A 102242-nucleotide genomic window follows, 5' to 3' on the forward strand; every position below is an offset into this window, starting at 1 on the left:
GGTACTCACAAACACAGGACACCCCAAATCAATATGTTTAGTGAGTATTTAAAATACAATTCCAAAAGTTTAGGAGAGAAGGGGCAAGAAGATACATAGATGATAGAGAATGGGACAAACCTAGGACTTGTAATCAACTGCAGGAATTCTGATTTCTTTCTGTTGGAATGAGCCAAGGGAGGGGGAAGAAAATTCATGGAAGAGGAGATTGGAATTTGGGTGCAGCCTCCTGGCACATGCTCATCCTGTTCTTCCAATTTCTGGAGGCTGTGCCTACGTGACTTTTGCCTGTTGCATACCTCACATCAGTCAGCGCTCTCTTTTTTTATTATAGAAAATTGTGCAATCCTTTCTGGTTTGTTTTTGTTAGGATTTCCTTCCCTTTATCTCTGGCAGGAAAATATTATCCCTTGAGATTTCCTCTGGGACATGATTATTTACAGTAAACTACAATTTAGTGAGTTCTTGAGGATTTCTTCTTGATGTAGCCTCTTTTTTATTTTTCATTCTTAAATGCCTTTTGTTTTGACTGCTTCTCTCTTGGGTGTTTTGTATAATTTTTGAAAAATACCTACCGGCAGCTTGTATATCTTTTTTCCAAAACCTCTCCAAAGTACTTTATTTAAGAAGATTTCTTCCATATATATCTTTTGTATATGCAAACGTATATATTATTTACATATAATACATATTTCATCAGACATATAGTATTTGTACATCATTATTTTTGTGCATCACAGCTTTATATCATAAGATAATAATCTGCATCATCTGGCTAGCTTCACTGCTCAGGGGATGGTCAGCTCAGTTCAGATCAGTGTAATCTCTTGCTCCAGTTACCAGATCAGCCTCCTGTCTACTCTTCCTGGTCCTGGATTTGCTCACCTTCCCATCTTGCACACATTGAAGCCAGACAAGTCATCTTCTGAAGAGAAAACCTGATCACATCTGCTTAGTATCTTTCAATAGGGTCATTAGACTCAGGGAAGCATGATCTGGCTCCTACCTGTCTCTCCAGCCCATCTCATGCACTCCCACCTCACTCTATGCCTGGCTATAATGCTGACTTAAGAGTTACCTGAAGAATGTTTTCCTCTTTCTCCCCTCCTACCCTCTGCACTTGTTATTCTCTCTGCCTTGGGAAGCTTATCTTCACCCTGTAGCTACTTTTGGCCTGTTTAATTCCCACTTATTGTTTAGGACCTGTCTTTGTTTTGTGCTGCTCTAACAGAATACCATAGATGAGATAATGTTTAAATGAACAGAAATTTATTTTTCACATATCTGGAGGCTGCGAAGTCCAAGATCAAGTGCTTGCATCTGATTGAAGGTCTTCTTGCTGTGTCTCACAATAGTGAGGCCCAGGCAGAGAGAGAGAGAGAGAGAGAGAGACAGACAGACCTGAACTCGCCCTTCTATAACGATCACACTCCAGCAACATGGCACTCACTAATCCATTGATGAGGGTAGAGCTCTCATGCCTAATCACGTTTTAATGGTCCCCCTCTTAATACTGCTAAAATGACAATTTCAACATGAATTTTGGAGGGGGTAAATATTCCAACCATAGCAAGACCCAACTTAGGGATGACTTCTTTCTGGGAGCCTTCTCTAATGTCCCTAGACTGATTTTGTGCTCTTTTATATCTCCAATTTTCTATGCCTATCATGATACCATACTCTTTTCAAATTATTTGACTGCCACATTAGGGCAGGGCCCTGGCCTGATGAGGTACGCACTCAATAAATATTTGCTAACTAAGTGGGTGAATGAATGAAGACATTGCCTTGAGGCAGTGTTGCTCAAAGGTTAAGGAAGCTGGAGTGAGGTGGTCTCAGTTTGGATCCTGGCTCTATGCCTAACTAACTGTATGACTTCTGACAAGTTATTGCATCTCAGTTTCTTAACCAGTAACATGGAGATTATAACAGGAAACATCTCATTGAATTATTTTGATTAAATGTTAATAGATATAAACAGAATGGTACATGCACAGAATACAGTTTCAGGTGTTAGCTATTATTATTGTTGCCTAAATATTCATCTGGCAACTTAATAGCCAAAGTGGAGGCATAGCACCTGGCATGGTTTATGAGGAATCATCCACTCTTAGCTCCATGAGGGATTCACAATAATTGATTTTTTAAAAATGCTGGATTTCTACAACAATGTTATAAATGATTTTAAAAGGTATCCTATATTATAATTTAATATTACAGTTATGGAGAAGACAACTCATATCATTGCTTGACGGTTTTTAATATGTGCTGGGTAAGTATGTTTTAAGGAATTAGGATCTATTATAGGCTGAATTTTCAGTTAACAGAGTCTTGACGACAGACAGAAATCCATGTTAAATAATGTTCTCTAAAAACTATAAGATACTGATCAGAAATTGGGTAGAGGAAACTGTAGAATTTTTCAAATAGAAAATACTGATTAAGACTTAGAAGAAAGTTGTCAGAAAGGTCATAAATTAGAGAAAAATCATGTTTCAGTTGAGTCAACAGCAATGGTGTGATTAACACTTTTTTTACTGGGTCCAGAAATGAAGGTGGAGGGAAGAAGAGAAGGAGGGAGGGAGGGAGGGAGGGAGGGAGGGAGGGAGAGAGAGAGAGAGAGAGAGAGAGAGAAACTTGGAAGGAATATTTTCCATCACAAATTATAAGGAGTAGCTATCAATCACACTTTTTAAGGAAATCAAAGGTGGGATAAAAGTGCTTGTAGGGTCTTTGGATACAAAGATAGTGAGAAGCCAGATAAGCTTTGGGAAGCTCAATCTTCAAATTACAAGATTCAGCATGAATTAGATTTAGTTGAACCAGGGGAAAAACCAGAATTAGGCTAAGCAGTGATTCAGAAATGTTCACAGTTAGTAACTGAGACAACCCTATGTAGGTACTAATATAAACGATATTGAATGTTTGAGTGTCATCTTCTTTAGGATTTATGTTTTTGTTATTTTGGAAAAATAGCATTAACTAATGGAAACCATACTGTATTTTATTTTCTTCATTTTAGTTACTTCTGCCCATAGCAAACAGCTTTTTGGATTGAGAGGCAGTGTTCAATGTAATATCGTCTACAGGAATAAACAAGAGTTCCTGCCCTTGCCTTGAGGCAGTGTAGCTTGAGTCAGAAGGCCTGCATCTGGGTTCTACTGCAAGTCAATACAGGCATACCTCAAAGATATTGCAGGTGTGGTTCCAGACCACCATAATAAAGCAAATATCACAATCAAGCAAGTCACATAAATTTTTCCATTTTCCAGAGCATATAGAAGTTATGTTTACGATATATTATAGTCTATTAGGTATGCAGTAGCATTGTCTAAAAATATACATACCTTATCTTAAAAGTATTTTATTGCTTAACAAGGCTAACAATCACCTGAGCCTTCAGCAAGTTGTAATCTTTTTGCTGGTGGAATGTTGATCAGGGTGGTGGTTGCTGACTCTTAAAGTAAGACAATTGAAGTTGGCCTCATCAGTTTACTCTTCCTTTCGCGAGAGATTTATCTGTAGAAAATGCTGTTTGATAGCATTTTACCCACAGTAGAACTTATTTCAAAATTAGTCAATCCTCTCAAACTTCGTCACTGCTTTATCAACTACATTTATGTAATATTCTAAGTCATTTGTTGCCATTTCAATAATGTTCACAGCATCCTCACCAGGATTAGATTCCACCGGAAACCATTTTGCTCATCCACAAGAAGTAACTCCTTATTCATTCAGGTTTTATCATGAGATTGCAGCAATTCAGTTACATCTTTAACCTCCACCTCTAATTCTAGTTCTCTTATTTCCACCACATTGGCAGTGACTTCTTCCTCTGAAGTCTTGAACCTCTCAAAGTCATGCATGAGGGTTAGAATCAACTTCCAAACTCCTATTAATGTTGATATTTTGACCTTCTCCCATGAATCATGAATGTTCTTAATGACACTTAAAACGAAGATTTTTTTTTTTCTCCAGAAGATAGTCAATTTACTTTGCCCAGACCTATCAGGAATCACTATCTATGGCCACTATGCCCTGATGAAATGTATTTCTGAAATAATAAGACTTGAAAATTACAATTATTCCTTCATCCACGGGCTACAGAATGGATGTGGTGTCAGCAGCATGAAAACATTATTCTCCTGTACATCTCCATCAGAGCTCTTGGGTGACTGGATGCCTTGTCAACAAGCAGTAATGCTTTTAAAAGAATCCCTTTTTTGAGCAGTAGGTCTCAACAGTGAGTTGTGGACTTAAAATATTTGATAAACCATGATGTTACCAAATGTACTGTTATCCAGGCTTTGTTGTTCCGTTTATAGAGCATAGGCACAGTAGATGTAACGTAATTCTTAAAGGCTGTAGGATTTTCAGAATGGTAAATGAGCATTGGTTTTAACTTGAGTCACCAACTGCATTAGCCTCTAACAAAAGAGTCAGCCTGTCCTTTTAATTTTTGAAGCCAGGCACTGACTTCTCTTTAGAAGTCCTAGATGGCATCTTCTTCCAGTAGAAGAATGTTTCGCCTACATTGCGAATCTGTTGTTTAGTGTAGCCACCTTCATCAATGATCTTAGCTAGATCTCCTGGTTAACTGCCTACAACTTCTACATTAGCACTCATTGCTTCACCTTGTACTTTATATTATAAAGATGGCTTCTTTCTTTAAAAATCATGAACCAATCTCTACTAACTTCAAACCTTTCTTGTACCGCCTCCTTATTGCTCTCAGTTTTCATAAAATTAACGACAGTTAGGGTCTCTCTCTGGATTAAACTTTGGTCTGAGGGTGTGTTGTGGCTGGTTTGATCTATCCAGACTATTAAAATGTTCTCCATGTCAATGATACATCTGTTTTGCTCTCTGGTCATTCTTGTGTTCACTGGAATAGCACTTTTAATTTTCTTCAATTTTCCCTTTGCATTCACAACTTGGCTGTTTGGTGCAGAAACCTAGCTTTTGGCCTATCTTGACTTTCAACATGACTTTCTCACTAAGCTTATTAATAATTTCTAGTTTTTGATTTAAAGTGTGAGATGTGTGACTCTTCCTTTCACCTGAACACTTGAGCGTTGAACACTAAGTGTTCACTTGAACACTTTGAGGCCATTGTAGGGTTATCAATTGGATTAATTTCAATATTGAGTTTCAAGGAAGAGGGAGGCCTGAAAAGAGGGAAAGAGATGGGAAACAGCCAGTTGATGGAGCAGTTAGAACACAAACATGTATTGATTAAGTTTGCCTTCTTATATGGGCAGGGTTTGTGGCATCCCCAAACAATTACAATAGTAACATCAAAAGTAACTGCTCATAGATCACCATAACAGATGTGATAAAAATGAAAAAGTTTGAAATATTGCTAGAATTACCAAAATGTGACACAGAGACAAAAAGTGAGTTCATGCTGTTGGAGTAATAGCACTGATAGACTTGCTCAACACAGGGTTGCCACAAACCTTTAATTTGTAAAAAGCGGAGTATCTGCGAAGCACAATAAAGCGAAGTGCAAGAAAACAAGACATGCCTGTAGTTTGAAGGACATTTTTACCTTCTCTTATATGTACTGCATTTATTAAGCCAAGCTTCTCTGGTAAGAAAACATATTTCATTTTATAAATATCACAATTCATGACAGATACTTTCATAGCTAATGAGAGTTTACAGTGCATGTGACTATTTAGATAAGGCATTTATTTTTGAGATTGTGTTTTATGTTACAAATATCGTAGTTTCACAACACGCAATAAGGTCCCCTGATCTTGCTATGCCACGGGGTATGAAATAAACTTGACCTCACTTTATAATCCCATTCTTCTTTCCATCTCCTACTTTAAAAGAAGCATTACACTGCATTACAATAAAATGAATTGATATATAAAGAGTGTACATAGCCTGGTGGTGGCACATAGCAAATGATCAGTGGGCATTACCTGCTCTTACTGTTGTTAGTGGAAGAGGTACTTGTCTTTGAAGTATGCTGGATGCTTTGCTGGGTCGTTTATAGTTATCACATCTACTCCTCTAAAAGAACCAAGGGAAATAGATGACATTATTTCCATTTCTAGATGAAGAAACTGGGCTCAGAGAAGTTCAGAATTTGTCCTAGAGAGTGGGGGACAGAGCCAGCATTTAAGCCAGATTGATCCAATTTTGAAGTACTTCCACTCCTCAGTGATGATTTCTGTATTGCCAAAGACCAAGCACAGGTTAGTACGGTGGGGAGGGGTAGGGTGTGTGCAAAGAAAGATATTCTCCAGTTTGTTCTCCAGTTACCAGGTTGTGGATTGAAAAATGTGATTAATATACTGGAAGTCATATTGTATATAGTTACAAATATAATATATTATATATTTATATGTATACATCTTTTCCCAATGAAAGAAAAACATATACTTAACTTTCCACACATATTTTTCCTATAATTTCATTATAAATGTGTTCATTAAATATTCTTTGATCACAAGATTTAACACATTACATGTAAACAGCAACAAACCTGTAAACAAGAACTATTTAAGAGGTAAATTTAGACCGGTGTGGTGGCTGGTGCCTGTAATAGCAACATTTTGGGAGGCCAAGGTGGGTGGATCACTTGAGGTCAAGAGTTCGAGACCAGCCTGGTCAACATGGTGAAACCCCATCTCTACTAAAAATTCAAAAATTAGCCGGGCATGGTGGCAGGTGCCTGTAATCCCAGCTACTCAGGAGGGTGAGGCAGGAGAATCACTTGAACCCAGGAAGCAGAGGTTGCAGTGAGCTGAGATTGCACCAGCCTAGGTGACAGAGTGAGACTCTGCCTCAAAAGAAAAAAAAAAAAGAGGTAAATGTAATACTTTTTGGTTAACGTGTGTTATGGTTTAGCTGTGTCCTCATCCAGATCTCCCCTTGAATTATAACAATTCTCACGTGTCAAGGCCAGGCCAGGTGAAGATAATTGAATCATGGGGACGGGTTTCCCCCAGGATGTTCTTGTGGTAGGGAATAAATCTCACCAGATCTGATGGTTTTATAAAGGGGAGTTCCCCTGCACATGCCCTCTTGTCTGCTGCCATGTAAGATATCACTTTGCGCCTCCTCCACCCTTCTGCTATGATTGTGAGCTTCTCCAGCAATAGAGAACTGTGAGTCAATTAAACCTCTTTGCTTTATAAATTATCCAGTCTTAGGTATGTCTTTATTAGCAGCATGAGAATAGACTAATACAACATATTAAAAGCTCACTGATATAAATCCTAGACATTTTGATTTGAAATGAAACTTCCATTTTCAAACCTGACTGCATGTTAGATTTGCCTGGCAGCTCTGGGGCTATGGAGACAACAACCATCACCACCATTCCATGCCTGGGACTCAGCCGCAAAGACGGTGTTTTAACTGATGGGGGAGTTGATGCTGTTTGAAACCTCCCCAGGTGATTCTAATGGGTCATCGGGGCTGGGAATCACTGGCCTAAAAAAGTAAAAGCACCTAATTGAATGGGACAATAAATACTTGTTGAAACGGATTAAGTACTCAGTACTTTAAAACCAATGCCCTTGGTCGGGCATGGTGGCTTGTGTCGGTAATCCCAGCACTTCAGGAAGCAGAGGCGGGTTGATCACTTGAGATCAGGAGTTCAAGACCAACCTGGCCAACATGGTGGAACTACTAAACCTGTTGTCTCTACTAAAAATACAACAATTAGCTGGGCGTGGTGGTGGACACCCATAGTCCCAACTTCTCAGGAGGCTGAGGCAGGAGAATCGCTTGAACCTGGGAGGCAGAGGTTGCAGTGAGCCAAGATCATACCACTGTGCTCCAGCTGGGATGACAGAGTGACTCTGTCTCAAAAAAAACAAAAAAAAATCAATGCCCTCATCTGTACAGCATCCATGAAAGAATCTTCCTTTGGTCTTTAACCTTCCTCAGATGCTATCTCCTTCTCCAGACCTACTTGTCTCTAAAGAGGAGAGGCTGCTCAAAGTTTCTATTTCTTCTACTTCTTAATCCATCTCAACCAACAGTTATGATCTCCATCCTTCTGAAACTGATCTTACCAAGTCTCAATCAGTAATTCATTTACTATACCTTAATATGTAATTTATAACTAATACATAACATTAATGTATATTGAAGAGCTACCTGAAGACTGCAGTGGGTCATAAGAAGGGCTATTGAATGCCTGAGTCTCTAGGAATTGATAAGATTATAGAGTTGAACAAAGATTTTAAAATTACCTTGTCCTGTGCTTCTCAAGTTAATTTCACGTAGAGTGACATATCTCTTTATTTGGGAAGCTTATTTGAAATGTCAGCAGGTAATAAAAGAGAGGGTGGGGCTACTTTGTGTGGTATTGGTGGTGGGGACAGAGCCCTGATTGCTGGGTTCTGTCCACCTTTCTGTCCACTGTTCCCTCAGAGATAGTCCTTAGAGATTTCCACAGACCCTCTGCATCTCTGCAAAGGAGAGTTTGGAAACTACCCATCTAGTCTTGATCCCTTTCAGATACAGCACAGGATATGTCTGCCACCTTAAGAAGCTTCTAGGTTTTTTTTTTCTTTTTTTCTTTTCTTTTTTGTTTTGTTTTTTGAGATGGAGTCTCACTCTGTCGCCCAGGCAGCCTCCGGAGTAGCTGAGACTACAGGCGCCCGCCACCATGCCCAGCTAATTTTGCTGAGACTACAGGTGCCTGCTGCCACGCCCAGCTGATTTTTGTATTTTTAGTAGAGACGGGGTTTCACCATATTGGCCAGGTTGGTCTTGAACTCCTGACCTTGTGATCCCCCAACCTCAGCCTCCCAAAGTGCTGGGATTACAGGTGTGAGCTACCACACCCAGCCACTTCCAGGTTTTATAAATAAAACACCTGTTAGTGTTAAAAAACATAACGTATGAGCTCACATTTACAATGTGTTTATTACGTGGCAGTCACCTTTCTATGTCACATGTAGTGACTTGTTCGGTCTCACAACAGTACTGTGACTGCAGTTATCACTTCCATTTTATGGATGAGGACACAGAAGCATGAGGTTTTAATTTGCCTGCCAGTCACAGCTGGGGAATGCACTTATGTACCCATGTTCTTAACTGGTAACACTTTGCCTTGTATTAATATATACAAGGATTCTGTCTGGTAGCCTGCACCACACATACACCATGTCTTTGTGCATATACATTATTTAACCAATAGATCTTTAGTACTGGTGGCTCGTTATTCATTAGTGGCAGATACTGGAGATACTGGAGTTAACACCATGTGAGGAAGACAGACAACACACCTGTAAACAAATAAGGAAATAAGATGATGCAGAAAGGGAAGTGCAATGCAGAACATATGACAGGGTGAAGCCACAGGAGTTACCAGGATGACAGTGCATCTTACTTCCTACAGGCTTGCTAGAACCTTGCTGCTCAAAGGGTGGCTGGCAGCCGGGGAGGATCAGTGTCATATGAAACATTCTTTATTGTTAGAAATAAAGAATCTCGGGAACCACGAGACCTACCCCAGTATCAGAATCTGCATTTTAAGAAGCTTCCCAAGTGATTCATGTGCACATTAAAATGTGAGGGGCACTGAACAGCAGAGGGCACGTTTCTGTTGCTAGCAGCCAAGATTCATTCTTTCTCTCCCCCGCCCATTCAGACACACACACAAACACATACACAATATATGTACATAAATAAAAAATATGGACTTTGCATTTTGAAATGTTATATTGTAACATAAGAACATTCCTGGCCAGGCGTGGTGGCTCATGCCTGTAATCCCAGCACTTTGGGAGGCCGAGGCGGGTGGATCACAAGGTCAGGAGTTTGAGATCAGCCTGGCCAATATGGTGATACCCCGTCTCTACTAAAAATACAAAAATTAGCTGGGCATGGTGGTGGGCGCCTGTAGTCCCAGCTCAGGAGGCCAAGGCAAGAGAATCACTTGAACCTGGGAGGCAGAGGTTGCAGTCAGCTGAGATCGCACCACTGCACTCCAGTCTGGGTGACAGAGCGAGACTCTGTCTCAAAAACAAAAATGTCCTAATTGTATTTGCAGTGTATTCTCAGAAACTTCATCATTTAAAAACAGTATGTTGTCATTAGACTAATGATATAATTGGGGGTAATACTACTGATTCAACATGAAATAATTCATAGTGCTGAGTAAAAAGAACATAAAAGAAAAACTAAGTAAAATTTCTATATATCCTTTTAAAATATGAAATTTAATGCTTCAACTCCAATAAAATGAGTAAAAAATACACTGTAAATTTAAATATAATAAATATACATATATAAATGTATAAATATATAAATTAAACATATAAATTAAATATGTATAAATAAAATGAGTAAAAAATACACTGTAAATATACAGAACTTCAATTTGCTATAAAAAAGATATATAGTATATAAATATTACTCCAGTGTAAATTTGCTTTAAATAAGGATGCCAATTATAAGCATTATTTAAACATTAATTAAATGACTATGTTTGCATTTTGATGAGAAAATTCATAATTTTCCAGGCCACTTTTACTCATTATTTTTATTAAATTTTAAATATTTTGGATACATAGTAGGTGTTTTTATTTATGGAGTTCATGAAGTGTTTTCATACAGGCATCCAATGTGAAATAATCACATCATGGAGAACGCAGGATCTATCCCCTCAAACATTTATCCTTTCAGTTACAAACAATCCACTTAAACTCTTAGTTATTTTAAAATGTACAACTAAGTTATTGACTATAGTCACCTGTTGTGCTATCAAATAGTAGGTGTTATTCCCACTACTTTATTTGTACCCATTAACTATCTCCACCTCCCCCACCCACCATTACCCTTTCTAGCCTCTGGTAACCATTTTTCTGTTCTCTCTGTCCATGAGTTCAACTGTTTTTATTTTCAGATTCCACAAATAAGTGAGAACATGTGACATTTGTCTGTCTGTTGTCCAGGCCACATTTAAAAACCATCTAGTTTTATTTAAACACATACAGCCTTTTTCTCTGAGGACAAGTAACACTCAGAATCATCCTGATTATCTTGGAGTTTTCAGAAACTACTACTCAGAGTACTGAGGTGTTATTTCAGTAAAGGTTGGTGACACTTTTCTTACTAAAAACACTTAGAAAATAGAAACCACCCAAAATATCCCTACTTGGCACTGTCCAGCCTTTTCAGTTGCCTCAGATTTTGTATAGCAAAGGTCAAACAGAAGCCACTGGGGGAAGAAGAAAAAAAAAAGAACTACAAAGGGACTCAAAAAAAGCCAGCTGAACAATCATCATCTCAAACAATAATCCCAGTTTGCCTAGTACTTTCCTGATTTTAGCACTGAGTCTCAATTCACAGGAACCCTCTCAGTTCCTGGAAAACTGGAATGGTTGGTCGCTCTAGGTCACTGGAATGGTTGGGCTTTCTATCCCCATCCAAATCTCATCTTGAATTGTGATTCCCATCATCCCCATGTGGCAAAGGAGGACTAGGCGGAGGGATCATGGGGGCGGTCTCCCTCATTCTGTTCTCGCGATAGTGAGTGAGTTCTCACAAGATCTGATGGTTTTATAAGGGGCTCTTTCCGCTTTGCTCAGCACTTTTCCTTCCTGACACCTTGTGAAGAAGGTGCCTTGCTTCGCCTTCACCTTCTGCCATAATTGTGTTTCCTGAGGCCTCTCCAGCCATCCTGAACTGTGAGTCAATTAAACCTCTTTCCTTTATAAATTACCCAATCTCAGGCAGTTCTTTATAGCAGTATGAAAACGGACTAATATAGTCACTAAAGATTAATTTTCAAAAATGGGTTTCACAGAATTGTGACACAATATTGGGTTTTATTTTGCTGCGTGCAAAGAAAATCCTCCCAAAATATTAAAACTCAACACCAAAGAGTATCAAACGTTAATTTAATAGTATCAAATGAATAGAACATGTGTTTGATAAAAAGAAAAACAGAAATTGCCATTGCCTTTGTCTTCCCTTTCTTAATATTATGTTTACCCTGTTCGGGAGAAAGCAGAAAAACAGACATTGCCTTTATAATTCACTAGACCACTGAGCTCCAAAATGGAGGTAAATGAAGCCAATATTAACAATTTTATTTTTAATGATTTAGTGTTCCTAAAACTGAATAATAGAAATTATGCTTTACTGATGTGTAATATATAGATTGATACTAATGTCTTCAGTGGACCAGTAAGTCAGAATGCATAGTACTGGAGGGAGGATGTGGTGACATTGGTTCCTTCTGCCATTGGTTTATTTCTGAGACTCTTAGGGTGTATTATCAGTGACATACTATAGGAGGTCATCTTTGTGTTAATTTATAAAAATGGGACCTTTGAATATGTGATCCTTTTTGAGATGGAGTGTATTAATCAGCTTTTACTGTGTAACAAAGCACTTGAAAACTCAGTGGTTTGAAATAACAACTTTTATTCTTTTTTTTTTTTTTTTGAGATGGAGTTTCGCTCTTGTTGCCCAGGCTGGAGTACAATGGTGCCATCTTGGCTCACTGCAACCTCTGCCTCCTGGGTTCAAGTGATTCTCCTGCTTCAGCCTCCCGAGCAGCTGAGATTACAGGCATGTGCCACCACGCCCGACTAATTTTTTAAATTTTTAGTAGAGACAGGGTTTCTCCATGTTGGTCAGGCTGGTCTTGAACTCCCAACCTCAGGTGATCCACTCGCCTCAGCCTCCCAAAATTGCTGGGATTACAAGCGTGAGCCAACATGCCCTGCCAGCTTTTACTCTTTCTCATGATTCTGTGTGAAGCCTGAACGAAATTTGAATGGTTCTTCTGATGTCCTTGTTTGAGGTGGGTTAATCTAGGATGACTTGATTACTTTATTAGTAAGTATGGTGGGCTGGGAGTGCTGGGACAATCCCCTGTGCTACCTGGTCTCTCATCCTCTACCAGACTACTCTAGATTTCTTTTATTCTTTTTTTCTTTTTGAGATGGAGTCTTACTCTGTCACCCAGGCTGGAGTGCAGTGCCCCAATCTCTGCTCACTGCAACCTCTGCTTCCCAGGCTCAAGCGATTCTTCTGTCTTAGCCTCCTAAGTAGGTGGGATTACAGGCGTGCACCACCACGTCCAGCTAATTTTTGTATTTTTTTTAATAGAGGTGCGGTTTTACCACATCAGCCAGGCTGGTTTCGATTTCCTGACCTCAGGTGATCTGTCTGCCTTGGCCTCCCAAAGTGTTGGGGTTACAGGCATGAGCCACCACACCTGGGTTTCTTCACTTGGTGATTAATAAAGAGCAAACAGCAGAAAGAGAGGAAGCACAGGCCCTTTTCAAGCCTTTGCTGGCATCACTTTTGCTAATGTCTCATTGGCTAAGGCAAGTCACATGGCCAAGCCCAGGTTCAAATGTTAGAGAAAAATACTCTGCCTTTTTCTTGTAGGGTCTGCAAAATCACATTGCAGAAATGGGTAGAATTTATGGCTACTTTGCAAGCAATCACAGAGGTGGAACTAGTAAACCATTAAAATGTGTTGTAACCCAGAAGTTCCTGGCTCAATTTCTGGCAAAGCATTTAAAAGATGTATTAAAAGATGGCATGCATGATACAAACAATCCAAATTTGCTGTCTTCTTCTGTAAAGATAAATGGGTGTTAGAATCATGTTATGGAGCAAATATTTTGAACAAATAAACACAGTGTGTCCTTTCAAAGTAAATATGACATTTCAACAATGTGTAAGAAAGCACTCATTTTTCAAAAGATAATTGTGGTATACAAAAAGCCTTTCAAAATAGTTTGAAAATATTTCCAATGTGAACTTATTCTATTTTAAAAATGGATGTTAATTAATCCTGTAATGCCAGCACTTTGGAAGGCCTAGGCAGGAGGATTGCTTAAGGCCAGAAGTTTCAGATCAGCCTGGGCAACATAGAGAGGCCCCCATCTCTACTAAAAAATTTAAAAATTCACCAGGCATGTGGTGCATGCCTTTAGTCCCAGCTATTCAGGAGGCTGAGGTGGAAGGATAGCTTGATCCCAGGAGTTTGAGGCTGCAGGGAGGAATGATTGAGCCACTGTACTCCAGCCTGGGCAACAAAGTGAGACGACCCTGTCTCTAGGAATTCTTTTTTAAAGGATATTGGGATGATGCAAGAAAATTCAAGACATTCCCACCACTTAGAGTTGTACTTTTTAAATGGATGTATATGTACTTGTGAGTATGCCAGAAACAGTAGTTTTTTTTTTTTTTTTTTTTTTTTGAGACAGAGTCTCGCTGTGTTGCCCAGGCTGCAGTGCAGTGGCACAATCTCACCTCACTGCAACCTCCACCTACTGAATTCAAGCGATTCTTGTGCCTCAGTCTCCAGAGTAACTGGGACTACATGCACGTGCCACCACACTCGACTAATTTTTGTATTTCTTATTAGAGATGGGGTTTTGCCATGTTGGCCAGGCTGGTCTCAAACGATCTGCCCACCTTGGCCTCGCAAAGTGCTGGGAATACAGGCGTGAGCCACAGTGCCCGGCCAAGGAACAGCAGATTAACATGAGATAAACATGCCACATATTTTTAGGTTATCAATTATACTCAAAGATTCATAATAAAATATATTGACACAAAATAGTTATATGTTGGAGTAATAGGCAAAAATGAAAAAGCAACATTTACAATGAAACATGAAACTTCAGATGAATTCTGAAGTTTTGCCATATCTTCAGACTTGGTGAGGAGACGTGGGAATAAGTATAAGGTGAGACAACCTGCATGTTCATGTTTCTCTGTCACTAGGGGTACCTTCCCAGAAAAGTTTGTTTGGGATGTACTATAATTCTATAAGGAGCTATCCTTACATATGTAATGTCTTGGAATTGTCTGTTGCCTATTTGTTTTAGATACAATTTTTCTTTTATTTTAGATTATGTTCTCCAGGACAGGGTTATATTTCTTAATTACTTTTCAGGATAATATAAGGTAATTACGGTTTTTAAGGAATAAAAATTAAAAGTTGAAAATCTTTTGAAGTTTTAGTTGGGAGGTAAACAGGTGCAATAACTTTGGAAAACAGATGGATATTCATATACCAGGTGAGTTAGCAGTTTTATTCTTAGGAATATATTAGAAGCTCTTGCACATGTTTAAGACTGTTCACAGCAACACTGTTCGTAAAAGCAAATATCTGGAAAGAACTCAAATGCACATCAACAGGACTGTGGATTCAAGAATTGTTGTATAACCACACAATGAAATATTACATAGCATTCTTACCTAATAAGACACTACAACACTCACAATTGGATAAATCTTACAAATATTAGGGTGGTGCAAAAGTAACTGTGTTGTTTTCTATTAAAAGCAATGACGAAAACCATGATTACTTTCGCATCAACTTAATATACTATCCAATGGCACACAGTTATCAGGACATTATCTATAGCATACTACCTTTACATAATATAAATGCTGGTCCCTATATCTCAATGTGTCACTGAGTTTTGCAGTTTTGGTAGGTCACATAATAGAAATGAAAGGGTTAGCTTAAATATCGAACTTGTAACACAAATAGCTTTTTTTAGACATTAAAATTTTACTAAAAAGAAAAAAGATTTAAACATTGTGTTAGAATGGATATAGCAAATTATGGATTTTATGTTTTCAGTGAATTTTCCTATGGACTTTTCTAGTTTTCCTTTCCCCCCCATTGATTAAATTAAAACATCTATATTATCCATGAGTGGCTTACCAGAAGCCCTGGTGCCTAGAAATTATTTATATAATGAATAATAGCTGCCATTTTTGAGTACTTATCAGGGGTAGAGATTGTGCTAAGGACTTTATATTCATTTCCTCATGTAATTAGAAGAGTTAGAAGAGAAAGGAAGGCAATCACCACAGAAAGGAAGGCAATCACCAGGAAGAGGTGTTATCCATAAAGTAGGAATGAGAAAGGGAAAGATAAAACGATGTTATTTATTTTCCTTGTGTTTTTTGACTTTGTTTTTTTTAGAACAGTTTTAGGTTCACTGCAAAATTGAGAGGAAGGTATAGAGATTCCCCATGTATCCCCACCCGACACGTGCATAGCCTCCACCATTATTGACATCCCCACCAGAGTGGTACATTTGTTGCAGTCAATAAACCTGATTGACACATCATTATATCACCCAGAGTCCATAGTTTACATTCAGGTTTACTGTTGGTGTTCTGCATTCTATGAGTTTGGACAAATATATAATGACATGTTTTCCATGGTTCGTTGAAGAGCATTCATACTGCTTCATTAAAAGATATTTTTTATATTGTATTTTTCTTAATTGAAACACTTATAAACATTTTGTCATTTAGCTGCAATTTCATTCAATTTAAAATGCTTTTCATCTTCATAAGAAGTAATTTATAGTTTAAATTTAAAATATTACCTTTTAAAATGATAATCTTTAATATACAGTGAAAGCTTAAGTTTTTAGCATAGTAGATAGTATAACTAGAGCTTGGTGATTAACACTAAGCTAGTGAGTGAAGTACTTTATTATGGAAATACATAAGTATAAAATATTAATTTATCTCTGAAACTTTGAAGTACTAAGTTTTATTCCTCATAATTACTTGTATTTTTCCCAATTGAATACTTCTACTTTTTAAAGAAAGGTATAACTCTGTGTTGAATGTTATAATTCACTGACAGTCATGATATACTTTTTAAAGACTGAGCCTGTTAACATGATTTTAATAAAAATCAGGACAGTGAAAATTTAAACTAAAAACAGATTCCAGCTTTCTCCAACATCTTGATCACTTTCCTTACGGGCAGTGTTAAATGCATCTTATTCTCTTCCATTTTTCCTTACTGAGTTTAAAGTAATGACAAATAGCAAATCTTAAATGTGACTTAAGTATATACTAAGTGTTGCCTATTGACTGACTCCTCTTCATTTATTTCTCATGTTGGATATTTTCGTAAGCATGTAACATAGAGCTATTAGGAAGGCTGGAGAAGGTTCCAATCAGGAGATGAATTTTGAGCTGGTCTTGAAAGCAAGTAATGAGTAAAAAAGAGGTGAGGTGGGTGACTTTGGGTACAATTCCATTCAGGATGAGATGATAGCAGGTGAAAAAGTACAGAGCGAATTTTTTCTGTAAAGCAACAGACAACTGAAAAAATAAAATTTCAAAACAATACCAGTTACAATACCATCAACCATCATACCATATTAAGAATAAATTCAGCCAAATGTGTGGTAGGCGATTTTTGTATATCAGCTTTGTATTCTCTGACCTCATTAAATTCACTTGTTAATTCTAGTAAGTTACAATTTTTTTCTTATGATTTTTCTACAGAAAAGAACATATCAGCTATTAATATGAAGTCTTCTGTCTATTTTTTAATTTATTTATGTATTTTTGCCTTATTGAACTGGCTATCACCTCCAGTATAGCACAAACTACAAAACGTTGCAGAGAATAAGTAAAATATATCTAATACAAAATATATTTAAATAAGTATTGAAATATACCATGTTTATACATTGGCAGATTCGAGACTGTTAGGACATCTATTCTCTCCCAAATATAAATTTAACACTATTCCAAATAAAATCTCAGCATACTTAAAAAAAATCTAGAAGCCAATTCTAATATATTTATGGATTGCTGAAGACCCAGAATGTGCATATTCTGAAAAAAAATTTTATTAGAGAATTCACACACCTGATTTCAAGGTATACTTTAAAGTTTCTATAATTGAGACAATATGGCATTAGTAAAAGGAGAGACAACTAGATCCAAGAAAAAAAGAGCATCTAGAAGTTGTTCCATAGTTACACGGTAATCAATTTTTGGCAAAGTGCCAAAGTAAATCAGTGGGAAAATAACAATTTCAACAAATGATGTAGAACATCTGTATATCTGCCTGACCTCTGGGAAAATAAATTAACCCTGACCTCTGCCTCGCACCATCCACAACATTTTTTTAAGATGGGAAGTGACCTCAATGTAAAAGCTAAATGTTAAACTTCCAGAAGCATAGGAGAATGTCCTTGTGCTCTTGCCGCTGCCATCGATTTTTAGGCTAGGACACAAACACTACCTATAAAAAGAAAAACTGATAAGTGGGACTTCAGAACAATACATCACTAAGATAATTAAAAGGCAGAATAAACAAGAATAAAATATTATCTCTCTTGCTCTCTCTTTGTGTGTGTGCACATGTGTATGTGCAAGCATGTGCATCCTGAATCCAGAATACATAAAGAACTCTTAAAAATCAAGAATAAGATTATAAACAGGCAGTAACACATAGGCAAAGACTCAATAGATACTGCACAAAAGAAAATATAGGAATGGCCAATAAATACATGAAAAGGTAACAAGGTGTTCAACATCATTGGTTGTCAGTGAAATGGAAATACATCTCCATGAGACTACATTTCTTTCTTTTTTTGAGACAAGGTCTTGTTCCGGCTCAGTGCAACCTAGACCTCCAGAGCTCAATCAGTCCTATTGCATCAGCCTCCTAAGAAGCTGAAACTACAGCCTGGCTAATTTTCGTATTTTTTGTAGAGACAGGGTTTTGCCATTTTGCAGGATGGTCTTGAACTCCTGGGCATAAGCAATCCTCCTGCCTTGGCCTCCCAAAGTGCTGGAACTACAGGTGTGAGCCACCACACCTGACTGAGAACATGTCATACCCACTAGAATGACTAGTGTTTAAAAAATGGACAATATAAGAGGTGCAGGGAATGTGGAGCTCACACATTGCTGATGGGAGTGTCAACTGTTACAAAACTTTAGAAAACAGTTCGAGATTTCTCATAAAGTTATAAATACACCTATTGGCCCGGTGTGGTGACTGACGCCTTTAATCCCAGCACTTTGGGAGGCAGAGGTGGGCGGATTGCCTGAGGTCAGGAGTTCGAGACCAGCCTGGACCAGCATGGTGAAACCCCATCTCTACTAAAAATACAAAAATTAGCTGGGTATGGTGGCACGTCCCTGTAATCCCAGCTACTTGGGAGGCTAAGGCACTAGAATTGCTTGAACCTGGGAGGTGGAGGTTGCAGTGAGCCGAGATCATGCCACTGTACTCTAGCCTGGATGACAGAGCAAGACTCTATCACAAAAAGAAAGGGGTGAGGGCTATGTTCAGCAATCCCACTTCTAGGGAAATGAGGGAAATAAAAACAAATATTCATACAAATATTATATATGAATATAACAGTTTTATCTGTAATAGTCTAAACGTGAAACAACCCACATGTCCTTCAATAGGTGGATGGATAAACAAATTTCTGGTACAGTCAAACAAATGAATACTTCTCAGCAATAAAATGAATGAACTATTGATACACACAATAATGTGGGTGAATCCATACTTTCCAGTTCTTTTAATTGAGGCTTGAGAACAGCAAAAATTAAGCCAGGGTCAAAGAAATCGGATCAGGTGTTGCTTGGAGGAGAGGGAGGATAAGTCATGGTAAAGGGGCATGAGAGAATTTTCTGACATGATGGGAATGTTCTATCTCATGATTGGGGTTGCACATGTATATACATTTGTCAGAACTCACACAACTGTACACTTAAAATCTGTGCAGTGAGTAGTGTAATAAATTTTACACTGACTAACCCAAGTAAGAGATTGAAAAAGCCACAGAATGAGAAAAAAATATAAAAGACATATATCCCTAAGTTATGTATTTTCAAAATCTTCCTGGAACTCATTAAGAAAAATACAGACAGTCCAATGAAAAAAGTCAAATGACTTGAGCAAGACCTCACACATCAGGGTTTTCAAAATGGTCAATAAATTTATGAAATGTGGCTTAACATCCTGGAAATGCAAATTAAAACCACAATGAATATCATTACCCAACAACCAGAATGGGTAAAACTTCAAAAACTGACAGTGTCAGGTGTCCTAGTGGATGTGAAATACTTGGAACTCTCATACACCACTCGCTGGAATGTTAATTGAAGAACTGTTTAGGAAAGTTGTTGGGCAGTATCTGTGAATGCTGATCCTCTGCACACCCTTTGATCTAGTAATCCCATTCCTAGTTTTATACCCAAAACAAATGTGAATCTAAATGTACCAGGAAACATTTGCAAGTATGTTCACGGCAACTTTATTCATGACGGCCTCAAACATGCCTACCAACCGTACAATGGATACATGCACTGTGGTACATTCATACACAGCAAAGAAATATGGATATTGTTACTACTCCTAATAACAGGGATAAATTTTGCAAAAAAAAAAAAAATAGAGTTAAAGAAGCCAGACACAAGATTATATATTGTATAATTCTACTTCAAAATTAATTTAAACTTACATGAAGTTCAGAAAGCTGACAAAACTAATCTGTGGTGTTTGGTTGCTCAATAATGGTTATCTTTTGGGGACACAGGTAATTATTGGTAAGTGACACCAGGGAGTCATCTGGGATAAGAGAAAAGTTCTACATATTGATTAGGTGGTGTTTACATAGGTGTATTCACTTTGTAAAAAAAATTAAGTTTCATACTTACAATTTATGTATCTTTATGCATGTTTCATTTTAATAAAAGATTTATATTAAAATGAAATAATGAAGGCCCGAAGTAATGTTAATAGAAGGGGAGAAAAGTGCCCGATTTTAAGGATATTTCAGAAGTAAATTCCATAGGATTTAGTGATTGGTTGGTTTTGAGGAATCCAGATGAAACAGAGATGAGAATAAGCTAACGTGGTGGAAGAGGGTGATATCATCAATGGAGACTGAAAATATAAGCAATGAAGGAGTTTGAGGTGAGGAACGAGATGGAGTGATGGAGGAAGTAGGATCATAAAATGGATGTACAGAATTAAGAAACTTTGGGACTATGGTTTTGCCTGGGGCAACTGAAAGTAAAGATCTGCTGGGCATGGTAGCTCATACCTGTAATTCCAGCATTTTGGGAGGCTGAGGGAGTGTGGATAGCTTCAGTGCAGGAGTTTGAGACCAGCCTGGCCAATATGGTAAAACCCCGTCTCTACGAAATACAGAAAAATTAGCTGGGCATGGTGGTGCATGCCTGTAGTCACCTACTTGGGAGGCTGAGGCAGGAGAACGACTTGAGTCCGGGAGGTCAAAGTTGCAGTGAGCCGAGATTGTGCCACTGCACTCCAGCCTGGGTGACAGAGACTCTGTCTCAAAAGAATAAAAAAAGTAAAGATCTGAACGCTTAGCAATAGGTTAGGGAGGGGGATATTGTCTTCCCATCATTATTATATGAGGTAGTTTGCCATAACTATCAGATGAGGTATTTAGGTCATCCTTTCTTGCCGATTTCACCTTGGTTTTATTCTACACTTTGGTCTAGTATGTAAGGTTTTTTTTTCTTTTTCATCTCTTTGATTCTTCTGATTGCTTCCTCCATATGTACAACCTCGTCTGTTTTTTAAATGGATTGGATGGAGAGTTCAAACCTCATCTGACTTCCTGCACTAAAGCTCTTGTTTGTTTGGAATACAATTTGGGAGTGTTATCTCCTTATCTAAGTAACATTTATGTTTGTGTAATAATTCCATTCTAAATTTGTTTGCATTGTACTATAAGATGGCTTTTTCTGTGCTTGGGGTTTGTATTAGTCCATTCTCACACTGTTAATAAAGACATACCTGAGTGGCTGGACACAGTGGCTCACACCTGCAATCCCAGCGCTTTGGGAGGCCGAGGCGGGTGGATCAGGAGGTCAGGAGATCGAGACCACCCTGGCTAACATGGTGAAACTCCGTCTCTACTAAAAACATACCAAAAAAAAAAAATTAGCTGGGCACGGTGGCAGGTGCCTGTGGTCCCAGCTACTTGGGAGGCTGAGGCAGGAGAATGGCATGAACCCGGGAGGCGGAGCTTGCAGTGAGCTGAGATCACACCATTGCACTCCAGCCTGGGTGACAATGTGAGACTCTGTCTCAAAACAAACAAACAAAAAAAAAAACAAAAAAACCCGAGAATGGGTAATTTATAAAGAAAAGAGGTTTAATTAACTCACAATTCCACATGGCTGGTGAGGCTTCACAATCATGGTGGAAAGCAAAGGAGGAGCAAAGGCACATCTTACATGGCATAGGCAGAACATGTACCAGGGAACTTCCCTTTACAAAACCATCAGATCTCATGAGACTTATTCACTATCACAACAACAGCAAGGGAAAAAACCCACCCTCATGATTCAATTACCTCCTACCAGGTCCTTCCCACTACACGTGGGGATTATTACAATTCAAGGTGAGATTTGGGTGGGGACATAGCCAAACCATATCAAGGTTTGTTGAGTTTCTTGGCTATATATGTTTATGGATTTCATCACATTTGGAAAAATTCTTCAGCCATTATTTCTTTAAATTTTTTTTATGTTCTCTCCCATCCTTTGGGAACTCCAATTACATGTATGTTAGGCTGCCTGAGATTCTCACAGTTAAGCGATGCTCTGTTCATTTTTTTTCAGTTGTTTATTCAATTTCGTTTTGGAGAGTTTCTATTGCTGTGTCTTCACATTAGTCCTTTCTTTTGTGGTACAGTCACAAATTGATACTTCTCAGCAATAAAATGAATGAACACACAATACACACAATAATGTGGGTGAATCCATACTTTAAAATCCATAGTTTTGAATCCATATAGTGTCTAATGTGCTGTTAATCTCATACAACAGATGGAATTTTTATTTAAGACATTGTACTTTTTATGTCTAGAAGTTGGATTTGGGTCACTTTAATATATCCAAGTCTCTACTAAAAATGTTTCATCTTTCTCCTGCCTCCTTGTACATATGGAATATAGTTACAATGGAAATAGAGTTATAATATAGTTTTAATGTACTTGTCTACTAATCCTGTCAGTTGTAGATCCATCATTTCTGGATCAATTTCTATTGATTATTTTTTCTTTCATTATGTGTTGTCATATTTTTCTGCTGCTTTGTGTACCTGGTAATATTTGATTGGATGTTGTTCATTGTAAATTTTGTTGGGGTTCTTGATATTTTTGTATTCCTGTAAATATTTGAGTTTTATTGGGATGCAGTTATGAAAATAGTTTGAGCCTTTCAAACTTTTAAGCTTTTGTGATTTGGGAGGAGAGCAGCCTTTAGGGCTAATTTTGCCTCATTACTGAAACAATACACTTCTGAGTACTCTATCCAATGCTTCATGAATGAGGTTTTCCACTGTGGCTGGAAGACACCTGAACTATTCCCTGTCTTGTTTGAGTTCCAGTATTTGCTTCCTTTGTTCCTTTTAGGTGGTTCTTTTCCTATCCATCAACCTTTGCCTCACAAGCATGCAGTGAACATTATTAAGCTGGAGACATGAGGGGGACTGTCTGCAGATCACTGGAGTTCTATGAAGCTCCCTTTCTTCAGCATTCTTCTCTGCAAATTCCGGCTGCCTTGGTTTTTCCAGAGACCAACTCCAGCTTCTTAACTCTGGTTGACCATGAGGCTCCACTTGGGTTTCCTCTCTTCAGGCAGTAATCTGGGGCACCCATAGAACTCATTTTATTTGTTTTCCAACTCGCAGGGAACACTGTCCTGTGTTGCTAGAATCCAATCGAAACACCATTGTTTCATTTTCTTTTTTCTGATTTTTTAGTTGTTTCTAGTGGGAGGGTGTATTCGTTCTTGCACTGCTATAAATAAATATATAAAACTGGGTAATTTATAAAGAAAAGTTTAATTAGCTCACAGTTCCACAGGCTGTACAGGAAGCATAGCTGGGGAGGCCTCAGGAAACTTACAATTATGGTGGAAGGGGAAGGGGAAGCAGGCATGTCTTGACATGTTCACAGCAGGAGGAAGGGAAAGAAGGGGGAGGTGCTACGCACTTCTTAACAACCAGATCTCATGAGAACTCACTATTACGAGAATAGCAAGGGAGAAATCCACCTCCATGATCCAGTCACCTCCCATCAGGCCCCTCTTCCAACACTGGAGATTATAATTTGACATGAGATTTGGGCGGAGATGCAGAGCCAACCCATATCAGAGGGTAAACCTTGTTTCTATTACCCTATCTTTGTCATAAGCAGAAATCCAGATGTGTTTTGCAAACACATTTTTTCTTTCTGTTTTCTCCCATTGGTACTTAGTTTCATAAATCTGACAGATTTCTATTTATGAAGAGGTAGTAAATGGGTCACACCTGTGACTTTCTTCCTCAGGGAATCAAAGGAAGTCATTCCTTACATTTAATTATCTCCTATCGTTGAATTCTATCTGTGTGACTGAAACTAATTCTTGAAAAAATGTTTAGTTCCAGTCCTCCTCTTTCTTTTTTAATGCCTTTCAGCTGTTCCTAATACTGTCTGATGGAAACACTGAAGTTACACTGAGGCTGTTCAGCATCAGTGGCCAAGAGCACAGATATTGGCGTCAATCAGAGCTGGATCTGCATCTTGGTACAACTGCTGAATAATTGTAACATTCCTTGAGCTCTTACTACCTGGCCAGGCAAGGTGTGATGGGCCTTTATATGAATGATTTCAATGCGTATTCACAACAATCCTACCTAATAGCATAATTGGTGTTATTATGAGTTACAACATGGAGATCTGCAACAGCAGTCAGTGTGTCTGAGTTGAATCCTGGCATTACCCCTTACTATCTTTGCATTATTGAGGAAGTTCTTTAACCTCTTCAAGCTTTGGACTCTTCATTTGTAAAGTGGGAATAATATCTTCCTCATGTGCTGTAAGGACTGTAAAAGAAAAAATATATAAAGTGCTTAGCACAGTGATTGCTGCACATGAGTGCTCGATAAAAGGTGACTAGATGCATTATTTTTCTGTGAAACATTGAGAATAAAAGGGATGTTGCCTTGTAGCTTTCAAACAGAGACTTTTTGGAAACTTGATAAAGAGGCCATGAGAATGCACCTCCCAGACATAACAGGGCATAGTAGAAGGCCATTTGTAATTGGCCTATGGCACCAGCTACTAAGTTTTGAAATGCATGGGTACATCGGCTTGAGGCTATACACTCCCATGGGCTGCTCCTTGCCAGTGATACAGTGTAGTGGGGATACAAAGGCAGACTTATTCATAAAGCCATGGGACTCCTACCAGTGTCCACTTAGGCTCAAGGACTTTCTGCTAACTTTGTTGAACCTTCGTTAGACTGCACTGTATTTCTGCGATGCTTCCATGCAATCTTCTCTCTTTGCTTGAGATTAGGCTTGCAATGGAGTCTTATTGCTCTACTCACTATTTCCTTTTACACAGGCATTCCTTCTAATCAATTCCTTGCATGTTTAATCCTGTTCTAGGTGTTGGCTTGTCAGAGGACCTGGACTAACACACTTGAGTTCTTGTTCAGTTTACCTTGGCAATCATGCTAATTGGAACTTGCAAAGGGTTTTTCCTGGTCCCTATCTTGGGAAAATGATGTTCACCACTATTTTCCTTAGAAGTTTCTCTTCATTCCTCCAATGGTTCCTTGACTTCATTCATTTGATTTCCCACCATATTTTAACAGTGAGGGTTACCTCCTGTCACGCGTCTTTGATTTTCCTTCCAGCCACCTATATTTAGTAATTCATTCTTCATCTGCTCCCTTTTTTTCTCTCTTTCCCTTGCAATCTTGAATTGTAGGACGTTTAGTGAGACATCCTATATCCTTCATATATCTTTGCACTTCCTCAACTTTTAATTGCAGTCAACTTTGCAAATTTGCATAGAGATTATCTTTATATAATTAAGTTACATATAATGGAATTTTTACCTTTTTTGTGATTCTTTCTTTTAATTCTATGTTGTATATAAGCCTCCCTGCATTTAAATATTCATTCAGTTTAGTATTGGACAAATTACTTCGCTGATCCTCAGACTCCTCGCTGTGAAACAGGGATGGGCACACATGCTCCTTCTGGTTGTTGTGAAGATTAGACGATCACACATCAGTGGAACCTAGCTCTGTGCCCAGTGTTTGGCAAATGTTGGTTCATTCTTCTACCTAGGTAACACAAAATCTAAGACAGTTCTTGGTTGTATTGGTTGTATTAATAAGAAATAAAATACTACTTAAACTGAAAACATTCAAAGATAGGAAGCAGGCTCATAGAAGTTAGCACAGCTAAGGGCAAGATTTGAATTCAGATTTCCTGATCCTAGAGTGTGCCTTAATTACTAATCACTTATTATAAAATAAGACAAAACGTATCTTCACTTCTGTCTTGTCAGTGTGTTAGTCTGTTTGGGCTGCTATAACAAAATACCATAAACTGGGAGGCTTATAAAAACAGAATTTTATTTTTCACGGTTCTGGAGGCTGGGAAGTCTGAGATCCAGAAACGGGCAGATTCTGTGTCTAGAGAGGGCCCACTTCCTGGTTCATGGATGGTGCTGCCTTGCCACGTTCTCACATAGACGAAGCTAGCCAGCTCTCTGTTGTAAGTATATACTAAGTGCATTAATAACTTCCTAAAAGCCCTATTTTCTAAAACCATCACCTTGGGGGTAGGATTTTCATATACGGATCTTGAGGGAATACAAACATTCAGATCATAGCAGCTGGGTTCCCCAGAAGCAGACCCTGAGACAAGGATTCATGTGCAAGTGATTTGTTATTTATTATTTTCCTCCCAAGGGAAATCAGTAAGGAAACGAAGGAAGAATAGGGAAGGAGAGGAAGCCAAACAAGGTGTAATATTGGACAAAAGTCCTGTAGAAGATAGGCGTGGCCTTATCCCACAGGGGAACTTAGAGAATAACATGAGGCAGGGAAGCTTGGCTTTCATACTCCTCTGTGCAGCAGCTAAGCACCATCCAGAGAGAGGTAAGTTGCAGGCATTTCTGAATCAACATGTGCAGGGGATGGGGGTGGGAAGCAGCTTCATTAGACTGAAGGAAGCCTTCTAAAGAAGGGCTGGCCATTGGGAGCAAGAGCAGAGAGGTGCACAAAAATGGTAAAAGGGGTCTGAAGGGTCTCGGTGGATCACCAACACTGTGCACTTCAACTCCAGCCTACTCCCTGGGAGGCTGTTTTCACAGTTTTGTTTTCAATTAGAAGATGCTTATTTCAATGCACAAGCACACACACGTCCTCTAGTCCAAAGGCCATCATCAAGCCAGTTTATAACTGAAATGTAAATTAGGGTAATATCTCTTGGATAGTTTCACATTAAGGAATGATTAGTATTCCTCTTACATAACTTCAAAGCTAAATCCTCAGTGCCACCATCTTCATGTTTCTTGATGCTATCTAGTCCCTTCTCAGAATCAGCAAATTAGGCTTGGGCACGACCTGATCTCTGCTTCACCCTTGCTTTTGTCTAAAATATTCTTGGCTTCTATAATAATAAAGCTAATACACGATTATGCCTGTGTGCTGATCTAAATGCTCTTTGTATGTCAACTCATCTAATATTTGCAACAAATCAGCATAATCTGTATTTATGGTTGAAGAAACAGGCACAAATGGGTAAGTAGTAGAAGTGGGTTTCAAACACTCTGGCTCTAACTGAAGTCCATGTTTGTAATCATTATGCTGAAATGCCTCTCCACGAGGGATGAAAATCCCTCCAAAAGCAGCCTATATTGATTTCTATTCCATCTACTTTCTCATCAAAGACTTCCTGTTAGCCTGAATTGAACTAATAAGTACTCAAGACTAGTAAATACTTAGTTCCTGAACTTGGTGATTCAGAGAGCAGGAAGCCCAACGTAGTTTCCTTCCAGTTTCTATTCTAAGCCATCCGTGGCTTGCTTCATATTCTGTCCCAGCAGGCACTCCACACAGGCCAGGATTTTGCCACTTTTGACCATTATAAATAAAATTGATCAAAATACCTCCTACAGATCATATGACATAATAGGCAATTAACAGACCTTTTATTAAACGATTACACATCATACTTAAAAAAGACATAACTGCACACTGTATAATATAAAACTTTAAAACATGCATATAAATTGATATAGGAAGACACTTATGAAGTCCATAGTCAAGTTTATTTACCTGTATTTATTTACGGGATCTTCAGGGAATGTTTCAGGTAGAGGAAAGGGCTCTTGGTCAATGAGCCTGAAGACTACATGGCAACCTTTGCCAGCTTTTGGCCTGAAAACTCAACTTCTTCATTTGAGATAATTCCTGTTTTATATACTTTCATTTGAGATATTCCTGGTGTATCAAATGAAACAAAATCTATGAAATACTGGATTCACAAAAATACATTTTGAATATTGAATATGGATAGATGTATTTAAATCTTTCCTGCTTTTTGCACTTTCATAACATATTCCATTCTTTATTTTTCTACTAATCATGATGAATTTACAGTATCTCAGGGCCTTATTTTTGATATCTTAAAGCTGGATTTTTAATAAAAATCTTACTGAATAGGTAACACTTGTTTCCAAAAGCTATGCTCACCTGTCAATGATTCAGAATTTGTCTCTGTCATCTTCCTGCTACTTAGCATTCAGTGCCCTCTATTGCCCTCCTCGACTCCACCAAATTTCTCTCAGGTCGTGACAGTGGCATGGATTCTGCTCTTGATGCTTTCTTCCACTTTCCTGTCAAAACGCATTTAAATCCCAGTCGCCATGAGTATTTTTATGAGCTGCTTCTCACTAGAGTGATTACAACTGTCCTTGAATGTGGCTTAATGTTTGCCCTCTGAAAGAATTTGTATTTTAACAGAGAGCTTCTGAATACCTTCACCCCAAATAGTCAATCTTTAAGGGATTTCGGGCACCAACTAGAAAAGTAATAAGGGCACAGACTGATCTATTTGTATCTGCTAATAGAAACATGGATTTTCATCTATCAAAAAGTGATAGAAATGTCTATGATTAATGTTTTCTTTCCTATGCCACATCATGCAGTGCTTGCACATGGTTTTATGCTTGACTTCCCATTGGTAAGGATAAAGAATCAAATTATATTAGAGCTTGTTTTTGGAAACCCAAGGGGTACATGTAGTTAATTAGAGATATGCCCTCTGTTTATTTTCCCTGTTTTTCCTAAGGGATGTAAAAAACATTTTCAACAGTATTCCTTCTGGAAATCTTATTTAGCCAGTGGGTAATTTTCCAGTGTTCTAATCAATTTAAATTGATGCTTTTAGAACTATAAGCTTAATATTCATTCTAGAGTCTCTTTTTACTTAGGTAAAATTCTCAAATTGCTAACATAAAAAGATGTTTCCTTTTATTAAATGGGATTCAACATCTCCTCACTCCTGTAGCTTCAGTTCAGAGACATGGATTTAAAATACATTTAGTTTACTTTGGCCACGTTAAGTGGATCTGCTTTTTAAATTTTATGTAATTATGACAGATGTTTATTGATTATTCTTTCATAAAGTGCACAATAAAAGAGGCTGAGTATCAGAATAATTCCATATAATTTCACATGCTCCCCCAATGTTTTTGCAGAGCTGAAATCCATAAAATTGTTTTGAAGGATTTTAATTTCCTTTTTTTTTTTTTGTTTGGCAGCTGTCCCATGTTTCGAAAGAGCCATTTCCTGGAACTTTGTCAGACTGTTTTTACTGGCTTATCTATATCTGTGTTTTCTTATGTGTGACCTTATTATATCCAAAGGGAGGTAGCAATACTGAAGTCAATAATATTCTTCATAATTTCATAATAACATACATCTTTTGTTCTTTTATTTCTATCAACACTTTTTTTTTTTTTTTTTTTGAGATGGAAGTCTTGCTCTGTCCCCCAGGCTGGAGTGCAGTGGCGCTATCTCGGCTCACTGCAAGCTCCGCCTCCTGGGTTCACGCCATTCTCCTACCCCAGCCTCCCAAGTAGCTGGGACTACAGGCACCTGCCACCGCGCCTGGCTAATTTTTTATGTTTTTAGTTGATACAGGGTTTCACTATGTTAGCCAGGATGGTCTCGATCTCCTGACCTCGTGATCTGCCCACCTTGGCCTCCCAAAGTGCTGGGATTACAGGCATGAGCCATTGTGCCCGGCCTGTCAACACCATTATACTGTCATTCAGTGCTATTCATTTGCCAGTTTCCGGGATCATAGGTGTAGGTTGAGTGTCTGGGTCAATTTGTGCTGCTTTAACAGAATACCATAGCGGCTTGTACAACAAGCACTCATTTCTTACAGTTCTGGAGGCTGGAAGTCCAAGATCACGGTTCAGCTTGGTCAGGTTCTGCTGAAGGCTCTCTTTTGGGTTGCAGATGTCGCCTTCTTGCTGTGTTTTCACATGGTGGGATGGGGGAGGGAGCTTTATGGGGTTCCTTTTATAAGGGCACTAATTCCATTTATGAGGGTTCCATTCTCAAGAACTAATCACCTTCCAAAGGCCTGACCCTGTAATATTACAATGGGGGTTAGGATTTCAACATAAGAATTTTGGTGAGACATAAACATTCCGTTTATTGCACTGAATATTTTTATAACAACCTACTTACTCCCATACAACAGAGGATGCATGATTTCAGGGTTCTTAGCACGTATGTTTATACAGAATGACATGAGGGACTTGAGATTAAGAAGGGGTATCAGTTAAGGCTGCATTTGGCTTCATGTCATAGAAACTCAACTCATAGGCCTCATGTCATTACAAGCTTATCTGAATAGGGTTTTCTTTCTCTTGCTTTTACAAGAAGAGTAAACTCAGTAACCAGGGCTAATCAGCTACTCAAGAAAGTCATCAAGCACCTGAGCTTCTTCCTAGCTTCCTGCTCTGCTATCATTAGCCTGTAGTTTTCACCCTCGTGATTGAAAGAAAAGAGCTCCTCCTCCAGTCATTCAAGCAAAGGTGGGCAGAGGGCATAAGCACAGCTGATTTAGTCTTTTGTTATCAGGAAAGTAAAAACTTTCCTGGAAATTGTATTGAGTCCATATTTGCTTATATGTGGTTGAGAAGGACTAGGTCACATAGCTAAGGCAATCTGGAAAGGCATGTTTTAAGTTGGTACATTGCACATTTAATCAGGATTATATTAGAAAGGAAGGGATACTGGGTAGGCAAAGCAGTGTCTGTCACAAAGGGATTTAGGGCAAGGTAAGTGTATGGAAAATAAAGCATCCCTGATCTAAAGGTCAGTCCTAAAGTTACTATGATGAATAAAGAGGGTGTTTCCATGAAGTAGGAAACACCTGAACTAGGTCACTGCAGGTTTGTCATCTCACCATGATTTTGAACTTGCTGATGCAGAAACCTGAACTATAGACACATCAGTGGTGATACCAGCTTTAGGATGCATGTTCACCTGAAGCTGCAGAGGCAGGGGGAACACTGGAAAGATACTTTATTTACAATGAGGATATAGCTAACAAGTGTTTCAAATATTGATGCTTACTAACCAACCCATCTCTTCCAGTAGGTAAATGTACATGTACAGGCAAATAATTATTAGAAAGAAATCAAAGAGAAATCCAAGTTGGAAGACCTTGATAGCTAATCTAATAGAACCAAACCATGGTAGCCTGTGCTTCCATCCTTCTCCTGTCCTGCAGGTTAACAGGGCCCAGGAGTAAAATACTGTGTCCCAGGCAGGGCAAGGGATATGATGCTCCTATTTGTACCTCTAGCTTTCCCTTTACTGGCTTTAGGAGTTAACTGCTCTTTACTACATTCACATTCTTTCCTTTGATGTGTTAATATAGTCACTCTCCTTACCCTCAAGTCTTAATCTGGTGAATCAGTCAGGGAACTGACAGGAAACAGATGGAACCATTTACAAGGATGAGGGCAGGGAACCCACCAAAGGGGCGATGCACTCTAGAGCTAACCAAAGTAGGGAAATGTCACCACCCTTAGAGTGATGTTGCTTTGACTTTAGCTGTAGGTGAGGGGGGCCTGGCAGGAGCTGAGGACTCTGGTAGAGGAATATAGCCATAGCCAACCCATGGCCTGGCAGGTAGACAGCTGAGTTCCTGTAGACATCTGCCATTATCCGTATCAACCAGAAGTGAGGGAGCATGGGGAATCCATGAATACCATCCTAAGAGGCCTGCCTCCTAGGGTACAGAGCAGTGTGGAGGAGGCTGGAGAGGGAATCTGGAGCGATCAAGGCTGAAAACCCAGCATCCCTAATCAATTGACTGTTCTATCTTTTCATGCTAATATCCATATCTCTCCTCTGACCCAGTAGTTCTTATTCAAGGATCATTTTCCTCCCTTTCCAAAGTGCTCCCTATTTATGGCATCTCAGTCCAGGGAATAGGCTGTTGTGATGACAACCTGTGTCTACGGTCTCTCCTCTAGGAGTTCAGTACTTCTCATGGTGGCCACTCAGCCCTCAGTTAGCTCACGATTCAATTATCTGGTTTATCTTTTTACCTGGATGCCAGGAAGCTACAGGTAAATCTGTAGCTCATCTTTATCAAAGACACATGTTTTGCAATATGTATGTTTTAGCTTCTTTCCTGGCTCCATTTTTTTTTCCTTCCACTTTGTTCGTTTATTCCTTTACACTTTAATGTATACACACATTTCTCATATTGGGGCATGAATATCTCTAGGTCAGGGTTTCTAAGCCTTGGCTGTGTGGAAACTTGGGCCAGATAATTCTTTGTTCTGAATGGCAAATAATGTATCCTTATTCACAAAGTATTTTATTTATGGGCACTGTCCTGTGCGTTGTAGAACGTTTTGCAGCATCTCTAGCCTCTACCTGCTAGAGGCTAGTACCACCCACCCCATAACAATATCTCCTGGGGGGGGGGGGTTGCAGGGTGGGGGGGCAAAATTTGCCTCTATTGAGAATCTGAATGAGAACCTGATTGAGGACACTCAATGAAGTGGTGTATGAAGAGGTGAAGTAAAAACATGAGTCAAAATTGGCACCTCTCTTGGTTGTGCCAGTTTTGCATTAAAAAATTGAGAATACATTTATTAAAACAGGTATGTGATAGAGTAGCCTTTACTACTACCACAACTTTTCAGAATAAAAGATCAAGAGCTGCAGGCGACAATCCTTGGTGTAAACACCAACAAATACATAGAACACAGCTATCAGGTTGGATTTTTCTGTCCTTTGCAGATGTGTGACTATGGCAGAAGGTGCTGTAGGTGCTGTGTCTGATTCAGTACCAAGCATAAGCATCACTGACTCTGGAGGAAGGCACTGGCACCAAAAGTTTAGTAACTTTTCCACAGGCTTGAGGGATTGATTACATGAAGCTTTGGGCAGTCTTCTGTCACCTTTCTGGCTGGAACTCAACTTTCTTCTCCCCTCACTCCTCCCCAGTTGGATGCAGAGCAGTCAGGCTACATCCAAGATTCTGAGCAGTCAGGCTACATCCAAGATTCAGGCTACATCCAAGATTCTTTCTATCCCCAAGCATTTATACGTATGTATATGTGTATGTGTGTGTATACATATGTGTGTGTGTATCTATATGGTGATAAATGTATAAATATATAAAACACTTAAACATTTAAATATTATAAACTATTATACATGTTAATGTTAAAAATATATGTACATATACATATATATAAACATTTTGCAGCATTAGCTTATGAGAGAATAATTTCTCTACTTCATTATATAAATATATGTAACAGAATGAGAGAAAATTTGTAGCACAATGAATTTCTAATGGAGGAAAATTTCAAGTGTCATTTTAGGTCTAGGAGCTTGACACAGGTTTAAACTGAAACAGCCTTTCTCACATATTTTTTATTTACTGAACTTTCCTCTAAGTCATGATCATTGGGGTTGTGGTTCTTAAAAATTTAACTCCATTTTCATGCTCCATTTTAATAATCTGATATTTTATTTAATCTTGATTTTGGTTATCTATTGCTATATGAGAAAAACACCGCAAAATTTCATGACTTTCAACAATAATCATTTTATTATTTCATAATTCTATGTGTTGGCTGGGCTCAACTGGAAAGTTCTTTTGTATAGACTTGACCAGAGAACATCCTAGATGGCTCATTCACGTGACTGGCACGTGATGCTCAGTACTGGCTGGTTGCTGGGGCTCCTGAGTGAAAAGGCCACACATGCCCCATGGCTGGTGGTTTGGTTCTGAGAGAGGGTGTCCCAAGAGAGCTCATTTGGAGAAAGAGGAAGTGGAGGCTGACAGTCTTCTAAAAGACTAGAACCAGAACTGGCAGAGCATCACTTCTGCCTTCTTGGCTATGCAGTCACAGGGCCAGATTCAAGATGATTAAAAATAAACTCCCATTCTCAACGGGAAAAATGATAAAAATTTTGTGGCCATCTTTAGTCCACTGCAACCTCCTGCTGGTTTTCAAAAGCACAATTTTTTTAGGTGTTTGGGCCACTTTGGTTGTCATGATATCTGGTATCTGAGTAGCACCTCTTTCACTGATTTGGCCCCTGTCCTACTGAGTTCTTCTGCTTCAAAACTGGCTATTTCCTTTTCATTTTTCTGCCTTTATCTTGATCTTAGACTTTGTAACATTTCAAACCAGAGGCTACACCTTATCTTTGATTTCAGTTATCAGGTAAACATGAGGGTGTGTTTACTCATCTGCTCCAGTGCTATGACTTTAATCCATAATCACATCTTAGGGTACAGGTGTCAAAGAGCAGTTTTTCAAGTGGGGAGACTTGTGTTTGTTTTATCTGGGTAATTCCCCACAGTTTAAAAGCCTAGTTTTTTTGCCCTGCCCCCCTCCAATAATTTTCTTGACTTAGCGAGTGAATACTTAAAGACAAAAGGAGCTAAGGCAAAGAAGATGGAGGGAGTGAAGTGCTGGGAAGGCTGGAGGGGTATGCAGATTTGTAGGGGTTATAGATGTCATGTTGCATCTGTGGAAATGAGGATTCGGAACCAAAGGTGGGTAGGGAATAAATGTGGATGTGTGGATGTTTCCTGAGGTTAGGGAGGAGGACAGGGGATAAGGGTTACACTGACTACACATCCAAGTTTTTCCAGGATATGTATTATGTTTTATTGTCCAAATATTATGCTATGGTGTTCCTTATAGCCATGAACATGTCACCTATCTGTATGATTTAGCTCCCTCATTTTTGAGGGTCTGGCAAGGCAACCTGTATTAGAGGAGAAAATGATGGTGTATATATCTAGGTTTTATTAAAAATCATTCCCTACCGGTGGCTTATAGTTAAATTGTTTTCAGAGTTAAATTAATAAGATTGTATTTTCGTAATAAAATCAGTATGATGGCCAGAAAGAAGATATGTATGTTTGGAAAAATCGGAAATATCATTTTTGAAAGAAATGTGATAATGCACATATATAACATCTTGCGAACGGTATTGTATATCACAAAACCTGCTCACAGCAGAAAAACTAGCCATCACTTCTCACAGTCAATGAGAAGTACAAATCAAGGACATAGTAGTAAGCTATGATGCCCAAGCTTCATGGATATATTTTCCTAAAGAATAATGCACTAAAAACAAAACTACATGACCAAAAAAAGCACCAATTGCAAATCACTGTGAAACAGTAGCAAAAATCTTTATGTTGTGCTACTAGTGATAGCAACAGGAGACAGTCAAATACCTAGGCAGATAGAGGCAGGTCCCCGGTGAAACCTCACATCCAAGCTAAAGACAGTTTAAAGCCTGAAAGCCAAGGTATAAGTTAAATTCTCAGACCAGATTGAGAACTTGTTTTCCTGTTTGGTACGCTTTCCTCTGGACCCCCACCCTTCACCTGTTTTACATATACCTACCCTTTCTAACTGGTTTTCTACACTGTCATGCCTGCCTTTGAGTGGTGTCTTTGCCTAAACCTTTTTTTGCAAACTCACAAACCAATCAGTATGCACTCCACATTTTGAGTGGATAAAAGCCCCAGGATCAGCCACATGAGAGGGGATTTTCCCACTTTTGGGTAGGGGAACCAATCCCAGCATTCCCTCTTTGCTGAGAGCTTTCCTTTCTCTTAATCAGTTCCACTCCACTCACTCTCCGGTGTCTGTGTGCCTAATTTTTCCTGGTTGTGAGACAAGAACTTGGACCTACCTGAGCTAAGGAGCAGAAAGACCACAACACTAGGCTACTTGTCCCAGTTTCAAACTATTATCAATACCAATTGAAAGCAATCAGCTCATGCTCGGGAGTAGTAGCTCATGCCTCTAATCCCAGCACTTTGGGAGGCCAAGGCAGGTGGATCATTTGAGGTCGGGAGTTTGAGATCAGCCTGGCCAACATGGTGAAACCCCGTCTCTACTAAAAATATAAAAATTAGCTGGGCCTGGTGGCGGGTGCCTGTAATTCCAGCTACTCAGGAGGCTGAGGCAGGAGAATCACTTGAATCTGGGAGGCAGAGGTTGCAGTGAGACGAAATCATGCCACTGCACTCCAGCCTGCGTGACAGAGACAGACACCATCTCAAAAAAAAAAAAAAAAAAACACAATTTTTTTTCTTGGTCCCCAAATCTTAACATTTTTTTTTCCAATAGGAATTGGGTAGAAGCACTATGTCTCATTATAACCTCAAGATAATTTTTAAAATCTGTTTTAGTAATATATTTCAATAAATGTATGAGTTAGTGTAAAAGATCTTGAGGCCGATGTCCTTCAAAGTTGACCAATGATGTAGCCACTTTTCTTGATTCTGAGTATAGTAGAATTACTCAAGGTTTTGTTGGCCTGGCAGCTAATAATGTTAATGCTAACTCTGGAAGTCCAGAAGACATAGGTCAGAACATAGAGTTGTTTGTGAATATTTACACTGATATTCAGGTTTTAAAAGAAATATATTCTAAGTGGTTTTGGTTCAAAGCAAGAGAATACTGAAAACAAAAAGTGCCACATCTTTCACTATTTTACTGCATCATCATTCAGTCATTCCTTCATTCAACCTACCATGTTTCCACTCCCATTCCTTCTCAATACTAGAATTAGCTTTTAAAAACAACCACACGACTTAAAAACCTCTACTCACTTATTACAGACCACGGGATAAAGTCCAAACTCCAGGTGCTGTGCATGAGGCCCTTCTCATACTGACTCAGTTTCATTTCATTCTCCAGTTTCATTTTTCATCCTGTCCCTACTACATGCCACAAGCTTGAAGACCACATGCTTCAGTATTAAAAATGCAGATCCTTAGGTCCTACACAGATCTACAAAATTAAAATCTTTTGGGGGTGGGACCCAGGAAACTTTTTTTTTTGAGACGGAGTCGTGCTCTGTCGCCAGGCAGATCTCAGCTCACTGCAACCTCCACCCACTAGGTTCAAGCGATTCCCCTGTGTCAGCCTCCTGAGTGGCTGAGACTACAGGTGCGCGCCATCACGCCCGGCTAATTTTTTGTATTTTAGTAGAAACGGGGTTTCACCATGTTGGCCAGGATGGTCTTGATCTCCTCATCTCGCGATCCGCCCGCCTCGGCCTCCCAAAGTGCTGAGATTACAGGCATGAGCCACTGCTCCTGGCCGGAATCTGCATTTTAACAAGCAAACCAGATATTCGTACCCAAATTGAAGCTTGAGAGTCACTCACTTGCCTTGATACTCTCAGCACATTGGTATACCTTTGTGAGAGCTTCTCAAATAATTAAACATGTCAGGGCATACATCATAATTTTCAGGCTAGAAAATGTCACTGCTATTATCTAAAGAAGCAAGAGTTCCTCCCAAAGAGGGTCTGATCTTCCCCTAGAAAAAACTGCATAGGTGTAGAAAGACTGTAATTCCACTGGCTCAGGGTGGAAGGAGAATAAAGCCTCGGGCGCTCTCGTGTGTCTGGAAGAACTTCAGTCCTTCTTTCATGGTTTACTTCCAAGTGTCCTTTCCTCATGTTTCAGTAAATGTCTGCACTCCCACCAAGAACTGAGGCAGCCCGGGATGCGAGGTACCTCCCACCTCTGGACCCTATCTAGACCGCTGGGTTCCACTCTTTCCAATGAAAACACAATGCTCCAGGAAGCCTCCCCTAATTCTAGGTCATAATGTATCACTTCACCCCTCGCACTCCCATCCAACTGCACTTACGTGATTTTTCTCATGTATTTTGGATGTAACTCAAATGTCCCCAAGTCCCACAGCCTGTGGGTGCAAATGCAGTCATGTTAGCAATAATACCTGAATTATTATCTTGGTATCCTTTTTGCCCCGGGAACTCCACGGCTGTCTTCTTGTTACTGGCTCCAAAGCTAACAATAAAATCCCTTCACACAAATCGTCCTTTGGCTACAGACCTCAAGGTCCGTGCCATCTCCGCAGGAACCCTCGTGGAGTTGGCGTGCACAGTCCCCTCCGCTGCGCGTGCATCCCTCTCCGCTGACAGCCACTGCTTTGAACTCCAGAGGTGTTAAGTGGCTTGGGAACATAACTTCAAAATTGACAGTTGGATACATACCAGAATAAGCACTAGAAGATGACAGCGGAACCAAGGCTCGAGATGGGCCGGCCGACACCACGGGGCGCTGAACCTGGCTGGAAGCTTCCTGGCAGCGACAGCGAAAAGGGAACACCTGTCGTGGGGGCCCTTGTTTCATGTCGGTAAGAAGTAGAGCAACTGCTAGACGCGCTCCACAAAACCCTGGACGCACTTGATACATCCCAACCAGCAAGCTCAAGTACCCTGCGAACCTGCGCGCCCGCCACCCCCAGGGCAGGCAGCGAGGAGCTCTTCAAGGGGTAAAACGACCCCTGTGGGGCCAGTGCCCGTCCTCTCTCCTGCTGTCCGCGGGCACCCGGGCACGCGACGACTCGGCTGAATTAGGGCGTCCTGCAGCTCCCGGGGCGAGGAGGCGCTCGGCCTTTCTATTCTGCCCTCAGAAGGGGGAGGACAGGTGGTCCTGGAGTGGGAGTCAGTTCAGGCTGCGGGCTGTGCCACGCGCGGAGGTCCGGAGACCCCACCGCCGCCTCCCCGAGGCCCGCCCCGCCCCTTACGACCCGACCCTGCAACCTCCCCGCGCGGGCTTCCGGCAGCGGCGACCCCGGCCGGCGCTGTTGTGCTAGCTAGTTCGCTGACAGAGGCCTCGAGGGCGGCGGGGCGGGGCTCCGGCTCCGGGGGCGGGGCCTCCAGCGGGCGGGCGGGGTTTTGGCGCCGCGAGGTGGCGACAGCAGAGCGGCGCAGAAGGGAGGGGGCGTCTGGCCGCGCGGAAGGAGTGAGTCACCTGACCGCTGCCCTCGCCGCCCGCCAGCCGCTCTCGCTGCAGTCAGTCGGGCCGCGCCGCGCCTCAGCTCCGGTGAGTGGCTCGGCAGTCCCGCCGGCCCTTCTCCGGGAGGGTTGGCGCGGTCAGAGCCGCGGGCCTGTGACGGGAGGCCCGCAGACAGGTCCGGGGGAGGCGCGGGCGGGCCGGAGGCGGCTCTTTCTGGGCGGGGCGCGGGGGGCGCGTAGCGGGGCTCGCGGGGGGCGCTGGCGGCCGGGATTCTGGAAGTGGCCGCGACACCGGAAGGGGCGTCCCGTCGGCGCCCGAACCCCCTGCACAGCAGGAGCTGTTGTTTACCCGCGCGCGCCGTACTTTACCCGGGGCGGGCGGGCGGGGACTGGGGGCCGCGGGGTCCCTGCCCCACCCCCGCTCCCCGCCCTCGGGCGCCAGCCCGGCCCCTCGCCCGCGGCCCGCCTGGGCTGTGACACATCAGCACCGCCCTCGCGGCTGGGGCCCCGTATTGTCCTCCGCCGCCTCCCACCGCTATGCCCAGCCTCGCGTCTACTCAGCCTGGTGCCTGTCGCGCGTGGAATCGCGTAAGAAAAGCCGAGTTTGTGGCTGGGGAGAGAAGGCCACCGTGCTGAGATGGATTTAGCGAAGACTGGTTTTGGGGACCGGAGATCCCAGGACTCCCTTTGTTGGAGTTTTGCCCACGCGTTGTAATTAAGCCTCGCACAATATGGTGAGAGTGGGCGTTGATTCTGGAGACACCAGCTTTGTGCTCGTGTAATGTAACACGAGTGCCGTTGCTTCCTCATTCTTACACGGCAGTTTCATGTCATTGAGTAGAATTGTGCGGAATGCTTTTATGGAGTGAGGCTTCTGCGTTCAACTTGTTTTGATTCCAGGTAAAGTGTAGTAGTAATTGTGAAAGAACGTGTATGGGGAAAACGAGCTACAGTGTCACGCTTGGAGGAACAAAGAATGTTTTGTAGGATGCTTTGCTTTTTGGAAAATTGTATGGGGTATGGACTGTTACCCATGGAGGATGCTATGGGAATTTGGTCATATATTTGAACACACTTTACATCAGAGGGTTTGTACTGAATGCAGTTCAGAAGGAGAAAGGGTGGAAATCCCAGATGTGTTAGTAGCAGAGCACTTGAGCGCTTCACATAGCCAAGCAGAGAAATGGGAAGAGGCTTGCTTCTTCCTGGTCTTTGGGTAGTGGTGCAAGGGCTGGGCTGGGCTTGGCTTGAAGGCACTTGCCACTTCTGCCTTTGGACATCTTAAGGAAGGTTAGGGAAGAAAGGCTCCTGGTGAGTCAGCCTGGAGTAGGGTGGCTTTGGTGTAGTGAATCTTGTATTGCTGTTTAACCTGTGGTTCTGTCAAGTGGTTTACTATTGTTCAGTATGTTGGTTGATTAACAAGGTAGGATGACTCTTGAAAAAGTTGGGTTGCTGAGTCATTCGCCCAGCCTGAGAGGTAATTAGAAACAGCTGGTGCAGATACGCTCATCACATGCCTCCACTGTAAAAGGCCAAGGAGGCTCTAGAGGGGTTGCTTCAGAAGGCCGAAGGGGACCCAGCTGGGGTTGTTTTGATCCAGGTTATCAGTGGGTGAAGTGGAAGAGCACTCTTAGGCAGTGGCCAATAGCACTGAGGCGGTGTTTAAACCCAGAGTCTCGTGACCTGATGTCTGAGAATAAATTTGCGCTGGAGAGAGCTAAAACGGGGGAAGAAATTTGCAGCTAGGGGTAACCCAATAAAAAATATTGTAACAAAAATATTTGCTACTCTTACTAGACTTAGATTCCTTTTTGTGGTTTTTGTTATGTGGTCTATAAATTTCAAGCAGTGAGCTTAATTTGTGCTTCATAAAAATTTGGTTATGAGTACACAGAGGGGACTTGCTGTTTCTCAAGACCCTTGGCTTTTCATGCATACACAAGAAGTTTCAGGAGTCAGAGGAAGGTAAGCACAATATGGGTGGAATTAACAGGTCTCGTTGGGTCAAGCCTGGAAAGAGCTGTTTAATGAATGGCCAACCATAAATACCTGTCTCATTGTCTTGATTGTATGACACGACTGCCTTTACACCTGCTGTCCTTGCTTCTTGCTTTAAAAAGGAGCACACAACCCAAATATTTGTGAACCCTCATTGCAAACAAAGTTTAGGAATGGGACATGTAGAGCTGGGAATTTGACCCTTTGGTGGAAAAAATGATGATTCCTATTAATGATAGTTCATTTAAAACATTTTGTATTAGGAAAAACGATTTATTTTGTTCCTTTATGTCTGGGACTAGAGGAGATTAGAAATCATGAATTTTGTAAGTATTAGGGCCTCTAAGGTGGGGTACAAGGAGGTTCGTTTGGAAAGACTATATTAAAACTTTTAAAACCTTTAAGAAAGACATTAAACTTAAAAATACAGACTAACAATAGCGCATTCATATTATATAATGCGCGTGCATGCCGTCCACCTCTTTGTTGTTGGGGGAACATAGCCTGTTAACCACTGTCAATAACATGCTTTCGGCAACCGGAATGCTTGTTTTTTTATGGTTTCCTCCTAAGAGTTCTTTCAGACTGTTCTTAATATTCCATTTAAGTTTTATAGGTAGTTCTATTGTCTGTATATTTTACTTTAAAGATTAGAAATTTGAGTATAAACTTCTTGTTACGTTGTTATTGGGGATGGAAATACAAAAAATATAGAATTTCATTTGGTAACCTGTATTTTGAATTTGGAGACAAGCTCACTGGTTGGTTTGTTTAATGTATGTTATCTGAAGTGCAGTGATGTGTAGAAAGGTGCAATGGAAATACTCGAAGATGATCCACACACTGGAGTGTAGTATGTATATGGAGTGTAATATGTATATCACACATTCTATAAAAATTACTTTGTACTGTCACTCCTCGAAGTCTGTTTTTTTTTTTTTTTTTGGCCAAGCTTACACTCACTTAATGAAGATTAGTAAGACGACAGATTCAGTGAATCCCTTGGGAAGTGGCATTTATTCTGAATATCAGCCTCCTGCTAGTGTTGGTGGCGGGTGGTGGCGGTGAGGGTGGTATTTACCATTCAGTTAAATCTCATGTGCCATGTGCCTTCTACACACCTGTACTGTGAGAGATGATGCTCAGAATAACAGTTGCAAAACCCTTTAAAATTACCACGTGTCAGTGATTCTCTTCATTGTGCTGATCTCTCCATGACTTATGTTTTAGGAATCACCACCTCTCTTCTAATTTTCTGACTTATGTTCTGTTAATGAGAGAATTGTCTTAACCCTAAAACCTGCATTCCGTGAGCATTCTAAACAGGGCTTATTTTACGTGGTGGAACGATGATTTTTGAGATTGTTTTGTTTTAAAATATATGTCAAATGAGGTAATGTACCGATGGCCAAGGTATGGGTAATTTGAGTGCAGTTTGCCAGAAGCCACATTTCAGGACTGCAGATAAAACATTGACTTGTTACACTAGCCCGAAGCCCAGGCACCTGACTTACACAGTGCACTAACATAACTGAAGTCTGAGTTTGATCACTGTACAGTTGACAAAGAAGCAGTCAGCAGAATGGTTAAAAGTAGATCTGGAGCCAGACTGCTTAAGGTCAGGTTCTGGTTGTGTCACCCACTTTAAAGCCTTGGGCAAGCTCTTCTGCCTGGTAACTGGTGCCTCATTGTTTCCTCTGTAAAACAGGGATGTGATAGTAGAATCTCTTTCAGAGAGATTGCTGTGAGGATTAAATTCATTAATATGGGGTAAGTGGTTAGAACAGTGCCAGCTTTATAGGAAACATCAGTAAGTGTTAGGTGTTACTATCTGTTCAGAATCAGGGAAGTACTTAGTTACACAGCAATGTTTCGTAGCTGCTGAGAGCTGAATCGCCGCCATTGATCACAAGTGAGACTGAGGAGTGCAGCGCAGGTTGCTGCTGCTGGAAAAACAACTCGGGGAACACTCTTACGTTAAGTCAGTAGCACCATCTCAAACATACATTCAACTTCTGAGGGCAAGGAACACAGGACATAGCTTTTTACTTAAAGGAATCTTAGTCTCAGTGGAGTGCTTGAGGTAGTCACTAACCGGTTAATTGAAACTGGCTTTTACGAAATAAAAACACTTGCTATTCTTTGGCTAGTCTTTTCCATGTTGTAGTTGACATTGTGGCCTGGCAGCTTTAGTAACCTGTCCACCCCTCCCTTCTTGTTAATACCAGAACAGAACTAGCTTCTCAGTACATATTCCTGGGCCCTATCCAGTTTGTTGGAAACATTTGGAATGTAAATTTGTATGCCAGTTAGTTTCTTCTAAGTATTATGTTTTCTTTAGATGATATGCCCATACTAATACAGAAAAATTATCCATGAAATGGATATGAGTACAATGCACATATTTATCATATAGCTTTTTGTACCTGTAATTCAGAAAGGTTGTGTTATTGACCATTCTTTCAACCAGAGTGTGAGTTTCCTGATGATGAGAATCTGTGTCTTTCTGTTTTATCTCTTATGGCACACTGAATATACCTTGGCTGTGTTTCTTTAATAAACTGTTGGTTGCTGAACTGGGTGGTATGATATGTGTTCATTCTAGTTCTGTGGTTTTGAAACTTGGGAATGTTTAACAGATTAAAGGAGAGAACATCGTGTATTGTACCTTGTAAGTGTACACTGAGTTGAAATTCTTTTGATTATTTAGCTTTCTACTTTCTGTTTTTTATCATTGGTGTGATTATTGAGAAAGCAGCTGGAATTAAGTAATTCTAGTTCATCTCCTAAGATAGACATAAAACTTGTCTTGTGACTTATTTTTACCCATAATTGGCTTAGAATTGAATTGAGCACAATATAATTTGGTTTTCTAGATGTTAAATGTCTTATACGTCTAATACTTTGAATATCATCACTCCTCTAGGACAGATTCTTTGTTTTATTTAGGATCAGGGACAGGTTAGAAAATATTCATAGGAAAATAAAAGCTGTCTTGAAGCAAACATGAGGAAGAAGAAATAGTGGTAGCCAGAATCTTGGTTGTTAATGACCAGTGTAGGAGCACAGTAGGCATGTAGTGAAGTTGGCTGACAGCTGGTTCCTTTCTCAGTAGCGGCACAATTTAGAAAATGTTACATTAATGCAGCTGAAATTTTGTGCAGATCATGTTATCTGAAAAGTAATTGTAAACACTTTTCTCAATGCCTTAGGAAAGTCATTGTTCAAGCTAATATTTTTGTAACAAACTATTCCCAGTTTTTTTTTTTTTTTTTTTTGAGATGGAGTATCACTCTGTCACGCAGGCTGGAGTACAGTGGTGTGATTTCAGCTCACTGCAACCTCCACCTCTTGGGTTCAAGCAATTCTCCTGTCTCAGCCTCTGTAGTAGCTGGGATTACGGGGCACCCCCCCACCATGCCCAGCTAATTTTTGTGTTTTAGTAGAGATGGTTTTCACCGTGTTGGCCAGGCTGGTCTCGAACTCCTGACCTCAAGCAGTCCACCCATCTCTGCCTCCCAAAGTGCTGAGATTACAGGCATGAGCCACTGTGCCTGGCCCCTAATTATTCCCAGTTTCTATCAGGTAAAGTTATTTTCACTTTTTAAATTTATTTTTTTTGTAGATCAGATCGGTCATAGTGGACAGTTGCACTCTACTTCCCCATCCTTCGTTAAAGTGGAATTACACTAAAAAATGCTTTCAATTCCTTTGTAGCCTGGACATTAGTAATAGCCTACCTCCAAGGCTATAGAGTAAATAGTATAGTAAGGAAAATGTCCCTACCTCCCCCTGCACACCTTTTTTCCAGTTATCTCTTCTTTTTATTGACTTGTCTGCCTCCAGGACCCTAGGGAGGTGTTTTTGTCCTAAGGAGGTGAACTCCTCAGGGTCCTATTGAAGAAATAGGGAGACCTATCCACCCAACTTCCTCTTTACTGATATCTTCATATACTTAATGCCTTATTCCTTTTCTAAAGTGTGCCAGCATCTTTTGGAAGTCAGCTAGATTAGTGCAGTTGCTCATCCATCAGTTTATTATAAAATATGTGACTATAAAAGATGGAATGATTTATTAGGTTATGATCTCATTAATGTGTATTTTATATTTAAATATTATTTTAAAAAATGTACAGTGGTTATCTGATCTTGGCGCAGACCTCTTCAATTTCCAGTGTACCTGATGTCTCTTTGTCGACTGTTTTTTGAAGGTATATTTTCGACCTGGCTCTGGGTACTCACCTAGGTAAGAGTCATCATTCAGGTTAAAAGAAGTAAGGAAAAAAAAACTTTTGGCTCTTGTAATCTTTTTTTTTTTTCTCTCACATTAGCAAGAGACTGTTGAAGTAAAAAGCATTTTGCCCAGCTGACTCGGGTTCTTTGCTGGCATGCCTTCAATTTCAGTTGTCATCCAGAGAAGTCAAAGGAAATGCTACTTGGGGATGAGCATGTAATTACGATTAACTTTCCCTACTTCGTTGTCTTTTTGTGATAAAGGACTGTCACAAGTGCTATTCAAGCTGTAGGTATATTTTAAAGTGTATTTTGTCTCTGAGGTTCTCCTGTCTTTGGACTAGTTTGTCTTTTCCAGACCCCAGAAGGGCTGGGCCGCCTTTTCTTCTCTGAGCAGGTTGGCAACAAGTGGTCACAAATAGCGGAGGAGCTGAGATTCTAGAGAGCTATGCTACCACTGCTTCTCACATGCCAGTGTGGAAACAGCCTTTTTTTTGTTGAATTAGCTTGGAACAGCTCTCTAATCTCTGAAGAGTGAGGAAGAACTGTGTTTTTAAGTTTCAAGGCTAAGGCACTTTGTTCTCATTTCTCCCTGTTCCTGCTGCTGTTCTCCCCAAACTCACACAAACACATATTTAACTTTCGGTGTATGTGGACAATAGGGTTGCTAAATTCATTTCAGTATTTTTGGCATTCCTACATGTTAGGCATTTGGTTTACATTTAACTTATGAAACAAATATTTAGGCTTTTATAAGCCGGGAACTTTTCCAGATATTGGCAATAATGAACTTTTCAGAAGTTACAGTCTAATAGACAGGCAAACCATTCCCATAGCATGCTATAGTAGCAACATAGTAAAACATGCTATGGAACCATAGACTATTAGAAGCCTAAGTTTTGGGAAATCAGGAAAGCCTTAGGGATGTTTAATGATGAATGCATAGGTTAGTGGAGGAAACAGCTTGTATCAACTCAATTTGAGAAGCTTAGTTGTGAATAAGAGTAGAGAGAAATAGATTTTAGTAGGGGGAAGTTAGGTCAGGAAGTGTGTGTGTGTGTGTGTCTAAAAATCCAGTCAATGGAAAGGCAACGTCCTTGTTTTGTCCTTGGCAAGTTCCTCTTATGGTTGCAAGATGGCTGCCACAAGTTCAAGTGTCAAAAGAAAATATGACTAAGTTTCCTGGAAGAAGAGACACTTTTTTTTTTTTTCTAGGTTGTTTCTATCAGTGAGAAAAACTTTTCCCTAAAGCCTCATAGTAGATGCTACCCTGTACCTCTCTCCTCTCTTTGTAGGTCATCATTGCACTCAAGCCAATGCCTAAATGAGTCAAGGTCAAGGGGAATAGCACAGCTGTGATTGGCATAAATGGATTGTGATTCATCTTAGGTTGTGACTGGAGTCTACCTACTGGGAAGTGGATGGCCTCTGGTTGAGAGAAATACGTGGGCACAATAAGGGTTTGGTTAGAAAGTCAGGGTGTGCATGGTGTTGTGCAGTTAACAGTGCCGTCCTTGTCTACTAGCCACCACTACACATAGATACAAACTTCTGAGGAGAAAAATAAAATATGCTTGTCTTTGGATGTGGAATTTTAGGTGACTTTTTTTCCTTTTATATGCCATTTCCTTCTATGATCAAGTAGCACTTTTACAATCAAATCAAATCAATAGTTTATTTAAAAATTATTTAAAAATTGAAAATGCCAATTTTGCCAATAAATACATATAGAAGAAATAATTTTTTTTTCAGTACTTTAAACATTTCAAAAGTTCCCTGCCATTGTCTTATTCCTTTCAGGGAGAGGAGAACATATAATTATATCTTGTAGTTTCTGATTATGTGTATACCAAGAGGACTACTCTGTCCTTCAGTCCATAGTGCACACCCACCTGTGGTCTATATGGCTTGCACTGAGTGCTGAGGCCAACCTGGCTCAGATAGAATGGTTAATTCATTGGCTAGATGGGTCAGGATTCTTTAGAACCCAAATTCTTGAATCAGGAGTACAAACAGGAACATCTTCCCTTCTCTACACACTCATTCCACTCCTCGAAGGGAAAGCTGTACCGTGGTTAGCTTGTCATTCTTTATACAGTATTCTTGTAGTACTCTTAGCTTTTCTGTTTTGCTGTATGTGTACATTGTAGAAAGATTAAATCAAGCTAATTAACATGTCCATTACTTCACTTACCTTTGTGTGTGTGGTGAGAACCTTTAAATCTACTCTCTTAGCAATTTTGATATACAGTAGGCTCCCCACCCACTGTTTCACTTTCAGCAGTTTGTTACCTGTGGTCAAATGAAGTCCAAAAATATTAAATGCAGTAGATATTTTGAGAAACGTCACGTTCACATAACTTTTGTTACAGTATATGGTTATAGTTGTATTTTATTATTATTAATCTCTTATTGTACTTGATGAAAAAGCATAGTATATATAGGGTTTGTTACTATCTGCAGTTTCAGGTATCCACTGGGGTTCTTGGAATGTATCCCCTGTAGATAAGGGGGACACCTGTGTATGTTGTTACACGTATGGTCACTGTGTAAAAGCACTTTTATGTTTCATTCTTGTTCCTTCTCAATCCCAGGTTTGGGTGCTTCCTGTGCTGTGAAACACAGGCAGACGAAGAATGTAAATCCTAAACACTTGAGTGTTGTAAATTTACAAAATGCAAAGTAATTGCTCAATGGTGGTTTCTTTTTGAGAGTAACAAAATAGACTGTGATAAATGGCCAGAATAGGCTTCTGAACCGGTATTATTTTTTTGGATATAATTTAGAAAGACTTATACTACCAATGTAATTTTTGTCTCAGACAAATGCAATAGTATTTACCTACTTAGTAGTTCCTTAAATGCTGTTTAAACTGAGATTTATTTCAGCCTTATTTATAGGCCACATATTGTTCCTTATTTGGCAGAATCTTGTGGTTATCATATAATGAAAAGTAGTTACTGAGATCACTGGTGCAAAATCTGTAGCTTGGAAATCCTCATTTTAGAAATGATTATTTTGACTCTCAAGTTAAATAGTGAAAAATAGACTTACGTTTTTAGTTTTAGCTATGTATGTTGAGAAACTGTGGCCCTATGGTGGCTGTTAGGGATTAGTGGATTTGGTTGTTTTTTTTTTTTTTTTTTTTTTTTTTTTTTGAGACGGAGTCTGGCTCTGTCGCCCAGGCTGGAGTGCGGTGGCCGGATCTCAGCTCACTGCAAGCTCCGCCTCCCGGTTCACGCCATTCTCCTGCCTCAGCCTCCCGAGTAGCTGGGACTACAGGCGCCCGCCTCGTCGCCCGGCTAGTTTTTGTATTCTTTAGTAGAGACGGGGTTTCACCGTATTAGCCAGGGTGGTCTCGATCTCCTGACCTTGTGATCCGCCCGTCTCGGCCTCCCAAAGTGCTGGGATTACAGGCTTGAGCCACCTCGCCCGGCATGGATTTGGTTGTTTTTAAATAAGCCGTTTCAGTTTAGTATCTCTACTTGAAAAAAACAGTTTCAGATTTGTGATTCATGTGATATACTGATTGCTGTACGGTAACTTCTGCTTTATTTAATTAAAATTGTTAACATTCTTTTTATACTCTTAAGCACCTCCCCCACCCCCCTTTTTGACTCAGTTTTATTGTGAGTTGGTGTATAATTAGGAATTTGAAGAGCACTTTGTTTGTTTATTTTGTCTTTTCAGTTACTATGCATACTATGTGTGCCAACTCTTAAACCTATAGGGGATCATTTTGGCTATCAACTAGTTTTAGGGCTTTCGCCTCCTAAATAATATGAATTATGGTTATCATTTTTACAGTTTAAAAACAAGATGGCATCTGAAGAATATTTCATTACGAAAATAGTACATGGATGCTTAATCTTCTATAGTGAAAGTAACTTGTAGTGAAATACTTTTTAGCGTTCTTTTCTTCTAGTTTTCCGTATGTAGTATGTGTAACTATAGACCTTGATGATTTAAGTTGAGCGCAGTTTAGTGTCAGGTTCCTTTCAGTGATGCATGAGATTGGTTATATAATCTAGTGAGTGTTATTTAGAAATTAATTCACCAGACCCTGCTGTGGTGGCTCACGCCTGTAATCCCAGCAGTTTGGGAGGGTGAGGCGGGCAGATCACCTGAGGTCAGGAGTTCGAGACCAGCCTGGCCAACATGTTGAAATCCTGTCTCTACTAAAAACATAAAAATTATCTGGATGTGGTGGTGCTCGCCTGTAATCCCAGCTATTTGAGAGGCTGAGGCATGAGAATCACTTGAACCTGGGCGGCAGGGGTTGCAGTGAGCCAAGATTGCACCACTGCACTCCAGCCTGGGTGACAGAGTGAGACTCTGTCTCAAAAAAAAAAAAAAAAAAAGCCACCAAATACTGATTAATAAGGGGAAATTTGTTGTTCCACAAATGCCCGTTTAATCTGTTTGTCTAATAGTGTTCGTTCTCATCACACACAGGATACTTGGGGTATTTCTTGTACTCCTTGTTCTTCCATCCCTCCTCAGTTTTACCTATTCCTCCCCCACATACCATTTGAGTCATGTAACATGAATTGAAATGTAGTATTTGGACTTGGGAGCAGAGAGCTTTTCAATCTTTAAATTATTGCCCTTCTCAAGGCTTTAGTTTCCTTATCTGTAACAGAAGCGGGTCATCCTGGATGAATGTGCTCTTTTAATTGGAAATTCTTTAGGTCTGTGAAATTAGCAGTTATTTTGGGCAGACTTTTGCAATTTTAATATTTTCATTTTATCTTGAGATACTTATTAAGCTTAACTGAATTTTTATTATAGGAAGTGTTAAGCCAGGTAATTTACAGAAGATCACACAGTTCATGATACCAGTAGAGCATTAATCTGATTATCCAGGGCTGCTGGTAGCCTTAAAATAACCTAAAACTTGATTTCCTGTTGTCCTTAATAATTCTGTGTGTTCAACACTTCATATTTTTCAAAGAGCTTCGTGAGACAGATAGGGTGGGAGCTACCTACTTAGGCTATCTGTTCAGTTTCACACATGCGCATTTGCCCTTGTTCACGTGGCTAGATTTGCCTTGATGGGTCTTTCCTCCTCATTTTTCTTTAGCAGAATTCTCTCATTTTTTTTTAAACACCAAGTCTTCTTTTTATTTTACGTTTCTATAAAATGTAATTTATTCTTTAGTAGTTTATTGTGAAGCATCTGTTAAGTTTTAGATCCCTTCCATGTAGTGACAAACCAATTGTCTGTAGGAAATATCTACTCTAAAGGGGGAAAACGTAATCGGCAATCTTTGGGAGATTTCAGTCAAAATAAATGTGAACTGTTTTTTTAACCAGGGCACATTTTTTGTTTGTTTATAGTTATTTATTCTAGCATTTTTCTGATTATAAAGTAATATGTATTTATGGTTAAGAATTTGAATGCAGAAACAAAAAAAAATAAAAATTAGGTAGATCTTACCATGCTAATATTTTAATAAATATTCTAACAAGGCATGGTGATGGTGATGAGGGTGGCAACCAAGATTTCTGGACATAACTGAATTTGTGATGCCTGTTAGACATACAGGTAGTAATTTGAGTGTGCAGTTGGCTGTATGAGTATGAAATTCAAGAGAGAACTCAACATTGGACCAAATACGAATATGAGAGTGTTCAGCAAGTCTGTGAAGTAATCATGTCTCCATTGTGGGTCCAGATGTGTTCACCTAGAGAATGTGTGCAAAGAAGAAGCTAGAGGATTGTGGTATCCTGGAAACCAAGTGAAGACAAGGTTTCAGGAAAGGAATGATCAACCTGTTAAGTATTGCTGAGATGCTGTGTAAGAAGACTGAACATTTGCCATTTGGTGATGTGGAAGCTGTTGAGCTTCACTAAATTGTTTCTATGGAGTGGAGGGGGAAAGGCTTGTTTGAGCGGGCTCAAGTGAAATTGGGAAGAGAGGGAAGAGACAGTGTGAGTATAAATGGTTCCTTTTGGAAATTCAGTACAGGATAGCAAAGGATTACAGATCAAGAGGTATAAGGAGGGTCAATAAATTTTAAGAGAGGATCCATTATTCATCAGTTCCATTAAAGGCAAATGCAAAATTTTATTTTTTGCTTGGTTTTCTGATGGAAGTTCAATAGATTTCATCAGATTCTGTAAGGCGGAGAACCAGTGCTTTAGTGATTTGGCAGTTCAGCAGCTCATTTTTCTGGAGGATACCCTTAAATTTTTAACTGATTTAAATTAGTATTCACCAGTATTAAATAGTATGTATAACATCGCACCCAAACAAGATGTCTTTCTGTATTTTTTTTCTTTCCATCTCTTAGTTTTGTTAAAATCATTTCAGTTCAAAATTTTCTCTATCAAATGCCTTTTCTACTTGAAGACTCCTAAAAAGTTACACTAATACTTGCAACCAAGTTATCAACAATTTACATTTAACTAAGTTTTGCTACTTTTGTTTACTATCTATCTAAACATTTTAAGTTTGTGTTTTTAGTCAATACATGTTCTTGTTTTTTTTTTTTTTGTACAGAGAACAACCTTATCTGCTGCACCTCACCCCCTAATTCTGCTTCAGAGTTATGTGCAATGTTTACTGATTTCTGCCATTTAATTTTTTTGATGGATACCTCTGTCTTTCTAAGATGTTTATATCTCTTTTTATCAACCTCAGACATTATCTGTTGACTTACTATGGACGATGATTTCCTTTACTATCTCCCCATGTGTATTTGTAATCTTATTATTAATTCCACTTCTACTCTTGATCACCTCTGCAACTCCAGCTCTAAACGTTTTTTTTGTTTCTTTTTCTTGTCTCATTAATTTAAGGCAGTGCCTTTTGACTCTGCACGTTGTAAGTTGTATGGAAATACTGTTCCCATTCTCCCTGATTCTGTCTCCCAGCCTGTTTTATTTTGTCAAGGTTAATATTTACACTCTATGCTATAGTTACAATTAAGTCTCCCATTATTTGTCTATTCTAAAAGTTGAAAGCCTGTTAACCAGTTTTGTTTGTGTTATAGCAATGCTGTGTCAATACTGGGCACTGAGCTGAGAAGTGTAGTCTTGTATTTCTTTCCCTTCAGTTTCAGTGCTGCCCTGTGCTACTCAAAAAACATTTCTAGCATCAAATTCAAATAATAGCTGATGATTATTAAGCATTCATTATGTGCCAGACATTGTCCTAAGAAGATTAAATATATTATTTCATTTGGATCTCCCCCAAAAGTACTATTCTTGTTCCTAGATTGCCAGAAAAAAAATTGTCACAGAGATGTAAAGTGACATGCTCAACTGACAGTGGAGTCCTCAAGTTGTAAAGTCTATTAATATTTTGTGCTGTCCCACCCATAGGTATCCCTAGAGCAGCTAGCTGCCGTTTGACAGTTTTTGGAAAAGTCTTTATGTCCTTACTTGTGCTCCCTGATAACAACTCTGTCCTCATCTTCAGCCCGTGATTGTGGGATTTTAGGGGTATCTGAGGCATAAGTATTTAGAAAGTGGTGTAGACAAACCTTGGAGGAGGCTGAGTTGGGGAATTTTACGCGTTGGGGTAATTTTCATTCTTTCCTTTTTTCCCCTCCCCTCTTTCTTATGGGAGCCTTAACTGGGATAGTGACAATTGTACCCGCCTCTCTGCCCATTAGTTGCTTATCTTAAAAAACCTACAGTTAACATCATATTTAGTGGTGAAATACTTAACACTTTCCTTATATGGGAATGAGATGAGGATACCCACTGTCACCACTCTCACTATGCAGTCATTGCAATAAGGGGAGAAAAAGAAGTAAGCATAAAGGTGGGAAAGAAGTAAAATTGTCTGTGTTTGCAGATGACATGATTGTGTGCCTAGAAAATCCTATGGAATCCACAAAGCAGCTATCTTAACTGGTAAGCCAATTAAGTAAGATTGCAGAATTCACAGTTGATATTTAAAATGATAATTTTGTTTTTACACAAAAGCAGCAAAAAAAAAAAAAATGAAGTTAAAAAACCAACTGTGTTTGCAGTAACTATAAACATTAAATGCTGAGGAATAAATTTAGCAAAAGCTTCACAAGCCCTCTTCACTAAAAAGATCATAATAATGCTGAGATAAAGAATGCCTAAGTAAATGAAGATAGATGCCCTATTTATGTACTGGAGGACTCAGTTTTTTAGATATTGGTTCTCCCCAAATTGATCTATATTTTCATTGCAGTCCTAATCAGAATTCAACTAGCTCTTACAGTAGAATTTAATAAGAATTAAAAAGCCCGGAAGAATTAGACATTTCACAAAAGGAGATATACAGATGGCTAATAAGCACATGTAAAGAGGCTCAACATCCGTTACTTATCAAGAAATGCAAAGTAAAACCACAGTGAGATACCACCATACATGTTAGGATAGGCAGGATTAAAAAGATGACAGTACTAAGGGTTAATGAGAATGTAGAGCATGGCTGTCCAACCTTTTGGCTTCCTTGGGCTGCATTGGAAGAATTGTCTTGGGCCACAGATAAAATACACTAACAACGATAGCTGACGAGCTACAAAGAAAAAAAAAAGTCCATGCATGATTTTCATGCTATCTGCCACCACAGATGAAGCAAAACAGTCCTCACGTTCAAAGGGATGGACACGTCTTATGTAGAGCGTTCTCATTAATTGCCATACACTGGAATTGTCATACACTGCTGGTAGCAAGGTAAAATGATACAGTCACTTTGGAAAACTATTCAGCAATTTCTAAAAAGTTAGACATGTGCCTATAATATGACTCAGCTCTTCTACTCCTAGGTGTTTACCCAAGAAAAATGAAACGCGAAATATATGTCCTTGCAAATGTTCATCAAAGCTTTATTACAATAATCCTAAATTGAGAACAATGCAAGGGTACATCTTTATTATAGTAGTCCATCAGAGTCAAATGGATAAACAAATTGTGGCATATCCATGTAATGGAGTGTTATTCTGTAATATAAAGGAACATCTGATGTATGCAACAAATGAATGAACCTCAGAATCATTAAGTGAAAGAAACCCGAAGAGTACATAATGTGTGATTCCATTTATATAAAAAGAAAATGCTCATTAATCCATAGTGACACTAAAGCAAATTATTGGTTACCTGGAATCGAGCACAGGGAAGGGCACATGTCAATGCCCTTGGTGGAAGGGGTGTGTGAAATTTTGAGGACTGATGGAAATTTCTTTGTCTTGTTTGGAGTGGTGGTTTTATGCACATATACAGTTGTTAAAGGTCATTGTATTGTGTGCTTTAAATAGATATGGCTTATTCTATATTAAATCATACCCCAAAGTTGTTTAACAAATAGTGACTGACAAATGCATGACAGAAAATATGTATTCAGTGAATAAGCTTTATTGATGTGGACGAATTCTAGTTACTAGTTCACATTTTCATAACAGATAACAATCCTATTCAGAATCAAGTAGCAGCCAGATATGTTAAGCGAATTAAAGACTTCATTGTTTCTTAAATTCTTTGTAGTAAAAAGGTGTAACAGTGGAATCTATTAGTCTTGTTTTGGTTCTGGAGCTTGGGTTTCCTATGTTCCTTCTCATCTTGGTTCCTGTGTTTACTTCCAAGCTCTTCTAAACTTATGACCCGGAATTATCAAAGTTGGATTTGTTCATTTGGGAAGTAAAACACCATTTATTTTTGATCTCTGAAGTAGTTTTTCAAACTTCTCTAACAGTTCAGACTCTTCTCCTCTAAGCTTAACCTTAGTTTCATAATTTCAAATATGGATTTAGATCCAGCAACTATAACAAAAGGTCCATGACTTAGCTATATAGTTTTTAATACTAGGAAAAGTCAATGAAAAATATTGCCTGTATGGGACCTCACATGATGTTGTAATAATCATGAGCTGCAGTAATTGTAGTGATTTCCTCCCACCCCATTTTTAAAAAAGCGGTGGCATCTTTAGTTACATAACAGTTCTAATGTAAATTGCCAGGTTATTTACTCGTCTAACAATGTCATCATTTTTGGTGTTGCTATAAGTTCCTCTGCTACTTACCTTAGTTCAAACTTTTTTTTGTTTCCCATTTTCATTCAGCCTTTTCAAAATATATTTGCCGGTGTACCTTTTTCAATAATACTTAAGGCTTTTCTTAAGGCTGAGAGAAATAACTTTAGAAAATGTGATTATCAAATCACAGATGTTTAAGCAGTTACGATATTTAGGCCTGTAAACGGTTAAAGAAAATAACAACTTGGTCACGGAGTTACTCTTCCAGGCTCTCCTGGCAGGTGAGTCAGGTCTTGGGACTTTGGGAAGAATGTTGTCTTAAATTACTGTCCTGAATTAAGTTTCCACACACTTTTTGATAAGTTTTTTTCAGAATTATGGAATGATGAAGAGCCATGTCTTTAGAAAGAATTTTTCTTACGGGAATCTCCACCTTAAATTTAAAATCATTTTAAAAATAAAGACCTTTAAAGGAGAGTCAAAGGTGTAGACACAGGATACTGTTGGATCTTTGCCATCCACTTGAAACATTAAATATAAGGTTCACCTAATTTCAGAAGAACACTCAAACTTTGAGTATCTTAGGTATATTGTAACAGGAACTGACTGGCTTAGGGGATTTTGAAGCTTGGGCTTAGGGAGCTAAGAAAGATGTCATAGTAAGAGGAATTTGCCTGTCTTCTGAGCCACTGAAGACCGTGTCCTGAAATTGAGTGAGGTGAAAATAATTGACAGGTTGATGAAGGTGATGTTAGGCAGAAACAGTGAGGAGGCAAAGGTGGAAATTCCAAATAGCCACTAGAAATGGGAGAAGGCAGGTTTTGAGGAATGGACTGGGCTGCAGATCAGGGCACTGCTTTTATAAAAAGGCTGAAACTTGCCCATATGCACCGTTCCTGATGTCCACTGGTCACCAATTGTGGCCGGCCACACACACACACACACACACACCCCTTGACTAACAGAGAACTGTTTGTGAAATAATTGTTCTCATTAATTGAATATTATGGTTAAATGAGCACTGACCAGGAAAGTAGTTTTTGTTTGAAGATTTACTTCAAATAAATACCTTTCCAGATACCCACATTCCTGTGTAAATTGATTATAATGATTATTATTATCTTTTTTACCTAGAGGCGTCATTCTCATTTTGAACATATCTAGGTTATGTTCTTGAAGGGAGTCTTTTATTTGTGTTTTCATGGCACTTAGTGTATCATGTGGCACAGCTAACACTTGTGGGAAGAACATTTGTCATTGTTCAATGAAGATAAAAAAGTGTGGTAGCCTTTTTAAAAAAAAAAAAAAGTTTGAGGTGTTATTTATTGTACCCTTCTACATTGAGAATTAAAACACAGCATAGTCCATTGACTTGAGGTAGATAAAATTCCAGCTCTTTTGCACACATGGAACTTTATACAAAGTTATCTTCTGACTTTCTGTTACATGAAATATTGTAGACCTGGTTTCATGATCAGGTGTTCACCTTAGGTTTTTAAAAGTTTTTTTCCTTTAAATAAATTATCTTTAAAATTATATAATTTGATAAAGCCACAGCATCTTGTTTCCTGTATGATTTTGAAAGCAAAAATGTCAAGTAGTAACTATCAAAACTTAAATTATGTGCATTCAGCAGAGAGCAGAAGTTATTTCCAAATTGAGGTGTAGAAAGCTTTAAAAAGCTTATTCATCGTTTATCAGCACTAGTGAATGAATTGGCAACTTCCTAAGGTCAGCAAACTTTTGTTTTGAATAATAGCAATAGTATTATTTCTAAGAATATAGAAAAATGCAGGCGTAACAGGAATCTAAATTTAGTATTATTAAGTTAATAAAGTGTTAGATTCTGGAAGGCTGGAGTGTTTTACTTTTTAGATTTGAGAAATGTTAGAAGGTGCATGATGGATATTAGAGGACATGAATGTGCCGTTCTTGTCTGATGTAGTTGTTACATAGTTAAGTTATTGGGTAAAAATGGATTGCTGACCACTTAGATGGTTTCCAGGGTTAGGAGAAATGATTTTCAGAACACTCTTGTGTAATGCCTCATGCTATGAAAGCAAAGGGCAAGGTGTTTTCATTACTGTAGGTCGTCTGTATTGGCCATGTTTATAGTTGCCAATCCTTGCACTTTTTTTGGCTTGTCGTGGCAGGTATGTTTTTGACTTCCAGAGGGATGAGCTGGCCTCTTTTTTGCCCCTCAAGGCTCTGGAAAAACTGTCCGAGAAATTTCCTCTGAATGCTTGGCTCAGTGGCATTGTTCCACATGTGTTGGAATAGGTGACTGGGCTGTGTTTGGAAGATCTAGATTGGGGTCCCCAACCTCTGGGTTGCACAGCAGGAGGTGAGTGGCTGACCAGTGAGCATTACTGCCTGAGCTCCGCCTCCTGTCAGATCAGCAGTAGCATTAAATTCTCATAGGAGTGTGAACCCTGTGGTGAACTGTGCATGCGAGGGGTATAGATTGCACAGTCTTTGTGAGACTCTAATGCCTGATGGTCTGAAACAGTTTCGTCCTAAAACCATTGCACCACCCATCTGGGGAAAAATTGTCTTCCATGAAACCCATCGCTGGTGCCAAAAAGTTGGAGACTGCTGATCTAGATAATCTCTGTTTTGTTTCTGTATTAAAAATAAGAAATTATTCATTCAGCAGCATGTACCTCTGTTGGACCAGGTCCAACAGGTATGCTTGGGTTATGGCAGAGAACAAATCAAAGTTGTGACATTTAAACAGAGAACTAAAAGGTGAGGTGTTAGCTGGCTAAAGAGTTGAAGTCCAGATAGTGGGCACAGTGTATGTGGAGGCCCTGAAATCAGTAGGAGCTTGGGGCCTATGGAGCAGGAAGGAAGAGACAGGCTAGAGAATAGCAAGAGAGGGGGACAACGGCTTGAGATAAGTCTGGATTAGTGGATGAAAAACCCAACTACATAGGACTTGAGGACATGTTAAGGATTTTGAAGTGATCATAAGCCATTTATTTGGAAGGTGACATAGAGTTTTTGTTATGAAGAGAATACATTGGAGGGGATCAAGAGGGGCTTTAGGGGTATAAGACTTTTGTTAATATTATCACCACTAATAGCAGCTAATATTATTTGTTGCTGTAGACCAAGCACTGTGCTGTGAACTCTTTTCCCTCCTCATCTCATATAAACTTCAGAACATCTCAGTGAGTTGGTGTTTTCTCTACTTTGTAGATGCAGGAACCAAGACAGTCAGGTTAAGCAACTTGGCCAAGGTCATATAGCTAGTAAGTGGCAGAGCTGGGATTTGAACCCAGACAGTGTAAGATTATAAATTCTGAGACTTGAAATCCTGTGGTGTTTGCCACTAGGCCTCTATTTGTCAGTGTGTAGGTGATGGGCCATTAGTGGGTCTTGAAATTGAGTGGATCACAACTGGGATTTTAAAAAAATTAGAATGGAGTAGAAAGCATCAGATTACTTGCATGTAATAAGCATAAATATTACTATGTGAAACTTTATTTTTATTTTATATAACTAAACTTGCACATTTGTGAGCTTGTGAGCTGTTACAGAAGGTTAAACAGCATTTTTCCAGGCAGGAGGTGATGATGGCTTGGATTAGAATTGTGCTGATGCAGATGGAGAGAGGTGGACCTCAGTGTGAAGAGGCAGAGGCAGCAGGACTCAGTAAGAGATTGAATAGAGGTGTCCAGCTGAGGAAGGAATGAGGAATGAGTTCCAGATTTCTTGTGTGAACAGCATCAGTCATGGTGCATGCTGTGCTCAATCCACTTTAAGGGAGACTGATCCTTCTTAGAGGGGTCCTCCTGGATGGCTGTTTTACTATCTGAATCTCTAGTTTCTCTCAGCTGCAGCTGGTAGGACTTGGGATTGGCATCTCGCCCGGGGCAGCAAATCTGTAAACTAGCTCTGAACCCATGAAATGATGTGTTACTGAAAACTGCCTAAACAGATGCTGAGCAAAGAATTCTCTGGAATTTGAGGTGAATAGCCAGCTGGTGGCAGGATGAGAAGCAGTGGGCCACAGATGTATGTAGTTGGGCTACTAGCAGCTCTAGGGTAAAGGTGTAGGAATTATTTGTGTGGAGTTACCTTGAGATCCAAGGAACCTTTGGATTTCAGTGTCTAAGGCCCAGAGTCATTCTCTTTCTGAAGCACAGGTCCAATTTTTTTTTTTCTTGCTGTCTGTGCAGTCCATTTTCTTACTCTCAAGCATAACCTTTTAGTAATATCTGGGTCCCCACATTACTGCAGTGAATCTCCATACTGTGCGTTCAGCGAGTGCTAACTGGAGATAGAATGATGGAGTAGTTAAAAATGTCTGGTGGCAGTTCCCCTTCTTTGTCTTATTGGTCTTTTGATGTTGGCCAAGATACTTCTCACTAAGCCTTAGTTTCCACATCTGTAAAATTGGGGTGATAGAGGAGCATCACAGGGCTGTTTTGAGGCATAAATGAGAGAAACTCTAGCTCTTAGCTCAGTGCCTGGTGAAGAATTAGAGCTTAATAATCTTGCTGTTGATAGTTGACATCTTTAGGATAGTCTCTGGAGAGACTTAAACACGTTCATTTACAAACGCTATGGGAAGGAGCCAGCATGGAGGGAGAGGTTGCATATATATGAGACAGGGTGTTAAGAGAAGGTATTGGATCCCAGAGAAGCAGGGATGGCATGAGATTAAGAGAATACATTACAGATTGTTTTCAACAGAAGAGGGAACCTGGTAGAGGTAGTGGGAGGACTGTTTTTTCTGAGGTTGGGTCCCAGTTATGGTGATTTACTGGGAGAGATGCTGATATCAGGAGGAGAAAAGTGGCAAGGTGGAAAGCTGTTACACAGAACAGGAGACGGACATACCAAAAAACTGGTAAACAGTACCGAGAGCCTGAGACTGCACATTGTAAATTTATAGTGACACCAGTCTGCGTGTTTCTACAGTGTTTTCTGGCAGTGCTGTGTTCAAAAGAATGACGAGCTACAAAAGTAAGATTAGTATAGTTTTTAAGGGTGTGCATCCGAGATGCCAGCAAAGAATAGGGAGGCTGGGAGCTTGGGTACAGGGCCATAGTAGGGCAGGTGGTCAGCCATGGAGTCCGGCTTGGTTGGGAGGACAGTGCTCTGGGTAGGATATAGTCTTGAAGAAAGAAGAGGGCAGTGGTCTGTGTGTGGTGCCACCCACAAAAACTTCTTTGATGGATGGTTTTCCCTATTATTCTTAACATTAATTCCTTGTTTTGATAACTGAAATTAAGACTAATTGCTAAAAATCAATTTATACTCATTTATGGGCCAAAACTGGAGTTAGTTCTAGTGTTCAATTTTGAAGTTACCAGTGATTTCGTGTGGTATGCTGAATCAGTAAATAAGTTGTGATCCTTAACCTTGGGACTGAACTTCAGTAGTCCTTATTTCTCCTTTCATTTTTGTTTGGAGTGTATAGCAAATCTGAAAGCAGTACCATTTACTCATTCACTGACCATTTGAGGGCTTCCCATGTTTCAGGCAGTAAGGTGTCAGGAGAACAGAAGTGAATGACGCAGGGATGATACTATGAGGCATCACACGGATAAAGGCCAATAAACTCTTTACGGTATCATCCCTTCTGGCCTTAGGGTGCTGGAAGAAAATATTAGAACTTCTCTTTTAACCTCTTACTTTGAACTTCTGTGTTTCTCAGAACATATATATCAGAATAGTAGCACATGTCTGAAAAATACAGATAAGCATACAGGTATTGGGGGTACTCTTGTTTTTGCCAATAGTGTGTATGTGATGAAAAAATATTTGGAGACTATTACATGTTAGTATGTGTTTTTAAAAATACAAAATTATAACTTTCTTATTTTTAGCATTTTGAGAAAACCTAGTTTTTGCATGTTATTAATGAGGTAGTTTTACCTGCCTGTATTTGTAATGTGAAGTAAATCTTACTATATAAAAAGACTTACTACCAAGATCTGGCCTGACACGTTTCAGTCATTTTCTTCTTTGTGTTGGAGGATCTTTACCTTTTGTAGAACTGTGTCCTTTGTTATAAAGCACTAAATTCACTCGCCGTCTATCAGATGTTGAGGAATGGGGCATGGAGAATGTGGAACAGCACATGCCTGTTTTACTATCAGTCTTATCCCAAAGTGTGACCTCTGGGGACCTTTCTTCTCATCTCTCTGGCTGTCTCTCCTCCCCACTCTGTCTCTCAACTGTCTCAAAACGATAGTGTTGGGATGCCACCAGAAATTCCCTGCTCCCATCTGTTTGCTCATAGTAGGTGGTTTCTCAGTGTGTAATGCCTCACTTTCAGAGAGCCATGAAATCCTTGGTTCAAAAAGTTCGTCCTTCCCTCACCCCAAGAACCTTTTCCCTAAAATTAGGAAAACTGCTATCAAGAACCTATTTTAAATGAAGTATATTGAATAAATGCCTCTAGGTTGTTCCTCTGGAGGTTTTTTATTTTCATTTTTGTTTTAATGAGTATATATTTTAATCTATATTTGGCACTGTGATTTTTTAACAAGATGTTATTTAAGTGAAATCTTACATGTGTGTTTGCAGGTTGATGACAATTAGAAGCATGCTTTCCACTGAACTTCCCGACAACACTTGTTATGCAGAATGTCTCTGAGTGAGAACTCGGTTTTTGCCTATGAATCTTCTGTGCATAGCACCAATGTTTTGCTCAGCCTTAATGACCAGCGGAAGAAAGACGTGCTATGCGATGTCACCATCTTTGTGGAGGGTCAGCGGTTCCGCGCTCACCGGTCCGTGCTGGCGGCATGCAGCAGTTACTTCCACTCGAGAATCGTAGGCCAGGCTGATGGAGAGCTGAACATTACTCTTCCAGAAGAGGTGAGAGATCCATGTTTCTGGCAATTCTAATTTACTTTTAAGTTTTTTATGGTTCGTAATGTTAAAAGTAAAGCACAGTATCCTTGTCAGGTGGCTATGGAGCATTTCCCAGGTTCTGCAGCAACCCTTTTTTTTTCTTTTTTTTCTAGTTTTTTTTTTTTTTAATGTAAAATCATTAATTTTGAATGTTGGTTAACAGTATGGAGCAGTTGGATATAACATAACACCCACTGTTATGTTATTTTTGATGAAATGACCAAATCAGGACACACCCAGTGGATTATAGGCAATTGGAAAAGTCATGGTTTTGAGAGTCCATGCTGTGTGACGTTGTCTTCTAGAGGCCCTTTCCAGTGATCAGCAACTGTAGCTAGGTGCGTTAGTCTGTTCTCACGGTGCTAGTAAAGACATACCTGAAAACTGGGTACTTTTTAAAGGAAAGAAGTTTAATTGACTCAAAGTTGCACATGGCTGAGGAGGCCTCACAATCATGGTGGAAGACGAAGGAAAAGCAAACTTACGTGGTGGTGGGCAAGAGAGAACTTGTGCGGCGAAGCTCCCGCTTATAAAACCATCACATGTTGTGAGACTTATTCCCTATTACGAGAATAGCATGGGAAAGACCAGACCCCGTGATTCAGTGACCTCCCATTGGGTCCCTCCCATGACATGGGAATTGTGGGAGCTGCAATTCAAGATGAGATTTGGGTGGGGACATAGCCAAACCATATCACTATGTTTAGGGTTGTATAAAACGTCCATTTTCCCAAGACATCTCCTATTTTCAGGCATTCCGTAAGTGTTCTGTCCCCCCTTCTTTCTTTCTTGACTTTGTCTTTACGTATTGATTAGAAAAAATAAACAGTGTTGTGTCATTTTTATAGAGCCTTACTTTTACATATATCTTTTTCCCTGGTCTGTTGTGGAGCTCAGGCTAACAAATGTTTGGGTCTTGTTAATGTCCTGCCTTTAAGAGGAACTCTCGTTTGGGTGGGGATGTGCTGGCTGTGCTGACTCTTAGCAGCATCCCTTGCTTTATTTAGTTAGTAACTGCTCCTGGCAGAGTATCAAAGCTGTGACATTGGGATGCATAGAAGTTAGGAGGAATATGGAGAAAGAATGTAGAAATTCTTTGTGTATGACAGGTCTGTGTGGGATGTTCCCAGTTGGATACAGTTGGATAAACTGTAAACTAAGTCTACAGTTTAGCTTGTTGCTGTCCGTGCCTACTTCTGTGAAACTGCAAGTACAGTTTTGAGAACAGATAGGTTGTCTGTCAGTTTTGTGGCAGAGGTCAGAGTCAATGGTGCAATACCAAGAAAATGGTAAAAAAGGCCAACCTGTGAACTAGCCATTGTTTTAAAAAAAGACCAACACATTTTATAATGGAGATATATTAATTATGGTTCATATTTTCAAATTATTGAATGAGACTTTCCAAGTAAAGCAAAGTTTGATTCATGGATTTAGGAGGAAAGGTATGTGCATACATGCATGTGTGTATGCATTCATTCATTCTTTCTAATGTATAAATCATAAGTTTTCAAATATTGGAAGTGTTTGATTATAGTGACAGTGTCAAAATACCTTATAACTCATTGTCCTAAAGACCCTTTTAGATTATTTTAACTAATTTAAAAATTTTAATTGAAATTTTTATTGAGTGTATTAGAGTTCTCCAGAGGGACAGAACTAATAGGATATATGTATATATGAAGGGATGTTTATTAAGGAAAATTGGCTCACACGTTCACAAGGTGAAGTCACACGATAGGCCACCTGCAAGCTGAGGAGGAAGAAAGCCAGCAGTGGCCCAGTCCGAGTCCAAAAGCCTCAAAAATAGGGAAGCCAGCACTGTAGCCTTCAGTCTGTGGCCAAAGGCCCAAGAGCCCTCGGCAAATCACTGGTGTAAGTCTAAGAGTCCAAAGGCCAAAGAACCTGGTGTCTGATGTCAAGGGCAGGAAGCATCCAGCAGGGGAGAAATGTGAAAGTCAGAAGACTCAGCAAGTCACCTATTCCACCTTCTTCCTTGTTTTGTTCCAGCCTCGCTGGCAGCCGATTGGATGGTGCCCACCCATATTGAGGGTGGGTCGTCTTCTCCCAGTCCACTGACTCAAATTTAATTTTCCTTAGCAACGCCCTCACTGACACACCCAGAAGCAAGACTTTACAGCCTTCAATCCAGTCAAGTTGACATTTAATATTAACTATCACATTGATGTTTTCATGTAGAGATATAAGAAACAGTGCAGGGTTCCTTTTCACTTTATGCAGTGTCTCCCATTGATAACATTTTGCAAAGTTGTAGTATAGTATTACACCTAGGATATTGATACAGTCTCCCATAGGATTCAGATTGCCACAATTTTGCTTATACTAATAATGTCTGTGTCTGTGTGTGTGTGCGTGTGTGCGTGCACGTTAAGTTCTATATAATTTTATCCCCTGTGAAGGTTTGTGTATCCACCACCATAGTTAAGATGCTCAGCTGGGTGCAGTGGCTCATGCCTGTAATCCCAGCACTTTGGGAGGCCGAGGCAGGCAGATCACCTGAGGTCAGGAGTTTACCAGCCTGGCCAACGTGGCGAAACGTCTCTACTAAAAATACAAAAATTAGTCAGGCGTGGTGGCGGGCACCTGTAATCCCAGCTACTCGTCAGCCGAGATTGCACCGCTGTACTCTAGCCTGGGTGACAGAGCGAGATTCCGCCTCAAAAACAAAGAAAAAAAAGATACTGAACTTGCCAACACACAAAGATCCCTTGTGTTGTCCTTTTATAATCACAGACATCTCCTGCCTACATTCCATGCCCTCATTCCCTTGCCCCCTTCCTCCATCCCTAATCCATGGCAACCACTTACCTTTCTTCCCTTTCTAAAGTTTTGTCATTCTAAAAATGTTATATAAATGGAATTATGCAGTATTTTACCTCTTAGGTTTGATGATGTTTGAGATAATCCAGGTTGTGTGTATCAGAAATTTATTCCTTTTTACTGCTGAGTAGTATTCTGTAGTATGGATGTACCGTGTGTGTGTGTGTATGTATATAGCTTTTCACCTGTTGAAGGAAATCAGGCTGATTCCGGTTTTTGGCTATCACAAATAAGATTGCTACAAACATTTGTGTACTGGTTTTTGTGTGAACATAAGTTTTCATTTCTTTGGGATAAAAGACCAGGAATGCAGTTGCTGGGTCATATGGTAGTTGCGTGTTTAGTTTTATAAGAAAGTTTATTTCAAATTGTCTGTACCATTTTACATTCCCACTAGCAATATGTGAGTGATTTAGTTTCTCTGCATTCTCATTAACATTTGATGGTATCATTGCTTTTTATTTGAGCCTTTAAAAAGCCTAAACATGGTTTTAGCATGTTTAGATTTTAAGATCACAAATATTAATATTATCTTGACCACTCTTAGAACTCAGTGGTTTCAAATTAATTTTGTACTTTTAACCCAGGATCAGACTTTCTGTGTACTTCAGCTGGTTCCATTTGCCTCTCATTTTAAGAGACAGGTTTAATGTAAATGTGCAAGTTTCTACTTAAAAGTTTTGTTACTTTGAGTCCATGAATTTTTGCTGAAACAGTACTGAGGCATGATTTCTATAACTTCTCTTAGATCACTTTAAAAAATCTGTATCTTTAAAACTTTTACTGTTAGGACAGTAAAGTTAATAGTTACCAGTTAGTATGCATTTACCGTGGGTCAGGACTTTGTAACTTCTTTACGGGTACTGTTTTATATCCTTAAAAGTTCTGCTTTTGCAGCTGGTAGCAGCAGTTGAAGTTGTTTGGAATACAGTGGCCATGTGGAGCTGGGCTAGCAATAGGCTCACTATGTATGTGTGGCAGATCGTGTTCATCCTGCTCTAATTCATAGATGATTTTTTTTTCCACTGTCATGGGAAACTTATAATGTCTTAATGTCTTTAACTTATGTGAGTAAACCATAATTCATGTGCAATTAAGAGTGGACTCTATAAAATAGTGTGTGGTCCCTGTGAAAAGCATACTTTTCCAGGATCCTTTCCTTTTACATTTCTTAGAAGAATATTTTTTCTTTAAATTAAAGTAGATATTTTATAATTATCACAAATAAGTTACACATCTATTTCTCTTCCACTTATCTTGTTTTTATGTACTAGACAGCTTTCAAATGATGTGTTTTTTATTTTATGTATCAACAGGTGACAGTTAAAGGATTTGAACCTTTAATTCAGTTTGCCTACACTGCTAAACTGATTTTAAGTAAAGAGAATGTGGATGACGTGTGCAAATGTGTGGAGTTTTTAAGTGTACACAATATTGAGGAATCCTGCTTTCAGTTTCTGAAATTTAAGTTTTTGGACTCCACTGCAGACCAGCAAGAATGCCCAAGAAAAAAATGCTTTTCATCACACTGTCAGAAAACAGATCTTAAACTTTCACTTTTGGACCAGAGGGATTTAGAAACAGATGAAGTGGAGGAATTTGTGGAAAATAAAAATGTTCAGACTCCTCAGTGTAAACTCCGCAGGTATCAAGGAAATGCAAAAGCCTCGCCTCCTCTACAAGACAGTGCCAGTCAGACATATGAGTCCATGTGCTTAGAGAAGGATGCTGCTCTGGCCTTACCTTCTTTATGCCCCAAATACAGAAAATTCCAAAAAGCATTTGGAACTGACAGAGTCCGTACTGGGGAATCTAGTGTCAAAGACATTCATGCTTCTGTTCAGCCAAATGAAACGTCGGAAAATGAATGCCTGGGAGGAGTCCCGGAGTGTAGAGATTTGCAGGTGATGTTAAAATGTGACGAAAGTAAATTAGCAATGGAACCCGAAGAAACGAAGAAAGAGCCTGCTTCTCAGTGTCCAACTGAAAAATCAGAAGTGACTCCTTTCCCCCACAGTTCTTCCATAGACCCTCATGGACTTTATTCTCTGTCTCTTTTACACACATATGACCAATATGGTGACTTGAATTTTGCTAGTATGCAAAACACAACAGTGTTAACAGAAAAGCCTTTGTCAGGTACAGATGTTCAAGAAAAAACATTTGGCGAAAGTCAGGATTTACCTTTGAAATCCGACTTGGGCCCCAGGGAAGATGGTAGTGTTGCATCTAGTGATAGGAGTAGTGTGGAGCGAGAAGTGGCAGAACACCTAGCCAAAGGCTTTTGGAGTGACATTTGCAGCACGGACTCTCCTTGCCAAATGCAGTTATCACCTGCTGTGGCCAAAGATGGCTCAGAACAGATCTCACAGAAACGGTCTGAGTGTCCCTGGTTAGGTATCAGGATTAGCGAGAGCCCAGAACCAGGTCAAAGGACTTTTACAACATTAAGTTCTGTCAACTGCCCTTTTATAAGTACTCTGAGTACTGAAGGCTGTTCAAGCAATTTGGAAATTGGAAACGATGATTATGTTTCAGAACCCCAGCAAGAACCTTGCCCATATGCTTGTGTCATTAGCTTGGGAGACGACTCTGAGACGGACACTGAAGGAGACAGTGAATCCTGTTCAGCCAGGGAACAAGAATGTGAGGTGAGCAGGAGTATGTTCTTAATTCATTGTTTTAATAACTATTAATTGGGATTTACTCTGGATCAGCTCCCTTTGCATCGTTAGGGGTATGATCAGGTTCAGGGAGTGGAGAGGAAACTCATATAAGGTTAATTTTAAGACTGTGTGATGGGGCTGGGCGCAGTGGCTCACAACTGTAATTCCAGCACTTTGGGAAGCCAAGGGGAGGGTGAATCACCTGAAATCAGAAGTTCGAGACCAGCCTGGCCAACATGGCGAAACCTCATCTCTACAAAAATTAGCTGGGCATGGTGGCAGGTGCCTATGCCTGTAATCCCAGCTACTCGGGAGGCTGAGGCAGGAGAAGCACTTGAATGTGGGAGGCAGAGGTTGTAGTGAGCCGGGTTTGTGCCATTGCACTCCAGCCTAGGAGACAGAGCAAGACTCTATCTCAAAAAAAATTTTAAAAAGACTGTGATAAATACTAAAAGAGATAGATGAAGTTTGAAGAGCTTCTGTGTTCATTTGTTTCCAATAGATATATTAACCATAAAGTAGGCTCACACATTGGCTGTGTTCACACGTCGGCCATTTAGTTGTTTAAATCAAATGCCGTGCCACAAGACGGAAAAGAAGAATGATTCTATGCTCATTACATGATAACTCCCTGAAAAATGCAGCGTATATTCTGCCTTGCTCATTGCCAACAAGAACCTCTAGACCTGGGACATGTCCCTGAGCAATGGTTTAACAGTGATTAGTTGTAGGAATGTGGCTTCTAGTGGAGTAAAGTTTATTGGATCTAGTTTTTCATGGCCATTGATTTTTAAATTTTCCTTTGGCCATTTCAACTATTGATGAATGTCTTAATTTAGCATGAATTACATGTAGCTGGTATGATACTAATCAAAACAAGCTTGATTTGTGTATTCTGTACATAAAAGTTTGTATTTGATAGCTCCCTTCAGTAAAATATTATTTATAAGTCCAACGATGATAAGGGCCTGTTCCTTCCAAAAATATATTATTTAAAATGTTTTTTCTTTTTTTAATATATTTTATATGATATTGTTTGCCTTTCAATAGTTGACTTTTCTCTTTATAATCGCAATTTACATTCTTTTTAAAAATTATTTTTCTATTTTATCCATTGCATTTTTTTCCCCTTTCTTGGGCTTTATTTTTTTTTTTTATTGTGGTAAGAATACTTACCACAGAATCTACCCTTATAACAAATTTTTAAGTGCATGATGCAGTATTGTTAAGTATAAGCTCAGTATTCTACAGCAGATCTCTGTAACTTACTCTTTTGTAGCTGAAACTTAACCCATGCAATTGCAATTCCCCCTTTTTTCCCTCTCCCCAGACCCTGGCAACCACCATTCTACTCTCTGTTTCTATGAGTTTGACTGTTCTGTCTACTTTGTATAAGTGAAATCATGTTGGATTTACTCTCCTCTGTGTCTGACTTATTTCAGTTGGCATGAAGCCTTCCAGGTTCTCCATATTTTAGCAAATGGCAGGATTTCTTTCTTTTTATCAGGCTGAATGGTATTGCTTTATGTATGTACACCACATTTTCTTTATCCATTCATCCATCCATGGACATTTAGGTTGTTTCCATATCGTGGCTATTGTGAATAATGCGGTAATGAATATGGAGGGGAGTGCAGACTGGGCACAGTGGCTCATGACTGTAATCCCAGCACCTTGGGAGGGTGAGGTGGGTGGATTGCCTGAGCCCAGGAGTTTGAGATCAGCTTGGGCAACATGGTGAAACCCTGTCTCTACAAAAAATACAAAAATTAGCCAGTCATGGTGGCATGTGCCTGTAGCCCCAGCTACTTAGGAAGCTGAGGTGAGAGGATCCCTTGAGCCCAGGAGGTTGAGGCTGCAGTGAGCGGTGATTTCACCACTGTACTGCTGCATGACAGAGACCCTGTCTCCAAAAAAAAGAATATGTGTAGATGAGTACAGATATCCCTTTGAGATGCTGATTGCAATTCTTTTGGATAAATACCTGGGAGTGAGATTGCTGGGACATACAGTGCTATGATTTTTAATGGTTTGAGGAACCTCCATACCATTTTCCATGGCAGCTGCACTATTTTCCCACAGGTGTACAGGATTCCAATTTCTCCGCATCCCATTCTTTGGCATTTTCTTTGGTTTCGTAGCTGTTAGATGACATGGCTTTTGAAAGAGGCTTTTTAAAAAAAAAAAAAAAATCTTGGCTTTCGAAGGAGATGGATTGGTGATTAAGAAGTAATATGTATGTATGTATGTATGGGTTATATATAGACTTTTATGACATTATAAATGTAGCATTTAGAATTACTATAAAAAGAATATTAAAAATAAAACATTAAAAAAAATTTTAAACATTTTATGTAACAAATACCTACAAGCTTAAAAGGTAAGCTAAGTAGGTTGCCAGACTGACCAGTGTTTCGTTTGCATTTTTGATAATATAATTAAACCCACACAATTTTGTTTTAAAAAAGTTTTTCTTTTTCCAAATTTAAGTATGTTGAAATGACTTTAACATAGTCATAAGACTTTTCTAACTTTTTTTATATTGGCAAGAGACGTGTATGTTTTAGAGTGATTTATGTGAGGCTACCATTTTCTTGATAGAAAAATAAATTTTCTGAAATGCTGTAGAAATTACTAGCATAATTATACTAACATAAAACCAATGCTGCATAGTCATTTCATTCAAAAAATAAAATAGATTTTATTTTTGGGTTGAGTAAAAAGTCTGTATTAACATGCAAAAATAAAGTAAAAGTAAAAAGTAAAAATAATGTTTATTTAGTAAAATAAAATTGTGTTTACATTTTACATGTCAGTACTTGTGTTAATATGTTTGATTTGCTGAAAAAAAACTGCTTAATGTATTTGTCTTTTGAAATAGACCATAAATATAAATTAGATTATCAGTTTTTATTATAATTGATTGTATAGAAATTGGGAATAGAGGCCTATGTTTTCTTTAATGTAAAGTAAGTTCTCTGAAAAACCTAGATGTATACCTTCATCTTCCTAGATTTGAGTGTAATTATGAAATACAGCAATAGTTAGTAATATTTATTTCGTATTCTAGGTAAAGCTGCCATTCAACGCACAACGGATAATTTCACTCTCTCGAAATGATTTTCAGTCCTTGTTGAAAATGCACAAGCTTACTCCAGAACAGCTGGATTGTATCCATGATATTCGAAGGAGAAGTAAAAACAGAATTGCTGCACAGCGCTGTCGCAAGAGAAAACTTGACTGTATACAGAATCTTGAATCAGAAATTGAGAAGCTGGTAAGTGTACAAGTTTCTTATTACTATTTAAAAACCACTTTCTTTTTTGTCAAGGAAATAGTTTTTAAATTTCTGGGTCAAATATAATGCTCATTACATATTTTAATATGTATCAATTACCATTTTATCATTTTTACCATGATATGCTATGATATGTGAGTGCTTTTTTTTTTTTTAAAAAAAGGTTTTCAAATTGAAAATGACTTCTTTATTGTCTACCTAATCATTAGTGGTTGTGAGTAAAGAAATTATAAAGCACTTTAATTTCTCTGTTTCATGTCTATAGGAGCTAATATTCCAGGTGTTAATTTAAATGAACTGTGGACCTGAATAACTTACTTGTTTTAGTTGATACCAAAACCAGACCAACCAGGATCTTTCATCTAAGGAAAAAATTCTGATAAGATATGGTGATATGAATTGAAAATATTAATATCTAATGAGATCCTAAGTGAGAACAGTGCTTGCTTTTGATTCTTCCTTTCTTTTTCATTTTTGAAATGGAGTCACTCTGTCACCCAGGCTGGAGTGCAGTGGTGCGATCTTGGCTCACTGCAAGCTTTGCCTCCTGGGTTTATGCCATCTCCTGCCTCAGCCTCCTGAGTAGCTGGGACTACAGGCACCTGCCACCATGCCCGGCTAATTTTTTTTTTTTTAATTTTTTATTTTTAGTAGAGATGGGGTTTCACCGTGTGAGCCAGGATGGTCTTGATCTCCTGACCTCGTGATCTGCCCGCCTCAGCCTCCCAAAGGGATTACAGGCGTGAGCCACCATGCCTGGCCTGAATCTTATTTTCTGTTCCAGCATCAAGACACAAATTAACTGAAAATTGATTAGTTTACTCCTCTGTTTCATTTTTCTGTTGGTGGAAGGAAGCATTGTATGAAAGAGGACAGCTGTGATAGTATAGACCAGCTAAAGCTAAGATACGGTTAAAGATAGCAAGGAAACAGCCTAGAAGTAGTAAAAGCATTTCTTGAATATTCAATTTTGTGTCTTTGTTAATTGGTGAAAATTTAAAGTTGGGATTGTGGCAAGTTTTCAAGCATGAACGTTCTAGCTATGAATGGCAATTAAACAGCAACAATTTAGGGAAAAAAATTGTGCCTCCAAGAGAAGTTGAAAAATAAAAATTTATTATTTATATATTGTACATATACTTTATGTAAAAAGATAAATCGTAACTATATTAAAGAGATGAAGCATAACTAAATAAAAAATAAAGGAGGAACCAGATGTTTTACAAGTAGAGGCATGAGAGATGTTTAAAACAAACAAACACTGATATGATATTGCTGAATAGTTAAAATTGTTAAAACCAAGGAGGAAAAGTTTTGAATTCTATAGTACTTAGTACTTTTGGAGTGTATATCAGTAATACCTTTAATAAACACTGGTGTTCTTTCTTACTCAGTTTTGAATTAAACCCTTACCTGCCTTTAGACGGAGTATAGCATTTTGAGCTTCAGTTATTATTCTGTGCTGCAATACAGAGATGCTGTTTACACTGTTAGGTTATGTGAAGCCAGTGGAATGAAATCTACATAAAATTGTACTACTGGAGTTCTTAGTTCTGCTTCTTAGTTCTGCTTCTTGCTCTTTCCTGTCTGCCAGTTATAATTTATAGTAGTTCGTAGAGTTTATCCAGTTTTCTTACTCCTCTAAAAATAAAAATAAAAGCGAAACAAGACTGTTCTAGTTTATTTCGTAGCTTTATTTTATAAATGGATACTAAGCAAATATGTTTGAGAGTAGCTATTATCCTTTAGAACAACTCTGTTTCTTGGCTCACAGGTTTTATTTTTTTGGTACGAGTCAGACATTGGTTTGCTAGATTATTGATATTTTTACTAAATTTCAGACAGCTAGGATGAAGAAGCCTTGCTGTCTTTGGGCTTTCTGCTCCCTCTGCCTTTCCTTCTTAGGAGAGAGGTGGCAGATACAGTGGTTAAAACTGTGGGCTCTGAATCAGATGCTTAGTAACTTTGGGCAGGTTAATTTCTCTGTGACTTGTGTTTTTCATCTGAAAAACAGGATAATACTAGTTCCAACTTTATAGATTAGGTGCTTATTTTGGGGAATTAATTGAGTTAATACTAATCTGAAGAACTTAGAACAATTCCTGGCACATAGTAACTACTCAATAAATATTACGTAGTATTATTACTGATTTTCCATTTTCTCCTTTTTAAAAAAATGTTTTATTTGGTTTATCTATTTATTTATTTTTTGAGATGGAGTCTTGCTCTGTTGCCCAGGCTGGAGTGCAGTGGCATGATCTTGGCTCACTGCAACCTCCGCCTCCCGGGTTCAAGCAATTCGCCTGCCTCAGCCTCCTGAGTAGCTGGGATTACAGGCGCCCACCAGCATGCCCAGCTAATTTTTTGTATTTTTAGTAGAGACGGGGGGGGTTTCACCGTGTTAGCCAGGATGGCCTTGATCTTCTGATCTTGTGATCCTCCCGCTTCAGCCTTCCAAAGTGCTGGGATTACAGACGTAAGCCACCGCACCTGGCCTCCATTTTCCCTTTCTTAATTGACCTTCTTCCTAATGTCTCTGCCTAAACTGTAAACTCTGTGTTTGGTGTATTGTTTTTGTCATCATAGTAAAGTTTCTTTCATATGGTCAGTGAATAACTACTGGTTAATTTTCAATACAAAGTGATATTTGTTTCTCAGCAGTTTTTATGAAATCCAAAATCAGAGTGGTCAGTATCGTGTTTAACTATTACATTAATTTGGACTCTTTGGCTTCAAGAAACAGACTCTTGAGTGAAGAATGAATGAATGAATGAATGAATTTGTTGTAGGGAGATAGGTACCTCTCATTTAGAAGTTAGAGAATGGAGCCAGGCCTCATAAGTAACAGGGAACAAAAGTGGAAGAGTCCTGGGAACCCAGGGACTTCTCTCTGCACCTTCTTCGCTCTATACCCGAGAGTGGCTTTTTGTGCCACTAAGTGCACATGGGAAGGGTGACTGTGGCATAGGGCCTGAATAATTTCACTGTCCGGGGACTAATCCAGTCAGAGACTACTGTTTTAGTCAGTTCTGAATTCCCAAGGAGAGCATCTTACTGGCCTAATTCACTCAGGTATCTTCTTCTGTGGCTAGAGAGCAAGAACAAAATAGAAGAGTCAAGACCCTCCTTTCTGGGCAGGCACAGCAGACATCTGATAGTGTCTCCTGCACCTAGAAAGGCGCCAGTCTGACTTCCAAAATAACCACAGAGAAGTTGTGTTGGAGTTTTTATATCCGAGTGACTCGTTTGTGTTTCATCTTCCTTGAACTCCCTACTCAGTCCTTCACACTACTCTCAGTTCTAGTGATTTCTACAGGCAAACTCCAGTTGCAGCGTGAGGGGTACGTTACAAATTTCTGTCCTGCGTAGGTGTCTTTCTCAGGTAAACATAAACAGAAGATGTGCTGCTTATTAGCTAATGAGAATAAGAAAGCTGGCCCATCTAGAAGTAAAAGAATTTGACGTTTAAGATATTTATTATGGTAAGAAGTTTACTTGGACCCTGATTGTTGGGTGATGTTATGGATCTTGTCTTTTGTAAACAGAAAACTAGGAGAGTTATGGTCAGAAGTTTATACTTAGTAGCATGGAGAGTTGAGAATACAGAGGAAGGAATAGGAACAGATATTTGTGTATATTTTAATCTCATTGAGACGTTACTTTTTGAAAGTAACATGGCTAGTAGACAAGCAGTATTCTTCGTCTTTATAGTCTAAAGATTATAACAAACCTATTTAAGGGAAATTGCTTGTTTAATAATTAAACAGCCGTTTGCACATAGTGAATGACTGGTTGGTTTTAACATATAAATAGATTCACAGTATTTATTGCCCTGGTCTGAAAATACTCAGGCAGAGGGCGCTATATTCTGGTCAGTTTGGTCTTTGGCTATTGGCTGTTTTTTTTCCTAGAGAGAAATCTTGGAACTTTTTGCAGTTTGTCCTGAGGGTAATAGCATAATAGACTCTGGATGGATCAGCATGTGATAAAAGGGGTTTGATTACAATAGAGTAATTATTCTAAAATGTTTGCAAAGTGGGTTAGTATTATAATCATGTATAAAGGGATAAAAGACACTTTTATAGTCTCTGTTGGGACAAAGGGAGATGTGAGTTAGCATTCAGTAAATAATATATTTCTCAACAAGTTCTATTGGAGTCTAATAGAACCTTTGAAGAAAAGGTACGTATTTATTTGGTGGAAAAATTGATGGTATTGACTTTAGGATTTATTTTGAATTTTATAGTATATTAGAGGTTAAGCACTAATTTAGCATTGCTTTTACTGTAAGGACTGAATGTACATAATGCGGAAGCCAGTAACATGACTTTGTTTTTCTTTTTTTTGAGGCGGAGTCTCACTCTTTTGCCCAGGCTGGAGTGCAGTGGCGCCATCTCAGCTCACTGTAAGCTCCACCTCCCGGGTTCACACCATTCTCCTGCCTCAGCCTCCCAAGTAGCTGGGACTACAGGTGCCCGCCACCACGACCGGCTAATTTTTTGTATTTTTAGTAGAGACGGGGTTTCACCATGTTAGCCAGGATGGTCTCAATCTCCTGACCTCATGATCCGCCCGCCTCAGCCTCCTGAAGTGCTGGGATTACAAGCGTGAGCCACCATGCCCGGCCGACTTTTAAAACTAATAATTATAAAGTATTTGGATTCAACTTCTGTTCATGTGTTTGGCTTATGAAGCTCTTGTCTATGTAGCTTTCTTTACAAGGTTCGAGTTTATTCTTCTGGAAGGTTAATTCAGAAGTTAGAAAATATACCTATCTCTGATAACCATTTTAACCTCAGAGGTAACCCTGAAATGAAGGGAGCCTTGCTTTTTGTGGAAAAATATTTACCAAAATGTATTTCTTTTAGAAAGTATCAAATATTGTTTTTGATATCAACTTATAAGTGATCAGTGATCAGAATATTCACAAATACTTGCGCTCAGGGTTGAGGTGTTCAGACACCATTTTATTTCATTACTTTTGTCCATTGTGATGGCACAGAAGTAAAACGACCTCATCTGTTCTTAGTGATTTGCATTTTGTGGTGAAGATTATATTTTGTTAAAAATAAACCTGTTCACAACTAGTCCCAATTTACTGGCTGTTCTACCAAAGTGCACCCCAGTGACCCTTCCGGAACTTGCCCTCTGTCATTCCGTGTTGTCCTTGAGCAGCATTTCTTGAAATGTGGTGTGTATCCCATTGGCATCATAGTTATTTTGGGCGCCCTTTAAAGGTGGGCGTTTCTTAGTCTATCCCAGAGCTGTTGTCAAGGCCCTGGACCATGCATTTTATATAAGTCCGAGATAAATTTTATGTACATTTTAAATTCTGAGAACTCACTGCACGATAGCACTGAGGTCAGAGGGAGGCTTTGGAGACAAACGACTGGAAAGCTTGCCTGGCCACTGGGTAGCTTTGTGGCCTGGGGCAATTGCTTAACCTCCAGTACCCACATTCCCCCATTACTAACATGGGATAAGAGTAATAGTCACCGCAGGGTTGATGCAAGGATCTGATGAGATCAGGGATGGAAAGCTGTTTGTACTGTCCAGCATGTGTTCAGGGCTCAATATGTATTAGTTGTACTTTAAATAAAAGTGGTTCTCTATTCTTTCTATAAGTATTTGCTGGTCACCCTACATATTAAACGTTGTGCTTAGTACCAGGACGTCAGAAATGAGTAAGACATAATTCTCGCTTACTTACAGTCTCATGGGGAGCCAAGTTCAAGTGTGTTCATTTTTTCTTGAGCTTCATGTCAGCACCCCCCACCCCATTCTAAAAATTTCAAGCTTTCAAAAAAGTTAAATGAATGGTACAATAACCATATACTCTCCATGTAGATTCTTTGATTTTTGACATTTTGCCACGTTTGCTTTATTTCTCTATCTTGATCTTTCTGCCTCTGTCTCTCCACCTCAGATCATCTGTCTGTACCTGTTGGCTTGTCAGTCTTCAAATCTCTGTCTCCATCTGTCAGTCGGGGTCTTTTTTTAACCCCACTTGGTTAATCTTGGTCTCTCACCCCTTGGAGTCACTGTCATTCCTGTCCTGCTGTCTTGCTGGCTGTCATTCCTCTCTCTGGCTCTCTTCCTCCTCTTTTATTTTCTGAATTGTTTGAAAGCTACCATATTATGACACTTCATCCTTAAATGTTTAAACATGCATCTTCTAAAAAGAGGCATTCTTAGATACGACTAATATCTTTATTATGCCTGAGAATATTAGCACATCCTGAATATTATATCTAGTTTTTATTCAAGTTACTCTGATTTTTCCATCTTTCATAGATAGATGCTTTTTTTTTCAAACGAGGATACAGTCATCATGTAATGCATTTGATTAAACCTATTTAGTCTCTTAATCTAGAACAAGTGCTCTCATTGTTTTAATGACAATAACTTTTTGAAGTATCCAGGCCAGATTTCTCATAAATGTCTTACTTTAAGTATTTGTCTGATTGCTTCCCCGTGGCTTTAAGTCATTTCTCCATCCCTTTATTTCCTGTAAACTGGAAATGTTTGAGTTGAGGAGACTGAGTTTAAACATTCACTGGTGTTGTCCTTTATATTGTGTCACCTAGGGAGGCAGGAGGTCCAGTGTCAGTGTTGTCCCATGTAGGTGGGTGGGAAGTGCCAGATTGCTCCATTTTCAAAGTAGTATTTTTTCACCCTGTATTGCTTAGTTGTCTGTGATGTGTTACTTGGGCACTTATAATTATCATATTCCCCAGTACTCCTGCATCCTTTAGAATACGTTGATGACCTTTACTGTGATTACCATGATTACGAAATCATGATTTTTCTAATTCTTTCATTCTATTTACTAATTCTTACATTCTATTTAGTTTAGTCGGTATTCCTCATTAAAAAGGATTGTTCTTCCTTTCTCTCTCTGTTTTTTATTTTTTTTGGAACAGAGTCTCACTCTGTTGTCCAGTCTGGAGTGTGGAGTGTAGTGGTGTGATCTGAGCTCACTGCAACCTCTACCTCCCAGGTTCATGTGATTCTCCTGCCTCAGCCTCCCGAGTAGCTAGGACTACAGGTGCCCACCACCACACCTAGCTGATTTTTGTATTTTTATTAGTGATGGGTTTTCACCGTGTTGGCCATCCTGGTCTTGAACTCCTGACCTCAAGTGATCTGCCTGCCTCAGCTTCCCAAGGTGGTGGGATTACGGACATGAGCCACCATGCCTGGCCTTTTCTTCTTTTCTCTTTTCCTTCCCTCCCACTGTTTGGAATCACTGTGGACTCATGGATTAATTTTTTCTGATTCAACTTGTTAGAATAAGTAATAGTCATTATTCTTTTTGATGTTGACATTTTTCAGATTTGGCCAGGAAGAGCTCGTTCAAGCCAGCTCCTGTCCTGCTGACATAATCATCTAGTACCTGCCGTAATCTCACTTTTTAACCTCTATTGTTTCAAGATTTGGAATCACCCATTTCTTTAAAACTCCTGTTTATTTTTTAGCAGATATGTTGGACTTTGGAAAGCCTACCTGCTGAAGGAGTATTATTCCTTCTGGGCCTTTTTCGGTGGACAGAGCTAGGAGAAATATATGAGTCTGTGTATAAAATAAAGAGTTCATTATATCATGAGTTCATATATATCAGGCTTCAGTAAATGAAAGTAAAAAGTACATTAGAAATCCTGAGTTTATATAGTATTTCCAGTCCAAATTTAACAGTATAGAGCTTTTGTCTTCACTTCTTTTATATGTTTATGTTTAATCTCTCATCACTTACAGGGAAAATTTCGGCTCCAATTACATTAGCGTATTGTTTCCTTTATTCTATAATATACAGTAAGTTTTCACTTAACATGAAATGATGGATAATAAAACCAGTTTTTTTCCTCATCAACTTTATAATGAAAGGATGTTGAACAAAGAACATTTGGACACAGGGTGGGGAACATCACACACCGGGACCTGTCGTGGGGTGAGGGGAGAGGGAGGGATAGCATTAGGAGATAAACCTAATGTAAATGAGGGTGCTGGGCGCTGTGGCTCACGCCTGTAATCCCAGCACTTTGGGAGGCCGAGGCGGGTGGATCGCCCTAGGTCAGGAGTTCAAGGCTAGCCTGGCCAACATGGTGAAACCCCCATCTCTACTAAAAATACAAAAATTAGCCGGGCATGGTGGCACAAGCCTGTAATCCCAGCTACTCAGGAGGCTGCGGCAGGAGAATCGCTTGAACCCGGGAGGTGGAGGTTGCAGTGAGCCAAGATCATGCCGTTCATTGCACTCCAACCTGGACTACAAGAGCGAAACTCCATCTCAAAAAAAAAGAAAAAAAAAAGATGAGTTAATGGGTGCAGCACACCAACAGGGCACATGTATACATATGTAACAAACTTGCACCTTGTGCACATGTACCCTAGAACTTAAAGTATAATAAAAAATAAAGGCTGTCGAACAAAATGTTTGAGGACCTGCTGTACGTTGTTTCTCTTAAAGTCAGTTTCCAAGAACCTGTCAATGATTTTAAGTGAAGGCACACTGTATAAAAAGTAAAAAAATTACAATCAGTATTACTGTTAACAGTAAACAGATTGAGCAAAATTTGAGATTTGCCTTTTTTTGTGCTTACATATTTCCCAGTGTGAAGGTTTAAAGTTATTTGAAATATTTGTTACCAATTTGATATACAATTAATTTTTTTTCTATTTGTATTACTGGGATTTCCTCTACATTTTTCGAGACAGGGTTTCACTCTGTCACCCAGGCTGGAGTGCAGTGGCACAATTAATGACTCACTGCAGCCTTGACTTCCTGGGATCAAGTGATCCTCTCATGTCAGCCTTCTGAGTGGCCAGGACTACAGGTGCGCACCATCATGCCTGGGTAATTGTTTTGTTTTTTGTCAAGCTGAGGTTTCACTGTGTTGCTCAAAACTCCTGGGCTTAAGCGATCCTCCTGGCTTGGCCTCCCGAAGTGCTGAGATTTTAGGCATGAGCCATCATGCCTGGCCTACGTTTTTTATTTATTTTTGAATGTAAAACGTTTATATGGCTGAAAAGTTAAAACTATGTTTTAAAAAATATATATTCCAAATCTTGATCTCATCTTCTCCTTATATCCCATTCATAACTGCTTCCTGCAGGTAACCACTTTCATTAGTTTCTGGGTTTTTTTTCCCTGTATTTCTTTTCTAAAAGCGTAGTAACATTTTATATCTACTTTTATTATCTATCCTGCTGCATAGAAGTATTTTATATACATTGTTCCGTACTTGACTATTTAAACTTAAGAATTGGTTTCTAGGAAATATTTTTTCATTCGTTTTCCAGCTCCATAGTACTCAGTTGTGGACTCATAGTACTCAGTATTCGTTTTCCAGCTCCATAGTACTCAATTGAATACAATTCAAACCAGTCTTCTGTGGGTGGACATTTGGGATCCTGCAGTGAATAACTGTATACTGTTGTTTCATGTTTAAGGAGCTGTGTCTCTAGGACACATTCCTAAAAGTGGGATTGTTGGATCAAGGGTAAATACATACATAATGTTATTAGATATTAACAGATTCTCCTCCATAGGAACTGTAATATTTGGCCTTCCATCAGCAGTATATGTGTGTCTGTCCACACCCTCAGTCAAGATTTGTTGTCAGCTTTTGGGTTTTTTTCCAGTCTGATAGTGAGATACCATGATATCTCGTGGTAGCTTTTATTTTTATCTTATGAGTGAAAATGAGCATTTTTGCTTATATTTCTCAGTGCCATTTGTAGATTTCTCTGAACTGTCTGTTCAGAGGTTTTCTTAAGGTGACCATTTTCTAACAGTGAATACTCTTTACCCTATCATAAAAGTGTCACTCGTTCTTTTGGTGCCAAATTCTTCTATTCCATATCTTTATTGGGTGAGTTGTATTTATAATCTTTAAAAAATTATATTTGAATAAATATTGTCCACTAGCTATTCAAAATAAGGATTTAGATGTAAAGGTTTTTTTTTTTTTTTTTTTTTAAGACAGGGTCTTGCTCTGTCACCCAGGTTGGAGTGCAGTGGTGCAATCTTCGCTCACCGCAACCTCCATCTCCCAGGTTCAAGTGATTCCCCTGCCTCAGCCTGCCCTTGTAGCTAGGATTACAGGTGTGTGCCACCATGCCAGCTATTTTTTTTGTATTTTTATTAGAGACAGGTTTCCACCATGTTGGCCAGGCTGGTCTCGATCTCCTAACCTCACATGGTCTGCCCACCTCAGCCTCACAGGCGTGAGCCACTGTGCCCAGCCTACTAAAGGTTTTTGGTTGGTATAAAATCCAGAATGGCACCAGAATGCCAATTTTATTCCTTTTTAAAAAACAGATCTGTAATTAAAAGTGCAGCACTTCAAACATGATTTATACAGTTGTTTTTATAGGAAAATGGAAATATAATGTAGGAATAGGTAGCAGGACGCCAATAGTGAGTCCCACTCATGACTATAAGTAGTGACTTTCGGCGATATCTTAAATACTGATGTCATTAAGTGATTAACTTGAATTACTTGTATTTTACTTTTAGTTATTAAGCTGACTGCTATTATAGTAAATATGTGTTTTAAACTTAGAATGAAATGGAAACATTAGCTAACTACTTCAAAGCTTAGCTGTGTGGGAGTTAAAGTACAGGGGAACAGATGGGAACATTTAATTTATAGAAATAATTCTGATGGAGTTCTAGGGTTGTACCTATTTGTTGTTGTAGTTGTGAAGAAGCAAGCCATCTTGTGTACTTAAAGAATGATGTCATCCCTAATTTAGTGGGGTGGGAGGAGTGAGAGTATTTAAAGATCATGTGGATATTAAGATACAGAAGTCATAAAATATTTGTAATCATAGTATCTGTAGGTTAAGTAGTGGTTCTGATTTCTGGGAGGAAGCTCGAGTAATCCTTATTTTGTTTAACCATATTTAATTTAAAAGACCAACCAACAGTTGAAATTTTTTTATTGCTATTTAGAACAGATTCATCCCAACTTTGGTAGAGGAATCCGTGGCTGAATATTGCTGTGACTGAAAAAAGATTATTTCTCACTTTCTTCTGGAAGCTTTGTTTCCATCCTCCTTTGGATTGGCTTCCAGGAGACCATAAAAAGAAATGGAGGTTGATGGCATTTAATGGTTCCTTCTGTGAACAAGCAGTAGGTGCCATTCTTGCCCTTTCGGTATCTGCAGACTCATTTTATCAGAAGAGTGCAAATGATAAACTTTGCATAAGAGAAAATGTACCGGCCGAACATTGATTTTGGTTACATATACTTAACACACTCTTTCTTGACCTATGTCTATTTAAAAAAAAAAAAAAAAGAACTTGTATATAAAAATCTGAGCAGATTGGAGAATACTTTGCCATATAAAAATTTAGTATTTTGTGTTTATTGTATATTTTCTCAAAATATTACATGGCTTTAAAATATTTTAGAACTAACAATAATTGGATTCATATGTAATTTTGTAGTAATACTTTTGTATAAAACCATAACAGTAAAAAATTCATTTTACTCTTTTAGTGACTTTTGTGTCATACAAGATTAAAGGATGGCACTTCTAGATTAGCACTATGAACTAACTTGTCTCAAGGTTAACTGGCAGCCTCAACTCTCCAGAACCCTCCAATGAGCAGAAAGCAAGCAGAACAAGACTGACTTGTTGAGAGTTGTGATAAATTTCACAAGAAAAACCTTTGACTTTCTAGCAAGTGTTTTATTTACTCTTTTCTTATAAATACCTTGATTATGTGGTTTCCTGGCTCATAATAGATTAGAAGCAATAAAATGTTAGAACAAGAAGGATGAGATGGGACGATAATAGAAAAGACATGCTATCAGCAGTGATAAGTGACGTGGGCAGCAAGGCAGGAACCAGAAAAACTTCTGAAAAATTCTGTGGTAGACTTTCTTATAGGGGTAATAAAATTATAATAATAACAAAAATAGTAATTAGCAAACACAAAATTCCCCCTCGAATTCTCCACACTTTAGTAACTCACCCAGCAGCTGTCTCTAGGCATGTTAAACTCAGTCCCATCCCTTCAGTGGGTTTGATGTGCTTAGGTCAGGAGAGGTGTTGTGTGGATTACATAGCTGAGATTGCATGTTGGAAAACATTTAGCACAATATCTGGCACAGAGTATCTGCTCAACAAATGCTGATCATTAGTTGAATCTTGCAATGCTTTGAGTCTCAGTAGTTAAGTTATGCTAACTGTACTTTTACTTTTTTCTTGTATCTCATCCAAAATGTCATCCATACCTGTTATGTACGGTCTGTAAATCCAGAAAGCTCCGAAAACCATATAAGTTTGTCACAGACTCTTTTGACCAAAAAACTGCCCCAAATTGACATTAAACTGCATAGTTTTTATCCTACTTTCTTCATTATTTGCTATTTTAATGTTTTACTTAGGAATGTAAAGATAGTTGATAGTGAAGTGCTGCCCCAGACCTGCTAGAGAAATTTTATGTGTGCACCCATATATGCTATCTTTCTAAAACCTGAAAAATGCTTTATGCCAAAATACATCCACCCCAAGAGTTTTGGATGGGACATTCTGGGCCTTTAGTATTTAATGTGTAATTGAATGGAATTAAAAGGATAAACTCCATGTGATCTTATTTGAAGAGAAGACACTGTATATTATTTGATCACCTTGGAAATGTTGATTGAGCTAATAAACACAAGCCATTGTGTTCTCTTTCCCCACTTCACAGCAAAATGAAAAGGAGAGCTTGTTGAAGGAAAGAGATCACATTTTGTCAACTCTGGGCGAGACAAAGCAGAACCTAACTGGACTTTGCCAGAAAGTTTGTAAAGAAGCAGCTCTGAGTCAAGAACAAATACAGATACTCGCCAAGTACTCAGCTTCAGATTGCCCACTTTCATTTTTAATTTCTGAAAAAGATAAAAGTACTCCTGATAGTGAACTGGCATTACCATCAATTTTCAGTTTATCTGACGGGCCTCCAGCAGTGCTGCCTCCTTGTGCCAGAGGAAACAGTGAGTCCGGCTACACGCGGGGGCAGGAGTCCCAGCAGACGTCCACAGCCACCTCTGAGCAAGCCGGGCCTGCGGAACAGTGTCGTCAGAGTGGTGGAATCTCAGATTTCTGTCAGCAGATGACTGATAAATGTACTACTGATGAGTAAACTTGCATTCACTTCCTTCAAACCATCTAATTTTCTACTGAAGTTTTGGCAGTGTCTTGAAAGCCTAATATGACCATCTGTTGCTTAATAATATTGTTTTTCCCTTTAGTAGTTTGCCATAAGGGAATTTCCCTTAAGTCAACCATGATTTCTCCTTGATTTCCGCAAGAGACAAAGAAATGATTTTGCCTCCTGGATATCAGAAAAATCCATGTGAAAATGTAGTAAACCTTTAAAACTCATGTTTTAAAGAATAATAACTCTAGTAATAACTCTTCTTGCTATTCAGAACAAGTAGGAGAATGAAAACTGCAGCATGTCAGACAGCAATTTAACAGCTTGAAACGTCTACAGATAGTTCCTACTAAAAAAGAAGTGGCCTGCAGAAGTTTAATAATTTGACATTTTTGTAATATTTTAGATTGAAAGAAAATTTCTGCCCAAGCAATGTTAATAGAGTTCTGTTCTCAGAAACAGGGTGTCAGCTACTGGGAATATTTTTGTAGAGCTGCATTGTGAAAAATAGATGGTCTTACCTGAATCTTACGACTTTGCTCTTTGGCTCCTAAAATCAGGTTTTAAGCTACGTTGGGAAGATTTAGTAAACAGGCAAGTGGTTGGCCTAAGACGGGGGCTTCTTCTCTTCAGTATGGACTCTAGAAAGTCTGGCTGCATCAACAGATGGTCACTTTCCCTCTTTTTCCCCCCCGCTCTTTAGTCTTTACCATATCTGGTCCCATCATGGACTTCCTGTTTCCTGGCATTCTTGTCCCTTTGGAAGAAGAACTAGGACTCAGAATACAGTGGCATGAGTGGTCATACTGGCAGCACTATCTCAGGCTCCCTAGAATCTGGAGAGCGTACCAACATGTAAAGCTGTCCACTTTGCCATCATGGGTCACCAATGCCGGAAAAGCAGACATCACGGGGAAAGAATATTGCTTACGTTTTACCAGGAGTGCAGTTCATTTTTTCATCCTGTTTTTGAAGTTGTATGGTTCACTTGTAAAAAGCATTGTTACAGATAAAAATGTATTTGCAGCAACTCTGCAGGTTTGTGAAATAGGATGAAACTCAATCTTTTCCTATTGTGGGTTTGCATTTGAAAACCAAGTTTAATCCTTGCTCTTTTCCCCAAATTTGGTGTGGTATAAAGACACACAAATCATTTTAACTTGAGCATTTAAAGATCAGTCTTAGTGTTTGTTCAGTCCTGTTACAAAATAGATAATTGAGCACCTATCACAAAACATTTTGCAGTGACTTTTAGCCATGCTGGAGTTAGATTTGTTTGAGAGTCAAATGAAAGCTATGGATCTTCTCAGCAATTTAAAAAAATGCGTATATTCACATTCACAGAAATGTTGGCAGAACCCAGTTTTAATGGTACAGAGGAGTAGTTTATAGTGTTGATTTCACCAAAATCAGAGGGCTGAAAGAGACACTTCTATAGACTGCATCCTGAGCCTAGTGCAGGGCTTGTCTAGCTAATGTGGGCAACCACCACCCACTGTGTATGAAATCTGAAGCAAGTTGGCCTTGCCTGTGAGAGTATATGGGGACCAGTCTTCATGTCTCGGAGTAATTTGTCAAATGTTACCCTTTTTGATCAGGATGTGGGGGGAGGATATTGCTAGTATATTTTCAGTAGTTTGTATGTTATCTCTGTTATTGACTTATTTGTAAGAGAAAATTAGTTGGACTTGTTTATTTTCTAGTATCTTTTGTAAGTACACTCAAGAATTTGTCAGGGAGAATAATTCTAATAATGCATCCCATACTGCAAAAGAATTTGTGTGTGTGTGTGTGTGTGTGTGTGTGTGTGTATACATACATATATATCTCCCCATATAGGTATTTCTTTGATACTTGTAATTTTAAATTTCAACTTCACAATATAAAATAATATAAGAACTTCTGGTTTACAAAATGTAAAATCTTAAGCCAATGGAACCCTTGATTTCCTACCTCAGTGTACACTCAATTATTGGTTGTATCAGTTTGTGTATGTGCAAATGTCAAATAATCTTTTGCTTTAATTGCTACTGTACTTGCTTTGAAAGATTACTATTTTATGATAAAACGTAGTTGTCTCCAGAGCTTAAATATAATTTGTAAAGCACTTGGTTTAAATTTCTCTCTACCTATGAACAGTTTAGCATTAAGGGTTTCTATTAATGACATATAATTATTGGCCAAGTGTAATTTCTTAAAATTTAGCATTACTTTAAATAGCCAGCATGTAATACAAGTAACTACACTACCTCATATCTACATGATTTTCAAGTTGTAATGCAGATGGACAGATAAAAAAGATTTTGTCTTTGTCTTTTGGCCGTAAGTGGGGAAGTTTTCTGTATATTGCATAGCATTACACATTTATGCCTATTTTAACATTAACTTCTAAAGAAGTTTTTTCTAAGAAAATGTTTCAAGGCAATATTTTTTTTGAGGCTGCCGAAGACAAATGACAGGATTATGAGTATACAGTGTATGCCTTTTCCTTCATGCAGAATTTTGAAATGTTTTCAGTTTGTATATTGCATATTCACATGATCATTGTTCACTATTTTATGAACCGGCCTTCTCAATGCTTGATGATTTTTTAAAAAAGCTGTTATGTTGAATTCAGTAAAATAACATTACCTTATTTTTTTTTCTTACTCATTCTGGAACTATAGCAAATAATTTGTTAAATTGTCATATTCAGAACAAATGTGGATACAGTCTTGGTTCTCTATCTGTAATTTTTTTAACAGTTTGCTATAGCTTACTGCTTAACGAATTTTAAATAAGGAATTAAGTATGTTAGATGCAGTAGACGATACAGGTTGCATGTGGACACTCAGCCACATTAACAACTTGGGGAAAACAATGGCAACGTTACAGTGAATTCTCAGGTGAACTTTTTTCAGTTATAAAACATCTATTTTGAATTTGTAAATATTTTAAATGTTTTATTAAGGCATGTAATAAACTATTCTTTGAAACTTGTTGGGTAGAATGAAAACTTAAAGCCATAATGGTAAAAGATGGCATACTGATTATAAAATAAGCAGAAAAACATTGATTTTTTTTGTATCTTTCATAATATAATTTTCTAACAATGCAATAAAACCACTAAACTTCTATATCCATATTTTACTGAGACCATGTTTCATTAAAAGCATACTTTCATAATATTTAATTTACATTTTCTTCCTAATGTTCTTACCCAAATGTACCTGAACTATAAAATGTTAGATGTTGGTGATAAATTGACAGTTAAATAAAATTCTCTAAAATTGCTTCTAATTGAATAGAATTGTACATTCCATTTTCATTTTCTCACCTCATGTGGATTTACTCAGTTTAGTCTTTTGATCGGTAATTAGTATATCTGAATTTGTAGGAGAGAATCTTTCCTTAGTTGATAATCATGCCTGAAAAAAAAAATTCCAGCATTCAGGTGTTTTAGGAAGCACAGATTTTAGCTTTGCTTCTGATTTTACTTAATTCTAGTTTGGGTAGAGAAGTATAGGGATTCTTAAGGGGTATTATCTCTATCAGTCATTAAGTTTTAAAAACTTATCTGCCGAGTCAGCTCTTTGTATCCTATTCAATTTCCAACCAGGCCCCTCTGACCAAGCTTTGGGCAGCTGCTCAGCGGTATTGGCCATCCAGGGCAAAGTCTTCTGGTCTAGTCATTGTGATTCTGAGCTAGGGATGATTTTGCTGCCCGGGGGACACTTGGCAGTTCCCAGAGACAGAAATCGTGGGGGCAGGATATAGGATATGGCTTCTAGGGGCAGAGGCCAGGACAGCCCTCACAACAGTTACCCACCCAGGGTATTGATCAGGCTGACATTGAGAAACCCTGACTAGACCAATGATGGAATCAAGATGACTTGTAAGAAAGTGCTCAGTTGTGTGAGGTAGTGTGGTGGCTGCAAGAGTTCAAAGGAGACAGGGTGAGAAACGGGGGATTTCACCGAGCTTTGAAAGATGGTAGAACAAGGAGAAGGATGATCTCTGGGGAGAGAAGGCCACCTGGCACAAATAAGCCTGGTGTGTTAAAGGAACAGAAGGAGGTTGTGTCACAGTGAGAGAGAGAAGGAGGAGGCCCCCACTTGAGTGTTCTTCACCAGTGGGTGTCCCAGCATCTTACCCTACCCAGATTGACTAAGTTATTAAAGGTCTGAGGTTAGACTGTAAGGGCTTTAAGAACAATAAAGGTATAAGTAGTGGGTATCGAGGTTTTAGAGGAAGGCCAATAAATAGCATCCTTTCCCTGGCCAGAGTTTTGAACCATTTAAGAAATTAAAGAGTAGGTGAAATCCATATCACTGATGGAACCCAGCTTGGAACCATGGCTTTCTAGCTGTTTAGCCCAGTGAACCTGCTAAAAGTGCATTCTGGAATGAGGCAGACTTAATCTATCCACCGGTCGCCTTGACCCACCCCAAAAGGGGCAGAGCTTTTAGAGGAGTGGAAAAATATAAATGGAGCAAATTCCACGAGTAAGGGATGGGCTGAGCCAAGTAGACTTAATGACTCTCAAAATTTACTCATCAGAATCAGAGACTACTACATCAGGGCCAGTGGAAGTACAAAGGCCAGAGGGTGTTTCTTGCCCTGGAGATTGAAACTAGGGAAGTCTTACGGAAGAATGTTCCCCTTTCACGCTCCCCAGTAGAAGTTCTCTTGAAATATTGGCCTCATTGCTCAACCAGGGCTGTGACTGATGGCCTGGAGGAGGAGAGCAGCTGTTCCAGAAGGCAGACTTCCTCTCACCTTTGAGGCCCCTTCCCAGCACCAGCCTTTGCAGGTGTGACTCCCTGGGGCCGTCAGTGAACGTTTGGTCTAAGAAGACTCTGGATCCAGCAGTGTACTAATAAGTAAATGAATTCAAAGGCTACTCTGTACCAAAGACTGAACATTTTCCCATCCCTAATTCTCTCCTACCTCATCATCCCATATAGCATATCAGAGGTTCTGCATTGAGATTAAATCCCAACAGAACATTCCCATAAGAAAATGTGTGAAAGTCTAGGAATAAAATGCTAGCAACATAATGATACCCAAATTTGAAGGGAAGTTCAACTTTTATTATTCAACTTTTAGAGAAAAAAAAATTCAAAGATTAAGTCCCTTTGGATTAAAAAAACTAAAGGCATTAAAGTCTAAAGGAACTACAGCAAATCAAATTATCTTGTCCCCCTGAGTTCCAAGTAAAAAAACTTTAAGAAAAATAAATCCCAAAACTATACTGCCAGATTTCTCATTCAGATCAGCCTTAGCCAGAGGAGTTCTTGATGCCTCGGTCCAGTCGAGATTCTTTCAAGAGGCTGTAGCTGGAATTGTCTTTAAGAGGGTGATTGTTCCTGCCGTGCTCCAGAAGGAACTAGGTTCGAGGCTGAGTCTCTGATGTGCTCACTTTAGAGTCAGAAGAAGAAACCACAAAATTATAGCCTTGGCCCCACAACCACACTTGTTTTGAAACAAGCTAATTCCCAGGTACTAAAGCAGTCATTCCATACAACGCTGCCCCCACAACTCAGTACCTAGTGCTGCCAAAGACCATAGTAGAACCTCAATAGTATCTGGAAAAAAAAATCTTGGTTTCAGCTCCCCAAAGATGCCCCAGTGTTCTGTAACTCACAACTTGTGATCCTAATTTCTATTGGAAGGATGCTCAAAAAGGGCTTAATTTTGGCCATATACACTGATCATTCTGGGGGAAAGACCACCATTGCAAGACACCTTAATTTACATTTCCCCTTCCAACAAGCTGTTTCTGGTACCTGGGACTGTTGAGTGAGGGCTCCCTCTAGGGGCTCTGAGCCCACATCCCTGTATACAGGCGTTTTCAGGCCTGAGCCACAATGGATATTTAGGCCTAAGAAAGTTACCTCCTAGGGATGGAGGAGGCATCTGAAATCTGTCTACATAGATTTAAGCAGTCCAGAATCAACTATAGATGAACCACATGGATCCAGGTTCCCTTCATGGTTCCCTCCTTGCGCCTGAATGCAGAATGGAATTTGGGGTGGCTGATACGGCAACAGCCACAGTGGCCTGGCGCTACCAGTTAGAAGCTAGAACCTTAGAAGCACTCTGTAGTACGTTGGAACCCAGCTGCCTTGAAAATAGGTGAAAATTAGTACCTATTATTTTTCCCAGCTACACCTAAAAGGCCTGTGAGGTCTGCTTTTGCCCTGGAAACTGCAGCAGTGGCATCTTGAGGCCGCCAGCCCTGCCAAGCACCTGTGGGCACCGGGCCTTTCCCTGTGAAACTGCTGTGTTGCTGTTGATGGAGAGGGGCCCACAGGCTGCTGCCTACATTTAATTTATGCCATGTTGTACCCATTTTCAAGGGCCTCTTGCAGTCAATGGGGAGTGTGGAGGGAATTTCTGCCAATTGGGTTTAAGATCATGGGTAGTACATTCCAGAAAGTGGGTGTTGACTAACAGGCATCGGGGAAAGCTAATGTAAGGATTTTCCCCATCGGCTTTCCTTGCCTCAGTTACCACTGAGTACCTTCCACAGCCTTTGGGCGCACTAGGTACCGTGTTCTAAGAACATAACTTGGACAGCTGCTCTCATGGCTGGGGGTTGGATTGATTTCAAAACAGGTGGTGCAAATGCTGTGATAATCTTGTGAGTGTCTCATTATGAACGCCGAGCCACTTAGACTCTTGGCTTTGAGCCAGTTAAACTCCTGAGTCCCTGAAGGAATTGCACCATGCCTGTGAGAGGCACCCCATATCTCTTCTGAAGTCCTTACGCCTTTCACTTAAGATGTCCCCACCCCCTCCAAGCCTCTCCAAAGGCCTAAGGAGACCAGTTAGGGCTCCACAGAAAGTCATTCTCTGAGGAAAAACACCATAAGCCACAACAATCCTCTAGATTCAGTATGCTCACAGCCTGCTTTAGAACCTCTTACCCAGACCAACGTCACTCCTATAAAAACCCACCTGGCCTAATACAAACCTCCACGTACAATCGAAGGTAAAATGCCCCGGCCTCTGCCGCACCCCGTGGTTTACAAGACGCCTAATCACATGCGTCTCTTACTATCCAAACTCTGCTCTTCTGGTTTTGATTTTTCAGTGTCTCTGTACGATGCCGCCCTGCCAAATGTTGGGTTTCCAAGGGAACATTGCATATTCTTTTCCTGAGTTCCTGAGCTATGAAGAATTTGAGAGAGAAAATAAAGGAATGGTAGATGGGAAACCAGAACAAAACCTCAGTTGCGGATAATGGAGTAGCTTAGCGTGAGAGCCTAGTGCAAACTCCAGATTGAGGCACGTGGACCTCATCAGGTTGTTTCTTGTTAGAGGGAAGTCACTTTTCCACCCTTGGTTTCTGTGAAGGGAGATTTTCCTCTGGGCAGCACAGCACCACCTATACTCCACTATTCAGCATGGTGGTGTGGAGGCGTAGGGTGCTAGTGGTGCTATCTAAAGACAGGTACATCCCAAGAGGAAGAATGGCCATGCAGGGCAGAGGACAACCAGTTATTTTCAGATTCATCAATCAGCCAGCACACTCCATCTCTGCAGGGATGAAGGAGCAAAGAGGTTGAGGGAAGATCATGTTCCAGGGTCAGAGTATAGAAAGTGAAGGAAAGAATGTGGAAAGGAATTATGTGAAGCTAGAGTCTGGGTGGGGGCTTTGAGAAGCTTGCAAGAAGAGAAAAAGAAAGATACCCCGGAAGAGGAGCAGACTCCCACAAAAGCCATGAACTTGCCCTCTCATTTGCACACTCTGCTACAAGTGGGAACATAGGTTCAGGTTTAAAAGCCAAGCCTGACCTCGTGTTTAGCTGCAAACACTTTTTCCTCTTCCTCATCTCTAGGATCCACATTATTCTTAAAGTATAAATGCAAAGATCATGGAAAATATTTAAAAATTGAGGACAGCGCATTACCTTTTCATTTTAAAACAGCCATCTTTGGCCGGGTGCGGTGGCTCAAGCCTGTAATCCCAGCACTTTGGGAGGCCGAGACGGGCGGATCACGAGGTCAGGAGATCGAGACCATCCTGGCTAACACGGTGAAACCCCGTCTCTACTAAAAAAATACAAAAATCTAGCCGGGCGAGGTGGCGGGCGCCTGTAGTCCCAGCTACTCCAGAGGCTGAGGCAGGAGAATGGCGTAAACCCGGGAGGCGGAGCTTGCAGTGAGCTGAGATCCGGCCACTGCACTCCAGCCTGGGCGACAGAGCGAGACTCCGTCTCAAAAAAAAAAAAAAAAAACAGCCATCTTCTAAAGCAGACACTATTTTCCTTCTCCACTCTTAGTTTATACTTAATCACTGTCCCGAAAGTCGGCTGTTTTCTAAACAGTTAATTTCCTTCTTTCAGAGACTGGACTTAAATAATTTTCCAGATACATCTTCATATGCAGTTTTCCCATGTGATATGAATCTCTTGGCAGTAGATCCTGTTAATAATACCCAGCACACTATATGAAAATATCCACTATAACATAAGCCTTCTAAAGTAATACGTCTTTGGTCCACCTCAGAAACTGACAGTAGTTCTGCTTTGAGCTATTAATTTCAGAGAATCTGCCTTTGTGAAATAAGCATGCTTATGTTTTCCTTGCGTTGATTTAAATAATAGCCGTAACTGTTGGGCACAGGACCATTACAACCTTAAGTATAAGCTTTTCTGAAGAAAGAATTCCTTTTTTAAACACTGTGTTTTCATCTCATTTGAGCTTTTACTCTGGATTTTAGAAGACCTCATCTACTATGCTCAACATCTGATATTTGAGGGGTTGTGTTTCAGGTTTCCGTGGAAAATCTGATGGGCCAAGAAGTGTTCCATACCATTCTGAGAACTTTGGATACCTGCTCAGACAGCTCTCTTTCAGCTAAACAGTAACATCTGGGAGGGATCCTTAATGTGGAATCAAGGATGGAGTTTAACACAGGAATGAGGAGTAGAGCACGTAGCTGCTAAGATAAGGTAGGAGAATTTGGCTAGTAAAAGCACTTAATAGCCTGAACTTGTGTTCACTAAGGTCTGGGAGAGCAGACAGCTGCCAGCATACTTTTAATAGGGTGAGTATGAAGTATGCACTTAAGGACTAAAATAATTGCACAAATTTAGTCAACGACTCAGTTACAAATCCAAGCCCTTTCAGAAAGTACAGGAACTGTGGGGAGGAATAGAAAGAACATAAACCTGCAGTGAGACAGACCTAGTTCTTTTTTTTCTTTTTTGAGATGAGGTCTCGCTTTATTGCCTAGGCTGGAATGCAGTGGTGCGATCACAGCTCACAGCAACGTCTGCCTCCTGGGTTCAAGCCATTCTCCTGCCTCAGCCTCCTAAGTAGCCAGGATTATAGGCATGCACCACCACACCCAGCTAATTTTTGTATTTTTGGTAGAGACGGGGTTTCACATGTTGGCCAGACTGGTCTCAAACTCCTGACCTCAAGTGATCCGCCCACTTCGGCCTCCCAAAGTACTGGGATTACAGGTGTGAGCCTCCGCTCCTGGCCCAGACCAAGTTTTGAAGCCTGATTTTGATGCTTAGCCACAGTGTAGCCAAAGGAAAATTACTTAATGTCTGTCAGACAGAATTTCCTTATATGTATGTCTTTCATATTGGGACTTCTGGTCCTTGAGTTCAAAGTAAGACTGACTCAAACTTCTACTCATAGTTTGTGAAAATTCAAATCAATTCACCACATATTTTTTGAATATCCTCTTTAATTTGAGGCAGTGATTGGGGGATGATTCCTGGAGTGTAAACGTGAGTATTAGTGGCACGACTGACTTAGAGTCTGTCTTAGGTGTCTGCTTCCATCAAATTTGTTCAGTTTCTCGTTTGCCTTTTTCGGTGCTTTACACATGAGTGATGGAAACATTAAACTCAACCACTTCCTCTAGTTCCACAAAAACAAATAAATGAAAGAATAGTTCATATACCTCTGGCTCTAGACGTTGATGAGTAGAGTAGGCTAGTCCCAGCTACTCGGGAGGCTGAGGCAGGAGAATGGCGTGAACCCGGGAGGCGGAGCTTGCAGTGAGCTGAGATCCGGCCACTGCACTCCAGCCTGGGCAACAGAGCGAGACTCTGTCTCAAAAAAAAAAAAAAAGAAAATTTGGGATACTGTATTTATATCACAGCAATACAGAGGGCTTGAAAGTGAACATTGTTAGATAGCCCTGTCATAAGATCCTCCCTCCCTTTGGGGGATTTTCACAGGCTGCCCAACCTCATGTTGTCACTTAACCTCATGTTGTCTCCAAGCTTTATTCTGCCCCACTGGCTTCCTTCCTCCATCCTATTCCTTAATTGTCCCCAGGAGTCTCTCATTCCTCTCCCTGGAATATATGGAGCAGTCTGACTCTTCCCAGTCTCAGCCTCTGAGGTTGGCTTTTGACCATCTTCACTTATAAGTCCATACAAGGGCTCAGCAGAACAGAGAAGGCATTTCATGGAGCAGAATCTGCCCCATCTAAAAGGCAGCTTGTTCATTCATCCAAAAACAAAACAACAACAACAACAACAACAAAAAATCTATGAATCCCGAGTCCTGGGTTCCAGGGATACGTATCCTTAGAGAAGGAAATAGACAAAACTCTCTGCCTCCACTAGCTGAGACAAATGGATAGTAAACAGAAGCATAAAGCAAATAGCATATTAGATGGTGAAAAGTGACATAAGAAAAATAAGTACTAAAGAATGGTATTGCTTGCAGTTTTTTTTTTGTTTTTTTTGTTTTGAGACAGAGTCTTGCTCTATTGCTCAGGCCGGAGTCTCAGCTCACTGCAACCTCCTCTTCCTGGGTTCAAGTGATTCTCCTGCCTCAGCCTCCTGAGTAGCTGGGACTACAGGTGCATGTCACCACACCTGGCTAATTTTTGTATTTTTGTATTTTTTTTTTAGACAGAGTCTTGCTCTGTCACTCAGGCTGGAGTGCAGTGGCACGATCTTGGCTCACGGCAATCTCCACCTCCCAGGTTTAAGCAATTTTCCTGCCTCAGCCTCCTGAGTAGCTGGGACTACAGGTGCACACCACCACACCCGGCTAATTTTTATATTTTTAGTAGAGATGGGGTTTCACCACGTTGGCCAGGCCAGAACTCCTGACCTCAGGTAATCTACCTGCCTCGGCCCCCTAAAATGCTGGGATTACAGGCGTGAGCCACTGCACCCAGCCTAATTTTTGTGTTTTTAGTAGGGATGGGGTTTCACTATATTGGCCAGGCTAGCCTTGAACTCCTGACCTCGTGATCCACCTGTCTCGGCCTCCCAAAGTGCTGGAATTACAGGTGTGAGCCACTGTGCCTGGCCGGTTGCAGTCTTTTAAGAAGTGGCAATGGAAGGTCTTACTGAGAAGATGTAAGAACTGAAGGAGGTGAAGTGAGTTTTGGTGGTTATACCATGCAAATTATTTTTGACTAAGTTATAAGTAAAAAATAGAGGAAATAACCAAGAAAAAAACAAACATCTATGAATCCCTTGTATGGTTGTAGTAAGAATCAAACAAAATGTATGGCAGAGTGTCTACCAGAAGGCCCCATGTACACAGCTAGCATGAAATAAGCTTTCATCTTCTTATATAGAATGGTACCATCCAATTCAGTACCCACTAGCCACATGCCACATGTCACCCCCTTCTTAGTACCTTTTAGTCAGAGGTCCCCTCTCTCTTCCTCCAACTTGCCAAAATTCACCTCTATCTCTTATGCAGCATTTGAGAAGGAACTGGCTAAGAAGTGTTTTTGGAATTCTTAGCTGACCACCCACCTCCAGCCTACAGAGGTGGTTGAAAAGACTAAGAAGAGATTTTTGGAGAAGACAGAGAATTTTGTTATAAAATGTGGTAGTGCTGGGACTCTAACCTTCTTAATCTTAGTGAGGGGGGCTATGAGATGCCCACTAAAAAAGCCTTGACATGAGTCACCTAGAGTTTGGGGGACACAAAGGACTGGCACGTTATGCATAAAAAATATTGCTTGAGTAGATGGATGAAACTTCCGTGGCAGCAGAATAGAGTGGCATTTGAGAAGAAGTAGAATTGGCACTGGTGGGGGTCAAAGTTATAGGATTTCAGCCACCAGATGTGGAACCTAAATGAGGACTGTTTGAGGTCATTTCCAAGGGGATCCTATTCAGCAGGACTTCTGCCAGGGAGGGAGGCCGCTTTGAAAGAGAAAATCTGAGATTTACCCTCAGCTGTAGAAGCTGAGGGATTGCTCATGGTCAACCAATGGAGCTCTAAAAGATGAGCAGGAAGCTGGGTGAAGAGGAAGCATGTTTTGAGCCGCGACGATTGCAAATGCAAAGGCTGAGGGATGAGAGAGGGCCTCTCATGGTTTATTTGTGGAACTGAAAGATGTTTGGTGTGGTTGCATGCCATGTATGTGTGGCCGGGGATAATGAGGGCTCCAGGTTGGAGGAGTGACATGTGATGAGTCAGGAGAGGGGTGAGAAGAGTCCAGATCTTCTCAGGTATATGATGAAGTTTGACATTTATCTTAAGGACAATGGGAAACTTTTGAAAGGTGTGATATGATCAGTCCTGTGTTTCACAGTTAGTCTTGGCTGCAGTGAGGAGAATGTATTGTGGAGTGGGAAGAGTAGAATGGGAGATACCAGTAAGAAGGCTGTAGTCAGACAAGAAGTTAGGTGGGCTGGACCAGGGATGTGTTTGTGGGAAATCAGAACAGTGGCCGGATGCATGAAACATGGCAGAGGTGACTGACCTGAGGTAGAAAAAGAGCTGGTAAAAAAGATAGAAGAACCACAGACAGTCCCCAGGTTCCTTTCTTGGACAACAGAGTAGAAGATGTTTCTGTTCAATGCGACGATGAACACGAGGTCAGAGCAGGTTTGTGGAACCAGGTGTTAAATTCAGTGATGACCGTACTTCAGGCAAGGCATGCTGTGTGGCGCCCATGTGGTGGTTGACATGTAAGACTTCTGCTCAGGAAGAAGATTTGGGCCAAAGCTTTACATTTATGCCTTTGGCGTACGGTCCACTTTTGAAGCTGTGTGAGAGGAAAAGCTTGCCTGAAAAGAGTGTGTGTGGTGAAAAGAGGAGATAGTCCAGGACAAACCCCAAAGGAATCCTGATGATTGGGAAAGAAGAACCCACAAAGGAGATAACACCAGAAGAGAAGGAAGATCAGAAGATAAAATTAGGCCGGGCTTGGTGGCTCACACCTGTAATCTCATCACTTTGGGAGGCCGAGGCAGGCAGATCACTTGAGGTCAGGAGTTCGAGACCAGCCTGTCCAACATGGCGAAACTCTGTCTCTGCTAAAAATAGAGAAGTTAGCTGGGTGTGTTGGAACATGCCTGTGATCCCATCTACTCAGGAGGCTGAGGCATGAGAATCTTGAACCTGGGAGGTGGAGGTTGCAGTGAGCCAAGATCATGCCAGTGCACTCCAGCCTGGGTGACAGAGTGACACTCTGTCTCAAACAAACACAAACAAACACATAGAAGAGCAGTGTCAGGAAGGAGTAAGGAGGAAGGCTTAAAGATAAGGATTAAGTGTCTCCCCTGGTGATGAGGTGGTCAACTAGATGAGGTGACAGGTGAGATGTAGAAAAGCAGAAACAGCGTCGGCAGAGATACTTGGCCTGCTGTGGCCAACAAATGTATGAAAAGGTCTTCAAACTCAACTGATAACCAAAGAAATGGAAATAAAACTAAAGTTTTATAGGTAAAGATTTAAAAGATTGTGGGAACTGAAGTCAACAATTGTGTGAAGAAATGAACACTATTCATTGAGAAGTAAACTGGTACAAACTTCTTCGTGGTGGTTTGAGAACATCTAAAAATTATTATTCATAAGGTTGCTCAAAATATTATAGATGTGGTCACTCACTCCTTGAATCCCAGCACTTTGGGAGGCTGAGGTGGGTGGATCATCTGGGGTCAGGAGTTCAAGACCAGCCTGGCCAACATGGTGAAATCCCATCTCTACTAAAAATACAAAAATTAGCCTGGCGTGGTGGAGGGCACCTGTAATCCCGACTACTGGGGAGGCTGAGGCAGGAGGATTGCTTGACCTCAGGAGGTGGAGGTTGCAGTAAGCTGAGATCACACCACTGCACTCCAGGCTGGGTGACAGAGTGAGACTCTGTCCCGGGAGGAAAGGAAGGAAGGAAGAGAGAGAGAGAGAAAGAGAGAAGGAAAGAAGAGAGAGAGAGAGAAGTAAAAAGTGCTAAATAGAAAGAAGTAAGAAAGAAAGAAAGAAAAATGAAAGAAGAAAGAAAGAAATGTAAAAAGTGCTACATAGAAAGAAGTAAAAAAATATATCAAATTAGAAAGCAAAAAATGAGGGGGAGTGAAACTGGCATTCTAATACAAGGGGGTATTATTTAAAATAGATTTTATGCTTTGAGGAAGCAATTTGATATTTTATTTAAAACATTTTAAACTAGTCATAATCTTTGACCCAGTAATTGTATGCCAAGGAATCCATCCTGAAAAACAATAATCTTAAATTTTAGGACTATTATTAATTCATAATAATAATATTTTCTTCTGATATCAAGATGTCCATCATAGCATTTATCATAGTAAATAATTTTGAATAAACTTTTAGAAATGAAAAAAGCAAAGCACTATATTGTATCTCTACTCAGACTAAGATTTGACACTGTACTTGGCTCTTTTTATAATTTTTTCACTTAATCCTCACAGTAAAATCAAAAGTTTGACACAATGATTGTCCCTTTATGAGTTTTTAGCTAACAAAATGTTTATGGTAAACATGGAATAACATGAAAAATGCTCATGACAGATGCTAAACATGAAAGCGAATGATTTACGTATCCAGTATGATTATAACCAGGTATATCGGAATCTCTCTGTGAACAAAAAAATATTGAAGTCTATCTGGGGTGAACAGTTGTTATTTACTAAAATTTGCTTTTGCGAGTCCTCATGAATCTTGAGACAATAACCACCACCACAATCATAAAACTATCAAACATGATTTTAAGCAAACAAAAAAAAATGAGAAAAACCATGAAAGGAAAATAAATCTCAAGACTCCAGAATCACTAAGCCAAAGGGAAAAGTCAAGCTGGGAACCACATCAGACGAACCTGCCTCCCATTTTATTCCTAAATAAAATAGCTACAAAGAAAAAATAAAAGAAAAAAGCTACATACCTCCCTCACAGTTTGCCCACAGGAAGTTAAATTCCTTGTGAGCCTCAAGATCTTTACCCTAAAACAGTTCTGTTGAACTTCATCCTGGCCATATTAATTGATAGCTTATCTTCCCGGGCTCAGGACAGAGGACAGACAGAACTCACGATCATCGCTCTGCTCTCTGCTCACCTGTGACAAATGCATGCCTCATTGCTTCCTCTGCCCTATTGTTTATGTAAAAATGCAGATTCACTGAGTCAGACTAAAGCATCAGTGACTATTCCTCTACCCATTCCACCTCACATGTATTCCGTGAAAGGCTGATCGAAGACCCCAAAGAATGGAACCTTTTGTCCCTTATCTATCTCTGACTTGGAAGCCCTTACTTCAAGTTGTCCCACCTTTCTGGACCAAACCAATGTACATCTTATGCATATTGATTGATGTCTCATCAATGTATAAAATCAAGCCAAAATGTATAAAACCAAGCTGTGCCCTGACGACTTGGGTACATGTCATCATGTACCCAAGACATCCTGAGGCTGTCACACGCAAGTCCTTAGCCTTGACAGATAAACTTTCTAAATTAATTGAGACCTGTCTCAAATATTTTAGGTTCACAAAACCTGGCTGTCCATCAGGCAGATATCTAAAAGCAAGAAGTGATATTTTACTCAGCTAAAAGCTGGTGTCTTGTCGGCGGTCTCAGAGGCCTTCTACAATGAACTCCCCCCCCAACCCTCTGGCCTCATTCCCAGGCCCCTGTCCTCTCCTGGGAACTCCTGGGAATGTGATGTTTGCCCCATTGTCATCTTGTCAGTGAGGCTCCCCTGACTGCCCTCATTAAGACTGCATCTGGCCAGGCGCGGTGGCTCATTCCTGTAATCCCAGCACTTTGGGAGGCTGAGGTGGGTGGATCACCTGAGGTCAGGAGTTTGCGACCAGCCTGGTCAACATGGTGAAACCCCATCTCTACTAAAAATAGAAAAATTACCCGGGCGTGGTGGCACACACCTGTAATCCCAGCTACTCAGGAGGCTGAGACAGGAGAATCGCTTGAACTCATGAGGTGGAGGTTGCAGTGAGCTGAGATCGCGTCATTGCACTCCAGCCTGGGTGACAGAGCAAGACTCCCGTCTCAAAAACAAAAACAAAAAACCCTGCATCCTTCCTCCTTCCTACCATTCTACCTCCAATTCCCATGTCCTGCCCTCTTGTTTTCTCTCTTCGTAATGCCTGCCACCTGCCAACATAGTATAGAATGAGCTCGTTTACTTAGTCTAGTGTTTAATGTCTGTCTCACTTCACTAGAATGTAAGCCTTGCAAGGGCAAGAGATTCATTTGGTATGTGCTGCATCTCAAGCAGGACAATGGCTGGAACATAGGAGGGTCTCCAGAAATGTTTGTCGAATGTTGCTGATGGCGGCATCCTGGAGTAGGAAAAAGACTGAAGAGTGGAAAAAGAAATCCTAACATGAATTGTGGGCAAAGGCAAGCAGTAGCTGACTTGGAAAATGATTACAGTAGGTCTTGTACCATTTGAGTTATCAGTATTGCAGATTTTTTGCACCTGCTCCACCAACAATAATTGCGTTAAGGCTTTGCAGCTGGGATATTATACAGTTTGCTTTAGGTTTTATTTTGCTTGCAAATCAATCAGTACCTTACAATGGTTTTAACACGGGGAAAGAGCCATAGTTGTAGACCTTGGAATGTATTTGTTTGGTCTATTTTAAAAACAGTTGTTCATGTTTTGACACTGTAACTCTTTTTAGTAGTTGTGGCTTTGCAGACCTTGCTGCACTTTGATCTTTTTCTCGTTCCACCTATAGATGGCAGCACACCACTACCTACGATCCGATCAACAACAGCCTGGGTTTGTAAGTCAGAGCTGTTGGTCACAAGAGAGCAGCTAATGAGTAATCAGTCCAAACTGAATGGCAAATTAATGTCTTCATTACGTGAACAAACCAGCTTCCTCTATAAACAAGGTCAGAGTATTTATAACCCAGTGTATTTCATAAAAGCAAAAACGCATCTCCATTTACATAACTTCACTATGGAGCTCATGATTTATCTGCATGAAGCATATGCAAAATTTCACTTGTATACCATCTTTAATAAGGACCCGTGCTGTTCTGATGTAATTATTAATAAAGTCACGCTTGATACGGAGCCTTGTTTTTCTCACACAAGGTAAATGAAAAGGTGATGGCTTTACACAAAAGCCACTCTTACAAGATGATATTGGGTGGCCTATTCCAAATTGAGTTCTTAGTAATAAAAATGAAGTGTGATCCTTATTGATCAAATATATCTGCCACTTAGGTTCTATGAGAACTTATTTAAAATTTAGAGTTGGTTACACAGTTATAAAGTTTTATATTTACCATATAATATATGTCACTTCAATTCAGTGAATTGAATGCTTAATTTTGCCATCCTTGTCAGAGAACAATGTAGAAATTTCAGAAACTCTTTTCACAAAATGACCAGGTGTCAAAGACTCTGAATTTCTGTTTCTAGATCAATGTCATCCAATAGAAATATAAAGTGAGACAAATGCCAGTTGCATGTGAAGTTTTAAATCTTCTAGAAACCACATTTTAAAAAGTAAGAAAAGAGGTGAAATTAATTTGAATACTGTACTATATTTTATTTAACCAGATACATCCAAAATATTATTTTTAGCAGGTAATCTTTATAAAAATTATTGCAATATTGCACATTCATTTTTAAAAATCTGGTGTGTATTCTACACTCACAGCTCATCTAGATTTGGATGAGCCGGATTTTAAGTGCTGAATAGCCACATGTGGCTAGTGGCCACTACCATGGCTCTCAAGACTTAGTGCCTCTTACGAGGTGAATTGTGTGCCCCCCAAATTCATGTGTTGGAATCCTAACCCCCACTACCTCAGAATGTGACCTTATTTGGAGATAGGGTTGTTACCAAGTAAAAACAAGGTCCTTTTAGGGTGGACCTTTAGGGTGGATCCTAATGCAGTATGACTGATGTCCTTCTGAAATGGGGAGATCTGGAGACAAGCTCACACACAGGGAGAGCTCCATGTGGAGAGGAAGGCAGAGACTGGGTGATGCATCTCCAAGCCAAGGACCATCAAAGATCACCACCATCCCCAGAAGCTAGGAGGGAGCCATGGAACAGAGTCTC

At 39.7% G+C, this 102242-nt stretch overlaps 1 protein-coding gene across 4 annotated transcripts; it reads left to right on the forward strand.

Annotated features, from left to right (window-relative positions):
* The first annotated feature begins 38869 nt into the window (after positions 1–38869).
* Positions 38870–87247, forward strand: BACH1 (BTB domain and CNC homolog 1). 4 transcript variants are annotated; one of them, XM_033232260.1, is made up of 5 exons: positions 38870–39031; positions 61676–61969; positions 66160–67494; positions 70580–70786; positions 83514–87247. In XM_033232260.1, the coding sequence occupies exons 2-5, from the start codon at positions 61736–61738 to the stop codon at positions 83946–83948; spliced, it is 2211 nt and encodes a 736-aa protein (XP_033088151.1). In that variant the 5' UTR covers positions 38870–39031; positions 61676–61735; the 3' UTR covers positions 83949–87247. The 4 variants fall into 4 exon arrangements, with proteins under 4 accessions (XP_033088151.1, XP_033088153.1, XP_033088152.1 ...); XM_033232262.1 differs by lacking the exon at positions 38870–39031 and adding an exon at positions 39399–39677; XM_033232261.1 differs by lacking the exon at positions 38870–39031 and adding an exon at positions 39699–39843.
* Positions 87248–102242: the final 14995 nt, after the last annotated feature.

The sequence above is a fragment of the Trachypithecus francoisi genome, unplaced genomic scaffold (genome assembly GCF_009764315.1).
Source record: "Trachypithecus francoisi isolate TF-2019V2 unplaced genomic scaffold, Tfra_2.0 Lachesis_group14, whole genome shotgun sequence".
In the NCBI taxonomy this organism is placed as follows: Eukaryota; Metazoa; Chordata; class Mammalia; order Primates; family Cercopithecidae; genus Trachypithecus; species Trachypithecus francoisi.

Bases quoted from the DNA above. Each gene is read 5' to 3' on its own strand.
- BACH1 (XM_033232260.1), top strand. From the start codon at position 61,736: ATGTCTCTGAGTGAGAACTCGGTTTTTGCCTATGAATCTTCTGTGCAT. The intron at 67,495-70,579 runs GTGAGCAGGAGT...TTCGTATTCTAG, and splicing joins CCAGGGAACAAGAATGTGAG to GTAAAGCTGCCATTCAACGC. The intron at 70,787-83,513 runs GTAAGTGTACAA...CCCACTTCACAG, and splicing joins AATCAGAAATTGAGAAGCTG to CAAAATGAAAAGGAGAGCTT.